The sequence below is a fragment of the Anomalospiza imberbis genome, chromosome 1 (assembly GCF_031753505.1).
Source record: "Anomalospiza imberbis isolate Cuckoo-Finch-1a 21T00152 chromosome 1, ASM3175350v1, whole genome shotgun sequence".
In the NCBI taxonomy this organism is placed as follows: Eukaryota; Metazoa; Chordata; class Aves; order Passeriformes; family Viduidae; genus Anomalospiza; species Anomalospiza imberbis.
The window spans coordinates 109853859-109976457 of NC_089681.1; the positions used below are offsets into that span (position 1 = coordinate 109853859).

Consider the following 122599-nt stretch of genomic DNA (forward strand, 5'->3'; position numbering starts at 1 on the left):
GATTCAATCCAAGAGTGCTGTGTGCAATACTCAGCTTGCCCGTATCTGCTTCTCAGTATTGGCCATCATTTAAGGTGTCTGTAGCTGTACTGTTGATATGTTAATATGTCCAGCCACTACAATGAAGATTTATGTGCCATGCATGGAATCAAGCACATCACTGTCCTAGGAGCCCTACTCCAAAAACACAGGTGAGGATACCTGATGCACACAGGAATATATATATGTCTGTGAAGAACAGACATATATATATATATATATATATATATATATATATATACACACATTATATATATATATAAATGTGTGTGTGTATGTGTGAATATATGTATGAGATATATATGAACTATTCTCTTGTATTTCCAAGAAGTACTGAGAGCTGCCATGTCTCAAGACCAAGTCAAACAGGCACAGCCACCCAGAACTAGTTAGTCTGTGTGAAGGAAGGAAGAACCAGCAATCTCCTTTTCCCAGGCTCTTCCCAGGAAGAGGTAATCTTGTTTTTTCTTATTGAATTGTTAGAAGCTCCTTTTACCATGCTGGATTATTAAAAACTTGCTCAATTTTGTAGTGGATTCCCTGGGATTGATATTTTAAGTGCTCCCGTAGTGAGCATTAACAAAATTTGGGAGAGGTCATTGCTGCCTTGTTGGATATTGGTTTCTGTCGATAAGGAAGCATTTTAACTGGGTTACAAAGTGTCCTTCTCTAAGATGCTTAAAATAGGACCGAGGAACCATTATGATATAAATTAATCTGCTGGACATCAAATTCAGAGATGATCCTGAAATTGTTTAGACATCGATTCTTTGTTATCTTTTCCTGTAGAGCATATTGCTCAATTCTGTTACCATTGAACTGCTGTCAGAAGGAAATTTCAGTGGGTAGCATCAATACAGAAAATTTAAAATTTGGCTGCTTTTTTTTTTTTTTTTTTTTTTTTTTTTTTCTCCTACAGAAGACTTTGGTCTTTTTTGGTATTTTCACAGTAGAGGTGTGTAATCAGAGAAATTGCAGCTTTTATATATTTTTACTGCACCTCAGTGGAACAAGGTTATTATGGTTACTAAGCCAGTTGGACATGAGAAGAATGGATGTTTCAAATGTGTCACAGTGCTACTCTCAAAACTGTAAAAAAGACCTCAAATTAAAGGATACCAGGAAGTTACCTAGTCCCATAGAATTGGTCCATACAAAAATAGGGAAAAAATGGGACCCTTCTTCCGTTTCTGAGTTCATTCCTACTTGTTTGCTACTCCTGAGAGCCTAGGATGTGAGGAACAATCCACAGCACGTGCAGTGTGGGCCTGAGCCAAAACCCATAGAAATCAATTGGAAAATATCTTTCTTGGGAGGTGGACTAGACTTGGTATTAATCACAAGTTGCCAAACTTTAAGTAGTTGTCTCTGTGCTCATGAAATGTTGTATTGCATAACAGGCCCTGTTCTGATTTGAGTCTTCTCTTTCTTCCTAGAAGGGGTAGGTTTTATATTTTCTTTCTTTCTTTCTTTCTTTCTTTCTTTCTTTCTTTCTTTCTTTCTTTCTTTCTTTCTTTCTTTTCTTTTCTTTTCTTTTCTTTTCTTTTCTTTTCTTTTCTTTTCTTTTCTTTTCTTTTCTTTTCTTTTCTTTTCTTTTCTTTTCTTTTCTTCCTACCTAGAAGGGGTAGGTTTTATATTTTAAAGTGCCACTGGCATGAAATGAACAGAAGCTTCCAAGAGCTGTGGGAAAATGTTCTGGGATCCTTTCTGTATCTGAATATGGTCTCATGAGTTTCTCAGCATTTGTGCATCTGAGAGCAGGTTTCACCAGATGAATTAGAGCCTGCCGGTGGTTCAATGCAAGAAACCGCAGATCTTTCACCTGTTGGGAATAAATAAAGAAATTTGTTTTTTTCAAACTGACCCAAACATCTCAGTCTAAATAACATTCTAAAAACAGCAAAGAAACTACCTGGAAAAAAGCAAAATCTTCATGTTTCTTAGCTTGGCTCACCATCCTACCTATGCTTGTTCTTCCCCCCTTGAATGCATTAACCTTTTTTCTCTCCCCATTTCTATCCCCAGCCTGGCAGGTCACCATGCAGGCAGTGTTGTGGATAGCTTGGCTGTATTCTAAGCAAGCTGGAGCTACCATTTAAAAACTCTTCTTCTGATTCATGAAGACTATGAAATAAGTGGTCCCCCAGGTGTCCACAGAGGCACAGCTCTGTCCTGGCTGCATGTAGTCTCATACTGAAGGTCTAGATATAAAGCTAATGCATTCATAAAGAGACCCTGGGAAGAAATGCTTGTATTTTTTAGGAGACAAAATCTTGTTCCCTTTTTTTTTAAATAGGTGTTTTTTCCTCTTTGTTCAAACCACATTATATTGCCCTTCAGGGTGGGATTAGCTGACAAAACCAGTCTAACCCAAGAGCCTTGACCACAAACCCTGGGAAGGAAATGAGGTTTTGCCATAGCTGTTTCCTTGCTACCTGTATCCAGAGACAAGATACTGTGGTGAAACCTTTACTGTCTTTACTCAGTTGGTGGTTAAGGGTAGAAGTCCAGACCTAGCAGAGAAAATAGATATCTCCCACACATTTATCTCCTGATGAAGAGCACAGCCATCAGCTAGTCCCTGTGGCTCTCTAGATTGTGCATGGAGACAGAGAAGTGCCTCCAAACAGGCAACTCCATGACATCCTCCTTAGAAATGACAGCCACAGAAAACAGAGAGGAAAATACAGAGGAGTAAGTCTTAGTTCCTGTTTGTCTCCAGGAGGGAAGAGACTATCTTTGTGTCACAGAGAGCCACCTTGTTCCATTCCGGATGGGCAGCTTGTCCTCCTTTCCCCTAAATGGATATCAAGGTATTTTTTGGGAACTGACAAAGCAAAATCACCCTTTGAAGCTAAGCAGCTGGCAGGTGTTTTATCCTTTTTGCCAAAAATAATGCCTGTTAAAAGCTCTCTTCCACGGCATGAGAGACCCAGATCCAATTATTGTCTCTTTCAGTGAGGATTGACATAGACACTTTCCATTTCCCACAACAATGTTGGGACCAACAGTCAATTCACTATTGTGAGGGGAGGCCTGGGGAAGCACTTTCAGTCTTTCCTGTTGAACTCAGCCCATTCTTGCATTTTCACCATTGTGTCTGTGGGCTGATTTAATGTCATTTTTGCTGTAAAGGATATTTTTTATTTGGAATGAAAATTTTGATGAAAAATGCCAAACCAATTGACAAATTTTCATCTCCTAGCAGCAGATTGATTTTAAAAAATACTTTTAGGTGAAGAGAATTTTAAAAATCTCTGCAGAAAGCAGTAGTCAGTAATGAAATTTTCATTTTATGAAGAGACCTCAATGTCATTTTTATTATGAGTGAAAAGAAAAATACATGAGACTCTTTTGTGTCTCATTTCCAGCCTTAGGGAGAGAATGTATGCAGAAGCAACTTTAAGTAACTATCAGTAAAGAAAAAGAGTTATATGAATTTGTTGCATAAGCTAATTAGTTCACACTGTTACCTTCTGTGTATGAAAAAAAAAATCTGCAAAGAATGGGAGAATTCTGTCTGTGAAGTTTAGCTTTGTAAAATTTATGACTACAGAATTCAATAAAATCAGTAGAGTTGAATCAATATAGAATTTGACTTCAGAAGAATGAATACCCCATGGTCTCAACAGACCAGTTTGTCAGTGGGCTGTCAGTTCCTAGAAATCAACTGCATTTGCTCTGGGAAACAGGGGTAACTGTAAACAACTCTAACAGAAGTTTTAGAAAATATTACATTCTTTCATGTCTGGGTTTTCTGTTTCATGTACCCATAGCTAAATGAGGCAAAATTGCTAGTGACTTGGAAAATGTATTGGGATGTCTCTAGTTAAAAGGGATGAGACAGGTATTGTTGGGAAGTGGAGTGAAAACAGATGAAAGAACTGAGAGCCACAAATTTGATGTGCATTTTCTGTCATTTTTGTCTTATAGAAATATGAGGTGCTTAGTGAGAGCTGCTTCTCATAATACTATATTTCCATGCCCTTGGCAGCAGTACAGAGGTCAGATCTTCACAGAACAATTATTTGGTGATCTGTCTGATGTGCTGAGCACAAACATGCTTTTCTTTGCCCTGGGCATGCTAAACTACTTCTATTCCCACTTGCTTCTTCAATAAACCTGCGTATTGTGTCAGCAATGGAGAGCTGCCACTGGCCTCATTTCTGCAAGCTGCCTCGGAGTCTGACTCAATGTATTTCACTGGGAGTCTGGCAATTCAGGAGAGCACTTTTCATTTGAGCAGTCCCTTAGTTTCCAGTCTGTCAGCTTTGGTGAATAGTGGCATAAATGTGGATGATCACTGCAGGCACACATGACAGCAGTAGGTGTCATGTTTCTTAATATTTCACCCTTCCCAGGTGACAGCAGCAAGCCTCTTTTCTGAAAGAGACCAGAATGGAAACATTGTGGGTTCACTTGAATGTTTGAACCTTCTTTCCCTATTTTTTTTGGCTTTGTTACTAGGATGAGGTGGCACTAACAGTCTAGTTCTCCTGCTAGATTTTTCTTATAACTATACTCAGGAACAAATGCAATTTCCTCATAAGATCAGATTGTTCTAAAAGTCTGTGCAGAGTCATACAAATGTATATAATTTAATGCAAAAGTGAATAATATGTTTCTCAGAGTGTATAGGCTGCGACTTTAACTCTTTTTGGTTGTTAAATTCTGACCCTGAGAGCCCCTAATTCACACAGGTTTCTCATGTGTTTTATTGTCCAAAAGTCTCGCAAAGTTATACCTCATGTGAATTAAAGTCTGCTAGAAACATGAAGGAGAGGTTAGAGGGACCTGCAGGAGGTGGCATGTGGGTCACAGATCAGGCCCAGGGCAAGTGCTGACAGTCAGACTCCTAAAAAGGTGTGAAGTTTGAAATTCACTTTTGGGTCAGAAAGCTGTGCCCAGGTATGGCTGTAAAAGTGATCCATATAATTAAGCTGATTATGAGACAATTTAGTACTGATAAAATCCAGCTTGCGCAGGGAGCCAGCAAAAATCCTCTGTAGCCCATCACACTCCAATAAAGCTCTTTTTGCTGCTGTATACACCCCATGAAAAGACATTTCACACACAGCAAAGGCCATATACACACTCTGAGATTTTCTGTGATGCTTTTGGAGTCTGGTGTTCTCTGACCAGCCTCCTTCAGATAATCCATGCGGTGGGGTTTAAAGTTCAATATCAAATTATTAGTGCACAACTTTTCTAGTCTTACTTGGGCTTTCACAAACAGACTTAAGAATTTCAAGCAATGACATTACAACAATTCATGTTTTCATTTTTCATCTCTACACTAAAACTAAAAACTCTATTATAAGCAGTAGGCAAACCTAAATAGACCCTAAAAAAGCCCCAACAATTATAAAACTGGATAAGCATCTACATTTATGAAAGAATTAAGCAAGTCTCAGATAATTTAAATAAAGAAAGTTTTGGACATGTTTCTCCATGCAAGTGTAGAGCTTGCTGTGAGAGCCAAGCTGTTTAAACCAGATCCTTTCTGGCATTCAAGATCCATTTAAACCTTTAAGAAACAGACAGGCACCTTGTGGATTTGCCTGCTGCACAAGCATTTGCCCCAAAAGCCATCGAATACATTCAGAGGCAGAGAGGTCCGTGTGGTGCTATTAGACCAGATATAACATCTGGCTCAAGGAGTCTCTTAAGGCCTGAAATGGCAGCAATTGAGAGGGTATTTCAGAGGAATTATCCACTTGTGGTAGCCCTGTCTCAACAGCCTTCTCATCAACATCTGCTCCTACTGATGCTTAAAAAGAAGGCACATCCACCTTCTGTCTGATCTCGAACATCTGTTGGTTAGTTTTGTATTAGTCTTGGAAAGTGGGGTTAAATTACTGTATGAAGAAAGAGAAGCAAACTGAAAAATACAGTATTAAAGTATGCAGAGGCAGACTCCCAAAATACAGCTAACCTTGCTGAGCAGATAGAAGTCAAAATGAAAATGCCTGTCCAGCAGCCTCTCACATGTAAAACCTTGCATATACAGGTTTATGTAAAAAACTGTATATAGAGAGTGCAAAATTAAGCTAATCTGTTCTTGGCAAATAAAATAGATTGGAAACTGTAGAGAAGTGATTTGTTTTTCTGTGGATGATAATAGTTTGCACTGATGTGAAACGACCCCAGGGAGGTCAGCTTTTGTGCTCGTGGATCTTAATCGAAGTCAGCTGGACTAAAAGCATGTGTGGTTTCATGGAGGCCTGTTTCAGGTTTAGGGTGATTAATGAATTCACAGTTCTATCCTGTACGCTGGCCAAATGAGGGCTCCACCATTCTTGGCACCATGCCTCTGCCACTTCAGAGATAATCCCTCCCTCAGAGACCCCTCTAGACAGACCATGACTGGGGAAGATCAGAGAAGAGCGCTCTGTCTGTTGGCACAGATTATTCAGTGTATGCATATGCTTTTTGTAAGGAGAGGATTTTTTTGATCCTGAATTTATTTAAAGGCATCTGCTACCACTGGTAGGTAGGAACACTTTGGAGAGGGGTCTTACATTTGCAAGTCATTCGAGGAGGAAAACCAGAACAGCAAAACCAGTGGGAAGAGCTGAAGAAGCCTGAGTGAGGAGCAAAGCAAGACAGGTGAGATGGTGCATGATGACTGCCATGCTGAGGGGCCAAACAGTGCATTTGGCTTTGCAGGAAGAATGGTGGGACAGGATACCATTAGGACACCTGACTGGGGGAGGCAAAGAAACAAACACCTGGGCAAACTGACACCAACTTTCAAAGCATCCATATGAAACTATCACCCTTCTTATTTTGTGCTTATAGGACTGATATGGCCAAGCAAGTAACTTCAATGTTTGACAGAGATAGGACTCTCATGAGGGGCTGGCCAAAGCAGCAGCTGCCTTTAACGTGTCTGGCTTTACTGTGCTTGCACAACAAATCCTGGCAGGCAGGGCTGACTGCTCAGGATCACCATAACAGACTGGAGTTGCAGGCAGGACCTCTGTCGTGTAGATGTTAGTTTGTTGCTGGCACTCACTTTCACCCAGGGCTGAGTCAAGGCACAAACCCGCCTGAGGCACTCCCTGGAAGGTTCACAAAGCCATCAGTCAATGCTAAAATGGTGTGTGTGATACGACCTTCTGCAGGTCATAAACACTCAGGGCACCAGAATGGAGAGAAAAGGAATGAAAAAAAAGGGAAATTCACAGATATACCAAAAACTAGATGCATTTTTCATGTCAGGTGCATTATTTACTATTACTACCATGAACTTGAGAGATGATATTTTACTTATGGCTGCGAAAGTGAATGAAGATAATGAAACACAGTCAAGGCTGTAGGAACATCCTAATCAATGTGCACTTCATGCTCTCCACCAAACCTGGCCTTGCACTCCATTTAGCAAGAAGTTCTCTTCCCCCATACTGGATAAGAAAAAGCTTTTCAATCTGTTGGAATCACATCAGGCATTTAATTAAGTGTCTCTGTATTTGTTCAGTTAGTGAGAAAACAAGCTGCTTAGTGCAGGCTATTTTTGAGCAGGAACTACACAAGGGTGAGTCTGCAAATTAGGAATGGTTGTTAGAATCACTATTATAGGGATCATTCTACTCTTCCATATGCTGCTTGTTTTCTCTCACAGGCTTCTTGTTCCATACAACTGACTTTAATGGCTACAGTTGCATTTCTGAGCCTGTGAAGGGTCCCAAACAACTGCAGTTTAATGTTAGTGAATGGAAAGCAAAAAAAGAGCTTATTATATTAGCTCAGAGTTAGGGAAACAAAGCAGCAAGTGAATAACAGTTCTGGCAGGTGAACTTGGAAAAAGCTGTAATAGAAATTTTTTCATCCACAGATCTACTCAAAGAGATAACCTGATCTGTATGGAATTGCAGTGGAAAGGATTTAATGTAGAAATTTTAGAATTATTCAGCTGATTTGATCCATTCCTTAAAGAGCACAAAAATGTGACAGAAATGTTGCTACAAGGACTACTTCATACTTTTTGAAAACATAGGGTGTGAATCTCTTCTCCTGAACCAGCAATTTGTCAGCAAGTACTTCTGAGCCGTGGAAAGTGAAATATGCATTTAGAGTTGTCAACTGCACAGAAATCTTCCATGTTGAGCAGTTTTTCACGCAGCAATTTTTAAAGGATTAAATCCTAAGGAGTAGTTTCTGTAAATTTATCCCCATTCACTGGAGGTGGTGCATGTTATCGAGTCCAATAGTGAATTTCTTGCAAGAGAATGGTGGTTCTTTGTCAGATTCCTGTGTCTGGTTTTATGACTGTGATATATAAGTCGGGGCATAGCATATAAATTTGCAGGCATGGCTAAAAAGACGTGGGACGAGTTTGCCGAAAAGCTCCATGAGCTTGGCTTGCATCTGAGGGGCAGGGAGGAAAGGAATGGGAGCTGCCACTGTTACTCCTGGAAAGCACCAATCCTTTCAGCAGCACAGTGTGTCTGGCACACACCCTCTCCTGCCAGGGCAGCTCGTTTGGCTTGCTAAAACTCAGGCATAGCAAAATAGACAAAGGGGCTGTCTTTTTCTGCTGCCCTAGCAATCTGCTGCCCTAATTACGTGCCTACAACTTATGCTGGCTCATAACCATGTGATGAAGGCTCTTCCTGAGGGCTTTTAATTGATTGAAGCAGCTCTTGATTCTTAGGACAAGAAAGGCAAAGGTATAAAGCTATAAGCCCTCAGGAAGGGAAATAAATAATTAGAAAATATTTTGCTTCAGCATCGGAATAAAATTTTTATTTGTTCCAAGGCCTCCCAAGAATATGTGGACCAGAAAAGTGTTACTACAGTACAGGGTCATATGTATGAGGCAGAAAATTCAGAAACTAAATCCAAGACACATCATTAGCTTCAGTGCCCCAGTAAAGGAATAAAAGCATAAACTAACAAATAGCTGTCTAAGGCATTTCACAGAAGCCATCAGTGAAACACTGAAAGAGACAAGGCAATATCTGTATCCAGACATTACTCAAAACAATGAGAATATCTCATGAGCAATGTATGAGAATGTATGAGCACTACACAAACTGAATTTCTCATGTCATAGCTATGAATTTACTTTATGGGGGTCTTTATGGGGGTGTGGTGGTGGTGTTTGTCAGTAATGATAGAAAACTATAGGGCAGCAGATTCTTTAAGACTTTTAAAAATCAGTTTTGCAATGGTGTAAAACAAAAAAAAAAAAAACCTGCATTCACAATCTCTGAAAATAATTGCATCTAACATTCTTCTAAATGTAGGGACCACATGTGGACTTCCTTGGTTGAAAGCCTGGAGAGCTATCTTCCTAAATTTGACAATTCGCATGGTATGCTGCTATAATCATAGAATCACTCAGCTTGGAAACATCTTTAATATCATTGAGTCCTACTGTTAACCCAGCACTGCCACATGCACCACTAAACCATGTCCCTAAGCACCACATCTACAGGTTTTTAAATAGCTCCAGGGATGGTGACTCAACCACTTCCCTGCACAGCCTGTTCCAGAGCTTGATAGCCCTTTCAATGAAGTAATTTTTCCTGTTATCCTATCTAAACCTGCCCTGGCACAACTTGACATCATTTCCTCTTGTCCTATCACTTGTTCCTTGTGAGAAGAGACCAACCCACCAACCCCCACCTGGCTACACCCTCCTTTCAGGTAGTTCTAGAGAACGATAAAGTCTCACTCTCTTTTTCTCCAGGTTAAACAACCCCAGCTCCCTCAGCTGCTTCTCACAGGACTTGTGCTCCAGACCCTTCACCAACTTTGTTGCAATGCTTTGGATGCATAATATGTAGAATGTTTGTCTGAACCAAGTAGAAGAAGTGCTTTTTGCCTTGGAATAACATGTTAGTCACAAAAATGGCTCATTTTAATGTCCTGACTCATGCTGGCCCAGAGGCCTCCAAATTCTTTAGACACCTCTGCCTGCATTGCCATTTGTCACAGTTGATCCTGAGATGAAGAGGTGAACATGAAGGTAGGAAGTCTTTGGGAATAGAAATTGTGAATGAAGTCTCTTTGTTAACACTGAGGAAAAGTCCCAGGAGGAAAGTATCCAGGAAGATGGATGGAAGTGATGAGCTGAGTGGAAGGGCGTCACACCAACCTGTCCGACAACACAAATAGTGGAAAAGGCTGTGCAAAAAGCAACGCAAATGGCACAAAAAGCAGAGGATGAAGAGGAGAAGCATTCCTTGTTTACTGGACCATGCAAAGAATGCACAGAAATGAGGGATGGGTCTTATTCCTATGAACTGGCAAAGTACCATGCAAGAAAGCAAGCTTCTCTTCTTGCAGCCACCAGTGTCTTCTTACCTCCATTTTTTACGTAAAGATTTCTCCCCATTTCACCCTTTGCTGTCTTGTCAGAGGATATTTTGAGGCCTCTTGATATTCCAGGATCCAATGCTGTATGAGCATTTCACAAGGAACAGATGCAGTTCCATGGTGTCTTGGGGTGTGTAATCATCCGTCCCCTCTCCTGATATTGTAGCTGTCACTCCATAGGGAAATGGGCCAGTATCTGCTGTGGGTCCTGTGTAAACATGATACCATAAATGCATTGCAGAAATGTGTCTGTAACAAATACTTTATTCATATCCATAATGCTTTAGTTTCTAGAGACTTGCTATTGATCATAGACACTGGTACTCATATAAGAATCTGCCAATATCAGTCATTGTATTTTTACTTCACATATTCATGCTCAGAGGCAGCAAAAGCAATAAATTTTTCTTTGACACTGTTGGCAATCCAGCTCATTTGTCATTTTTAAATGGACACCTGGGGTAGATTCTGTCCAAGCAAAACAAATCAATACAGTTAGTTACACTAAGTGCCTTTGAACAAGGAGATTTGAAGGGGGAGAAGGAAAAGGTGCTGCAGAAAAGAAAATTATGGAGAGGAGAGGTGTGTGTGCTGCAGGTTGGGAAAATTTCACCCAGCTTAATCTATGCCTTAGGAGTGAGGAAGGGATGGAGGATCAGGAGACGAGAACTATAAAAGGGTGGACCAGGCTGAGGAAGAAACTGAAGAAAAGCCAAAGAAGAAGGCTTAGGAAAACAAGAAGATAAAGTAGTGAACCTAAGGTGAGTCCCCTGGGTTGAAGCAGAAGAACCAATGAAACACAGCCACTGGGCATGCCTGGAGGGGAATCTTGTTTCTAGTCCCTCTGATTTTGGAGCAGTGTCCTGACTTCGAACCAGCTGGGGGATTTTTTAGCCCATATCACTTATGCTGCTATCATGAATTTAGCATGGCTATAATAATCACAAGAAGAGCAGCTTGTGCAACAGCTCAGCTCTTGGAAATGGTGCAGAAAGAAAACAATCCTGTATGTCTATTTTTATAGAAGTAGATGATACAGAAGGGAGGATTTGCTGTCTTTCCAAACTTTAAATTTTAGTCACTGGTGTAAGACTGGTTGACATTTTACTTTCTATTTCAAAATGTTCATGTTTGATTGTATAAAATAAGTTTTTCCGTGGGGTAAGCAATTCAGCTCACTTGTCATTTTAAATGGTCACCTGAGCAGATTCAGGTGACTTACCAATGCACCTGAGTGCAGTTGGACCAAGGGCCTTAAATACGTTTGCATGGGAGAAGAAAAATATGCCACATGAATGGAAATAATACAAAAGAAATAAATTACATGCAACAGTCAGGCAATCAGGAGGAATGAAAGGCTTTGTCTTCATGTGCTAGAAATAACTGAACTGATCTCCCAAGATCATCATTAAATCAGCTTTAATAATGTGTTGTCATCAAAAAGAGAAAATTGCCTTCACTCCCAAAATGAGTAGATTATGAAAAGATGCTTACAGATGGTTCACAAGGCTGCAGCTGGTTTCTTATTCTCCTTTATCCAAAAATCAAAGATGCTATAATTCTTCAAGATCTTTGTGAGAAAAAGAGTGAAAGAGGTGCATTTGGATTTTTACATCATGTGACTCTGAATCCTAGAACAATGAGCAAATGGTGGCAAAGCAAGGTGAAGTGTCTCACTGTGATTCCAGAGCTCATGTCCCTGGCAAACCCATCCTGCAGGCTGTAGGATGATCCTTGGCTGTATTGGTCACACAGGTTGGACAGGGCAGGATCTGTGATGCTGCTTCTGGGAATGTGCTAGGTCCACTGACCAGCCTAGGTTTGGCAAGCGCTCCAGTAAAACTACAAAATAAGTGGTGCCTGTGCGCTAAAACCTGGATGGAAAGGTAGCCCTAAAAGTGGAGAGACTGCTGATTTCTGGGGTCTGAGAAATGCCTTCCTGAGAAAGCATCTGTTCCTTTTAGAAAGAGCAGGGATTCTTTCACCCACTTCTAGACAAACCCCTTTCTGCCCTCGCTTTGGGAGGGAACTGAGGAATGTGATTTAGGGGCGGCCAGCAACACCCTGCCGCACCAGCTGCCGTCAAATCCCGAGCGGCGTTTCCGGGAAGCCGGAGGAGGGGAAGGGAGGGAGGCACGGCCGTGCCACGGGGGGTTCTGCGGCGGAATCTCGGTGCCCTCGCAGCCCCGCTGCCCGGTGCAGCCCCGCCGGGCACAGCCCCGCCGGGCACAGCCCCGCCGCATCTCCCGCTGCGGGGGCGCCCCGGCTGCGTCCACTCGCCGCAGAGCTCCTCCCTGCACTTCAGTCAGCCATCCGGATGGTTTTTTTAATTTATGTTTTACCTGTAAGTTGTTTTTTTTTCGTTTGTTTGTTTCCCATCTATTTGGAAATACAGGAGCACGGGGCGGGCACCAGCGCGGTGCCTCTCCACAAATCCCGCCGGGAGAGAGGCGCTCGCAGCCGCTCCGAGGGTGCAGGCGGCTCCCGGCACTCCGCGTCCCGGGAGCGGGCGGGCAAGGCCGGCTTGCGGAGGTACCTTGGGTGTGGTGGCGGCCGGGATCCCCGGACCGGGGCCGGGCTGAGGTGAGGGGAAGGGCGGCTGCCGCCCCGGCAACGCGGCGGGGATGTCCCTCTGTCTCTCCCACGGTATTTTGGAGGGGTAGTTTGGTGTTTTCTCGCAAATCGCACTCGCCGTGTGAAGCTTTCTCATCCGGGACGGCAGTGAGATGAGGGAAAGCTTCACCCGCAATTTTGTGTCCATGTGCTTGTTTTTACTTAATTTCTCCTCCGAAGGGAGGCGTGTGAAACCTCCTCGCAGGTTTTCATTCACCGTAGGGTTTAAAGTGCTGTGGTTGTTGGGGTTTTAGTGCTATGGGATCTGTTTTGTGGGGTTTTTTTGTTTGTTTGGGTTTTTTTTTAGGTTGTTTTTGTTGTTGTTTTTTTTTCCCTACAGCACTTAAAACATTCACCTGTCGACCTCGCTTGAAATAAATGGTAACGTGTTTGCATCTTTCAGGTTACAGCGTAAAGAAAGGTGCACGCTTACCCACCCTATGAACAAACAGGTCAGTACCTAAAAGAAGTGGGTTTGGTGTTTCACGTTACTTAGAAAACTGATGTGCATTTAATTCAGTTAAAATGTTGGCATAAAGGAGTAGAGTGTGTTTTACTTTGCAGGCAGGAATTCTTTTTGCTTGCAGGTAAGGTGAAGAAAGTGATCCTTCTGGTATGCTCACGTGTGGCCCAGCGTAATTAACTGGGTGTGGAAAATATGTAATTATGCTGTTTCTTGCTTCAGGTTGATGATGTTTTAATAATGGAAGGCAATGGGTTTTGATACTCAGTTAACACCTTTTATTTGTCTTTTTGCCAACAAGTGCACAATGATAGCAAGAGTTCCTTACCTTACAACTCTGTTTAAACTGTGGAGTGAGTGAACTGCTCTCTGGTATCTCTGCAGATTTCACTGAATGGGCAGGTGTGACTGTATTGCCTAATGTGTGACACTTCGATCTGAGTGTAGCCACAGGTAAACACAGCCCTGTGCTTCTGATCCAGTTATGTGGCAAGGCAGCAAAGGTTTCAGCTGTGTGATGACTTCAAGGGGTCACAGAGTGTAAGGTGCCCTTTTGATACAGAGGCTGTTGTGTAAATCAGGATTTGCGGATTATTTCTGATGAAATTGTCCTGATTGCCAATGGGACAACATTGTATGAGGAATGTCTCAAGTGATCTGCCCTTACCTTACATGCTCCCTCTCAAAAAATATTTTTGAAAAGAGAAAAATCACCTTTGATGAAGAGAAATCCCAGTACCAGGGAACCACATGGGAAATTCAACAAACCAAGATTTCCGTTTTCCAGAAATGGGAGCAGAAAATATTTAATCATTCAAAACTTAAGTGTTAAGAGTCTAACAGTCATTATTGCTTTGTTTTTTAGTAATGCTTTGGTTTTTCAAAGAGTCATTTGCCCTGCACATTTTTTCTTTGATGATGACTTGTTTTTTTCCAGCACTGAACCATCAGTGCTTTGAACCTGGAGTGACTGTTATATACTAAGTTGTGAGCAGATAGTTCTCTGTCAGTCACTTTATAATATTATATATATATATATATATATATATATATATATATATATCTCCATGTACAATTGAAAGCTAATGACTTTTTGTCCCCCTAAAGTATTTTATCCAGATGGTTATTGATAAATATGTAGTTAAGAATCCGCTCTCTCCTTTCAAAAAGGAATTGATCTATATAAATACTTCTAATTAGTACGTCCTGACATTAAAATACTTCTTATTAGTCTGTCCTGCAGGTTACAGTATAGGTGTTAACATATTTTGTAATAGTAAAATAAAGATTTCATTTTATCATTTGTGCACTGTGTACATGATGTTTCAATGCCTCAGGATAGTGAAGCATTGAAGAGAAGTAAATAGATCACCAATGTAGCTGGTAATTTTCTCTTTAAACTGACTGAAGATTAAGATGATAAAGCTATTACCAAGCTAAGAAAGAAAGTATCGGAAGAGTAGATAGGCAGTAAACAAGGAGCCCATATGGATTTAGAAAAGGGAGTTAATGAATGTAAAAAATAATGTTTTGGAAGCAAGATGTGTCAAAAGAGTTTCCAAAAGTCAATTTGAAATAGTTTTCACAACAGAAATAGCAAGACAAAGAAGGAAAGCAGTAGCCATAGGCAAAGCTCAGTGTGGAGCTAATCCCAGAACAAAACACATTTCTTTCTTCTCCTTTGAATGTGAACACAGATGTTGGACCATGGGTACCCAGGCTGCAGAGCCCATGGGGTTTAGAAAAGGGAAGATGTATGAGAAGCATTCATTCTGCTTTCTCCCTCAGCCCTTGGGCTCTGACTGGAGCTAAGGACAAGACCATGTGTTGCAGGTACAATGGGGCTGACCTAGAGTGCTCTGGCCATGGACTGGAGACCACCTTTAAGCTCCTGTCCTCAGCACAGGTTGGCACTGGTGATTGCTGAAATAGCAGGGCAGTCATGAGCAGCCACTGGTATGTTCAACAATCAGTGTGGAAGAATTAGGAGATGTGACGCAGGATAGATCATGCCAGGCTACATTGATTTTTCTGTGCCAAAACCAATGATTTCTGGAATAACAAAGGCAGGCAAGTTCTCCTTGTTGTGTTCCTCTGACACTTCTAAGCTTGCCATATCCCTAAAGTTGCCTCTTTCCTCCTCAACCCCTGGGGAGCATAAGGATTTTGATACGTGGATTGTCAGTGTTCTGAGGTACTGAACGATCTTCTGGAGTTCAGAGATGTCTGGTCAGGGAAATGGAAAAGGATGAGCTGAAGTTCCAGGAAACCTAAACCACACTTGAATTCTAGGAAACTTTTCTAGAGGATATGAACATATAAATAGCTTTATTGTTAGTATGCATGTTTCATGCCACCTTGGGGTTTGTCCAACACAACTGTGTTAGATTTACTTAGATTTAATAACTTTTCATTGCAAAATGTCTGAGTTAAAGTGTATCTTTTATGAGTAGTGCAGGGTGATAATAATAGGAATACGCACACACACGCACATTTCGTCAGCTGTTAGTAGAAAGACGCCTACGTTAATGTTCTTGAAACCTGCTTTTTTATGTGTTTTTAATTTTTTCTTGCTGAAGAAGCCTGCATCTCTTGTAGACACCGACCTTGCACCTCTGGCAGAAACATCCAGCTGCACTCAGTGGAGCAGCCCCGCTCAGGTGTGTGCCTGGCCGTGGTTGTGTCTGTGCTGCAGGAGCCCAGGGGAGCGCTGGGCGAGCACCAGCCCCGGCCTGCGTGCCCACAGCCCGCTTTTCCTCAGGCGTGCGAGGTGGGGAGCAGGCACCTACACGTAGGCACCACGTGGAAAACAGACAGGCTGAGGGTGAAATCGGGCATCGTTAGCATGGCAATGCAGACACAGCCCTTCCAGACAATAAAATGTTAGTGGTTGCAAAACACCAGGCAGTTCTTGAGGAGGAGATGGAATTTCCACTAGGTGATCCAGCTGATGAAATTAGATTTTATGAGTTTCAACTGATTCAGGGCTTCAGGCTTTAAGACAGAATTGCCAAATCCTTTCAAATCCCCTAAGTGTTTCCCACTTTGTCATTTCAGGATGCTCACCAGAACCCTGAGTGTTGTTGCCCAAGTGTTCCTTCTTCTAAGCATAGTCCTTGTTATTGCTATTGCAGTGATTCAGATAAATCAGCAACAGATCCTCTCCCCAGGGCTTAAGGTAAGTCTCAGGAAGGAGAACAATGTTTTCAACTGATATTTAATAATGTGCCTTTTAAAACTCATTTTTATGGAGCGATTCAAATGAGCTTACAGCCATAAATTAATGTTTAATCATACCATCATGGGAAAACTGAAGCTGAGAGAAAAAGAGAATTGGTCATGGGTCCAGCAAAGCAGGAAAAGTATTTATTTTTTGATTCCCTCTCTGTTGTGGCTATCACACAATGTCACTTTTTTTTTTTTTTTTTTTTTTTTTTTTTTGCCAGAGATTGGAAGTAATTTTAACATAATGTTGAAGTGGGAAATACCCAGAGTTGAAATTCTGCCCCCTAGCACAGCTGGGAAGTTTATGCTGATATCTTTGCAAATTGCTCCTGTGTCTCAAAAGCATTTGGGCTCTAAGTATGCACTTGATCCTTTACCACGTGTTGGGACTTGCTGGATATTAACGGAATCAAACTAACTTCTTTAAGGGGGGCAGACCAAACTGCAAAAGACAAACTGAAATACTCTGAAGATCAGGCTTTGCCTTCTGCTGTGGAACATGTGTGCAGGTTCTACAATGAGAGATGTACAAAACTGAGGAAAAGCTGTAGAAAATACCCTTCCAAGAAGCCTAGCATGTAGAGTTCTGTTTTTTTTTTCCCCACTATCCTCTTGTTAGGTTTTTCTTTGAAGTCCCTTCTACCTTTCCATCTGCAGGTGTATTTAACTGGATAGTTCACACACTGATAACGATAGGCTAATGCCTCGTTGCACTTCATGGGATTATAAACACCTTTGGCTTTGTCTGAATCATTTGGTGGTGCACAGAGTCAGACAATGGGATAAAACTGTAATTCTGATACCCGTTTTATGTGTTTGTGTGGTGTGGCAGGGGGTGTGTGCTGGGGCCACAGTGCCTCAAGTATGTACTCTGTTGAGCCCCAAATGGCTTGCAGCAGCCTCACATCCCACCAATTTTCATGCAAGGCAGGACTGGACTGACATGTGTCCCGGCTGAAGCCACTATCTAAAAGACAGCCTACACACCTTGAGTGTTTGTCATTAATTCAGTTTCACCTCCAGAATGATAAAACTGTGTACCTTACTCTTTGAGGAAGCATTGGAACCACCTGGACTATCTGGAGCTAGTTTAAGTGGGGAGGTTTGTTTACTGAATCACAGCGGCTTCACGGCAGCTTCTGTAGAAAGGCTGCTGTTTCCTCCACTGGGTGTGCCTTGGCTTTGGATTTGAGTTTAGGCTGTAAGCCTGCTAATGCAGGTGATATGGAGGACCCTGAGTTTGATTCCTGAGACACTGAGTTGTCCTCAGTGAATAATTTACATTTACAAGAAATTCACAGGTAGAAGGAGGACCTTGGTAAGCCAGAGAAGCCCTCCAGTACCTGGCTGATATGATGGAGCCTGAAAATGAGTGTCCTGAACTTAATGGTTGAGTAAAATTAATTACGGCAACAACATGATGAAAGCAGATTTTTTTTTTTTTTGTAAATGGCCTTGTTCTTCTGTTACTACTGTTTGTGTTACCTGTGGCATAAAAGCTCTTTCCCAAGATGTATGTTGAGAGCATCCATTGTGACACAAGAGATGAATTATATGCTATGCCACTGGTGTTTTAAACTGTTATTGCAAAATTGAATATTTTGGATTCTTGATGGCTGGATTATCTGAAGACTGAGTCAGTGATTAGTGAAAGAAGGGCCTGCCCATTGCATGAGACTGGGGCACTGAAAGAACTCATGACTCACTGATACACATCATGAAGTGAGAAGCGTGATGAAGACAACATAAACATCCTCAGCTGAGAAGTCTGCAATTGCAAACTATGATAGTGCTGAATGAAATAAGCCTTTATACCAGTCAAAAAAACCACTCAAACTGTCTGTCTATTGCTGTTTTGTGAGCCCTTGAGAAAAAAAACCCACTTCATTATTGAATTTCTTTAATTTGCCCCTTGAGGTGCTACAGTTTTCAATACCTAAATTTTTCATGTCTCTTTTGGCTCTTAAGAAGTGTTTTGCATTGTTTGTGGCTGTTGTACTTGATTAAAAATTGTTCAAACCTATGTAGCTGAATTGAAGCATGCATCTAGCATGATCCACTCTTGTGACCTCCATCTTCCCTGTAACAGGCTTAGCTTGTTAGCTTCTCTTGGCAGTTTCCAAGTGATTGGAAGGTAGGCGATCCATCATAACTGTGCCTGCTTTAAGGGTTTGTGCATCTCTACATCCTCCTATTGGAATGATACTCAGGCTGAAAAGGTGATTGATCCTGAGGCTTGTGCTTGCTTATCTGTTGGGATTACTTCTCCTCAGATGTACCTACAAAGCCATATTTCCATCATAAACATTTTCCTTCAAGTCACTTTGTTTCCCCCCTTTTTTCTTTCTTTTTTCTTCTGGACTAGAAAACAGAACTCTGAAGCTTTTCTGGGTCAATGCTGTCTCCCTAATTGTCTCCTTGTCTGACTAATCTAGTCCATTGACTTGATGGTGCAGTACTTGGATATTAGGGAATCACCAGACCTTTGAGATGATGGAAATACTCTGTGAGACAGTTGAGGGAGGAAGAAAGGGAAGGAGAAAAAGTAGCTCTGCTCTTTAATAGCTGCTAGCCTGGGATAAGGGTTTGCTCATGCTCTCAACAGTGCATTTCAAAGCAGGAAGGCATTGCTTGCCCTTAAAGAGCAGCCAAAGGTGATCTAATGTGCAACTTGGACAGAAATCTAACGTCCCTAGAAAATTTTAATCCAGCCAGTTTGTCTTTGACAGCCTGCTAAGACAAGGCCTGTAGAATTCTCTCACCTTCTTAAAATGTAGCATCCTGTGTAATTTCTGTTTTTTTAATTAAAGATTAATCTTGGTCCTAACATGTGGCACAGTTGTCACTGATCACCACTGTTTGAGGCTGCATGGGCCAGTTTGCACACAGTGAACTCATACAAGTTCTGAGGAACTTTACAAGTCACCTTGAAATGGGCCCAAGAGACCTTTTAAAAAATGAGCATCTCTTTTAAGGAAGGAAGAGGCTGTATAGGAAACACAGAAGAGGAGGAGGGGGAGAAAATCTTTTACATTTTCTTTCAGTCACACATTGATTCAGATAAGTGTACTCACTGTAAGTATCCACTACTCTTTGGGATGGAAATCTCTTGCTTCTAGAAGGAGGCTAGGAAATGCAGGGGAAAGAGGAAGTAGCTCATAAAGCCCACAGCTAACTGAGGTAAAAATGCTTCCATTATCTTCCAGCTCTCCTTGGGCATAGTTAGCTCTAAAAGTAGCCAAGTTAAAAGCTTATGTTTGGCACTTTAAGCTGACTGAGACTAGATTTAATTTGTAGTCCTTAAGCAGATTGACCTTATGTGTTATGTACCTCCAGGGTGCCCATCTTCTAAGGAGAGGAAATACACTCAAATTATCTTTGCTAAAGTAGTTACTGAAACAGAACCTGATGATGTAGTTTGATAGTATCTGTGTAGTTTGATAGCCTTTGTGGAGGCTTTAATATTTTAGTGTATCAGGGTAAATATTGTCTGCATAACTATAAATGAAATTTTCATTATCTAACAATCCTCTGTAAAACAGACTAGACTGGTATTGCTGGTGTTCTTTGGGGGCCAGGAGTTTTTAGGATTGCAGTAGAAGCTGGGAATAATCAGGTGTGGAAGCTGATTGGTTTGCCACCTGAAGCAGGGATCCTTCCCAGTTGGACTTTTTGGTCCCCCGGGGAGGCAGTGGGATGAAATTTATCAGCCTGCTACAGGGGCTCTTACTGCTTTGCAGACAGATGGAGGCTCTCATTTTTCAGTACTGTCAGGCTCCTGGGCATCTGTCTGTTTCAAAAGAAAAAAGCAGACAGAAAAATGAATCCTATACTGTGTGACTCCTACCAATTAGGTGACTTTGGAAGAGCTAAACATACTTGCAGGGATCATAAAGAGGATACCAAAATTGCATTTTGCTTCCCTTTATGAAATTGCCTTCCCAGTTACTACAGTTTTCTCCTGCCATAAAATATGGGAAAGGGGGAAAGACTGGTCTGGTGAGCAGTGGGGTGGGATGGAGAAACCTATGCTTTAATCCCAGAGTCCAAGGGACCTGAGGCAAGTAATTTAAATGTCTCTCATTTATTTTATAAATAATCATGGAGTAACATTGATTCTCTTTCCCTCTGTGTTGTCTCATACTCTGGCACAGCCTGTTCTCAGAGGCAAACACTCAGGTGGAGTAAACCACTCCAAGGGAGAAGTTTATGGGGCAATTAGGAAAGAACCAGACTTGTTACATCATTCATACTGTCGACTGTTCGGTACTTTACCTCTTTGCTCATAGCTGTGTGGATCCCTTGTGCATCCTTGAATCTAAAGCCTGTGCTTAGATATCAAACCCTTCTGTGTTCAGGGAATGGACTGGGATAAAGGTAAATGAACCTGCTCCAAAATCAGGCCTTAACACAGTGTTATCTATTTGTTAGTGTGGGTTTTGAACCTGATGCTGAAAGGAGATGAGCATTCTCCATCCCCACTGAATTAATTATTGAAGATATGTAGTATGTTCCTTGGTTTGCAGCCAGGTTCATTCTGTGCTTGGATTCATGCCTAAGCGCCTAACACTCAAATTAATCTCTCTTGTAAATAATACACTGTGCATGCATTTTCTAAATGTCTGGTGGTGCAGTGAAGTGCAGCTGCACATGGGCATTTAAGCTGTCATTGTTTGTTTCTTCATCTAATGTATTCTTTCTTAATCCCCAGTATGGAATAGTCGTTGATGCTGGATCCTCTCGGACTACAGTGTATGTCTATGAGTGGCCAGCGGAAAAAGAAAACAACACGGGAGTAGTGAGCCAAACCTTCAAGTGCAATGTGAAAGGTGAGCTCAAAGGAAAGTTCCTTAGTTGTTTTTAGCCTTGCTTGTACTGTTTATTTCCCTTTCCCTCTCCTCTCTGTTCCTTTTTTTTCACTGCTGCAGAGGGAAGACTGTCAAGACTATGTCTGTATCTGTTAGCATCAGTTCTTTTCCTACTGATACAGTAAGGTTCTCTAATCATTGCACCAGAGAAAGGAAATTGTAGCAAAATTTGATTTACTCCATAGCAGTGCATGATTGGTGCAGACAGAATTCAATCTAAAGACAGTCAGAACCTGTAAATGTTCAGTCCTTGTGTATCTTTCAGAATAAAAGTCTTATATATATTTTAACATAGCTTGGAATACAAAGAGTTTTAGAATAATGGGTATCTAGCTCTTGTTAGATGTTAGTTGTTAATTAAGCTTCTCCACGCTACAGAAATAGTAGGAAATTGAGTAATATTGAGTAAAATAGCTAAATTGGCAGAACTATTTCTGACGGGATGTCATTGTTTTATCCAATATGTAGGTGTGGCCTCTGTCTCAGGAAGACCTGTGTCTGTGCACAGCTAGATGATGTCCCACAGGTACCACTGCCTACCTGCCCTGTCTTTTGTCTGAGGTTTTGAATTGATTCCTCACAGACAGACAGGCAGACTAGGCTGACTTCTGATCACACTTCAGTATGGTTAAGTGTTTGACTCTTAGTCAAATTCAGTGACATCTAATTCAGCTTTCAAAGTTATGGAAATGCCACGCATTTTGTGAAGACAGACGGCCAGGTAGGGGAGGGAAATCAGGTTTTTTATTCACTGATAATAACTGTAGTGTTCAAAGAGAGTATTTTCCTTCTGTCTCAGTCATGATCTCACAAAGTCTTTCATCCTTCTTTGTGTCTGGAAATAGATGCTGGAGATGCCCATGAGTAGCAGGGAGTAGAAGGCAATGGTTTCTTAACAGCACCAGCATTTCTATCTTCAGTGTTAAACATTTGTGTGGAGATTCTCAGCAATTCTAGAACAAGGAAAGGAAAGCAAGTGTAACATGAACAGAAGTAATGCACTGTCATGTCTCTAATGATGAAATGTCCTTACAAACTGCTGGAATGGTGGCCAGCCTGCCGAGGGGAGGGGGTACACTCTGAGTCGTGTCTTGACTCATTATGCCTTTATGTCATGTTTGCCTTTAGGAATTCTGGTTTGGGAAAAATGCACAGAGAAACTGCATTATTCTTCTCAAAAAAAACCCCAAAACAAAACAGCAGTGCCTTTTGAATTTTCTTGAATTGGTTTAGATTTTGTTTTACCTCCAGGGAATACAAATAAATTACAAAACAGAGGAGTCCTAATTGCTGTGAACTCTCCAGGTTCATGGCCTTAGCCACGATCAGCCAAGTACTCCCACATCCCTGATCCCTGAGCGTACAAAATCACCAGGATTCAGTCTTCTAGTCTTGGATAACTCTGCACTGGAGGAGATAGTGGGCTGGTTCATGGGAGATGTCCCCAGCTAAGCTGTGGGTGATGGTGGTGAACACATCTGTCAGTGTTTCTTTAGTGACTCTAACCGTAGCCTTAAGCACTTGAACTGGGGGTAGCTCTGGGCATAATAAAAGACAGATTTTCACATACCTTCTGAACTAGAAGGTCAAGTGATCAACTACTCTGTGATTTTTGTGGTGGTTTTATAACTTCATTTCTGCCTTTATTAAGTACCTCTGCCCTTGTGTATAGGAACCAGCCCCAAATCAAAATCCTTACTTTATAGTGCAGTTAATCTGTCCTGGTAAGGCTCTAAGCACTGGCAAAGCAGACAGTTGTCCAGAAGAAAATGGTCATTGCCTTGTGACCTGCTCTGTCTGAACACTGGGAGATGGGAAGTTGCAGCCACCAAAGGAGCGTGAGGCAATGGCAGCTGCTGAGGATGTTGGTCCTCTGTTTTCCTCTTGTAGCAGCTTTCCTTCCAGTTTCGGGCCTGTTTGTGCTAGACTTAAGGCTTTCAGAAAGTCTTACCTCAAAACCAGGGCTGTGAACATCTAATGATGACATGGTAATGTTTATATTTAAATTCACACAGTCAAAAAAGGAGTTTAGGAGTGTGGAGTCTGTAAAGGCTTACATATTTTTTCTTCTGTTTCTATCGATGCAATGTGACTGAACATAAATGGTTTCTCATTTCAACCAAGAAATTAAATTAAGAATTAAGAAAGGTGTCTAAGAGCCACCTTTTGCTTAGCTTGGGACCAGGTTGTGCAAGACATGGCTGTTACAGAGGCAGATGGAGTTCATGCAGTTTTTCTCCATGCAACTTCCTCAGCTAGGGAATTTTAGTAAGGAATGTTTTATTTACACCCAAGTTGAGCCTGAACAAGTCAAGATCCTGATGGTCTTTGGAGTGTTAAGCAAGGCAGGACTTCTATGTTATTGTTCAAATAGCTATGTCTTATGCAGCATGGTGTAACTCTCATTCCTGCTCTTTGAAGGCTTTGGAAATTTGGAAAGCTGTTTACTAGTTCATGCACCAGAACAGACTTGTACCTTTATGAATTCAAGAGCCATTTCTGTGCATCTTGAAATACACAGGCACCACATTGTTTATTCCATAAGCACTCCTAGTTTTCAGCCATCCTACCCTTGTTTGCAGTTATGGTAGAGGAGCAAGGGGGAAATGTCTTTCTCTTAACACCTGTTTATTTATTGGGCTAATTTGTAGTTGGCAAAGCAGGATGAAATCTATCTCTCCTTGTTCTCTTTTAGGCCCTGGTATATCCAGCTATGAGAGTAACCCTGGAGCTCTTGCCAAGCCTCTTGATGACTGTCTGAATAAAGTGAAGGAGAGAATACCAGCTCATCTGCATAAAAACACTTCTGTTTATCTGGGGGCTACAGCTGGCATGAGACTGCTGAGGTATGGCAGAAACTTGAACTACTCTGTATGCATACTAGCAGAGCAGTCTGTGAAACAGAACCTGAAAAATGTACTGGATGCATTTTTACCCACTGGAAATTGGCCATCTCAAAAGGAAATGGAGCCCAGCCAATTTAATTTAATAAACCTTTTTGAGAGGGAAAGTGTGTCTGCATAAAACCCCTCTGTTATGCTGTATTGGAAAGAAACTTGCTTTATTTTGGAGTTTAATTTTCTCTTTCACATCTGTTATAAAATACAGTGTTACGTAAACAGATAATGTTTGTGCACATCCATGGGCAGCAAAGGCAGTTTGAAGCTAGACACTGCATTCTGAGTGTGGATGTGATCTGATGTGATGCAGCTTTTGGGGTCTGTCTGAGGTTCTAGCCCTGGCACAAACTGGCTTTATTATATTTGTTTTGTGGCTAAACAGAACTGGAAGAAAGATTCCAGGACTGTTTTAACCAGAAGCTGTCATATAAACACTCAGTTCACTAAGAATAAAGGTGTATATATATATAAGAAGAAAAAAAAAACCCCACTCATGAACTTGCATGATAAAGAGTGAAGTTAGTACACACTGAGGGAGTTGCTTGCAGAAAAAATGCTGGATACTGGTTCCCTCTCATAAGCTTCCCCTTTAGGGAAATAATCTTTATTTCATTTAGGTGATTGTAGGAGTTTTCTTGACTTGCTAGTCAGTGAACAATAAACATGAAATTGCCTTTCCAGTTGCTCAGTGTCTCATGTTTTGTGAATTACTTAGGTTGCAAAATGAATCGGCAGCCAATGAAGTCCTTGCAAGCATTCAAAGCTACTTCAGAGCACAACCTTTTGAATTTAGGGGTGCGCAGATCATAACTGGGCCAGAGGAAGGGGTGTATGGATGGATAACAGCCAACTATTTAATGGGCAATTTCTTAGAGGTGTGTGGAAAAAACTGCATGATTTTGTTTTCACTGTTGCTCTCTTATAAATGAGAAGTTTGAGAGGACATGCCTGTTAAAGTGTTATAGTTGCAACTTCTGTTTCCCCCTGAAGTCTCTAACAGGGTCTTTTTGTGGCAGTAATAGGGCAAACATAAATCAAAGAATATGTTGTTATGGGAATGGGATATGGCAAAGGTAAAACTGTTGATCCACAAAAAAGAGCTCTTCTCTAAATGACATTGGGTGTCTTACCTAAAACCAAAAGGTTAGATTGCTCTTAAATGCATTGGTATGTTTAGTGTGACAGGTGTTGATTGTCTTGACAGTGGTGCCAACTAAAGATCTTTTCTTCTGCTTATTTGCTGCGCCTGCTGCCCTGCTAGTGAAGGACCTGCCTGGCTTAGGAGTTTCCAAATTGTTTGGCAGTGTTAGCTCACTTGTCTTAAGCAGACAAGACTGTTTGAAGCACTAAAGGCGGTCAAATATGCCTCAGCTGAGCCAGAAATCATTCATACACAGCTCCTTTCAAGACTGCTGAAAAGCTGCAGGCTACGAGCAGTGGGCTGCGACACCAATTGTCCTGTGTCAAGTGATACCAATATAAACATCTACAACCATATAAACATACCAATACAATCATTCTGTTCTCAAACTTGGAATAGGGCCAGGCAGGAGCCTCAGAGCAGAGAGGGACTCAGATGTGTTGGAAGATCCCTTTTTAGGTACAGGAATTCAGTGTGATTTCATTCAAAGTAAAAGATGTACCAAGACGATCTGCAATGACTTATCTGCATTCATGGCAGGACTGTGCTGCCCTCAGCATCAACAGTACTTCTGCCAGATTGTCTTACCAGAAATGAAATTAATTTCAACCAGTACTGCTGAGTATTGGTAGCTGTCCTGACTGAATGGTTCCTATCAGATCATGGCCATTAAATAAGAAGGAATTACTTGTCGGCGCTGTGAGTGATTGCTCATGGTGAATGTGTTGGTGACTTGCAATGTTAAGAAAACAAGTATTGGAATCACCCATTCTGTAGGAGTTTTTCTCATTGTGTGCATTGCATGCAACAAAAATGGCATCATGGACTTCAAGGTGGTGTCAGTCTTCTACCACACAAATTTTAATAATCCAAATATCAAATTCCATATGGCAAATTCATTAAAATGGACTGCAAGACACTGTGAAACCAGCTTAGTCTAGAGAGTTCTGTGAAGGAATATGTGTGGAATATCACTAGTAGAAGAGAGAAATTCTGACCTTTCTTGTGACAACGGGCTCACAGTCAAATTCTGTGAGGGATTGTTTTGTGGGAGTTTTTCACTGTAGAATTTTGTTGTGAGTGTATTTGCTAGCTCATAAACCTCATTGTTTCCCTTCTTGTGTATACATTCATCTCATCATGCTCATTGGGTAAATATTGACACAGATAATCATGGGAAATCTATATTTGGCACTGTGACTATGTAGATCAAATGCAGAATTTGGGGAATATTTTGGGTAAAGGGAAAAATGCCATCTGAATGGATCAGACCGCATTTTCAGTGGAGGAAATGTGCAGATTAAGGGTCCTTGTTCTTTTGACTTTGATGGAGTCAAAGTCTGACTATTTTGCATTCTTCACACTATTTTCACTCTCTATCTCTGTGATCTCTTAGTATTCCTTTCAAATTTCTTCTTTCCTTGAAATAAGTAAATCTTGATACCATTTCCGTCCAGATTTGTTCAAGTTCTCCTGGGTATCTGAACTGCAATTCCCTGCATTCTAAGATAGACATTGCTCTGGCTAGCCGTATGCTTTGGTCATTGTGCTGTCCTATTGAGTGGAACACTATGCTTTCAAGATAATTTCACTCTTTGAAAGTACAGCCCTCTTACATAAAAACATCTGCACATTTTCCCCATGGTTACTTTTTTCTTTTTTTGAAAGAGTGGAGGACAAAGAAGAGGGGAAAAGTTTCAAGAAGTAAAGAGTAGAAAAGCTTGAGGGGAGAACAAACAGATGACATTTCTAATTTGCCTTGTTTTTAATTTTATATGTAGAGAAACCTTTGGAGGACATGGGTCCATCCTTACAGAAAAGAGACTGTGGGTGCACTGGATCTTGGAGGAGCTTCCACTCAAATTTCATTTATCCCCGAGGACCCTGAGGAGCACTTCAACAGCACCTTGCAAGTGAAGTTGTATGGTTACAACTACAATGTCTACACTCACAGCTACCAGTGCTATGGGAGAGATGAAGCTGAGAAAAGGCTTTTAGCATTGCTGCTCCAGGTCTGTTTAAGACCCTTTGCTACGTTGCTTTTGCAAGTGTTCAGTAATTGTCTGAGCAGGGTCTTAGGCTTGTGTTCTCTTCCCTTTACTGAGGTCTGGAGACCCCAGTAAAAGCTCAGTTGTGCTTTGTTGTGGCCAAACACTCTTAGGTTTCATACAAAGAACTTTGTATTTGTTAAAAATTAGTGTTAGTTCTGTGCCATTTGACAAAAAGGCCTTGTAAGTATTTTGCTGACCTTGCCAATGACTTCTGGAGAAAGGAGTTTCTATGAATTGTAGTGATCAGCAGTGTTGTGCTGACCAGTCATGTCAGTGAACAGAAAAATACATGTATCTGCAGTTTAAAAAGATTCCTGTAGTTCATGCCGAATTAGGTCTTTCTTGCTTTTGACTAGTATTTATTGTTTGGGTTTTCTTGTTTGTTTTTGTTTGATTCTTTTCCCCCCAGAAATCAAATGCCAGTGCCAATGTGGATAATCCCTGTTATCCTCAAAACTATAATACAGCATTAACGATGAAGGACTTCTTTGGCAGCCTTTGTACACAGTCTCTGAGACCAGCAAATTACTACCCAAACCAGCTTGTGAAATTCCATGGAACAGGAGACCCAGGTCTGTGCCAGGAGATGGTTTCTTTATTGTTTAACTTCACTGCTTGCAGAGACAGAGAGGACTGTCCATTTAATGGAATCCATCAGCCAAAAGCTAAAGGGAATTTTGTGGTAGGTTTGCAAACACAGTGTGCTTCTTTCTGAGCTTGCTTGCTCTTGATTTCTGTAGTTCTGAAAGTAAACTGTTATCCACTCCTTTTCTATAGGCTTTCTCTGGATTCTACTATACAACTAATGCTTTGAATTTATCTGGGCACTTTTCCCTAGATGACTTCAATTCAAGTATGTGGTTTTTCTGTTCACAGAGCTGGGCACAGGTAAGTGGGTTGGTTGGTTGGTTTTTGGTGTTGTTGGGATTTTCCATTTCCATTTTAAACCTCTAAAAGAGGGATATAAAAATAATATGGACCAGCTATGTGTTCAGAACCTTTCAGAAGGTCTGTATCAACCCAGCATTTGTTTTTCCACTGTGCTTCAAACCATGTAGTATTTCTGTCATTCTTAACACTTGGAATAGGTTTCAAAATTTCATTTCAAGTTCTAACCACACTGTAGAGATGACATGAAAATTGTAGAAATCATAACATCCTCAATCTTCAATGTGCAGTTTTATGTTTATTTTCATTGTTTACTACATAAGCTACGTCACTTTTAGAGTCTTTCTGAATCCCTGTATCTAGCTGTCTACACTTTTACTTGGTGTTTCTGAAAAATGTTACTAACTTCTAATTAGAACCCAAATATTCTTTAGTTACAAAACCCAAAGCATTTGCTTTTTCCGTAATTAACTTGTTTTTTTTTTTCAAAAACCCTTTTGCTTTCAGCTCCCGTTTATGTTGCCTAAATTTGAAGAAATATATGCTAGATCTTACTGTTTCTCAGCCAATTTCATTTATTACTTGCTTGTACATGGTTACAACTTCAATGCAGAAACTTGGCCACAGATACATTTTCAAAAGGAGGTGAGTAATAATTATTTTCTATTACTGTCATTTTAATACAATGAGCTTGAGGAGGAGACAGAAGATGCAGCAGCCTGCAAAAACAGAATGGTTGTAAATAGCCTTGGTAAATGACTGTCAAATGTTTGGCATAAGACAAAGCCACTTTTCAAACCTCAGGAGCAATCCCAGCCTATTTTTCAGGGGTCTCAGCATTACTTGGAGATGCTACATAGATTCTTTTAAAGAGCTTTAAGCAAGGACCAAACATTTAATTTTAAATGTTTTAAACATTTCCACAGTATTTTGCTCAAGGCAGTGATCTGCCTAAAACACCTCACCAGTCAAGGTCAATTTGAGCTAACCCTGCTGAGCTGGAGAGCAGAACTCTGCTTTGCTGTCTCCTGGCAGAGCCTTGGAGGAACTGGCAAAGTGGTTTGGAGTCAGTGAGTGGTGATGAAGCAACGAGGACAGTTTTCATCCTCACCCAGCTCATCCATCTGTGCCATAATCTGGCTCTCTGGAATAAGAATGTATTTTGATGGGTTATTGCCTTTCAGTTGAGAGAGAGAGAGAAGGCTTACAATATTTGTGTCATAGATGCATTTATTTTCCTCTTTGCTACTGCACAAAGCCTTACTCTAAAATCCTATCCCAGACTGTCTCCTAATGTCCATAAAGTTTGGAAATGCTTCAGCACTTGCATGCAAAGCCAACAAAATAATAGTTTGTAGATCTTCATGGTGTATTCTTAAATCCCCTTAGATGCAGGGGATGCTGGCAAGCTGTGAATGAGAAATCAAAAGCAATGTTTTCTGAACTGTCATATTTATTACTTGTGCACTAAGGAATCAAGTAGCATTTTCTTGCCTTATTTTGACCTCTGGTGGACAATCTTTAGTAGCTCTGGAGGAGTGTCCAAAGTTGAGCTGTTCCACCAGGAAAACAGCATAGAGTTTACTTTGAGATCTTAATCTCCACTGAGTAGGGGGGTGGGGTGTGGATTTGCCTTGATATTTAAATATAAATTGCATTGTCCCCAGCAGATAGGAGCAGCCAGAAACAGAAACGTTTTCTTGTATCTAGCCAAGTCTATAAAAATACTGAGGAAAAGAAAACCCCAAAAGGCTTATTTGAAATTAATACCTTTGCTGCCTAGATTTTACACTAGGGTAATCAGGAAACCCCAAAAGGCAAAACTACATCCTCTTTATTAAATCTGCCCCTACTAAAAGAGTAAGATCTAATGTTGGCTGATCAGCTAAGCTACCCTAGGGATAACAGCACAATCTTACTATGACTGGAGGGTGGTTTTTTTGTCTATGCTAGGAGTACATATTTCCCTTTAATTACTGAACACAACCAATGAAAAGAACCTTGGCCTAATGCTAAGATCTGGGTGAGATCCAGAGCTACATGATTTGCAAAAATTGTAAGTTTTAAACATCATGATGAGAGGAAGACAGAAGGCACTTTACCTTTTGATCCTTTGCTTATCAAGTGCCAGGACAATGACTTAATGAAAAGGACAGTGTAAAACTGGTAAACTCTGTTGCTCAAACTAGAAGTGGGGAAAGACAGCAAAGCAGGAGGACCATAGAGCAAATACAAACATACTCTCTTGGCTGTTGTTTCATCCAATTTGAAGTAGTTTTTAATTTACGTTTATTTTTTAAACGGAAGAGCCTAGTTTTGGCTCATTTGCAGGCACAAAAACAAACATGGAACAAAAGATGATAAATAGCTTTTCTGCTTTGGGGACTTTATCCTTGCTTCCTCTTAGTCCATGTTGGTGAGACTCCTTGTGGGTTGTTTTTGTTTGCTTGAACTCAAATGACGTCCTGGGATTTGGCTAAGGTGAGGGGCTAATTTTAGGAAGTGGCATAGTAGTCATGGGGTGTTTTTATTTCTTTGTTTAAAATGTGTTTCTTGCACAGAAAATTGCATAACTGTCTGTCTGCATATACACCACACATCTCTGTACCCCTCCAATACCTGTGTCTTGCTTCTTTAGCCCAGTGAACAATCCTATTACCATCCTCTAGAACTACAGAAAAAGGGTAATTTAAAATGGTTCTGCATCTTCTTTGTATATTCCACTAAAGGTTTCACCTTGCTAATTGAAAGGACAGTTGCCATTAACAGCAGTTGAGCTTTTGGAGTCTATTCTCTTTGATTGAAAATTCCATGGGAATAGGACTCCTCTGTCTTCATTTCAGGTTGGTAACAGCAGCATAGCGTGGTCACTTGGTTACATGTTAAGCCTCACAAACATGATTCCAGCAGAAGGCAAGCTGATCCAGCTACCTCTGAACCCTTCTCTGTTTGCTGGGCTCCTCGTCTTCCTCACAGCTACGGCACTGCTGTGTCTCCTCTTCCTCGTCTACTTGTGCATTGTGTCGCATCACCGGAAGAACATCCCTCGCGTTGAACACGTATTTATTCCAGAATGAATGAACTTGGCTGAAGACAAAACAAAAATTTTATAGTGCTACTAAGCAGGACTTTATTTTGCCCCCTGTTTTTAAAAAATAAAGACAGCAAAAATGACTTCTGAACCAGAGGCATAAATAGAGAAGAGGCACAAAGGAATCTGTGATATGGTGAATTGAAGTGCTTTTGAAATATTTTGGTAATTGTTTCTGTAAACCTAATTTGTCCAGTGTGCAGCAGAGAAAACATGGGCATATATGTCACTTTGCTTCACTTTGCTTTATAAGGGATTGCTTGCCTTTTCCTGCCAGGTATGTTTTTTTTTTGTTTGTTTGTTTTTTTTTTTTTTTTTTGTTCATTAACTCTGTGCTAACTAGTGAGCTCAAGTAGTGATGGATTTGATCACAGTGGCAGTTGTTTAAGATAAAATTAAACAAGCCAGTAGCAGCTGTGAGAGGTGGGAACATTGTAGCTGTCCTTGTGTGCAGTGCTGACACTAAAATCCCTGAAGTAATCTAATTTCTGAAACTGGAACAAGCACTGGATAATGACAAGAACTGAAAGGAAGAGCTGTGATAGAATTGTTTTTATTGCTGTTCCAAGTTGATTGATCCCCATCACAAGGAGGTATAATAAACTGTCACCACCTCTCCGGACTTTTGAGCCTGTCTTAAACAGACCTATATCTTTTGGTACCATGGAAACCCCAAAACAGCTCTGGTCTGGTAGATAAGATTTGCTTTGGAGGTGGAACAAAATGCTTTCACACTTTAGTAACTGATCCTAAATTTAAATATCTTATAGTTACCCCCAGAATACGCTGGAGTTTTCAATATTGTTTTCTAACTTTGACAGAAATGGTTTTTGTAGCTTCTCATACAGAAACCCTGACCTGTATACCCCACAAATTGTTGGTCTCAGAACGTGGCAGTCCGTAGTGATTTGACACGTATGTATTATTTCAGCTGTCTGGACGGAGTCTCAGATCTGAACATTCCATTAACATGTTAAGCCCTTCTTTCAAGGCCAAGAGGAACAGGAGGCAGTCTCCAGGCCAGCAAAACATCTTTTCCGTGTGGGTTCAGGAACGTATTGCTGGAGCTGCAGTCATGGCTCTAGTGCCTCGGTCAGCCTCTCCACTGTCCTTCAGCAGCACTGGGATCCACCTGGCAGATGCTTCTGCCAAACATTCTGACTCCAGAGCTTTCCTGCAAGTGCTGCTGCCTTCATGCAGCAAACAGCTGGCTGCCTTGAAAGCCCAGCCATTCTTCACCAAACCTCACACTCCCTTACATCATAGGATTCTCTCAGCTTCATCTATTCCTAGTATTGATTAGGGAATGGATAGGAACACAGTGGCCAGTATTTTTACCCATAAATAATGTTTTTCATTTCAGTCTTTTGTTTCTATGTCACCTTCCTACTTATGTTTGGTTGTGGGGTTGGAGTTTTGTTGTCTTTTGTGTTTTTTTTTTTTCATAGGCTGACAGATGATTTGAAGGGAGCGAAAAATCTTTTTAAATGAAAAAAAGAAAAAAGTGATTTTTCAAGCGGATCAATAGGGTTTGTCCCTTCTCTATTGATACGCTGCTAAGTCTTGACAGTCATACTGGAATAGCAATAAGGTAAAAGGTATTATAGGATGATGAAGAGCCCCGTGGCATCAAAATTTTATCTGATAAAGTGTAAAATTTACTTCAGAGTGTGTGGACATTAAAAAAGCTGGCATGAGATATTTTGTGTGATGGTTTTGTAACTGCAGTTATGGGTGAAAAAAAAAACCCCAGACAGTTGGATGAGAACATTAAAATGTTTTTTTTTAGTTGCCAAATTTCTGTGGAAAATTGCATTCTGGAATATTTTCTTGCCCAACAAAACATTTGCTTTGTGAGTGGCAGGGCCATTCAGATGTGGTTTTACACAAATGGAACACACTTGGAAGTTAGTCTCTGTAAAGCTGGCAGCTAAAGAAAAAGTAAATTTGTTCAAAAAACATTTGGACTTCTGGATGTACATGATAGGCCCAGTATCTGTTCAAATAATCAAATTCCCCCTGTGAATCACCTGTTCTGTTTTTTCAGTAGTTCCCTCTTGTCCTTATGTATACAGTCTCCCTCAGTGTCACCAGGATACCCACCTGCTCCATCATACCTCTCCTGGCAGTTTCAGATGGGAAAGCTGAGGGTGTTGAACTTCCAGCCGAGCAGCTTCAGTGACCACAGCCAACTCCTCCCCCAACTGTGAGTTGGAAGCAGATCAACGGGCCACATCCCTGTCCTGCTGTCTAGAACTGAAAGGATTGCTGGGAGAGACGGGGAAGTTGACAACACTTGGGAATGTGTACAAACCAGAGGTTATTTATCTTTCTACACTCTTCGGTGCCTGCTTACGAAGATTAATAAAATTGTGAAAAGTTAAGCCAAGTGTACTTTTCATTTTTAGCATGTCTTAGAGGGTAGCACCCCCTCTACCAGTATTTTCATACTGGTAGAACAACATTTGTTAATAGAGTGGGAAGAAATGCTGTTCTAGGGGGTGGAAATTTGCAAGATGCAAAACTGATTCAGGTTCTGAAGTGGACAGGACTTGCTGTCTCCTGAGTGCCATGTTCTCAGCAAGAAAATCCTGATAGTTAAAAGCAAGCCACTCTTCTTTTTTTTTTTTATATATTACATATATATATATATATATATAAATATAAGCTGCCTGTTTCACTGATAAGGTCTCCTTTCCTGCTGATTAGGCTTGAAAGCTGTGGTCGTTTCAACCCAGCCAACAACCAAGCCCTAGGCAGCTGCTTGCTCACTCCCCCACCAGCAGGATCAGGGTGGGAATGGAAGGGTAAGAGCTGGAAAACTAATGAGCTGAGATAAAGACAGTTTAATAGGGGAAGTAAAAACCACACACACAAATAAATAAAAACAAGTAATTAATTCATTGTTCCTCGTGGGCAGGCTGCTGTTCAGCCATCTCCAGGAGAGCAGGGCTCCATCATACATAGTGGTGACTTGGGGACACAAATGCCGTCACTCCAAATGCCCCCCGTTTCCTTTATAAACGGAGGTCTGGAACATCTCTTTGGTCAGTCTGGGTCACCTGGCTCAGCTGTGTCTCCTCCCAGCCTGCCATACATTCCCAAATTCCGTGCCAGTGTGGCTGTACAGAAAGCAGAAAAGGCCTTGACTCTGTGTAAGCCCTGCTCAGCAACATCAAACACATCTCCCTATTATAAACCCTGTGTTCAGCACAAATCCAAACACAGCTCCGTACAAGCCACTGCGAAGAAATGTAACTCTAGCAGCCGAAAGCGGCACGAAGTGTACAAGGCCTTACGCCAGCGAGCATTCTGACTGAAGACGGTCTCGCTGCATCCCACGCTGGGCGGCGGAGGACGCCAGAGAGCGACACTTTAACGCAGCGCCTATGGAGGAGGGCGGGGCCTGCAGGCGGCTAGAGAAGAACTGATTCTCCCGGAAAGGACCTCCGGCAGGGACGGGGCACAGGGACAGGGCACGGGGACAGGACCCGGGGACAGGACCCGGGGACAGGGCACGGGGACAGGACCCGGGGACTGGACACGGGGACAGGACCCGGGGACAGGACCCGGGGACAGGGCACGGGGACAGGACCCGGGGACTGGACACGGGGACAGGACCCGGGGACAGGGCACGGGGACAGGGCACGGGGACAGGACCCGGGGACAGGGCACGGGGACAGGGCACGGGGACAGGACCCGGGGACAGGGCACGGGGACAGGACCCGGGGACTGGACACGGGGACAGGGCACCATCCGCCGGAACGGGAACGGGCGGCCCCGGCGCGCCACAGCGCACGCGCGCGGCGGAGCCGCGGTCGCGGCGCGCGTCCCCGCGGCCGCCCCGCCCCGCGCACGCGCAGCGGCGGCGCCGAGGCGGCTTCCGGGCGCCGGCGGCGCCGCCCCGCCCTCTGTGCTGCCGCCGCCATCATGGTGCGTGCGGCCGTGCCCCGCTCCGCCGGCCCGCCGGCCCCGCCGCAGCCCGCCGCGCTCCCGCCGCGGCCCGCCTGCCGCCCCGGCGCTCCCGCCCGCGCCTCCCTGCGCCGGCAGCCGCCGCGGCGGCGGGGAGCCCGCGCCCGCCTCACCCGCGCTAGGCCCGGGCCGCGCTCCGCGTGTTGTGCGGGCTCGGGCAGGGCCGGGCTCGGAGCGCGGCGGGACCGTGGCCCCTTGGCTCAAGCGTTGGGGTTTCGGGCAGTTCGGGAGCTTTCGAGGAGCTGAAGGGAACTTAGAGGAAGGATGGGGTATAGGACTGTTTACAGGGGAATGAGGTGATGGGGCAGGGGGGAATGGCTTCGAACCGAAAGAGAGTAGGTTTAGATTAGACAGTAGGAAAAAATTATTTGCTGTGAGGGCGTTGAAGTACTGGAACAGGTTGTCCAGAGAAATTGTGGATGCCCCGTCCCTGGAAGTTTTAAATACCTGTTTGGATGGACTGAGCAGCTTGCTGAAGTGGAAGATGTCCCTGCCCATGGCAGGGACTAGGTTGGGACTAGGTGATCTTTAAGGTCTCTGTCCAACCCTAACCATTCTGTGATTTTTTAGGGGAGGTCTTTTAAAGGCTCTCAGAGCCTTGAATCTGAAGATGCCCGTGGGTGTGTTCTCGTCTAACTCTGTCCATTCCTACCCTCCCAGGTTTTCAAGCGCTTCGTGGAGATCGGCAGAGTTGCCTTCATCTCCTTCGGGCCACATGCTGGCAAACTCGTGGCCATCGTGGATGTTATTGACCAAAATAGGGTAAGTTGTGAGTGCTGCCCCTGTATTTCCTCCTTTCTGCTTTAACAGAAGCTTGTATGCTCAGGCTGTGTGTGTTGACTTCAGTAGAAATTCTGTTTTCAAATAAGCAATTCATAGAAGGATAGGATTTAACAGCTGTTGTGTTTGAAATCTTTAGGAGCACGCTTTTTCCCACCAGCAAGTGAGAAATCCTCCTCTCTGCTGTGTTTCCTTGGTGTAGAAGTGGACAAGGGATGTCAGTTGGAGTCTAAAACTTATTAATGAAATGGCATTAATGTATGTGTAAAGTGAATATTTGAGCTAGGGGACTCTTCCTGTGCACATCTTAGTTTTGTCTACCTTTTTTTTTTTGTATATAATTCAGATTGATTTTTTGTCAAAGGCAGGCCTTCAAAATTCTTTCTGTAAAGCTTGGGTTGTACAGGCAAGATTTAACAATCTCCACTTCTGTCTGCATAATATGTGTTTCAGTTTTGGATCAGTGTTGTCAAGATACTGTTCATACATTATTAGGAAGGAGTTGTCTAAATAGAATGCAGTGGAAAAACTGCTGCAAACCCTGCACATTTATTTCCCTTTTTCAGGCACTGGTGGATGGCCCCTGCAGTGGTGTCAGGAGGCAGGCCATGCCCTTCAAGTGCATGCAGCTGACTGACTTTGTCCTGAAGTTCCCACACAGGTGAGCTGGCATCTTTCTTGACCTGTGTAAAAAAAAATACCTATGCTGTCACTTGATGACCGATCATTGCCAAGTCTAGAAGGTTCAAACAGTAGTGGATTAACAGCAAAAATTTGGCACGCTGTGTTACTGTAGTTGAATATATTTAGGTTTTCATTGCCAGTGTTGGCTGATAGCTGCTGTTCAGGAGCAAAGGAAGTCTCACAGCAGTCGAGGCATCTCACAGGTAGTTCTGTAGTAGAAAGCAACGTAGATGCTGCTGCAGTTTTGCTTTTGCTACTGCTTAAGTCACCTTCAGGCATAAGCTCTCTGCCTGCAGAACTACACTGGAATTGCTGGGGGCTGAACTCATTCTGTTCTTTTAGCTCGGTTAATGTATGAATTTCTGTAATTTAGACTCAAAAAAGGGCAGTGCTTCTGATCCTGTAGCAGTGCTAGGAACAGCTGCTCATTTTAACAGTGAGGTGGATTGGGAGCAGATCCCAGAGGTCCATGATCGGTGGCACAGGGTCTGGTTGGTGGCCTGTCACCTGTGGTGTCCCCTAAGGTTCAATACTGGGCCCAGTATTGTTTAACTTACTCATCAGTGACTTGGATGAAGGGGCAGATGCCTCCTCAGCAAGTTCATTGATGACACGAAGCTGGGAGGAGTGGTTGATATCCCAGAATGCTGTGCTGCCATTCAGAAGGATCTCAACAGGTTGGAGAGATGAGCATTTGGAAGTTCAGCAAGGGCAGGTAGGTGCAGGGTCCTGCACCTGGGGAACAATAATCCTGAGCACCTGTACAGGCTTGAGGCCAACTTGCTGGAAAGCAGCTCTGCAGAGAAGGACCTGAGGGTCCTGGTGGACAACAAGCTGTCCCTGAGCCAGCAGTGTCCTTGTGACCAAGAGAGTCAAGGGTATCCTGGGGGCATTAGGAAGAGTGCAGCCAGCAGGGTGAGGGAGGTGATCCTGCTCTGGTGAGGCCACAGCTGGAATGCTGTGTCCAGTTCTGGGCTCCTCAGGACAAAGAGAGATGTGGATCTCCTGGAGCTCAGGTGACTGAGCACTGGAACAGGTTGCCCAGACATATGGTGGAGTCTCCCTCACTGGATCTACTCAAGAACCCCCTGGACACAATCCTGTGCCATGTGCTCTGGGATGGCCCTGCTTGAGCAGGGAAGTTGATGATGCCCCATGGTGGTTCCTTCCAACCTGACCCATTCTGTGATTCTGTCAGTTCTAGCACAGCACGTACAACAGAACATTAATTAGGCCAAAGAGATGCATGTGACATTGACTTGAAATGAGGTGTCTGCAGTAATGTAGTAGAGTCATCTTTCCTTGAATGAAATTTGGGAGGCCAGCATCAGGGAGAACCTTTTTTTAAAAGAGACTGAATATGATTTTGTGACTGTTCCAATGCAGCGCTCGTCAGAAGTGTGTGCGACTTGCCTGGGAGAAGGAAAATATAAATGAAAAATGGTCAGCGACAAGATGGGCAAAGAAGATTGAGGCTCGAGAAAAGGTAACTGTTTCACTGGATGAGGAGTACATGTGTTGCTTCTGCTTTGTAAAATTAGGTACAGTCTAAAGGCTGCACGTTTTCAATACTAAGTTAGGATTAAAGATAGACAAGGCAGAGGTTTTTAACTTACCAGCTTAAACTTCCTGTATTTTGACAGTGCATGTGGTTTTGTTCAGTTATTTCTGTAACAGCCTCTTTTTCCTGTATCCTGGGATGGTGCAAAGGCCTTAAATTGTGAGCTAGTTCCAGAAGTGCAGCTAAACCTCTTTTGGAGATGATCAATTACTTTAGGAATGCTTTGGAATGCTGATTTTTACTACTTTTATATATCCGAGTTTCATGACTGATTCTTTTCACACAGAAAGCCAAAATGACTGACTTCGATCGCTACAAGGTGATGAAAGCGAAGAAAATGGTGAGTGTTTGAGTGCTGCTTCTTCATGGGGTTAATGCTTGTAGCTTTCACTTCTGAGTCACATCCAGTGTTAGTAGCTTGCTTTCACAGCTGGCTTGGGTTATGGGTCTGAAATGCCTTGAATTTTCCGTGCTTTTTTGTATGTCACCACTTCCTCTTCTGTAGTTGGTCAGACTTGAACTTGTATAATCCATGTGTCAGTCCTCCCAAGTTACAGCTGGGGAAGGAATTGTCTGCTGATAAAATCAAATATTCTGGATGGATTGCTGTTAGTATTTCACCCTCTAATGAAAATCATTACATATGAAATATTGAGATGCCTGAGCTACCAGCCAGAATGATAATGTCCACTTGGTAGATTGGAACAGTTTTAGGTGGAATTTGACATTTCAATTATAATGCATGGTAGAGGGTGATAATTAAAAGAGGCAGAATCTGAAAGCTTAGAATTTGAATTAAGGCACAATATTTGAACTCTTGCTCTTTTCATTCTGATAAAGTGTAAACATTTTTTTTAAACAGAGAAACAGAATCATCAAGCATGAAATGAAGAAGCTCCAGAAGATGGCTTCTAAAAAAGGCAAGAAGCCAGGGAAGCCAGAGAAGGCACCAAAGGGCAAAAAGCCAGAGAAGGCACCCAAGGCTAAGAAGCCAGAGAAGGCACCAGCACCCAAGGCACAGAAGGCACAGAAATAAAATGAACTCCTCATTATGTATAACTCTGTGTCCTTGTTCTAATTTTAAAATTACAAACATTTGATTTAAATTTTAATCATACGTTTGTTTTTATTTCTGACCAAGAGTGGTTGTCTGTCTCATTTTTAATGTCCAAGTGTTGGATTCTAGTATTCCCCAGGAACATGCACAAATGCTTTTGCCATGTTGTGCCCAGTACGCTGTACCCAATGCCAGTTGAAATAATTGCATATCCAGTTATTTGAAGTAGGTCAGATCCTGACATTTAAAAGCAGTCTGCTGTTGGTATTGGTTGGGAATGTACAATATTACTTGAACAGTCTTGAGTGCAAAATACATGAAAATCATCACACTAACAGTTCTGTATAAATTCAGGCATATGCTAAAAGGATGTGTTCTTGTTACAATACAAGAATATCAGTGTTTGAAAGACTTGACAAATTTCTGTTCAAACACTAAATTATTGTCTAAAAAACTTCCCAGTTTTTTAAGTAGTGACCTGGAATACTTGAGTGCTTCAGATGTCAAACACCATAGTTGCCCTGTAAGCACAGTTACAGCAATTTGTGATGTACTAACAAGACAGAAATTGTCGGCATGTATTTCAATATGCTTGCTTTTTGAATGTTAAAGGGTAAGATTTTGTGTCAAGACCTGAGATTAACTCCACTTCCTTAAACTATGAAGCATATAATTTCCACTATTTAATCAAAACCATCAGGTAAAAGGGAGCATGACCTAAAAATTAGTACATCTGAAACACTAAAGTGCTTAATTTAGACTTTGCGTTATAAAATAATGTTTACAAATCTCAGTGTCAGCATCCATGTAATTTCCTTTGTTTCTTCCTGTAGTTTCTTGGCAGGAGATGTATTTTCTTCACATTGATTGGAGAAATCTTGTAAGTCTGAGGTATCTGGTAATTTAAAAGCAAATTACTTTTTCAGTCAAATATAAATTGGAGGAGATTGTATATACTTTAAAGAATGAAGGTTGTGAGACCTTTATATTGTCATATACATACTCAAATATATGTTGTCAAATACACTGATAGGCATATGTTGCTAAAAACGTGTGCTTTAACGATTTACATGGTTAGTGCTGCATTATTTCAACCAGCATTAGGCATACCCAAACACTTAAAAGTATACAGTGTTGTCTTGAGCTACTCATATACCCTTGGAAATACAGAGTTCAAGCACATGGTTGATAGGAAGGGTTATAACTGCTAAGGGAAAAAAATCAGAAATTATGCAGATTGGGACTAAAAGCCATGTTCAAGTATCTGGAGACATTGATTTTAAATTGGATTTTGAAGTTATTAAATCCACCTACTCTGAAACTCTTAACTTGAAAGTAACTTCAAAGTTCTGTTAACCTGGAGGTATTTTAAGGTGAAAGATTTGTCCCTTAGGGTTCTTGATTTTTTTCTGTACTACTGTTAAGCTTGGTTATGTAAGACTGAGGGAAAAAATGGTAAAAGTGCCTGTACAGAAAATAGATATGTCTTCAATCATAAGGAGCTCAGAAATGCTTTTTCTGCAGCATTTACTCATTTTTAAAGGTACTGTCTTCCCCAGAACATCTTTGCCTATGACTGCAGTTTATCCAGTGTTTTCATTCCTAGCACTTGGCAGCTGCTGAGGCAGTTGAAACTATGATATAAGGTGCACAGTAATCCTTGGGAGCAGGGATTGTCCTGGAGAGTGACCTGGTAGCAGTATAAAACACATGTAGAGAGTTGTGTCTGCCCTGGGACTGCTCCTTGAGAGTGGGGCATTAAAGATTTAGGCACTGCTGGGAGAGAGAGTGTTCTGTGCTTTAAAAGAAAGCTGGGCTCTGTAACACCACACCTAACAAGCACTATTTCTGTCAAACTACAGTTCTTTACAATTTGGCCCAAAGGGGGAAAGAGCAATAAAGGGATATATCAGGTTTTGGTACCTGCACTGTGCATTTCTGACTGGGTGTTCCATGTGAGCAGCATCTGATGCTCCTTTCAGCAACTCATGAAACCTCTCTGAAACCTGAATTGTGGGCAAGCCACCTTCCTTTCAGTCCACAGGCATTGTCCAGCCCTCAGGGCTGGTTCTTCCTTTTTGTAAAGTTACGAGGGAGACGAAGAACTACAGGAGTCCAGTTTATTTCTGAAGGTTACCACACGATGGCAACGTTAGCTTTTCATAAGGTTGTTCCTAAGGCCAAGCAATTGTGCCACCTTCTTGTGCAAGGAATGGTGCTAAACAAAAAAGATGGCACAAACACTTGAGAGCACTGGACATCCTTAGCCAATTCTTCACTTTGCCTTTATAGTTGACCAAGGTGTACTTTGCTGGACTATGGATATGCTTCTTATTTTACTTTGTGGAGCCGGGCATAAAGAAATGGGGTCTGCTGTTTAGTAAGAGCTTGAAGTGAAGTCCCTGTGTTTGTTTTCTCGTATCGCTTCACACAGAATGTGTAGTGGGATTCCTAGGGTCAGAGCAGGGCATCTACCTTATCCCTGGGCTCAGCAGATAATTGCTGTCTTTCCTAAACCAATACCAGTACTTGGCAAACCCAGTTCTAATCTCTGTGCTGAAAAGTCTGGGAGACATGAGCAATTCCTGGAGTAGGATTGGACCCCTTGGCATCATCTGTAGTTAAAAGATGTAAAATCTGTTATTACCATGAACGAGCCACAGTTCTGTGCCAACTGATTTGCTGGTGATGCATATTTATTCTTGAAAAATGCTGTATTTGCATGCTTTTGTTTCTTGACTAGCATGTCTGTTACTGTGTTTGGCTTCTGAATGTGTTTCAATTTTTTCATTGAGATGTAATAGACTTGAAAGAGAAATCTCTGCATTTACTGATTGACTTGTGACAAATCTGGTCTAATTTACAGCTCTATTTATTTTGTCTTGCTTCAATTATAGTGCCCCTTAAATGTTTCCAGCCCTGTAAGGTTTCTTTGCTTTTCTCCTGTGCACACTGATAAAGTGTCTCTGAAAGCTCCACGTGCCTGGCTTTCATCGACATGAAGGCATGCTAATTTCTATTCACAGCATTATTGGTATATGAGTAAATACAGCTTGCAAGGAAGTGGTAAGTGGAGCAAATTATAGGGATGACTGTGTGGTCTACTCATTTCAGGTCTTCAGCTTTTTGTTAATCCATTCTATAATTCTGGGGGGAAAGAGGGGGGCTGGGTTGGTTTGTTTGGGGGTTTAATTTGGGAATTTTTAATGTCGTTTTGAGTTTGAAGTTGCATGTATTATTGTCACACTCGGGTACTTTTGAGTTTGTACGGGGATTTCCTTCACTGAAGCAGAAAGATCAGCTTTTACCAGTTTAAACACAACACCCCTGGTTGTCCTGCAGTCCTTGTCCTTACCTTGACACAGGCCCTGTGGGGGTAGTGGTGGTGTGCCCACACCCTTTTCCCTGCACAAGCTTCATTCCTGGGGGCTGTGCAACTTTCAGTTCATGGTGTCCTTAAGTGGGAATGTGGCCCAACCTTCACTTTGTGCAGATCTCCCTGTATTACATTCTTGGTTTATATAAACAAAGAGTTAGTAATCTTTTCTTCACCTCCCTTTCAGAGATAATAAAACTGAGTGGGCTCCAGGCAAGTCTGTCTGGCAAACTCTCCACCTCTCCCATAAGCTTTCAGACCACTATATGCATCCAAATTAGAGAAGTCTTCCACCTGCAGTCAGCTATTTGTGCTGGACACCAACATAAAAATTATGTAATTGCCACCAGCACAGAGCCACTTCCTCCTATTAAAGTGCATTGACCCAGTTCTTGTTATAGGAGAAGTACTTTATAGCATTTCCCTGGTGATCCCTGATTGGAGGGTATTTTCAGGATTATTTAGTTCTGTAACTGCTCCTCAGAGAAGGGAGGAGGGGCCCTGACCTGCTCATCATGGCCCTCAGCAGAGCCGAGCTCTTCCTTCACATTCGCTTTGGGCTGCTGGTGGAGTGCGGGTGGTGTTTCAGAGCCCTGATAAAGTTTCATGTGGCAGGATCTTATCAGGAAGCTCTGCTCTGATGAAAATGAGAGATACTTAAAAAAAATAGTGGTGTGCATATTTAAATAGCATGAAAGAATATTATCTTTGAGATCTGCTGGAGCTTTACCTACAGACACACAGTGGGAGAGCACAACATCTGAATATTTTTCACAGTAACTCACCAGTCAAGACTTCTTATTGCCACTGTTTGAACCTTCTATTTACAAAAGAAGGGGCTATTGCTAGCTGTGTTATTGTCACAGGTGCTATGTAAAAATGTTCTAAAGAAGAGATGGAAAACAGGCTTGAGGGCTTTTTCTTTCTTCCTTCTCTTTCTCCCTGGAATCCCTGAATAACTTTACAGGGAGGTGTTTCTTCCTTGTTTATCTTTTATTTCTACTGCTTGTCTCATTCACATTGCACATGTGAGTGTTAGCTCATCCTAGAAGTCTCTGTGGATAATGCAAAAAAAAAAAAAAAAAATCAGAGTTAATGGCATAATGAAATAAATGAAGTCTGACTAGCTGAAAGTGGCATCATTTTTGCTCTGGTTGCTTGAAGCATTTTTCAAGGCCCTGGGAGAGGCTGACAAGCTGCTGCTGTTGGCAATGCATACAGATCCTCATCCCAGATGTGAGCAGGCTTCCCCAACTCCTAGACACCTGATTGTGACCTTGGAAGGAAGGATGTTCATACTGGATATGCCAGGTCTCTGCTGGCAGTACAGCAGGTCTAGAGTGGGAGGGAGAGATGCATTTAAATGTCAGTGCAGGCAATTGTGCTACAGGACAATTATTCCAACAGGAGACTTAGAAGCATCCACACAATCCATGGTACAAAATCATTTCCAGCATCCTACAGAAAATTTGGGATTGTGGACTGAAGGATGTCCCAGTGCCATGCCACAGGATGAGAGGGCTCAGGATAACAGGCACTGCCAACAACCCTGGGTGGTCACTGTTCAGACAGGAAATTCAGTGTCTTCATGGTCGTTGGAAGGAGAACATGCCTGACAAGCTAGACCCTGACAATCTGACCTTTCTTTCTGGCCACTCTACTCAAAACTTTTGAGAAATGGAGAAATTCCAGGGCTATTGCTTTGTACCTTAGCAGGTGATATGAAGCCTTTCCTGGGGGCATGGACAGGATGAATTCTCCATGCCATTCAGTTCTCTCCTCTCTTCTCCTATGCTGCTCTACTGGGAGTGACAAAGGTTCACAGCCCACTCCTGTCTGAAAGTTCCCAGAACCTAATTCTCTGATTATTAGAAACCTTCTAATTGTCAACCTAAATTTATTAATGATCAATTTATAACCAGGAGGCTCCACTTCTTGCTTCTGTAACCGCAGGGCTGTCAGGAAAGATTCATGAGCCCATATGTTGGTCAGACCCTCTTTTCAGCAGCCACAATTCAAAGCTCTCAGATTAAATACTGCCTGATTGCTCCATGTGTTAATGCATACACTTTCCCCCATCCTGGCATCACAGTGACAGAGGACTTTCCCTAGTGCAAAGGTATCTACAAAGCCAATAGAGTGTCTTTGTGGTCCCAACTCAAGCATATGCCAATAACTCCTTCCAGGAAAAGAAACAGATTGCTTCTGTCTTACTTTCTCTCTCTCTTTTTTTTTTTTTTTTTTTTGGGGGGGGGGTGGGGGGGTGGAAATGTTCCATGCATCAGTCTGTGGTCATTTTCCCCTTGTTTCTACGTGATCCTGCAGATTATAGCTGGAGGTTTGCTGAGGTGCTCTGAGGAAAATGAAATCAGATGCTAAGCTTTATGTCCCCTGGGCCCCTGACGCTGGCTCACAGCAAACCCAGGAGGGCAGGCTCTGCCCCCAGGATCTGGCCCGCATGCAGAGGTAGGAATGGACCTCTGGCAAGGTCTTGGAGAGCCACAGTCACACTCAGTGGGGAGGCAAGGCATGCAGCACCAGTAGCCACTAATGTGAATCTCAGGCAGCAATGCTCTGTGCTCCCACCTGGCATTGTCTGTGCTCCCTTTCAGGCTTCCTGGAAGCTGCCAACAGTTTTAAGCCATGCAGGGAGCTCTGGATAGTGCAGGAGAACTTGTGATCATCCTGGCCCTGTCTGTGAAGTGCCAGAGCAGGCAGGGATGAGCTAAGCTGCTCCCTGCAGAGCCCCACCACATCTTTATTTCTTTCCCCAAGCACTTCCACAGTAAGATGAGCTTGGACAACTCCTGCTCAGGAGGCCAAGGGAATCAGCCATGAAGCTCTCTGAACCCCCAGTACTAACTCAGCCCCTCTAAGCCCAAGTAATTTGTACACTAACTTTGCAACTCTTTTGCAACAGGAATTTTTTTCTGTAATGATACAGAGTTTCCAGTGACTTTTCCTGGCCACCTTCCACAAGGCCACTAATGCCTTAAGTTTTAGCTTTCATATTATCCAGATTCTGTACTGCATTAGTATATAACTCTGAACTTCATATAAAGTGTTAGCACGTTCTCTTCACAGTTTAGTTGGACAAAACAATACTTTTCCAGCCTGAGAACCAAGGACACCGTTGCAGCTTCTGACCCAAAAAGTATAAACAAGGGTGAATTGAGGAGAGCAAACTGGGAGGATGTGACTTCATAACCTGAAGCTGTAATTGGACAATTAAGCCCAATATGTAAATGGATGAAAGACTATAAAAGTGTGAAAACTCGTGACCGCTCATCCATCCTGGGTGTAGCCTCGGCCATGCTCTCGTACTGCCCAAGATGTATTCTCTGAAGGCCTTTTAATAAATATCTACTTTACTCCTTTAACACTGTCCAGCCTCTGTTCTAGGTAGCCTCTCAAGGCATCAGCACAAGTGGATGGCTAGGCAAGGCCTTTGTTAAGAAGTGAGGAGCTATGAGTGTAACAATTGCCAGCTAACATCAGTCAAACTCATCACCTTCCCAAGGAGAGCATGGCATCTGTGCTGGCAGGGCACATCTGGGCATCTCCAAAGCAATGGACACAGCACCGTATGTCCTTTTTATTTTGCAAGCAGTATAATTTACAGGGACTGCTTTACATATTCGATGAGAAACTGTCTCAACAACAGATCTCAAAATGAGACATCAGTGCTAGAGCTTTTATATGCGGTGGGATGGAATTGTTCTTCATCCAACATCCCGTATTTTCAAACAGTGATCAAACTAAGGATACACAGACACACACGCATTTATTTGCTAGTGAAGATTGCAGATGGTCCAGGATTAGTGGGATACAAAATAATAGAGATCTGAACCTCTTGATTTACATGGTGACAATCCAAAAAATAAAGTGTTTCAGATTCATTGAGTGCTGGGGTTTGTATCTAGAAAGGACAAAGAGAGAGGAAGAAAATATAAGGCTTAAAGAGGGAGGATCCCTGCCTTGGGAAGGACAATTGAAGAGGATAGAGGTGTCTGCGGTGAAGTACAGACAGCAAGTCAGTGTTGAAGTTCAAGCTGTTACAGCAGCTGCTGGGAGCAATGGAACCCAGTGGGGTGGAACCCTGTTGGGGTACCCATGTTGTGCCACCTGGAAGGTTCACCCTCTTCCTTGGGACCTGGGAGGCCATAACATGGCTGGACTGATTTACATGGGGCTGAAATTCAATTGTTTCCAAAAGCTGGTGGAGGATGGAGGCTGAGACCCTTGGTGATGTAGAGTGGTCAGCTTTTCTTGGAGGAGCAGGCTAGGAAACAGTTCCTTCTCTAATAACTCAGCAAATGTCTTGGACATGGAACATGGGCGGTAAGATTTTCCTTCTGGCTGAACTTGGGAGAGCTTTAAAAATAGCCCTTAGGAATTAAAAAATGAAAAGAGAACCCTAACTCATTTGACTCAGCTCATGTTCTGTAAAAACAATACTGACAAGCAATTTAGAGTTTGTAGTGTTTATCTAAAATGTTAAATTGGAGGAATGAGTAATCACCTCTGAAGCACTTAATAACTCCTTGTCCCTTCCTCCATATGCTTGTGTTTGAGTCATGACAACAAGAAGGATACAACAGGTATTTGTGGGAAGTATAAAGCCTGTGCACTCAGGGAACGTGTGGTTCCTCTGCAGATGTTATTGTTTTCTCTGGCATCTTAAACACTGCTTATAAAGGATTACTCTCCCTTCAGGATGTGACCTCTCTGCCTTTTGTCTTGAGTCAGACAAACGGTGACAAAGGCATCCCAGCAACATTAATTTACTCTAATTGCTGCATTGGGGTGTGCAGCTTCTTCAGCATATTTATGAAAATTCAATGCATTCCATAAATGGCTTGGGTGGGCTTATTTCCATGTGAACAATGAGGAAAACCTGAGACGCGTGAGTCGTTCCCACACACAGTGAACTGAAAGAAATCACCCACATCCAGACTTTTCTCTGAGTTAGGGACTCTTGCTTGTCTCCTGTAGCGATACTGATTTGGGAAGTGGGTCATGGGTGCATGTCATACTTTGAAACCAGATGCAAAACTCAGTTTTGCACCTTACCTGCTTCTCAGCATCTCCTGTGTCCCAGTGCCAGACCCAGTCTGAGACCAAATCTCTCTTCATTCTGCTTGATGCCTATTGCCTTAATTTCCTATCTCTTACACACCTCCTGCAAAGAAAGGGTTAAGTACCAGGGTTTCCTCTACAGTTCCTAAGTAAAGCATTGAGACCCATTACCAACAGATATAGGAGACAGTGGGGTGGGAAGGGAAGATGAATTTGAAGGCTTTCTGAATAGCTTGTTTTTAATCAGCGCTTGATAGGTATGATTTATCTGGGCAGGGTTTTGGTCTCAGAAATTCATTCAAGCTCATAATTATCTTGGCAGATGTGAAAAGTCATATTCATAGACCCTCAAACCCATTACAGCCTCATGCTTTTCTAAAAGGAAGAAAAAACCCTTCAGCTTTACTTTCTGAGAGGCAGGATAGTTTTCTGTTTCTTGACAGCTCTTGAAATCTCTCCCCTTTCCACTGCCTGTCTTTAGTTCCCAAGGGAGAAATGAATGCAGGTCCACTGGGACAGAAAGGGAAAGAAAAAAGTATTGCTGGGAAAGAATAAAAAAATCAGCCTATTTTCATCCTTCTGCAGGCATTTCTTTACGAGGACAAGCAAGTGGAAAGGCAAGTCAGGGTCTATGAAATGGAGTCAGGGTTATACCAGAAGATTTTCTAGTGCCTACACTGGAGTCATTTGGGGGACCTGCTGTGGGTGCAACAGCACCATGGGCCTTCTTTGCTCTCCACTGATTTCCTTGGATTTTGGCCTGCTCAGAGAACCCTAGGGAAAGGTCTCAGCTCTCCTGTTCCAAAGTACTTGCTCCTGGCTAAGCTGGATCTGCCAGGAGACACCAGCAAACGGAGCCCCCCACACTGCTGTCCTGTGCCTTGCAATGGGGACAGAACAGCTTTTCCTCCTGTCTAAGTACAAGGTGAGAGGGATCAGGCTTGGGAGATCTTTGGTACTGGAAATTGTAGGTCAGCTGGCCTGAGCACCTGGTGAGAGGTGTGGTTGTTTTGGAGCCTCACATTTTGTCTGCAAGCTGGGTGCAGTCCCACCTCCCTGCTCTTCTCTATCTCTCTTTGCTGCCTACATCTCTTGGGAGTTTCTTGGAAGGGGGATTGTCTCTCATCCTGCAGAGGTGATGTCTGTCTGATTGAAGGATTGTCCTCAGCTAAAGTTAGGGAAATGTCAGGGGAGGCTCTGTGTGGGTGAGTAGGAATGTCTGAGAATGTGAGGAGAGGTGGTCAGGGGATAGAAAAGAAAAAGAAGGGAAGAAAAGCAACTTCCATTGTTCATGTATTCACTAATTTTCCAGAATGCAGTAGCAGGGATGCTACTTATGGGATCTGGGGCTGTGCTGGTGGGCTTAGGACTACCCAGCTCAGGTACAATGTAGTCACAGTCCTATGGATTTGGGGAGTCCTCTTCAGAAAACTGGTTTACAATGCAGTTCCTTCTTTGGTCTGCTTTTTAAATCTGATTTTTGCATGGTGAATGTCATTAAAAAGCAGGGGAAGGAGGGGGGAAATATTTTTTTTGAAATATCATAATGTTTGTTTCAAGGCCCACTAGATTTACCTTACTGGTTTGGCCACCTAACACTTAAGTCTGCCTGCTACAGCAGCCATCCAAGCCTGTTTCTCATGTCAAATTCCTCAGCTGTCAGGCGTGCATTTAAAAGGGTTATTTGTAGGGAGAGGCAATCCAGAGAGACCAGCTGGAGCGCTCGGCCTGTCACTCAAGGTTTGCGGTGCCACCGCACTGACAGGAATCATTTTGACAGAAAATTGCATATAAATTGAATCATTTCAAAATTAAGAAAGGGAGATGAAGGCAAACGCTTCCAAAATGAGGTGCCACCGACAAGTTGTGATGCACAGGGTTCAGCCTCTGGAGCCCTGCAGATCCCTTCTCTGGCACTTGCTCTGTCTTTGGACAGGCCATCTTCATGCTAAGACCAATAGTAGGTTATTGCTAATTACTTCATATTGCTAATTGTATAAGAAGTATTAGGTTATTATCTGCCCCCAGGGAACCGGCCTCAAGGGAAGGGTTTCAGGATGTTCACTGCTGCAGTGTCCAGGACAGGCGGGGGTCAATGAGGTTGGTGGTGGCAGTAAGGAGGGGATGCAGGGCTTGGTTTCTGCACCACTTCCTCATGCCCGAGGATGGCATGGAGTGGGGTGTGCTGAAGCCAAAAGCAGGCACACTGCTTTGGTGTGTAACCTTCAAACCACTTCTTTTCTTAGCCATGGTTTTGAGTAGCAGTGGAAGGGGTAGGGAGATGTACCATATTAAAATAAGATGCACTCAGTGAACCAAGAGGGCATGAAGGCCCTGGGGCACTGGGACTGGCACAAGAGCACACTGGGCAAGAGCATTGAGTTGGCATAATTGTTTACACCCACCGAGTTGCACCACCTAGTGAAATGTCTCTGTGGACTGTGCACGGTCAGTGAGCTAGAATGGGGCTTGGGGACACAGGAGCCTCCTCTTGGGTCTACCAGTAACCTCCCGTGCTGCCTTGGTCAAGTGACTTGGCCCAGTTCCTCTCAGCATCATCCTCTTGTCTTTCTAGACCACCATATCTTCGTTATAGCTCACAACAACCTGTACTGTGGCTTTATCAGATTTTTTTAAAAACACAAATATCGGTAAAGAACAATGCTGACCAATCTGGTTTGTTTTATGGTTTCCTGGAGGAGGTAGTTGCACATGTCAGGGAGCTGGAAAGCCCCCACACCTGAGACAGAGGGTTTCCTCCTGTCCCCAGGCAGGGCTGGCTGGGGCTGAAGCTGGTGAGGGACTGGAGCAGTTGGCAGTGTCACCTGCCATGGTGAGGCACTGATGGGTTTTGCTTGGCCACAGCCCAGAGCTGGAAGGGGAAAGTTATGTAGCGAGCGCGGGTCTCCAGGACGGTTTGGATGGATGAGAGATCTCTGAAGTCAGGTCTTAGAAAATGTGGTTTATTAAAAGGGGGAAAGGCCCTGCTTGGAGTTGCCAGGCACAACTCGTGGCAGGCCCAGGGGGAGAGGGAGAGAGAGAGAGAGAGAGAGCGCGAGGGTTCCAGGTGAGGGTCCCAGGGGAAGGTCCAAGAGAGGGCATCCGGTCCCTCGGGCACACCTTATCAGGGGGCTTCAAGGTGGGCTGGAACAGGACTTGGGCCAATGGGGTCACAGATACCTGATACTTCAGGGGAGGGTCACAGGTGTGGGATGAACCATACATTGGGGTGAGACAGAGCATTCCATTTGACCCTTGGACCTATCTGCAGGTAAAGGGCATTGTTTAATCAGAAGGGGGATTGCTTTCAACCTGGCTATACTATTGTTTTCTAGTTATTCAGTAGTCAAGGTTTGTTATTTCAAATCTAGTTCTCATCTCAATGTCTGTATTTTCCAAATCTTTTGCCAGGCAATCATATTTATAAGGCTTTCCTATTTCATCTTCCCCAACAAGTTATAGGAAAAAGAAATGCTTTGCAGCCTGGCAGCTGCATCCTGCCTGGCCATGGAGGGCTCTTGAAACACTGCTTTCCAAAGCAATGCCTCCAGAGTCTCTTCTCCCAGACGCCTGAGGAAATGGCACCTAGGATTCACCCTACACCAGGTGCTGGGTGGGGGAGCTGCACTGGGCACAGCAGGGCTCCGCAAGCTGCAGTCTGCACTGCTGGGTGTGGTGAGGGTCCTCTTCCCCTGTGCCCCTCTCCTGGCTGCCTGCAGGCACCGTGTGCCCCAGAAGAACAAGCGCCTGAGAACGCTAAAAATGGGTTTATTGCATTAATGCCTTTTAGGCAGATAAGAAATTTTCTCCCAGGTCTGTGTCCACTCCGGGCATTGATGTGGCACAGCTTTTTGCTGGACCATCACTGAAAGGCAAAGAAATGCTAAAAAAGACCTGCAAAGAGCATTTTCTTGGGCACTCATGTGCAGACCTCTGGTTTGCTTTCCTGGCTCTGGGGCCTCTGTGGCCCCTGGGGCTCTAGTTGGCTGGCACTGGAGTCACTGAGAACAAACGGGCTTGGGAGGAGCACGTGTGTCTTCATCTCTTCCTGGCTCAAATTTGCCCTTGGTATTGAAAAAAAAAAAAAAAAAAAAAAAAAAAAAAAAGCCAGCAAAAAAAGCAGCAAGAAGGGCTTTTATTGTGAAAAAGAGACTTTTCAAATGCCTGTTCCCCCCTTCCCAGCCTCTCCACTCCCCTCCCCACAGGGAGGTGGGTCTGGGATGAGGCAGAGTTTGAAAACTCACAGCTGAAGTTTGAAGAGTGTCCTCCCGCCCAGGGGGAAGCGGAGGCGTGTGGTGACAGGAGCCCAGCAGCCCCTGCAGTGCGGGGCTGGGCAGCAGGGACTGTGGGCAGCCCGGAGGGGCACCGCTGGGTGACAGCCCCCGGCTGTGATTGATGGCCTGGGGAGAGGAAGCGGGCTGATTAGCTGCTGGATTTTTTTTTTTTAAACCTGCTATCTAAAAAAAAAAAAAAAAAATTTATATGTTCTGTGTGGGCTCCTGGTGTCGTATGGAAGTGCCACAGGCGGCCGGCACCCGACTCAGGAGGTGACCGTGTGCCGTGTCGCCCAGAGGCGGTGAAGCTCATGAGGAGGAGCGCGTCGGCTGCTGCTGCTGCGTGACATGGTAGGATTTAGGGTTTCCTTGCTGAGCTGATGGTGGGAAGCAACGCTGGGCTTGCCCCATGGGATGTGAGGTACAATGGCGTGTCCTGGATGTCTCTTGTGCCGGACCACTCGGAAGGTCAGAGGCGGGTGGGCCAAGCAAGGCAGGGAACTGCTACAGCACTTCTCTCTCCTTAAAACCATTAGGATGGACCGAGCAGATTGTAAGAATTCGCTAGGGATGCACAGAGCAGATTGTCAGGATGCCCCTGAGGGCAGTGCCTGGGGCTGCTGTGGTTAAAGCACTGCTGTCAGCCAGGGAGGCGATTACACTCCCTCGGCCAAAAGCCACCTCTTTTAAGTGGCCAGGTGGCAGTGCTTCAGGCAGGAGAACAGCGTGGCGTGCCGGCAGCCAAGTGCAGATAGAGATCGTGACTGAGCCGCTCTGTGCTTTCTGTTTGGTCCTGACAAAGCACAGCTCTTTCATAAAAAAGCCACAAAATCGGCCGATTTGGCAAGGAAGAACTTCACGTCCCTCCCAAGAAATGTTGTGCTTTCCCAGCATCAGCAGGTTTATCCACATGTATAGCGTGCTCCAGACCTTAAGGTGGTGTTTCATGTCATCTAGTTTTAGTGCTCCAGTTTGGAACATCCCTTGGCAAACCCATCTGAGCAAGCATGTGTCAGCTGAGCTGGGATGATCCCCCCATGGCCCATTGCCCCTGCCCCACCAGGGGACAGAGGGGTGTCATGCCAGGGAGTTTGCACTGAGGTGGGGGGCTCTGTCCCTGCTCCACCACCTCAGACCTTGCCAAGCTTGTGTTGGGCAGGGATTGCAAACCTATGATGGATGGGCTGAGGAGATGCTTGGTGCTGCTGCCAGAAAGTGGTCATTTGTGTCACTGAAGCATTTTTTTGTTTTCGAGAGTGTGCTGATGACTCCGAGCATCTCTGGGGACAATGCTGCTGTGCCAGCCTTCACTGGAGTGTATGTGTTTGTGTACAGGGAACACTAGTGTCATGCTTTAGGCTTTCCATCCTACAGTTTGCGTAGGCTGCTTTGGGTTTCTTAATGAACTTCAGCAGCAGGAAAAAATTACAAGACTGGGGCTCATGTCACCCATTTTGGGTTTGGAGATAACGCCTCCCTGTCAAAGGGAAAAGCAAGGCAACTCTCCCCATACCAGCCTTTTGTCTGCAGTAACATTTTTCTGTACAAGCTAAGTACACTATGAAGCCTTTCAAAGCCAGGTACCTGGTGTGGTCTCCCATGTGAGAGTGGGGTATTCACTTTTTGCCAGGGTTTCCATTTTGCCTTGGCAAAGGAAGGTCTGTTTCTGCAGTTCTTTCCCTTTTGTGAGCTCCTGCATTGACTGCTTTGATTTTGCCTATAATCTGGATTTGCTCTGGGCACCTGTAGGCAGGGCAGTGGTGGTCATGAGGAATAAATCCAGGCTATGCCCCCAGCTGATCATCTTGTTGCTTCATTTGCAGCAAAACCCCAAACAAAATGCTCAAGATGATTTTTGACTCCTTTCAAAATCACCAGGAGGGTGGCCCCTTGCAGAAAGGCAGAGGGATGCCAGCTGTGAGCTCCCGTGTTGGTATGGAGAGCACACTTGCAGCTGGCTTCTTGCTGGATCCGGCCACTGCTCATGCCCGACCTGCCTCAGCAGAGAGTGCTGGGGGACGACTGCACTACAGAAACATCTTCTTTCTTCTGGCTTCAAAATCTGCCAGAGAGTAGTGTCCAGTTGCTGTTATTTGCCTAGTATGATGCACTCTAAATATGAGGGGCTGATTACACTGTGTTAATCCTCTGGCATAGATTCCAAATGCCTCAATTACCCCTTCTTTTCCAGTGCTCGGTAACTCCAGTCCACCTGCAGCTACTTGCCTTGCCCTGAAGGAAAAGCCCCTTTTCTGTGAGCCTGGCTGCACAAATGCTCATACCACGTTTGCACTGCTTGCTCACCCCATGGATTTTGCTAGGTGAAGAAGCAGGCTAGGGGGTGGCTGCCAGCAGGCTTTGCCCAGGATGGGGTCTGTGGGACACAGGCAGCACTCAGAGCCAAGTGGTAAGCAGTTTTCTTCCCCTTTTTTTCTCTTTTAGATGTAATGACTTAACAGGAGGAAAATAGGGTTGCCTTTCTGCAGCTGAGGCTGGGGCTGGTATGAACAATTCTGTTTTGAAGAAAGCCCACAGGGCTGAAAGGCCCTGCTGTCCTCCTCCTTCTCCCTCCCCTTTGGAATCCCACGAATGCACTTTTCTGCTCTCCAGGAAGGGGAAAACCTGACAGTCAGCTCAGGGAAACCCAACCGTCTGACTTGGGCAACCTCCACTGAAACTCCAGCAAGGGAATCCAGTGCTACTCCTTGCCAACACCCCAAAGAGGCTTTTGTGAGCCCCCACTGGGCACCAAGCAAGCATTCCTGTTCCCTGGTGCTGGTCTACCAGTTAGAAAAAAAACTGAAAATAAGTGGATCAAAATCCCTTCTCCCCAAAATATAGAACAAAACATGACCCCTGATAAAATAAATAAAACCAAACGAAATGCCAAAATGTGTGAGAGTTTTAGCAGCATTCCAGGCATTCGCAAGCAGGATTGGCAAACTCATCATGAGCAGGAGGAAATAAAATGTGATTTTATTGTAATGTATTCCTCCCCATATTAAATACAGCCCAGAACACATTGCAAGAGGGACATGGCTTTCCAGCACCTCTGCTCTTTGCCTCTGCTGTGTGTGGAGGAGCTGTAGCAGCACAGCTCCTCCGGGGATGCCAAACCAGAGCTGGTGAGCAGCCCAGAGGTGCAGCAAGAGAAGCTACTGGGATGAGGGGAGTTGTAAGGAAGGGAGTCCATGGCTCCCAGATTCCAATTCTTGCATCCCTGGGCTTGGATATCCCAGAGGAGTCGGCTCCTAAGCTATGGTCTGTGGCTGGAACCTGCTGAGGAGCAGGACTCAGTTCCAGAGTGCCACAGGAACAAAGAGTATTCTTCTTGCCCAGAAGTAACTCAGGGTTGGAGGCAGTCTGTGTGTGGGACTTGAAGGGAAGGAGTCCAGCCCACGGGCCACAGGCTACTGCCCTCCTCCAAAGCATCCCCCGTACAACCCCTCAGAAACAAAGGCAAGACTGTTCAAAATGAGCGGGGCATGAGGCGCAGATGTTGCACAAAGGCAAGCCACATCTGTTTCACTGGGGAAGGGGCCCCCTACTTGCTGCTTGCTTCAGCAAGCAGATGGGAAAGCTGCTTTGAAAACTTATGGAGCTGAGTGCAACAGGCTGGCTGGGAAACTGGGACGAGGGGAGGGGAAAAAGGGAAACCTGGCAGGAGTCTGCACGGCAGTGGTGAAGTGAGGGAGCAACAGCCTCCCAAAACTGCTGCTTTCCCTCCTTGATGTCCCTGCCACGAATTTCTAGGTTGTGCTGCTCTCATGTAAGTGTGAGGGTTAGGGGAATGAGCAGAGGGAGAGGAGGGAAGATGAGGAGGACCTCCCTTGTTCCCTGAGGATAGTAGGACAGTCATGCATTCAGGGCTGCCCAGGTCCTCAATGTCCCCTGTGAACACGGGATGCTGTTTCAGGTCCTCAGTGATCTGGATGATTTGGGTGAAGGTTGACATCACCTTCAGTGGTGAAAAGTAAGGGAGATGTTTGCACATGCAAATGACAGCAGACCTGTGCATCCCAGTGATGTGCTCTGAAAGACTTCCATCAATCTCCTGGGAGATGTGTCTCCAAGAAGTAGAAGATCCAGCTAAGTGCAAGAGTCTGCAGTAAAAGCCCTGACTCTGAACTTAAATAGGAGAAAGATATGGCATCTGAAATCTTTTAGTTTGCTTACTTTAAGCAGAAGTGTCACATCCTGGAGACTGTTTATTTTTGTGGTGCTTTGTGTTGACTTCTGGGATTAAACCAGAGTGGTCCTGAGCTGCACGGTACGTAGCACCAGGATGAAAAACTCACTGTTCACCCCACACAAATCTTGAGTATTAACTGTCTGCAAGCTGAGATTTACACAGTGGGAGTGAGGAGAATTATGAATTTTTCCTTTTGCTCAGTGAAAATCACATGATTTTGGGGTAAGGACAATGTCATCACAGGACAGGCAAGTCCCTCCCGGTACCCTGCAGGGCTTTAGTCCGCACCAGGTGCAGGACAAGGTGTGTGTCCCCTCTGGGTCCCCCCAAGCAGGAGTCCTGACCTTGAGTGCATCAGCTGCTCCCCATGGTGTGGTGTCCTCCAGCCAGGTGCTGGCCATCTGTTTCCTTCAAGGTGTGTCCTCTGTCTTCTGCTCCAGGTCTTCCTTCTTCAGAGATCCTGAACAGAAAATTTGCGTTGCTGGGAGTCTTGCCACTCTTGTGAACGACTTGGAGAGGGCAAGGAGTTTACAAGCCTGTGTTTCTGCTGTACTTCTTTGGCACATAACTCAGCTGGGAGCAGACAGTGCAATGGGAATAACACTGTTAAACAGAGCAGTTTGCAGCTGTGGCTGAAGATTTTGTTCAAAATAGTCCTTTGGATGATGGATGTGCAAGAAAGAACTGTGCTTAGCCTATGGCTGTGCAGAGGAGAACCTCCAGGGCAAGGAGCCTCCCAAAAACTGGAAATAGTCACTTTGGGTGGGAGGTTTAGAGCAAGAAACAGGACATTTCATCCCCGGGAAGCAAAAAGCTCAAAGAGCTGATGAAGGGTCTGGAGCCAAGGATACACCAGGTTATTTATTACTAGAGAGAGGCTGTGGAGTTTGAAGGTTTCCAGGTTTTTGTAATTTGCTGCCCCAAGGCCGTAGTGATAACTGGGAAGAACTGTGAAGGCAACACTATTTGAGAAGTTAAAGGTGGTGTGTTGGCACCACCCCTTTGAAGTCAGTGCTCAGACTGAGCAGGGCCAACACTGTTTGATCCATTTATGCTGCTGCCAGAGTGCTGCCCTCTGCTAGTGCAAAGCATGATTGTCTTGCATTTAGGCTATAAATGATCCCAGAAACGTTGCAGACTATCCAAAATTTAGCAAAGTACAGCATGTTTTAAGGTTTCATCCCAGGCAATTTAACTCAGTCATTTTCTGGTTTGGTTTTGGACATGTTGGTTGGGAGGTTTGTGTGTCAGCTCTGAGGACTTTGCTGACTCTGCAGGGAAGGACCCAGAACCATGTGGTGATGTGTCACATTTCCATCTCCCCAGCTTCAGCTGACCCAATGTTTCCTGTGACTCTGTTTCATAGGCTTTATGGGAGCAGTCCCCTTTTCCACCTTCTCAGTGCCTGGCTTGAGCTTTCCAAGCCACTTGTTTGGAAGTGGGGCTGGAGGAGCACCTTGAACAGACGGGCATGGCCTACCTGCCACATCCCTGTCCTGGAGCCAAGCAGGACGGTCTTCAGGGTGTCTGCAGAGTGCCAAAATGTAGTGGGGTCATGGATCTTCCCTCTGGAAGGGCATTTTTGAGGAAGAAAACCTTCATCTCTGGAGGGAAAAAGCCCAGACACAAGGCTAGTGTGGGTCTGCTAGGAATTGTAGCCACTTTGATGGATCATGAGGCCGGATGAAAGTCTGTCTTATTCTTCATGCCCCATGGCTATGTGGGTGCAGGAGAGTGGTGGTGGAGCTGTCCCCGTGTGCTGGGGGAGCACAGCAGACCTGCCCTCCTGGGAGCCACTCTGAGCCAGAGCTACCTTTGGGACTGGCAATCATCATTTAATAGCTGTCTTTAAATTCCCACTCTGCCAGCCATCTATCTTCCCTGAGCAGGATAATATAAGGAGGCATTTATGCACTTGAATGATGGGTGACGGACGCTGCCAAGCATTTCCTTCTGCTCAGACTTGCCCAGAGTCACTCCGGGGATGAAGAGGTTTTGTCTCCTTCCATGTCCTCTGCATGGTTATAGTGGGTCTCAAGCCCACATGTCATGTCCTTAACAAGCCAAGAAAACCTCCTGCACAATATGAAAAGGAAGAGGCTGATCCAATCCCAGATCTGATTGACGTGCCCGCTCTCCCATTGCACTGGGAGCTGCTGTGAGCACCATGTGTGGTTGCAAGGCTCTGGAGACATTCCCAGAGGTGGGGGGCAGGCAGAGGAGGTTTCCCACTTGTTTTTCAAACAGTCTTTGTTAAAATTGGTCACGGCAGGCTGCACCTCCTGCTGCCCAGGCGGTTTTGCGGTTCATTGGGCGGGCAGTCAGCGTGGAGCTGAGAGGGTGTGCACAGCCCTGTGTGTTGCACCCCCTCAGTGTGCACCCCGATAAATGCACGGGCCTGCCTTTAATCTGCTCATCAGCTGGTTGCCTTTGGCAAAGTCCTCTGAGCTTGGGAATCTAAGGCAAGCAGGTGGCCAGGAGTGATGTGGCCGTGGCTGAGCCATCCTGGCTCCTTTGGGCACCTCTTTGGGACAGTGGGATTTACTGCTGAAGGTGTCTTGCAGTGCCAGTGCAGGGGCAGGAGGACTCTTTTGAGTGTCAGAGGAAAGCAGGAATCAATCCAGTTTTCAACAGCCACGTATTTCCATGGCATCTTTCTAGTCTCAGGGCTGTTTCTTACATTCTTGGATAATGAAGTTTGGGGTTTGTTTTTCTTTTCTTTCAAGCACGACAAAGCCAATTTGATGCACTTTGAAAAGAAATTGAAAACAGACTTCTCTGCTTCAAATTCTGCCAAGGTTCAAGCATCCTGGGAATACAATGTCAAGGATAACCCTCCCCCACCTCACCCCCAACTAGACTTAGAAAGTTTTATCTCCTAGCATTTAAAGCTACACAGCTCTCCACTGTGCCTTCAGAGCCTGGGCTGTGCTGTATGTCCCTCTGATGAGTGAGAATACATATTATTTACTTATTGGCATCCTGGAACAAGTAGTACCTCTCTAAGCCGTTTTATGGATTTTGCCTGCTGGGAAAAGGACCTAATTTCTGGCAAAGACATGCTGTACTGTCAGTATGTCAGCCTGGCAAAGCAGAGCTGAACGTATGGTTTGCATTTTGGGCTGAATCAAAGCCACAGCTTAAGCTGCAGCATTTTTTTACAGCATGGGCTCAGAGAAAGACTCTTTGGAAAAGTATTTACCCAGGGCTTGTAAATACAGTATTATTTCTGAAATGCTTTATCACCTAGGTTATTATTAAATTTGCAGTATCAACCACCAGAAATAACACAGAGACTGTACTTGCACCTTTTTTGTTTCTTTTTGTTGTTGATGTGGCAGGGAAACCCTGAACAGTGCTGGGGAAGGGAGCCTGCACTGTCCCTTGCCCAACTTCACAGCCCAGGGTTTCAAGTTTAGGGTGGGAAAGCAATGGGGCTTTAACTTGTGATGCCCAAACCCAAGCTCACTTACAAGGAAGACAAGGTGGGTTTGGACAATAATGATTCCTTAACCACTTGGACTGTAAACTGACTTGACATTAAAAACCCAGCAATCGTTGCCATCCATTTGGCATACTCTGTTCTCTGACTGTGGGTTAAAAAGGATTTTTCCTACAGTGCTTTGAAGGTTCTCCATGTGGCTCCCACATGCATTCTTCCTCCAAGATACTGGAAGCTTTGGCAGACAGGCTTTTTAAATACCCAGAGATGGTATAAGCAACCAGAGGGTTATTATCAGCTGGATAACAAAAACAATCACCCTGAAAATCCTCCGTCCTGAAGAAAAGGGTTACGGAGGTCTTTGGTGAGAGTGGGATGGGCTGTGTCTCTCCAGAAGGGTGGGGCAGGGGAGGTGCTGGGAAAACATGCCCAAGAAAGCACAGATTGGGAAGGGACTTGGCTCAATGCAGATTGGAATACTGAGGTTTACAGTTAGCCCTATCCTTTGGGATTGATTCCATAGATATCACTGCTGTTAATTCAGCATACTTTGAGGCCAGAGGAACAGATTGTGAGGCACTTACAGTGATGATTTGAAAGGAGTGTGGGTATCAGGATACCAGAATCAGCCCTTTATATGCCACAGAGTAATTTTACTGTGGTTAAACTTGGATTTAGACATTGCACCTCCCCTAAGTTCTTGCTCAGGAGGCCAGACATGGATTGCAGGTGTTTGGGAAAGAATGTGTGTATATGCTCTGCAGAATTTGCTTGAAATCTGGTACATAAAGGTTTTGAGTAGCTGAGCTTGGGTCTTGCCTGTGTCACTTGGCATTGGCTGTGGTTCCACAGCAAATCATTATCCCATCCAAGTAGGAGAGAGATGGGATCACAACCAGCTGCTTGACAGAAGTCCTGCTGCCCCTCAGGGTGCCTAGGAGTGCTCACGCTCATCCCCTCCCCAAGACAATGATTTAACCGATCATTTAACCATGTAGTTTGATGCCTGGGACAGTTAATGCCAAGCCTTGAATAACCTTGCTGGTGATCTAGGACAGGACATCCCTTTCTGGACAGTCTCACCCTGGACTAGGTCCTTTCCACTCTGGGAAGAGATAAAGCAGAGGTCCCCTGGCAGGTCCTAAAGACATGTACCAGGCAGCCCCTGGTTCCTGGCAGAGGCTGGTCTGAAAAAAAGCATTTGGCCCAGCAGATATATTTTCCTGCACTACATTGTGTTTCTGGGAGAGAAGCAATTAAGTGAGAGCTATAAAGCTGAATCACTCCAAGTGCACCATCAATAGCTCTTATAAACTGCATTAAATCTGCTCAGTCCTTGAAAGGGAGGCATGGAAGGAACACCCCTATGGCTGAGGCCAGTTAGTCGGTGGCTCCTCTTACCCACCTCAGCTGATGTAGTGTCTTTGCAAGGGATGTGGCTTCTCACCAGGGGGCTGTCTGAAGCAGTCTCCCCAAACTGAGGACATAAAACCTGATGGATTTTAGGATAGTGCCGTGTCAGCTCATAAGCTCATGCACTGGGGTTGCCTGGGGCAGCTGCTCATGGGGCAGGAGTTGTGCTGGTGACGGGTCCCTGTGGTCAGTGGGAGCCTGTGGTCCTAAAAGCCCCACAGCTGGAAATGCTTCTTCTTGTCCGTCCGCTTTCTGGAAGTAATTCTGTCTGCTGGATCTCACCTCCCCAGCCTTTTAGCTCTTTTTTTCAAGCTTTTCCTCTTATAAACAGTCTCTTATCCCTTCTTTGGCAATATATTGTCCTGCTGTGTCTGCCATGGATATGCTTGTGCTTCCAAAATAAATAATTGGAGAAAAATGTATCCACTTGACCATTGCCTTGACTTATAATGTGGGTTTGAGCTGCTTGGAAATGCCTGTTGAAAGCAGAGAAACAGTGCCAAGGTGCTTTTTGTGCCTCCAGCCTCCTGAGGTGTGTAAGGCTGCCCTCACAATTGTGTGAGGCTGCCCATTCCTGAATGAATGAGGCATGGGTGCAGCATGGTCCAGGGACTGGATTGGCTTGGAGAATGTCTGCCATCTGCCAGGGATGGGGTCACCACAATTTATCTGAGCAACCTGTTCCAATGCCTCAACACTCTCACAGTTAAGAATTTTTTCCTAATATCTAATCTGAACCTCTCTTTCAGTTTAAAGTCTTTTCCCTTGTCCTGTCACTCTACATCCTTGTAAAAAATTCCTCTCCAGCTCTCTTGTGGGTCCCTTTAGGCACAGGAAGGTGCTGTAAGTTCTCCCCAGAGCCTTCTCTTCTCCAGTCCAAATTCATTGCCCATAAGGTCATCCTGTACCTCAACGCTGCAGATATGGCAACCTCTGTGTGGGGAGTGAGCCCTTGCTCTGATTTGTTTCTGAAGGGACTGCAGCTAATTTCTGGCACAAATCATGTCACTAGCCATAACCCTCCTGCCACAGTGGAATACCTCTTGCAGGGAGCACACAAGCAGAGGGGCTGCTTCTCTAAAGCAAACCCTACCGAGGGCTCTGCCTGCAGTAACACTCCAGCATCATTTCCCTTTCTGTCCCCGCAGGCCCAGCGACCATGGCGAAGGACGGGGATGAAGCCCCCAGCCCCAGCAGCTGTCGGGGTTCTGCTGGCCCTGGCCCTGCTGGCTCTCATCCACCTGCCCCCACCACCGGACCACTCCCTGCTCCCGCTGCTGGCCTCGTCCCTCCCAGGGCCCCCGAGGGAGGTGGCTGCCCCCCTGTCTGGAGGACAAGCCTACAGAAGAAGGCTCCCCATGCCCCGCACTCACCTGCAGCAGGAGCAGGTCCCTGGCCGGAGCAGGAGGCGGAGGGGGCTGGAGAGGGACACTCCCCCTTGGCTCTCTGCTGACGACCTCCAAAAGATGTGGCTGCTGTCCAGTGGGCAGGTGGTCTCCAAAACCCGTGTCCCTGCCCACGGGCAGATCATGCGAGTGAGGCTGCGTGCTGTGGGAGATGCCAAGGGAGATGCCGAGGGGGACGTCTTGTCAGCCAGCCCAGAAGGAGACTGCCAGGATGGGCGCTGTGGGCTCATCAAGCGCCCTGGGGACCTGTATGAGGTGCTCGCCTTCCACCTGGACAGGGTGCTGGGGCTGAACCGCAGCCTGCCCGCCGTGGCCCGGCGCTTCACCAGCCGCCTCCTGCCCTACAGCTACACCGACGGCACCCTGCGCCCCATCATCTGGTGGGCTCCTGACCTCCAGCACCTGCAGGATGCCAACAATGACCAGAACTCCTGTGCCCTGGGATGGCTGCAGTACCAGGAGATGCTGCAGCCCCACAGACCAATGCTGGTGGCCAGGGACGCTCCCTGCTCCAGCATCCCACACAGCGAGTGGAGCCGCCTGGCCCTCTTTGACTTTCTTCTCCAGGTAGGGCTGTGGTGATTGAGGCCGCCTGTCCCATCAGCTGTGGCACCCGCGTTCCCCTGCACCTGCGCCTATATTGTCTGACTGTGGTCTCCTGCTGCTCTGTGGGGTCACATCAGCTGTGGATTCTTGGGATGTATTTTCACTCTTCAGCTGATGGGGAGCAGCAGAACTTTGTGCAGAAGCACTTTGGCCTGAGTATGGTCCATGTTTGGGACTTGCAGGGGAAACACAGGCAGGTTGTGATGAGTCTGTCCTCATGTGGGTGATCTTTCTGCTGTTCATTTTGTGCTGACAGAGGCTTGGGACATCCCTAAAAGAGACATCCCTAGGGTATCCCTAGGGATAAGCAGCATATCTTGCACCAGCCCCATCACATCAAACTCAGAGATGTGCTGCTGACATTGGAAATAAGGAGACGTGCCTTGGACAGCACTGCGTTCGTCCTCCTCGGCATTATTAGCACTTAATCTTCTGTCTGGAAAATCATACCCTGCTGCCATAAGGGATTACAACAGTATCCCAGAGAGTTATCAAGTCTTGGAGGGTAGCTGTGAGGAGGCAAAAGTAATTTCTGTGGAGAAAAAGAAATCCTGTTTAAGCACCTGGGGGCTGATTATCAGACAAGAGAAAACTGCCTGAAAGGACAAGTATTAATACAAATAAAAGAAAAAAGGGAAGAAACAAAAAAACCACCAAACTACTAAAATATGTTTTCCTTATTCTTTCTCCTTTTTTTACAACTATGGCTGGCAGAGGTTGAGCAGTTCTGTCTGGGCTTGAAAATATTTTAGCTGAAACAACCAGAGAAATGAGAAGATTAACCAATCCCCTTCCCTTCGCCCGGCCAAAATACTGCTGAGTGCAGTGGAAAGGCTGAGACTGCAGGGGAAAGTATCTAGCTGTAAGGAGAGTTCCTCCTCAAGGGCTGAAGCAGTGCAATGATAAATTCAAGGGCAATCCACAGGTTCTTCTCAATAATTCTAATGGAATCCTCCCATGCAGAACAAGTCACATAAAGGTAAAGAGGATATTATAGAAGTGGAGTAGCATCTTTCAGAAATGGCTTTAGCATCCCACACCCTTGCTGGGGAAGGAGAAGTTGGTGATATTTGAGCCCTGTTGTACATTGGCATTGAGATCTTGGTAGTTTTCTTCAATTTCTCTTAAAATGTGTCTTCTTCTATGTTAATTTCTATTGGTATTTGCCATAAGGGAACCCCCCCCCCCCACTATGTGCAAAGTTTTAGTGGGGGCAAAATGCCAAGCCTGGTAGAAAAGGGGCAGCTGCTGATGGCTTTGTCCTGCACTTAAAGATGCCCAAAATCAAATCAACTCTGCAGCCACATCCCTGCCCTGGGACACCTTCTTCCCAGCCAGGGGGAGAGCAAGGAAAATTTCCCTAGGGGAAGCCATCCCAGGCTGAATCATAACTGAAAAACCTATCAGACGCAAGGGGATGCCCCAAGATGGGCATCAGAGGGGCTGAAGGTGAGCTTCTGGTAATATTTGAGCTTGGATGGGAGCAAGTGTGGCTCATGTATTTGTGTTCTAGCAATAATACCAAAATTCCCATGAATTAGAGCTGTTTGGGCTCTGGAAAGAAGAAATTAATACCAAAAAAATCAGGGGAGGTCCAGGGGAGGGAGGGCTTGTCAACATGTCAGGGCATTCTCAGCATCTCCACAGCCATCTGGTCCCTCTCCTGGGGCTCCACTTGGACACCAGATCTGCCTCCACCTCACATCTCTGCAGGTTCAGCACCAATCCACCTTGGTTTCACAGGTGCTTGTGGGCGGATGAGTGGAGCGCTGAGCCTATTTAATGTCTCTGTAAGTTCTCTCAGGTTGTCTTCACCTTCTGTGCAGCCTGCAAAACAACATAGCAGGTGAGAGAAACTGGCGTGCTGAGCTCTCCAGTAGGCAGACCGAGGAGATGCGTGGAGGAAATGTGATATTTTCTTCTGTTTCCATGTGTTTTGTGACAAGATGCTCGAGAACTTTTTAACCGGAGTATCTTCCAATGGAGGCATACTGACCTGAGTTCTTCATTAAACCTCAGAAAACAGAGAGGTTTGAGAGGCTCCAGTGTGGGACTAATCCTTCTTCTCAAAGGGTTATGAATGGAATGGCCGTGGAGATCACAATTCGTGTTTCCCTGCAGCATCTTCTCCAGTGCTTGGTCAGCGTTTGGGTTCAGACTGAACTCTGTGGCAAAGCACAGCCTGCAGCTGACAGCTTGTGATAATTACCACGGTGAAGGGAATAGGCAGCCTCAGTGGGTCACTTGGCTTCTGTCTCATTGTCACCTGTAGACCCCTTCTGGATCACCTGAGACCTGCTCCAGCCCTCCCAGTGGCTCCAGGAGCCTCTCTGCACCCCGAGCCCTGCCTCCTGGGCTGGCACCAGCAATGCTGAGCAAATCAGCAAGTCAGACATTTTCATGCCGCAACCAGAAAATATATTTATTTTGTACTTTATATATATTTTTATATATTTCATATATATTTAAAGGAGCATATATATACATGGGTTTTTTTTGTAAACAGGCCTTGAGATTGGGAGGAGGTGAGGCAGCTCCCCTACAGGGTCATGTCAACACACAGCCATGGGGAGGTCTGTTGACAGCCAAGGTCCTGTCTGCCCCACAAATCACCCCAGAGGATGTACCAGCTGCTTCTGACAAAGCTGAGGAAGCTCCATAAATGCTGAGTCCAGGTCTGGCAGAGATTTATGTCTTTTAAAAGCCCTTCATCCCTCCAAGGGTGTGGTTGAAGCACTGGAAGTTGTCAAGCAGCTCCAGGGTTTCTGCAGGGAACTGGGATGGGAAGCAGGAGGTTTGACAGCCTGGACAACATGGAGCCTTAGCAGCACCTGCAAATGATTAAACACAGATGTAGCTGAAACAAGTCACTGTGGCCCAACTTAAATGTCAGGCATGCTCTGTGTATTCAAGGACTGCTTTTTCCCTTGCTGATACTTTTCCATTCATCTTTCCATTGAGAGTTGCTCAGGTTACCATAGGCATGGATGAAAGGTTGCACATGTGACAGGAACCTGATGAAAACGTCATACAGAGCACCAGGACTTGGAAAAATAAATTATTTTTGAGGTTTCAGACTCTAGGTTTCCTTGGGTGCTTTGTTGGTTTTTTTATTCATTCATCATTGTATACGTTTTCCCTTCATTTCAGCTGGAAGCACAACCCCTTCAGTCTCTGCAGATACAGAATGTGGAGGTATCAGGTGTCTGAACTCCATCAGAAAAGCCTGTCACCATCACGTTTGTCATCACCTTCTTCATGCCAAAGAGGTTTTGCATGTGTGCTTCCATTCCTCTCACTCATCAGTGTATGCAGCTTTTCCATCGTGCATCTCCTGAGGATGCCTAGAAATGTTTCATTTTCCTCTGTACAAGATCAACTCACAACAGGACCTCCCTGTCCCAGGCACATGTCCCTGTTAAGGTCCTCAAATATCTCCTGCAGGTTCATGACCGCCTGGACCGCTACTGCTGTGGGTTTCAGCCTGATCCCTCTGAGCCCTGCGTGGAGGAGATGCTCCATGAGAAGTGCCGGAATCCAGCAGAGCTGGTCCTGGTCCACATCCTGGTATGTCTCCCTGCTGTCCAAGGGCTGCTCTGGGGCTAACATGGAGGTGCCTGGGAGGCACTTGCAGGACTGAGGTGGTAGCAGAGGGAATGTAGGTCCCATGGTGATGCTGGGTCCCTGGTGAGAGGTATGCCCAGGCATGGAGGGACATAGACATTGGCATCTGCATTCCCCCACATACTCTCAGGCTTTCTTACTGCATTAAAAAGCAGCCCAAACCCCCACACTGGTGACTCTGCACTCAGTGAACTTTTCCTTGCCATCCTGCTGGCAGGTCCGGAGGAGCGCGCCGTCCCGCCTGGTGTTCATCGACAACGCGGGCAGGCCACAGCACCCTGAGGAGAAGCTCAACTTCAGGCTCCTGCAAGGCATAGACAGGTAGGAATGTGCGCGTGATGAGCAAGGGCTGAGCTGGCACACAGGGGATGTCCAGCAGCCATGTGTGTGCTCACCTTCTTGCTGGTTCTGGTCTCACTGATGGGGCATCCCTCTGAAGGGGGATGGATGTTCTGGATGTCCCCAGAATAGTGTGGCTGGCTAGGCTCTCAAAAACATCCCACGTGCTCCTGTGCTGAAACTAACTCTTTATTCTGCTCTGGGTGGGTGATGGCAGGCTCCAAAGCCTATTTCCCCTCTTTAACTGGCAGCTGAACAAAAATAATGAATAATCAGGTATTTCAGCATTTCTTGCGCCGTTGCCCATGAGGCATTTTGGCATGCAAGAGGCATGATTTGGAATTTGTTTGGGTCTATCCTGCATGCTCACCATGGGTAGAGTTTTAAGCAGAAGGCCCCTTGCTGCGTTCCTCTGGGTAGACGTGCATTTCCTCTTGAAGCATCTTTGCTCCAGTGCCTGGCTGCTCCCTCCCTCTCTGCTCAGCTTTCCCTGGATAACCCCTTCTCTCCCTGTCTCTTCTGCTCCTCCACTGCAGCTTCCCAGCAGCGGCAGTTGCCACACTGCGGTCGGGCAGATTGCAGAGCCTGCTGCTGCAGTCCCTGCGCCTGGACCGGGAGCTCTGGGAGAGCCAGGGGGGCGCCGAGGGGCTGAGACCCCTGCTCCAGACCATTGACAGGCGGGCACAAATCCTGCTCCGTCACATCCAAGAGCACAACCTGACGGTGTTTGAGGACTCGCCGCGCTGAACCGACCTCTGGCTGGCTCATGGTGCCTGCCTTGCTCATCCCAGGAGCCATGGATGTACCTCATGCCCTCGGCATGGACGTTATGAGGCTCCGTGCTGGTGCTTGGCTCTCCACAAGGTGTTTCCCCTCACCTTGTAGGATGACCTGGAGAAGCAGATGGAACCACAGGGAGTAGGACAGATGGGGAGGAGATGTCTCCTAAGACAACCCACACTGCTTGAGAAAGGCAAAGGCCATCAAGTTATGGTCTCAGCACGGATTTTCAAAGGAAGGGCACATCCATGAGGTTTTTTGGATGCCTTTACACACACGCACGCAAACACACACACAGCAACTATGAAAACTGGAATCTTGGACAGTTGAATGGCTGACAGGGACCCTGGAAAGAGTTAAAGAAGCAGTGGAAGAAGTCACTGGCAGCCATTCCATGGCTTGTACTGGGCTTTTTGATGATGCCTTCACTATTTCCAAAACATCCCTGACAGAGAGGCAGGGGGAAAGCAGAGGTGAGCTTTCTAAGTGGGTTAAACAAAGACAAGACACTAGAGCTGAGCTCTGCCTTTCCCTCTGCAGAAGAGGTGACGTGTGCCTGGGAGACTGTGAGCCACTGCCTGGAGCTGAGACTAGGCAGGACCTTGAAGCTCAGCAGCACTGGGCAGCAGCTGCCCCCACATAGCCCATGGTACCATCCCCAGTGAGAGCCATGTGCTGTGTGCCATGTGCCATGATCCATGCATGTGCCTTGGTAGGCCTGGGCTGCTGCCAATGCTCTCAATGCCGGATTTGAAGATTTAAATCTCTCGTTCACTCTTTGCCTTCACTGTCAGGGGATTAAAGGATTAAAGGCAAAACTACCCCATTTCTGAAAAGCACTCCTGGCTGCTCTCCTGGGCATGACTGCATGTAACTCTTCCCCAGGCTTGCAGAAATATGTTTTAACAAAAATGCCAAGCTATTTTAGCAGAAGGCAGTCGAGTGCAAAATGCTTTCTGAGCATGTTGGCACCTCTGGCAGAGCCCATCCTGTCCCTGTCACCCCTCAGGCTCTTTCCCAGCAGCCCATTCTGATGAAGCAGAGCAGCATCCCAGCTAGGCAGGTCCTCAAGTGTCAGGGCTGAGAGATAATTCAAAATCAAAATGAACAGGAGGAAAAGAGATGCAGGGATGGGCTCCATAATTCCCTGCAGTGTGTTTCCCAGCTGAGGCATGCAAGTCAGTGTTTGCCTGGAGCAGTCAGTTCCTGGCCTGTGGGTTTATGGTTTGCCACCAGAAGGCTTTTTAAAGGCCTCCATTTCTCCAGTGTTACAGGCAGAGCATCCATTGCTTCAGGCACTCCAATTCACTTGTGCCTTTGAAAAGTCTCAGTGAGACTGGCATGGGTACCCAGCTGCACCATGGTGCAGCTGTCCCATTGGAATAGCTTTGGAGAATATGGCCACCCATGCAGTGGGAGAGGAAAAGCTGGGTATGAATACCTTCCCTGCTCCATCCTTCTCAGCACTATGTCAGTTTGAGAATCTGCTTTAACACCCATGCTGATAAGCACAGACAATTACCTTTTTTCCCCTTTTCCCTCTTGCTGAAGAGAGGGTGAAGTGAGACGTGGGTGACATGAATCAACAAGCAAGCACGAGTGCTCTCAGGAATCATCAGCACTCAGCATCACAGGCACAGCAGCATCCAAAGTGCCATCAGCTTGTTCCTGGAGTCCTGCCCTCCAATTAACCAGGGAGGGCCTTTCCCCCAGCGCTCTCTCTCCACCATGAATTATCACCCTATTTTCTGTGTCATGAGATGGATCACGGTCATGGAAACCCTACTAAAGCCTGAATCATGAAGATTTATTACTGGGAGGTGAGCTTAGCTTGTGAGCTTGAAAGAGAACAAAATAGCTCATTCTGCGTCCTATGAAAAGCCATACCCATGCATGGCTGTGTAGGAGTAAAGGATAATAAATGTAACAAAATTAAATCCAAAAAATATGCTGGGAAAAACGGTGGGGTAACAAGAGCATTAGTTACAATGTACAGCATCAGTCAGAGTCTTGCTTTATCTCATTGAAGTGAGAAATTTCATTAAAGGAGAAGTTTTCATCCCATGTAAGCCAAATTCTCAGTGAGAATCAAGAGACAGGTGGGGATCTGTGCAGTGGCCAAAGCTGTGGACATTGCTGAGCTGGACCAGCAGCTTTTGCCTTGCTTCTGGTTGTATCTGTTCTACCTTAACATTACACAAGGTAGTGGGTTTTTTTTTTTTTTTGCATTTCTTTAGTTGTAATGTGAGTTTGCTGGCTAAACACATGTGGGAACATCTGTAAGTAGTTATACATGTGAATAAAAATCCCTCATGATTTAACAAAGAACCGTGTATGGATAAATGAGAGAAGCAAAAGCCAAGATCTTGCTGAGACTGATCATTAATCTTCTTTAATTAGTCCATTTTTCCATGGGCTTGCCTATGTAACCAGCACAGGCTCTGAACTGTGGTCATGGCTGTTCAGAGGGATCCTGTGGCCTGCTTGCGTCAGCCTTTACCATGTCGTGTTGGGTTCGGTTTGCTCCAGCTATCAGCGTGTCGTATTTCCTATGACAAACTTACTGTTATAGTTGTAACTACTTTATAGTTGGAAATACTCCTGTGGGGCTATGCTTGGCTTGACAAACTAGATTTCATCTGAGCAGGGATGCTGTTTTGCCAAATTTTACTGTACATCATCACAGATCGTGTTGGGGTGTGGTTGCAAAAAAAGATGGTCCAAGCTGGCTGCAGGATGGCTTTGTCATTAAGAAGGCAGCAGCAGCAGCAGCCAAACAAGGGAAAAACCAGTGGAGAGACCAGAGCTCCTTGACGGGGGGAATCTCTGCAGCACCCTCCTGCTCACCCTTGGCACCTTGGAATGTGCTCCGAGAACAGCATTTGAGAGCACAGGCACGCACCTCCACTGAGCTCCACGGGAGGGAACTGCTTCATTCCGTAGTGATCCGAGCAACACAATCCGTGTTTCACAGCTCTCTGGCTGTGCACAGCCTTTCAGCTGGCAGAAAATAGGGCTGGGGGTTGGAAGGCGGGGGCCAGATTGGCTCCAACCTGCCAAGCACACGCACTCACACGCACCGTGTCACTGCTCCTGTTCAGCCTGATCTTCACCCCCACAAAGCCGGTGATCCCTGACACCCCCAGCAGCCTGCTCCAGTGCTTTGCTGGCCTCACTCTCTGAAAACTAAATGCCCATTTGCTGAACTTAAGGGCCACTTCTTGAGTTGTACAGAGGACACTAAGTAGCCTTTTCTGCAGCACCGCGTGGACCTCGCAGAGCAGCCCCAGCACTTACTGAACCCACCCAGTGGCCAGGAGTGACACCAGTGGGGTGGCACTTGGGGGTGAAATGATGAGCCACCCTTGTGCTTCCTCCCCCTAAGGGTGGGTTGTCATAGGTGACACTCAGAGACCCCACAGGGCGCTCTGCAAAACCCACCCAAACATCCCTGTGCTGCACAGGGGAAGCATGGGCTGACTGCTGCCTGAAAGGCACAAGCTAGCAAGTAAATCCAAATTCATTGTTAAATCTCTGTATATAAAAATAATCTGGCTTTTAGAAAGCAATTTATTTATTCTTTCAGTACTTACTTAAATATTTATGAGAAAAAGGGCAAAAAAGTCTGCTCTGACATAGGATTATTGTTGTAGCAATGGTCTTTGAGATTAATGGAAGTAAATTAGCCTGATGTTTTATTTACATCCAGAAAAGCAATAGATAAACTCTCCTTGTGATGGATTTTCTTCATTAGCTGGGCGAACGCCTAAGGTACAGCTCTTGACATTGTTTCTTCCATGCGGTTAGACAAACAGTTTATCAAAAGAGTATAAAATTGTCAGGAAAAGAAGCAGATTAATGGCCAGTAAAGTGAAGATCATTGAATTTATGATATAAGTAGCAGTATCACTGGAGCTCAAGAAATGGCTTATTAGATAAGCACCATGTACACACACAGGGAAGTGCTGAGCCCGCCCTGGATCTGCCGCATTGTCGGCGGCTGCTTCCCAATTCCCGGTGTGGTGGTCTCCACACTGAAGCTTCACCTCTCTCTTCCTTCCCCCCCTTTAGTTTGGGTTTATTCTTTAACTCTCTCATTTGAGCTTGCAAACATACTATTTCCTCTCAATTAAAAATTCTTAAGATTTCAGAGAGAACTTTTCTTTGTGCTGTGCTGATGTAACCATTTCTGCAACTTATTTTGGCAATTTTGGCTGCTTTTACACCAGGGATAATCATGCCAATATCAACAACAATAATGTACGGGCCCTATGATTCTATGTAAAAAATCCCCCAGCATTAGCAACTTATGGATCCCATATGGCTCCTGCAGCAATAACCACTGCAAGGATGATTACCTGCCAGATAAGGCAAATGGAAGGACACAGGGAACCTGGGAGAAACAAAACATTCCTGGGGATGGCAGAGGGGCTGCCCTGCCAGACATGGGCTCAGGTTTTCAAGCTTCAGAAGAGGGATTTTGGGTACATTGATGACTAAAAACCATGAATTTAACTGGTGCCATGAATCTTGGTGCCCGAGTGCTGCCTCCAGCAGGTGGCATTGGCTTGACAGGCTGTCTTTTCCCAAGGCTTGCCAAGACCGTCTTAAAAGTTTAATTTCTGGACTGGCAGATTTCAGGCTGCTAAAGCATCATTAAGTCCCTAATGCCTTTTCAGCCTAATCTGCCCAGCTGTACTTTATATCTCTTCCAGCACCACCTTTTCTCCCCCCATAACTCTTTTTCCTACAAAAATCTAGATTTATGGAAGCAGAGCGCTGCTCCATGTGGCAAGCAAGACAGAGCAAGTGGCTGCTTGAAGGATGAAATGCCACAGCACCCAGGGCTCTTCCCACCCTAGTGTGGACCCAATTGTGGACCCAGGTGCACAGCACCCACAGGAGTTTTGGATAGCTGCTGCTTTGGTAGGATTGTCTCTGTTCCAAAGAACTCGTGAAGTTCAGGACATTTTGAATGGGCCCTGCATCTGTCCCTGGGATGGATTTTAAAAGGATACATCTCCTAGAGCTGTGTGCTGGCAGATAACACAAATCCAACCATGCTCTGAGGCTTTGAAATCCACTGGTTTGTAAGCAAGGCAAGCCAAAGATAGGAACAGCCTCTCCCAAACAGGAGTAGTTTTCTAGCCCCACACTATCACCATGGCGTCCTTGGGAATTTCCCTGGGATTTTGCTTCGTTCCTGACTGAAGGACCAGCCTCACTGCTCTCTGTGAGCTGAGCCAGTTTTTATTCCCCTGGGCCACACCCTGCATCACTAATCCAAGAGGTGATGTGGGTGCAAAGGGGCTTCTTGCATTTGGCACCCTGGGGCCCTCCTGGGACCCCCTGCTGCCAGCCACAGGCAGGGTGCTGCTTGTGCCTCCATGCAATGCTGTCCCTCCAACTTCTGACCCTGGCTTGGGTTTGGATACCACATGAGCTTTTTCTTCCCTCCTCAGCCCCTGCCCAAGTTCCAGGTTAGGCAGTTGGACTCACCATTTTACTTCCTTTTGGGATGGGAGGCTGTTGTTGGTGATATCTCTGCATAACCAGGCAGAAGGGAGGCTCATGTGGCAGGAGAGGCAAGGACTGAGACATCAGCTCTTTTGTTTCAATATGTGAGTTCTCTTGCAAGTACCAGGAACTAATATGTCAGTCTGCAGAGGCATTAACACAGCAAATGGGCTGCCTGGCCTTTCCACAGCTGTCTGGAGGAGGCAGCGTGTGGTGATACCTTCAGGAAGCACCCGAAAGGGGTGGGTGAAGATTTTTTTCCTACTAGGTGCTCAGCCCTGGGAAAGAAAAGAGAAATTCTCTGTAGATAATGGTTCAATCCTGTCCCCAGTCAAAGCAGATTAATATGGTGGGGCTTCAAACCAGGTACAGGGAGAAGCCCAAGGAAAACCTGAGTCCTGACCCTGCATAGAAATGGAACAGGATGTGCCATGTAGGGGTATTTCCTTGGCAAGAGGTGAGCATAACTCCATGGTGCTTCTGGCCAGGCTCCCTGCATGAGCAGGTGTGGTACCACCTCTTCCAGTCCTGCTTTTTAGTGAATTTTGCTCCCTTGGATTTAATGTTTGGCCGTATCTAAGCAGGGATGTAGTTTTTATTGTGGACAAGGTGAGTGGATAGAGTGGTGCAGGCTATACTGTAAATGTTGCTGTATTTTTCCATGTATTTGGTTTTAATTTCCCATTCTGGGCATCTGGGAAAGCTTGGAGTAAGCAAAGCGTGTTACATCCCAGGGCCCTTTATGTACATAAACAATTGGAGGTTTATTGCCTTGACCTTCCCTGAAACAAGTTCTTGGCTCCTCTGAGTTAAATCTTGGGGAAAAAAGGGATCTAATAAACTGAGCTGCAGATTTGGGCTTCTAGGAAGCACATCTAGGTGCCAACAAGATACCAGGAGGATGAGATTTGCCACAATTGGGACAAATCTTTTTAAATGGCTTTTGTTCAGTTCACCGGGGTCTGCCAGCTCTGCTCCTTGCCAACAGTAAATAGTCTGGGAGCAGGGAATTGGTGATTATTTTAAATTTAAGGCAATTCAGCATGGTTTTACTTGATTTGGAGTGGGGGGGAGAGGTGGCACAACATCTATGCACGGAATGAACAGGTTAGGTTTATTGTCTGAGCACGAAAGATGGCATCACATGGAAAGAGCCATAATTAGGTGTTCAGGAAGAGATCATCCTGCCCATTTGAGTCAAAGTTGTAAACTAAGAGGGCAGAGATCAAAGGCTTCCACCGAAGGCCAGAGCAATTGGAGCTTAACTGAAGGTTAAGTGCCCGTGCGGGGGCATCAAATCATCTGCAGCCTCTTCCTTGCCTTTATTTTTACTCTTCTTCCAGAAACAGGAAACAACCAATGTGTGGGAGATATCTCTACTTCAGCTGAGCATGACCTTTTCAAGCCCGATCACAGTTCAAGAGGTGGGGAAAAAAGCTCCAAAAAGGCACAGCCATGCTTCTGTGGTGACAGCCCCTGGGTGGGCAATGTCGCTTCACCACCTGGAGCTCCACTCCAGCCTGGCCCCAGGCTGTGCAGAGGGAAAATCTGCTCAGTCCTTCCTTGCCTCTCCCTCCTGGTGATGCTTTTGCACTTGCCCTTCTAAAAGATCTCATCTTCCTGAGGCATTTTGATTGCTCTAGGTAGACACTGCCATTTTTTGCCTGCAGCATTATCCCTTCCCTGCCCCTGCCTGCTGGAGCTGCCTCTTGCACGCTCCACAAAGCAGCCAGGCACTGTCCTCTGTTTTAACTGCTTTTGCCCACCTCCTGGCTTGCCCTCACATTAGCTTTAGGGGATGTGGGGCAAGGGAAAGGCTTGGAAAAAAGGAACATTTGAGTGCTGAGAGGCAGGGGAAGGAGGGTAAGCAGGTACCTGCTGGCTTGGTGGGAGCAGATGTGTCAGTGCAGGCACCTGCATGGATATGGACAATAATTTCTCTGTCTTTGCAGAGCTATGGCCTTGAAGTTTGCCTCTTTTATTCTGTAGAGACCACTGACTGCAGAAAACAGATGCCATCTGTCCACCGTGCCTTGTAAATCAGTTTTTAATCATCTCAGGGAGAGGTCTGTCTCCAGCTGAGTGCTGCAAACCAGGTCTGCAGGAGTTACTCTGCAAAATTTACATTTCTGAGATAGGTTAGTGATTAGGGCTCCAGCTTCATACCAGGGAGGCTGAAATCCAATTTCTTCCCCTCTCACAGATTTCCTGGCTGTGGGGTGAAAATAGCTTAGGCCATGCCTGAATTGATCAGGTAAGTGCAGATCTGTTTCTCACCTCCCAGCTGACCTCCCTCCCCAGCACGATGACTCTGCAGCATATCTGCATCCAGCGTGGGCAGAGAAGCTCCCATAATGAAGGACACCACTGAGTCAGGACCAAGAGAGACACCTCTTGTGGGAATCCAGAGTATCTCTCTGGCTGCCCTGGAAGGTCTGGGACCCTGGCAGGGGGTCAGGAACCCCCTGTACAGAGCCCCGAGAGACACTGTCTCTGATCTCTGTCCATGGAAAAGAGTTTTCAATCTTACAGGATGAATCACAAGCTCTGAGTGTTTGATATAATTAGTAATTAGTGTGGCACGGGTGCAAAAGTAGAATTTTAGGATTCTAGATAAGGGGTTCAAAGGGGACAAGATGGAGGAAACTGGGCATGCCTTGTCCTTTTTCTTCTTCTTCATGCCCTCCGTGTTTCACTGTAGTGTTGGCATTTTTCTAGTGGTTTAGGCTGGGGACACATTGTTCAACACGGGTGATAGATATTGGCACGTCATTGTAAATATACCACACGTAGTTTCTAGTATGTAATGTTTGTAACATCCCACTGAGGGGTAGAGCTCCCCACACTGTCCTGCAAGACAGACCTGCTGCAGGTCAGAGAAAAAATATTTTAGATAAGAAGAAATAAACAACCTTGAAAACCAGCACAGATGAATTACAATTCCTTCTTTGGCAGCGGGCTGAAAGACAGAGACTGTCTACGTTCTCGGGAGCATCTAGATATCACAGATCCCAAAAACCTCCAAGATCCAGTTTTGCTCCATGAAAACTGAAGCCACAGATTGCAGAGATGCTGGTGTTAGAGTTGCTGTCTCCTCCACCAGTGCCTGGTTCCCAGCAGCTACAGGCTTGCCTGGTGGATAACACATTTGTTCCAAGGGCTGCTGCAGTAGGTTGCAGTGGGCAGTGGGGGAGAGAGCTAGGGAGGGAAATGGCACAAGATCTGATTCTGTCTGGTCTTGTACAGCCCTTAAACAGGTCTGTAAGGCAAACTGTGTGTTCCTACAACAATGAAAGTGCGCTGCTGAGGATGGTCGCAAGCACAGGTGAACTGTCCTTGTCCCTTTTTTCAAATCATTATATATTGCAAAATCATTGCAGGTATTACAGGGAGGCTGCAAAGCAACCTCTTTGTGAGTAAAGAATCAATAATTTGTTTTCTTCTTCCTTATATGAAAACAATACCATAAAATCATGTTGGTTTATTAAAAAGGCAATACTCTCCAAGCACAAATAGCAAGGCTGATCACAGCCTGTCCATGGGGAGATACAGCTCTTCTGTGCACAGCCTCTGTGGACTTATTTTACAAAAAAGAGATTAGCAAAGCCTCTAAAACCATGGTTATTTATTAGTTGGCATTGCCAAGTTTTGACCCTGAGGAACTCGCAGGGGCAGAGCAGATGGAGCCCAGCGTTACCTGCTGGAAGCTTTGAAACAAATCTCTGTCCTTTCTCCTCCATCCTCAAAAAGGAGATTTGCCAGGCAGGATGGCTCCTCACAGCTGTCCCAGGTCGCTAATTTCCACCATTTTACACAAAAGAAGTGCATCCTCCCAGACTGTGTATCATCACATCACAAGAGGGTGGTTACAGCAGTCATATCCTGGGATGAGTCAAGTCCTGTCAGCTCAGCAAAACCCAAATCTATTTATAATGATGATACCATTAATTTTTTGAATGTGATGCCATTAGTTTAAGCTCTTGCAAGGGTGCAGGGGAAGAAAGGTGCCTCCTGTCAGCATCTTCTCACACGCTGCAGAAGCAATCCTGCATCCTTGGTTCACACGAGCTGGGGCAGCCATCATTCATTTTGCACTAAATCTTTTTTCCCCCACCTCTGCAGTGCAATGGAGATTGCAGCTAGACCACACATAGATGAACTGGATGGGGTGAGGGCACAAAGGCAGCAAAGGCTTGTGTGGAAACCATTTAATGGGGAATCAGTAAAGAAAGTGCCCCCTTGTCCCTCATCTTCCTGCCCCTCACATACTCTCAGGGAGTTGTTCTGTATGATATCTCCATGTATGATAAAAAGGAGGTCCTTTGGCTGGAGCTCTCTAAAGGTTTGGGCTGGGCTCATGAGGCTGGTATGAGATGTCTGATGAGCAAGTTCTGGAACTAAGTGCATCAAAGCTTATTTGTAAGAATGGGATAATAAGAGGTAGTGTGCTACCCAGCTAATGGGGAGAGCCCAGGCTCCACTGCATAAGCCCCCCCACAGTGCTGGGATTCATTTTAATCAGCACTTAGATAGAAAGAGAAAATATTCCACATCTTTTTTCCTTAAAGATTAAATAATTCATTCAGCCAACACCCTAATGAGGCACCAACAGACATGTAAGGAATAAATATTTTAAAAATAGTTAACTTAAACATTAACCCCCCCCATCTCTGTTCTGTACATAGTGTTTGGGGAACTAGGCTGGAGTGGGGAGAAGGTGGAACAGCCCCTTTCCAGAAGAGCAAAGGAGACTGCAGATTAAACCAAATCTTGAGCTGGTTTCTAATGAGCCTGCTGCAGCTTTTCCAGGTGAATCAAATAAATGAAAATCCTTGGGCAAAACAAACATTTCCATTCAAGTCCTGTTGTCTTCCTATTCCCTAATCTTCCCCCCAGATCCTTATTCCTGATCCAGATGCTCAGCCCAGTCTCAGTTATGAGGACACTGGGACTGAGGGGTCACACCTATTTCCAGGTAAGGCTGTGTTGTCCGGAAGATGTTGGAACCATCACCTTACTGGAGCCCAGGGAGCCCTCACCAAGGCTGGCTTTGTCCTTTATCCCTCCAAGAGATCCTTCACTTGTGGTCCTACTCACAAGCACCATGATTTCTCCTTTCTTTCTTCGTCTGCAAAGGAAGAGAATTTAAAGATTAAATTCCATTGAGAAATTAAAAAAACATGGGTCCCTTGAGACACAAAGTACAGCTAAAACCAACTCCATGAGCAGGGAAACAGATTTTCTACGTGTTGGGGGAAGTTTGGCAGGTAGGAAAATATTTCTCAGCTGAACTCTCCCTCTGGTTTGGATTAATAGCTTGGGTCCAACTTCACTATTCCCACAACAAATAAATCTTAAACCATAACTAGCCCAAGAGAAGAAATAACTGCTGGATGTCTTTTCAATGCTGTATTTTTTTCCTCTGTAAAGCATTCCTCTTAAAAGCTCTCTGGCTCTTCACAGTTTATTTTCCTTGGATTTTATAGAGATGTCGGTACCAAATACATGCAGACAACTAAGCTTCCAGGTGGCAACATACACAAGATACATGTGGCAAAAAGTACAAGGCAGGATGTTCCCAGCCAGACACATTTAATTTACTGCTTGTGATTATCCATGAGGAGACCCAGACTTTTTTTTTTTAACATATTCAGCTATTAGTCAAAATTAGTTGACACTCTGCAAGACCCCACCACCAGTGTCCACATCCCCTCTGTCACAGGATTCCCCTGCACAAGGAGATGGAGGTTTGCGTGCTTCTTTTCCCATGATTTTGGAATCTTCTTCAGCTCCAGAGAGCACCCTACATTGAGATTAAGTTGCCATTGTGTTGGAGCACTGGGGGAGGTTATTAAACAAGAACTCAATGTATAATTTGTACTTCTCTTAAACTAATAAACAATAGATGTTCCCTTCAAAGGTAAAGGAACAGCTTATAAAACACTCACAAGCTCTGTCTTTCAACCCCAATAAAATCCCAGCCAGATGCCAAAGAAATCCTTAAACCCAAGCATTGAACTCGATGTTGAAATGTCAGCCCCCAAACTTGAGAGAAATATGTCCATTTCCTCAATGTGCCTGGGAAGAGCTAGAGTTTGAAGGGCTTAATTTTTCACTTTTGCTATCTAGTAGAAAAAAACGTTTCACCTAAAACCTGGTTGTCATAAATCAGGTCTTTGAATGCCTGCAGAGAAGTCCTTGAGCAGTTCTCAGCTCCAGGTGTGGAATGAGTTTGGACAGATTTTTATCTCCATTTTAGCAAAACAGAGTAAAACATGTTCTAATCCACAATCTTTTTGGCAGTCCCCTCAAATTAAACCCTTAATCAGGTGTCTTTTAAAAATCATTGCACTGTCTCTGAAGATGGGAGGGAAGAAAGTAAATGTGGAGAACAAAGGGGAACATAAGTGGCTGCACTGAGATAACCCTCTTGCATGGCAGAGGTCCTCTCTCTGGGTTTCAATTTTCAAGAGAGCTTGAAACACCTCAAGGAGGAAACAACTCTGATAAATGATGGGGAGCAAGTCCAGCACACCCACAGGTTCTTCACGGTTCTTTGACTTGGCCAGGAAACAGTGGAAGAGGACAGGGAAGCTGCCACCAAATGCAGAGAGGCTTTAATCCCACTTTTGCAGAGTCCAAGAGCAAACTTCTGAGGTGGGAGGTGACATACCAGTTCTATCCAGACCTGGCAAAGCCTGGCCTTGCACCATTGGTGCAAGCCCACTGGGTCCTTTCTCTGGCTTGCTGCTACTCTGCTGGCACCAGGGGAGTGGCTGATGAGAGCTGGCAGGAGCCTGGGCACATGTTTGAAAGTCGGAGAGAAATGGGAAAGATGTGGCATTAATTATGATGGCTTGGAACCAGCTGGAACTGTCAAACTGAGTTAACTGAGGAGAAAATGGCTCACAGATCAGGGACAGGGTGACCTGGTGGGCTTGGCAGGGGACACCAGATGAAAACCACCACCATGTGCCAACCTCGTGCTCTTTCCCAGCCTCTGCCCTGGAGCATCACCCTCATGTCACCACGGATGCAGCTTGGATAATGGGAAAACAGAGTGAGCGCACTGTCAGCAGCATTTTCTTTTGAAGCCCTGCCATCACATATGGGATCCCACTCTGGCAGAGTTTGAGCTGCCTTCTTAGCTAAACTGGGAAATTATTTACCCCGAGCTACACCTCCAAGTGAACAATGGCAGCTTGGTCTTGGTGATGCCTGGTCTCAAGCAAATAAATCAAGCTCAGTGAAGCAGTCCAGAGCCTCATGGCTTGGTGTGCTGTAGGACCGTGGCTTCCAGTAGGCAGGATGTTGAAAGAAACACTGTACATCAAGGTCTGAAATATTTGGAGCTCTTGGCAGCTGGAGAGATGGGCTGGGGTAGCAGCAGGTGCACAGCAGGTGAGCGTAGAGGTACCAGTGTATTTAGAGGTACCAGGTTATTTAAATGCTTTAAATGGAAACAGAAAAAACATTTTAAAATAAATTGCGCTGGGGTTATGCTTCTTGTTGCCTCTGCTTCAAGCTGCAGATTTGCAATCAGTTTGCATTTATGGATAGTTTACATTTTTAAAGCATTTCAAAACACTTCAGCCTAAAAACATGCGTTTCCAGTCTGTTTAGATTTCGTGGAGAGGAAGACGTTCCCCTGTGAGTCAGGCAGCTTCAGAGTTAAACAATAAACAGATCCCTTTTACAGTGACTGCCAGACTTCTCCTGCCGCTGTATATCCATTCAAAGGTAGGTAGGCTCCCAAGGCAGTGCAGGTGGCTGCAGCCCCCACTAGGGCAGAGCCCCAGCAAAGGTGGCTGTGCCTGCAGCACTGCACACAGGCTTCATGGAGCTCCACGTTGGTCTCTTTCCTGGTAAGCAATGACATTCAAGAGCTTGATTTTTGTTTATTCCGCTGCAACCCGTGTGGTTGTTTACATGAAGGCAAAGGGTATGAAAAGAGCTATCAGACCAGAACAGGGATAAAAAGGGAAAAGCTCCATGCAGCTACAGCTGGACACACTGACGGCACCTGTCTGTGTTCAGGCATGTTTGCTTGCTCCTGAAGCTGTTGATCACCTAATGGTGATCTTATTTTCCTACAGATCATGTGGGGTTGGCTGTAAGATACTCTTTAATTCCATCAAGCAGAGAGGGTTTCCAGGTAAATGGCTTATCTGGCCTGGAGCAGCACAAACCAAGGTGCACTACTGCTCCACATGGGTAATTTTGTGGGTCTTGGTTTCCCCTGAAATTTCAGGGGAATTTTCAGCTCAGATTTTTCATATTCTAATGGCAAAACAGAACCGAGAAAGCAGAGCCAAAATCCTTACTTAGAACTGTGCAGCTTATTTATGTGTGGTGCTTATCCAGGTGGCCCTCACCTGAGCTACTGGTGAGGATGCATCAAACTGGCCACCAATATGCTCTTGCTTTTCATAGGATAAGGATTAACTCAGCAGGAGCAGGATAAGAGCAGTGGTGCTCACCTTGGGAAAAGCCACATCGGCAGCTGTGTCCATCACAGCCTGGCGTTACACACCTGCCACCCTTCCCTACACCACTGCTATAGGAAGTGGACTCTGCTGGTCAGAGTTTTCCCAAACCTGGGCTGTAAGAAATAAGTTTTTTTGTTTGTTTGTTTGTTTTTTTTTTTTTTTTCCTGAGGAGGACACTCAAATTAGGTCCTTGCTCAGAAAGGTGATGATACCTAAAAGGGAAATGTGCAATGTAGGGAATGCAGCTAATTGCTCTTTGGTAGTTTTCCTTCTGCCTACCAGCTTTGCAGAAGAGTTTTGGGAGGAAAAGGCTGCCCTGAGACTTCCACTGAAAATTTGGCACTGCAGACAGGCACTATCAGGTCAGCCCTTCCAATTTCTCAGCCTTTCCTCTAGCCTGGGAAAAGGAAAATGGCATAAATAAACCACTGTCTAATCAGAACCCCCCCCCAGACCCTAATCAATTGTTGAAAATTGTGTCAAAAACAGTTTTGAGTGGAAAGATAGCTCTGGAATTTACATATTTCATCAGAAGTTCTCCCTAATAGAGTTTGTTTCTTTTGTTTTGCTTGGTTTGGTTTTGTTTGTTTGGGTTTTTTTGTGAAGGAAGGAAAAGTTGTCAGAGAAATGAAATGTTTTTCACAAAACCAGTTGGGACATGCGCCTGTGGTGTTTGGCCCTTTGGAGCTGCATAGCAAAGTCTCTTTGTCCACTTTCTCCAAGGACAAGCATCTTCCAGACATCAGCAATAACCAGAGGATGTCCTACAGAGTCACCTCCTGCCCAAAATTTAGCAAGTGAGAGGTGGGAAAAAAACAAGAATGCAAAGCATCTGAAACCCTCACTCGCAGACAACCGAATCCTATTCTTCCCCCTAAGCAAACAGCATTTCAAATTGCTCATATGAAGCACCATCACCATCCTGAGGAAGGAATTTGGAGAAAGAAAGGAAAGAGATTTTTCACAGCTGTCTGGCTCTGAAACTGACAAGTATTCATGTGTGGAGGAAAGCACCTTTCTTTATCAGAAGGAAAGAGATGAAAAAGAATGCTTATGAAATATGGAAGGCAGCACTCATCTTCCATTGTTGCGCAGAAGCACTGCTGTCAGGGGCTTCCTGGCCACAGCTGGAGACACTCTGGTGTTTTCTCATGGAGCTCTCCCCCTGCTTCCCTCTGCCTAAAGTCTAGCTCAGATTTTTCATCTTCTAATGGCAAAACAGAAGATGGAATCTAAAAAAGAGCAAATAAAAAGGACAAAGTAATGGAGAATGATAGAAATCCTTGAAACAGAGTATCAGGATTGGGATGAGGACTTGTACAAACAGCAGATCTTGGACTCCTGTGCCAAAACAAAAGGCTTTGATCTACAGTCCTCCTCTGGTGTCTCACCTAAAAACTAGAGATCTTCCAGTAATTCACTCCAGATTACTCCCCCACATGCCACCTCCTTCTCCTCCATGTTTCTTGGAGTGAGAATCCCACAAAAAAACAGACACATTTCATTAAAACCTCAGCCAGATGGCCACTAGTGCCTCTACCCCGCTAGGCAGCTTGAGCAGCAGCCTGAGCTTGTGTCTGTCACACCTTGCCACCCACACAAGCAGACCTGGCCCCTGGGGCTGGCAGGTGGGGAAAGGACAGCATCCAGCTCTGGTTTTCAGCACGGGTGAAATCACCCCAAAGCAGGACATCCACCGGAGCCCACGGAGCAGCTGCTGCCCCAGTACCTATTTGTGGACAGCCACAGGGACCTGGCAGGTTTTTGCCAGGCAGACTGAAGAAGCAGGAGAAATTGACTCATCACAGAAACATCACACCACTAGGAAAATCCACAGGGTAACCCTGCTGGAAACTCGCAGCGGGAGAACAACAGTGCTGCTGGGGATGGAATGCCTGCAGACCGTCCCACCTCCAGCCACCCTACCCACACGCTGGCTGGCTATTGCTAGAGGCCAGGATAACATTAAAGCAAGGAGAGACAAAGGAGCAGGGAGTCTCTAGGGCAAGGAACAGAGATGTTACCCTGAGTGGATCTGTCGGTGGATGCTACATTATGCATACAGGCACACAGCTAACCCAGAAGGTAAATCAGGCAATTGGAGCGAGCTGTTTGAATGCACACCCAACAAAGGAAAATTCAATTAAATTTTAAAGGCAGCACACTTGAAAATGGCAGGACTAAGTGGCATTTAAAGGTGGCGACTGTTGCCAAGTTATTTCGAGCAAACAGGAGGCTATTCCATGCATCCGTCTGAACGTGCTAACAGTTAATTTAGTAATCAGCATGTTCTGAAGGGCTGACTTGAGAGGGTGACAAGCAGGGCTAGGCCCTCAATCACTGTAAATTCACCATGGCTCTCTGTGTTGCAGTCGGCCCCACGCTAGCAGAGGGTTTGGCTGAAAGCCCCTCAGGAGGGACACGCCGGGGGAGGTGACTTCTCTTACATAAGGACGGTGATGTGCCTCACACACGTGCAGATGGTAATGCTTCTCATACCACCCACAGCACAGATGGACTGTCAGTCATCACATTGAAAGCCATTCCAAGAGTGTGCCTCTCCCAGGTCCAGCAAGGGAAAATTAAGTGCTCTTTTATCCACTAAACCACCAGCATAGACACCAGAAGCAAAAATATTATAGAAATAAGTCTGCTATTAATACAGCTCAGCAGAAGAGATACAGCAATAAAGATGCTGACATCACTGTTTTGTTCAATGCAAATTAAGTGATGGAGTCCTTATAGAGTTCCTTTCACCCAGGGATCCCAGAGAGCAACAATCTCCTTGCTGTGGACTTGGACCAACTCCTGCCCTAAGGAGGCTAAAGGCTTGTGTCAGGGCCCTTGCCAGTCCACCTGCAGCAAATGTGCCTCTGCCTCGGAGCCATCTACACCAACAGCCTACACGGTGTTGAAATGAATAATATCCTAAGTGTCTTCACTTAATTTGGGTCCTGTGAGGTGTCGGTGTCTTGGCACAAGAGACATCCACAGATTCCAGAGCGCTGGCCATGCAAAGCCTTAAGAGATGGAGGCAAAAAAGTGGCTTGAAATGGAAGCAAGCATAAAAATTTTAAAAATCAACAGATTTTTAACTAATAGTCCTGTTGTACATTTACTTTGAGTAATGTACTTAGCTCTTAGAGATTGAGTTGGTAAAGCCAAAAAAGGCACTTTGCAAAGTCCCAAGTTACTGCTCTTAAGAGTTATAATTTCCTTAAGAAAAGGATCTGTCAAAAATGAACCAGGAGAGGGGAGAGGAAGGAGACAGAAACATCTCAATTTGAACTCTGCAGACCCAAGTATTTCGATTATCTATCTCCAGTCACCTTCTGGAACTGTAAAACCCACCCTGGGTGACCAAGGTCACTCGGTCTATTTAGAAGGAGATATGAAACTGCAGCCAGAGGAAATCCTCCTGGATGATCCATCTCTGCAATAATGGACAAGGCTAGCAGCAGTGAGTTCAAGACCAGCATCCTGCACTGCCCCCAAAGGGTTCTGGATTTAATCCCAGCTACTCTCTTCTTCTAGGACAGCATGGTCAGACAGCACCGGAGAGCATAATGTATTCCCTTTGGGAGCAGAACCAAATGATGCAGTGGTAGAAATTCCAGGTCTTTTGCACAAAGCAACTTGTCAAAAGGAGCCCCACAAGCTCACCCAATGAAAAAAATAGACTAATCCAGCTCCAGTCCTAACTTCCTGCACCTGAGAGATGCAGCCTCAGCCCTGTGCACAGAGAGTCTGCGTTCACTATAGGACAGAACTTTAAATGATGCCAGGCAAACATTCCTTCTGATCCATCAAGAAGTGGCATTGACAAAGAGGAGGAAGGGAAACAAAGAGCCCATGGGACATGGGAGGTCTGGGCCTCAGAAATGGAATGGGCCTGCAAAGCACTGATGGCAAAGTTTTTAAAAGAAAGAAAATTTACTATGGAAAGATGCCAGCACTCCAGAGCAGTTCTTGAGGTAGTATAAATCACCATAACATTACTGTGCCCAATTTACGACAGCTACACGTGGCACCAGGGGCTCTCACTGCTGTGTGCTCTGGCAGAGGAGAAATTCAGGTATAGCAGTGAGGTGCCAGCACAGACACTTTTACACTGGGCAGGTGTTGGAGGCAAATGGCAACATCACCAGCACAACTTCAGTGTTCAGCTGTCTGAGAATTTGAAAAGGAAAAAGCCCTTCTTTTAATTTTTTTTTCCCACCTCATAAAGTACTCATAGCACTGATGAGGAAGACAGAACCTGAATGCACATTTTTGGAAAGCACATTTGATTATCTTCTGGAAAAAATGAGTCTCTCTCTGAACATGAGACTGTTTCATGCCAGAGTAAAGAGCACAGAAACCAACATATATGATACTTCATTGCTCTGTAGCCAATTTTGTTGATTAGTCATTAGGATATGAGAAGAAAACAGTTAATGTGCTGTAACCAATCTGCAAATGTTATAAAATCTGCAATCATATGGAACTAATTTTAAGTGAAATGGGATGATCTACAAATTACAGGCATAGGATTACTACAAAAGGCATGGAGAAAAGCAGGCAGGAAGGCAACAAGCAGGTCAATATCCTGCATATCAATATGAACAATGGTTAGGAGAACACAGGCAGGTCACACACCCAAAGAAAATTATTTTTAGAACTGATACAAAATGAATGCTGACTAAATTTCAGATGTCCAAAGACTTATTCACTACCGAATAGGGTACCAACAATACTACCTTTGCAAGAGCCAGCAGGATGGCTCGGCCTTCAGTTTGAATAGATGTGGAGATGCAGGACTGCTGCTAAACCCTTTTGTGAGTGGGAGCTCATCGGCCAGCAAGTTCCTGGGGAGCCACAGGTCCTGGAGGCTTCCCTGAACAGCTTGCTTTCACGGCCATCTTCTAGGAAATTCTTCTCACCTCAGCTCTGACATATATGGTGTGGAATGTGCAGCCACATGGAGACTTTGGGATACAGCTCAAATACTTGCTTCAGCAAGAAGCCCATTTTGTCCTAAGAAAACAACAATGGGAATATTCCCATGCCCCTTTAAAATAGCAAGGCAAAAATCATTAGTTGGCAAGGTTAAAATTGCAAAGCAAATGCAGACTTTGGGACTCGTGTTCTGTTTCTTCCCTTCCTTTAAATCATAAACATGTTTGAAAACAAAGCAAGATATAATGAATATGAATTTACAGAAGTAGCACTTGCCCAAAGGTCCAATGTTGTGCTGTGTTTTGCTCATTTTTCAATCCTTCTGTTTCTTGTCCAAATTTATACAGTCGTTTGTACTCCCCCTCTCCTTAGAAGCCATATTAATAATCCTGCCTTGAGATGCTCATCAGCCCAGAAAGCAAGACATTTATCCTATTCTTCAAATGTCCATCCAGACCTTGGGAGAAAGGTGTGGACTTGGAGGGAAAGAAGAAAGCCCTTTCCCATTTGCTTCCACACTGGTTATAAACTATAGAGGATACTAATATCTATCGGGGAAACATCTCACACTCCCGCCCCTTTCCTTTTCCCCTCCTCAAGAACTTCACTTGTGACTCAGAGCCATTTTTCAAAGACAGTGCCATTTAGGGTCTCCAGCTAAAGCAGATCTGAGAATCAGGTCCAAAGTAGTCAGTGTGTTAGCCTGGCAATGAAGCCAGATTCTGATCTCAGGGAAAATGAATTTGAATCTAGACTAAACTACTCCCCCCACTGGAGTAACAGAGGTGTGAGTGTCATCAGCCTGATCCCTGCCACATTCTCTGGCCAGCCCAATTCCCTGGCATACCTACCTGTTTCCTGCCTGACTCTGCTTCCTTCCACCAACATCCAGGAACACCTATGCACAGAAAGCTTCCCTTGCCTATTCCCCAGCAAAGCATGTACCTATTAGTAGGTATTATCAACAGATTATTCTGATGAAATACCAAAAAAAAAAAAAAAAAAAAAGGATTTTCTTGAGCAGATTGCTGTAAATGCAATCTCTTCCCCATCAGCTCTTCAGCTCTCCCAAATCACTCCACTCCTTTCTCACACACCTGTACATAACTCACAAAATGAAAACTCCTAAAGCACAGTAAATTATTTCACCTACTCCATCCCTTCTACTTATCTGTTACTTCAACTTTTTGCAATAGGGGTGCATTAAAATCTGATTTTAAACATGAAGCTGTAGTCTGTAGTCATTCTCTTCAGCCAAAATATAAACACAGGAAGCTACAGATACACATTTTATCACAGCAATGGATAAATAATAAAATGCAGAAAAGTATTGAGGAGGTTTACAGCAGTTTAATGAAGGCTCTCGTACAAAAACTTGAACTCAAAGTTACAGACAAGAGTTACAAAAAAATATAACTCACAGTGAAAAAGCTGATGAGAATTGCCCACTTAGCCATGGAATTAACTGCGCTTTAACGCTGTGCTTAAATAGTCACCACACAATAGGAGCAAATTTAAATCACGACCAAGGTACACACAATTCACTTCCATTCTGTTTTCAATTACATGTATTCAGCATGTAATTTAACCTCTGGAAGTTTCTCTCTTTTTTTTTTTTTTTTTTTTTTTTCCCAAACACTCACTGGAAATAAATGCCATTGAAAGAATACATGTGGAGTGCAATAAAATGGACACTTAGGCACTGGTACAGTCTAGTCCTCTTCAGCCCTCTACAAACTACAAGATGACAAGTTTTAAACCACAGATGGAGTGGAGAGCAGGTTAGAGCTGTACAGGTAGTGCAGCGGGTTATGTACTACACAAGAGCACATCTGCAAAAGGTCCCAGAAGATTTTTGTTGAAGATGCAGCGTATCCACACCAGGTATATTGTGAAGGGCTTAATGTTTTCTGAGAAGGTGTGATTCTGATGGGACAATATATAAGGCATGTAAGTGTTTTCCCCTTGCTCTTGTATCCACACTTCGTATTTTACTTCTCTGACCTTGAGATACCTCAGATTCCAGGGGATCTGCCAGGACACAGCAAGTTTAGCTTCACTCGTGCCCTGGACAGAGGCCTGGCACTTGGCATCTCTCACTTTGCCAGGGTAGAGGCTACCAGACCACTTCTGCTTCTTGGGTCCGGGCTTAGACTTCACAGTCTGCCTAATCACGTGTATGAGAGACGGGATGTTCACCTTTGTGTCCTGGTAGGCACGGAACAGCCACTCAGGGTTGCGGCAGCAGAGGTGCCGCGGCACCTCCGTGCTCTTAATGATGCGCTCCTGCTCAGCTTTGTCCAGATGAGCAATCCCACCCTGATCCCAAGGTCTGTCCGGGTAGGCTACGGTGTCTTCCCTGTCCGTGTTCTGCCAGGCAATGTACTGCAGGTCCATGCCAGGAAGGGTTGCCAGGGTTTTGTAAGGGGTGTAGTGTTCGGGGTTGATAGCATATGGGAAGAGCTCCACCACGGTGGCCCCTCTTGGCAGGAAGAGCGACATGACTAATTGGGCCCCGTGCATGCTGACCAGCATGGACGCATTGCTGATCAACCGGACGATGTCAGAAAATGAATGCTCCTCCAGAGAGACGGAAATGGTTTTCATCTGAAACTCCTGAGCAAGAGCCAGGATTAGTTCTGCCTCATTTAGGATAAGTCTGTTGATTGTCCGACTGAAGACTACAATGTACTCCTCACTGGAGCTTTCCTCCAAGCTGATGTTCAGTTTCTGCATCATGAATTTGGTGAACTGCCTGATCTCATTACCAGAAACCAAGATGTTAGCCTTTGGCCCTTGTGGCTGGACAAATCCATACTGGTACCAGGTGGTGATTTTGGATAGTCCCACATAGGATTTGGTAAAGCAGAGGAGCCTGCCCAGGGTTTTAAGCTCCTCCCGGAGGAGTGGCTGCTTGTTACTCAGTAACTTGTAGAGGTCAAAGTGAATACCTTCACTCCACCCTTCCATGAAGAAGAGTCGTGCCTCCAGATCTAAGTCAGAGAACTGCTGCATGGTGTAATAGATGGGGAGGAGGTCGTCATGAAAGACGTGCATCAGGTTGTCTGGGTTGAACCTGTTGGCAATCAACGCCACATCAGGCACGAAGACCGGCTTTGGCATAAACTTCAGCGCAGCAGCTGGCAGCTCCACAAAGTTGAAGTACTGGGTGTTGTGATCTTCCACAGAGGAGAGGTCGAGCAGAGCCGGCTGGAACCTCCGGGAGCCCAGGTTGGGCAGCATGACGGAGGAGTTGCTGTGAAAGTAGACAAACTCCTCAGCCTCGGTAGAGTAGCAGAGGGACTCAAAGCGGCAGATGCGGTCGGTGTGCATCCTGCCAGTGCACACCATCCTGGTACCGTTCTCCACCAGGGCCTGCAGAGCTGCATGGTAGTCAATCTGAGCCTCAGACAGTTCCTGAGACTGGCGCATGAGGACCAACTCCTCCTCCACCATGGCAGCATGATCGCACAGTCTGATGTACTTCCACAGCACGGCAGCGAGGATGGACACGAGCAGGGCATTGAACACAGCTGCAATGTTCATTCTGTAGCTAGATCCTAGCAGGATGACAGGTGGGGAATGCAATGGAAAGGGAACGCATCATTAACATTCTTTGACATGGTGAGGGCAAAGACCTGTGGAAAATAAAAGAAGAGAGGATCCTTTAAACATCAGGTTTACAGCTCCAACATAAATCATATTTTACGGACTATTCAAGAGAGTTTAGGCTTCTTTCAGTAATTTTTTCCCCTTCCAGGGAATGAGAGGAAAGAACAAAAAAAGTGACAAAGCTCTCCCTAAAACTGTAAAAAAATATAAAGCAAACAGAACTGGGAGCTGCTCTACAGGAAGGCTCCTCTCTCATTTTCATTTCTATGCTTTTGAAGAAGAAAATGTAAAAGACTTTAAGGATGAGCTATATGAAGATCCGTTAGAAAGAAAAGTATTTTTTCTGGGACTCTGGATCACTCTGCTTTTTGCAGACCACTCCCTCAGTGAGAGGAAACAGAGCACTGCAATCACTGGGCCACCTGCAGAGGACTGGGAGCCCCAGCTCCTCCTCCTGCATTGTATGGCTGAGAGCACTGAGCGGTGCCCTCACCTTCAGTGTGCAGGTAGCAATAGCTCGGGAAGTATTGCCAGGACAGATTTTGCTACACTCCAGTGTGCAATGTGAACTAGTGAACATTACATTCAATTTCATTTTATCCAGGGGTGGGGGAAGGACTTGCAGGTCTACAGATTGCCCTGAGGGAGAATCCCCAGTCACCAGGGTGTTGCTCTGGCTGCAATCCAGGATCAAAGGCTAGGAACTGCCTAGCCTTTCAAAATAAATATTGGCATGGAAGAGAGGAGAGCTGTGCTCTTTATGAGAGGAACTGATGTGTCATTAAAGCAATCAGACCTTCATTTAGTGAGAGCCTGGCTTGCACAGCACAGCCAGCCCTTATACAAATGATAAGCTAATGCATTTAAGGGTTTCACTGTTGGCATTTTCCCATTCCAACTTGAGAACCTTTTCTGTGCTGCTCCAAAGCCTCCCTGAATCTTCTTCTGTTAGAGCCTGATGCTGTTTTCCTTCTATGCAGAAACACTACTGGCTTATAATCAGAGTATTGATTATAACTTCAGCTGTGAACTTCAATTGAGATATTGATTCACCTACAGAATTTATGGGCTTCAATTTTCTTTATGCATCAAGATTCACTGCTAGTCAGGCTGTAAATAATTGCTCCTGTGACTCATGGAGAACTTCAGGAAGGGAAATTTCTGATTCGTATTTACCTCACTAGATTGTTTCTAGCTGCCATTTTTAAAGGCAGCAATTTTAAATTTCTTTTGGTGCAAGTTTGCCATGGGGGAAAAAAAGCAATGTCTCAAGCACATGTTCTGACATCCCAAGCATCCTTTAGCATTTCAACCAAGAGGAACTTCTTACATTGCAATGTGGAGGAAGTTAGACAGGCATACTTGGGACCAAAGCAAACACCTCCTCTACTGCCAAAAGGGCTCCTTTGAAAAGAGCTACTGCAACTTAAAAGCTTGATCCTGCAATTTGGGATTGAATGGAGAATCATGGAACTCAATGAAGTCAAAAGGGATTCCTACACTTGGGGGGTCTATTTTAGCAAGAATTGAAGGTATGTGGGAGTCTGAATAATGCCAAAGGAACAAGTGTTAGATGTAAGCCACACAAACTCAAGAGGTGATCTCTGGGGGCCTGAGCAACAAATTAATTTCAATTTCTCGAATGAAAGAGAAATTATGTCCATCTCCTTTGGCAAAAGATCTGAAAAACTGCTTCATTTACAAACTCCCTAAAAGCAAGCAGCAAATTAAAAATGTGTTGTTTTGATTTCAACCATGGAAAAAAAGAAAAGGGACCTAGAGTGATCATCTGATTATCAGGGCAGGATCAACTCTCCATAAACCATGCCCCAAAGATGCTTCTCTATCTCATTCTTAGTGCTCATTCATCTCTTCAGCCAGTCTCTATCAAGAGAGGCATAAAGGACTGTGATAAACTCTTTTCTAACACTTAGCGTTTGTTTCCACCACAGCAATTTTAACCGGGTCTTGTCCCAGGTACCACAGATATCCTGCACAGAAAAATGATGGCTATCACATCACATCTCAATCTGTCCTCCTCTGTCAGCGGGGGTGACTGCTGCTCCTCATGGCTGTGCAACTCTCGACCATGGCTATTCCATGGACAGCCTGGAAGAGAAACCCACTGGGGACAGCAATACATCACTCAGGTTCTGCTAATGCAGTCAAATCAGTTTTCAGGAAGAGAAAATTTTGATGGGGACAGATCCTGAATTATTTTATTGATACCAACTTTCAAAGCTTTATTTTACTTCTTCAGTGCCTTTGAAAAATGTATAATGATATCATCTAATTCTGTACATAACCTCTCCACTACAAACCTCTCATCTTGTGAGCACAGCTTTAAGTGACTTCAACAGCATCAGCAAGGAAAGGATCGAGCCCCAGCAGCCACGTGCAAAGCCTGCCTATCAGTTCATGGAGGAGACCTTTAACAAGTACTCTCCTGCAAGCACACCCTTAAAGGAAGGCCAGCCCACAGGCATTATGAAATTTAACTTCTGTCAGAAGAACAAAGCACATACAAGTTCAACAGAGTCAATGCAAGTTGCAACAACTTAGCAGAGGAGGGAAAACCACATGACTTCTCTATTACTCCATTATGGCGAGGTGAGTGTGTATGTGTGGGTGTTTCAAAGGCACAAGAATCCCACAGTCCATAAAAACACCACTGATGCCACCAGCATTTGACAGGCATTTAGGTGGTGGGGAGCTCTGCTGACCATTACAAACCCCTTGAGCCAAACAGGTCTCCTTGAAAACAGCCTGTTCAGATGTTTCACCCCTGACTGATTTGTTCTCTCCCTTCCAGCCCCAAGGGAAAGGCATAAGAGGCACTTCAGAGATGCAGCCAATGTTCAGATGTTAGCAATTCTCATTTCAGACTCTGCCACAGCCATACCTGCTAAATGGCTAGGAATGAACAACTCAGATTTTTACTAAAAATCACCGGCAAGGCCCTCTTCTACCTCTTCCCTCACTGCAGCTCTTTCACTTCCCTGCACTTAGCTGAAGTGAGTGTATGTGCTTTAGCTAACCAGGTGTCAGGAATATATGTTAAATGCTAGCAATGCTAAAGTAATCCATCTTCATTTCTGTTCCTCATTGCCAGTTCCTAAATCCTGGTTCATGCTGCTTGGGAGAAAGCTGCTTTTGATGGAAGTGAACAACAGGATGTGGACAGGAAGGGGTGTTGCAGGCAGAAATGAAAGGAGAATTTCACAGGTACTCAGAGAACTGTCTTAATTCTTTGCCTGTTTTCCCACATTTTATCATCCACTTTTTTTCAATCTGACACTTTCAGTGAAAACAGACCTTCAGGAACTATAATTTTTGGCCCCTTAGGGAATGATAGAGCATAAATACTAACAAACAATCCCACTGTTTGCTTTTACATACCCAAGAGAGGCTGCACTGAGGGAGTAAAGCCAAGCAATCACTCTCCACATCCCCTGGTTCCTCAGTCCCCCAAGCTGAGATCAGTCATAAAGTGCTGTCAGCAGCAGTAGACCTGGGATAAGAAACTTTCCCAGGAGGCAGAGGGTAACACTGAAACAGGTGAAAGCATTTAGTTTTCCACCTGAAGAGAGCTGCTTCACAATAAAAGAAACTTTCATTACTAAATCTCCCTCATGAAATGGGTCTAGAGCTGCAACTCCCACGGTGTCATCAGAGAACATCCTAAGAACTGAAAGGCACTTGCAGAAGTGGCAGGCCAGACACACTGCTACTTTTCTTAAGAGCAGCTCTGTGCTGTTTCTTTCTATATGGAGGGCAGTCCCTAGGCCAGTCACCCCCCAGGCTGCCCACATACCGCCTCCTCCCCATCCCTACCATGTTCATCCACCCTCTTGCTTCCCAGTGACACTGGGATACCCAGGGCTCTGCTCCACGTGAGTAATATGCCCCAGTTACCAAAGGAATCGATTGGACTGACATTTTTCCACTCTCTGCTTTGAAATGCTAAAGCACCATCCTTCAGCACCAGGAGACACGGCAACTGATAGACCAGAGCCAAGCCAGAGAGACGTGCATGTAAAAGCTGCACAGAGCTTCTGGCTGCCAAGCTGGCAGAGGGCAATGATGTCCCACGGGAGCGGATGGAATGTGCCCTTGAGGACTCCCGAGAGGACTGGGCTGCAAGGGAGCAGAAGGAGTGAGAGAGGGAGGTAGAAGAGGCAGATTTCCCTGGCAGTGATGCTGACAGGGCAGGAGGCAGCAGTCTTAGAGCCAGACAAGGAGAGTTCAATAAAAACACCAGTGTGGGGGCAGCTCAAGACTGTGCAGCGGAATTAAGAGCATATCCTGAGGCTTGCAGTTCAGCCACAATGGATGCTGCTCCAGCATCTAAGAGCCTGTGGGAGGCACTCTATTTTTGGTCAGCTCATCTTTACTCTTTTTCCAAGAGTTCACAGGCATGAAAAGCTTACCCCATTTTCTTCCTCCACCCCCATTCACTTAGCAAAAGCATCACCGTTTCATTCTCACAGCCCAACTACTTCTCCTCTAACTAGCACTGGCTGCTGGTGAGCAGGTGAAGTCTTCAGGAATATTCATCTGGTTTCTTCAGCAGGCACTTCTGGCAGAGCCCTCCAGTGTCTTGCAGATCCAGAACACTCTCATGCAAGTTTGGACACAACAGTACCTTCTGCCTGTTAGCTACAGGTTATCTGATGTATTAAACATCCTCAGGAAGTGGTAAGGACATAGGAAGCATAGATGGAGACACTGTTCTCCATCTCCTGTTAACATGCCTAGGAGATTAGAGTGGGTGGGATGAGAGAGGAATTTCTACTAATAGGCAGTTGGCACAAAGATCTGTTTGGATTCATTTAGGAGATGAGTTCTGTTGTTCTTTTTTTAATTGTGAAGCTACAGTAGGATGAATCACTAAAGCTATTAATATGATGGACAGTGTTCCAAATCTCCTCTCCATTTTAAAAATTGCAATTTAGGTAAGAAATAGGGAGAAAAGCTACAAAATCCACATAAAAAATCCCAACTACAAAAAAGACAAACATACACTACTAAGACCCCCAAAGGGGAAAAAACCAAGAGCTTGATTAGGGAGAACAAGGGTGAACAGGGTGACCAACATGCCTAAAAAGAGGTCACCTATTCCCGCAGGTATTAACAAAATGAGAAGTGCTGGTTTTGTCTGTTTAGGCTTTGATGAACTTTTGTTACCAACTGCCCAAACATTTTCCAGGCCAATGTTCAGCTTCCCATAGCTATAGCAGGCTAAAAAGCCTCATAAAATGGAAAACCAAAAGGCATGAAGGAGACACATTTCCAGAGAGCATCACCACTCTGTGCACAGAGGGAAATGCCTCCACATGAAGGCCAACTTGGCTTTGGCCCAGCTGGTCAGCTCCTGTGCACGGCCTGCCAGTGGTGGCAGGGTGTCCAAACAGAACCATCTCCACAGTAGCCAGAAACGCAACACAACTGGAAGCGGACTGGGGCTGCCCTTGCCACAGGACAGCGAAGGAATTAGGGCAGAGTTGCATGGGCAAGAAATGGACTTGTTACGGTAACAGTGGGAGGGGTAGGAGCAGATATTCCCTCCTCAAGGACATTTTCCCCATCAGCACTCCCTAACCCTGGACCTATCTCTTGCTAGACTGGCTTTCCAGGACCAGTACAGGAAAAGAAAAGCATGCAAACATGGCATACTGCACTTCCCCTGCAAAATGTCTTCTGTTCTTTCTGCCATCCCTGATGCAAGAAGCTTAGCTAAGGATTCAGTGTATGCAACACATGCAGTTTTAAATACCTACTTCATTCATCCTCAAAGCAGAAGTTGCTAGAAGGCAACTTTCCCAATTGGAATGAGGGGGAGTTGGGATTCGGCAGCCAAGAATTTGCTTTTATTCTCATCTCTGTCACAGATTCCCACAGAACTACAAGCAAGTCAATCCCCATAGCCCAAAAAGCTGTTATCATCTTATTCACTCTATTTATTTAATGAGATACATATATCTTTCACAGTACACAGCACATTAAAGAAAGGATGGTACACTGAATGATTGATATACTGGAACATTTTCTTTGTAAAAATCAGCCAACTGTAGAAGTGCTGACTTTTTAAACAGGAAAAGAGCAGATTCTTGTAGAGGGAGTAAGCCCAGCAGTTAAAGATAAAAATATCATTACTGAAGCCTGATACAAAGAGGGGACATGAAAAATAAGAATATCTTGACTATGTAGTCTCAAGAAGAATTTTTAAAATAGAGCTTTATTCAGAAAAAAAAATTCAAAATATAACAATATATTTTAAAAGCCCCTGTTTTATAAAAACCTTATCTATAGATAGTCGTGATCAAAATTAGGTCCATCTTCAGTTTTTATGGTTCAGCATAAGTGAGGAATAGAAAGCAAAACTGTAAATCTTTCTATACAAGACTGCAACCAAGGAGACTGAGGCTCTGTGCAATGTTCCCTACTGCAAAAGTACCTACATGAACAGGAGAAGACTGGTGGCTACAGGACACCTCCCAGCTGCACTTATGGATAGAAAACCCAAGTTTTCTGCAATTAAATTCCCGAGTCTGTGAGAGCTGGGACAGGAAGAGATCCAACCTTTCACAATGACTAGCAGCCATTGATTTAATATTTGTTGATACTCCTGTCTTGATCTACAAAATAACAGGTCAAAAAAAATTCCATCACTAAGCAGTCAATGCATAGAAGCAAGCCACAAAGCTGAGCTAAAAGTATAAATCTAAAAAGAATACTTCTTGGGCTTTTAAGATCTGCATTTCCGAGCTCTACATCCATAATGGAGTATGAAATTCTTTCCCCATACAAAATCCCAGATCTCAAGAAAATTCCCTTAAAAAAGATGCATTTTTGATAAACAAGCTTGAGGTGAGAGATGTAAGGAAAATGAGCTAAAAAGGTGACGAAAAAGAGGAAAAAAATGTATTTCTCTCAGCCCTCAAGTCTTGTTCACCTTCTGAGAGTCCCAAGCCTAAAGATGAAAACCCAAGTAACTCAAAATAACCGTGGCTAGACAGAGGGGAAAGCTTAACAGGCAGAGTTCATTCCAGCTGATCTTTGTTCAGGCGAGTATCCCATTGAAACCTATCTGGTTACATTGTCATTAACAGCCCTGTCATACGAGGAAAAAACCTCTCGTTTGGTCTGGTCTCTTGTTTTTAGCCTGTAAACAAAGATACCTTTGTCAGAAAAAAAAGTGTCAAGAGAGCAGAAGTTTTATCTTACTTTAGTGGTCTGCCTAAAGCAAAGACAGAGCAAGGGTGGCTGAAGGCAAAATTGACTAATGCTGCAAAACTGAATTAAAAAGAGTATGATGTGAAATCCCAAAGTACTGAACAAGAGGATCTTCAGCCACTCCAACTGTGCCTCTGGGCTTTAGCTGCCATTTGTTATTCTCTGTATTTTATCTATCCTTTCTTTCTGTGTTCTCCAGCAGGCAGAGTACCTGTGTTATTCAGGTACTGGGACTGGTGCTTCGCAGCACTGGCAGCCTGAGCTCTCCCTTCTTTCCATCAGCATGGTGCCCAGGACCGCTCCTGTGTGCTGCAGATCCTAAGCAGGAGCCAAAATTGTTCAGAGCACAGTGCAACCAATAAGAAAAGCGACAATCCCTCCTTGGTTACCACAAGCTCCACATTAGCATGTTTTTAGGGGAAGGTAAAAAAAAAAAAAAAAAAAAAAGTAATCCCATAGCAGCACGTGTCGGGCAAGAAATACATTTCTGCAAACCTACAGAATTTAGTCCATACCAGAGATGTTTTCCCTATGACACTTTTGTTTAAAAATGATAAAGCAAACCACTAGTCAAACAAAGAGAGACTACAAAGACGTGGGATTACAAATGAACTACTGACTCCCTCCCCACATGAACACACGCACAGAGGAGGGATTCAGTGTGAACTAAGGGGGGAGCGAGGAGATATCATCGAAAACATGCCAACCTCCCCCCTCTCCTCGGTACCCTGCAACCAGGACTGCCAACAAAACTGAATTCAGAGCCGTATGTGATCAGCACAGCAAACACAGCACAGTTACAATGACACCAGCAAAGAAATACAGTAATTCAGAGCATCTGCAACCTTTTCAGTCTTGGAAGTACTATCACTGGTAGATCAGTGTTTCAGCACATGCACGCATACCTGGTGTTGCTAAATAACAGGAAATGCTATCCGGTGCCTCTTTCACAGGAGAAAGAAAAAAGAAGACACCTTAAAGCTATGCTTTGCAGGGGAACGAGCACTCTCCAGTCCTCTTCTTTCCTCACCACAAAGAAAAAGCAAAAATCCCTTCTAAGAGCTCTCGGCACCGTAACCCGTGCACCACCGGCAGCCTGAGCTACCTTTCTCCCCCAGGTCTGAGCATGCTCTGTCTGCCGGCAGTGTCCTATCGCTCCAGCTGGCTCACCTCAATTTGTTAGCCTCCCAGAGGTCAGCCTTGCATGCAGGATGATTTGCTGCAGTATTCCTGCAAATCCCCGACGGGCGGCCACACTGAAACAAACACCACCGTGCTGTTTCACGGAGCTGAGCATGTCTTGGGAGACGAGCAGGGAACTGCTTTGGGGAGGGGGGACACACGCATCTTAGAAATCCTGCTTTTGAGGATCATTAACGCCACTGCTACTCCGAACACTTCACACAAAAGAAGAAAACAATAGGAGAGAAGGGAAAAAATGGCCCTTGCTTGAAGGCGTGAAAGCCTTTCGTTGTGCTTTCTAGTAATTCCCTTGGCACCCGGAAAGCAATTTCCCAGCTGTGACGGTCAGCAAATGGTTTAGAATTGAACAGGGCTGTGACTGCCCCCCTTCAGAGATCCAGGGAACGGTATTTTCATATGAAAGTTATGTTTTATGGTGGAAACAATTCCTAAACACAAAGGCACAGAAATTATCCAGGAGCTTGTAAGAGAATCTCCTACTGCACACAAGCTCACGGAGGTGAGTGCCTTACACAAACCTTCACAGCAGAGCTTGAACCTGTGGGGGCTGAGCAGCTTCACGAAGATGGCAAACCAGATAGAACTGAGTTCCATTATCCCACAATGGAATCTACATGCAGATCATAGCCCTCCAAAAGGCTCATGGCATGAAGTCACACCATTAAACACAGGAGTGAGACCCCAGCCCTGCAGGGACACTCCTGCAGGCAGATCACAAGCAAACATAAAAAGAGGCTTTGCAAACGTGTTGATAGTATACTTGCAGGACACATCTTGTTCAGTATCTGTCTGTGAGGATTTTCCCTTTGAGAACCTACAGGTAAAATAAGAAGGATGAAAAAGAAAAAAAGTTCTCTAATACCTCCTCCCACATGTTCAAGGTGGACTTCAAACTACAGCATGACCCTCTGCCTGTCCTGAGAGGATCTCAGAGAGACACTGGTCAGTCACATCTGCCTGGGGGAAATAAATAATAGAAAAGAAAAAAGAGAAGCAAGCCCATCCAGTGTCCTCAGCCTGTCCTATTGGGACTAAGGAAATCCAAAGTCACCCTTCTCTTTTTAAAAACATCTCATTGTCCCGTTGTGTCTCTGAATACAAAGATGTTGCCTTGTGTGGAACAAGTCTGACATTTTTCCTGTGAATTTTGTAACTCTAGGAGTGGAGTTAAGATTTGGAGCTGACTTCACTTGAGAAAACACATGTTGACTTTGTGTTTTCTGCACATCAGAAAGCTCCACAGCATGACCTACCTCCCACTGATGCTAACGGGAGCCTTTCCACTGACCCCACAGATCTTGGTTAGTGACTTTATCAGTGGGACCCCTGATAACCTACACACACCATGTTGGTCTCTTTGTCTTAGACAAGCTTTTATTTTACTGGAGAAGAAAGGACAACATATACAGATTGGTCTTCTATTTATGAATAAGCTTCTTCTCTACCCCTGGAATGAGTTATATTAATGGATTTCTTAGGTACAATTTATCACAATGCATAGAGAGTTTAACCCCAGTCCTGAAGAGGGTCCTGTTTGTTAATTAGCCACACCACAAAGTACAAAACTACATCATTAAGGGGTGGGGGAGGAACCATAATCTAATAATTCCAGCAACTGTGAAATAATAACTGTCCATTACTATTGCACTATAAGGCATTAAGGGTGGCAGTCCCATGCTCTTCACAGTCAGCACCTACTACAAGCTGGTAAAGTTTGAATAGGAGATCTTGGCTCAGAACTAAGAATCTGATGAATATTTAATACCCCTCATGAAGTTGCAGCCTTCAAAAACAGCACCACATTTTAGAATTCCTAAAAAGCAGTACAGCACAAACAAAACTCATCAAGCTAGTAAGAAAGTCTGAATAGATCCCTCTTGGTTTAGGGCTGACAAAGAGCAGGTAAATAATTATTTACTGAATCTTTGCAGTGCACATATATGTTGCAGGGGTGCCTGCATCACTCTGAGTCACAGCATTTATTATTTATAGTCCCAGAAGGACTCTCTATAAGAAATTATTCCTCTTGCAGTGCTTTTGAACCAAAAGTGCATTTCAGTTTGAGAGCACAAAAAAAATTATGCCTGAACTAACAAAAAAAGTCTTTGTACTGATAAATACAAAAAGCACACAAAGGAAGCATTTGGTTCTGGACACCAAGACTGGGACTTCACACAGAGAGGATGACATTTTGATTCTGTAGAAGCTAAAATTAGAACTCATGCCAAAAGAACCAGGACTTCAGCCAAATATTGAAAATTCCTAAGCAAGAATATACTTTGACTGGGTAAAAGGTATTTTTCTGAAGAATATCTCAGAGGCCAAACCCTACTTTGCTCAAGTGCTTCAAGAATGAGAAGCTCCCAGGCTTAAGAGATGTAGGATGCAAGTTTTAAATAAATATTAGGTTTAAAAAGGTTTAAGTATGATCAAACATATTTTACACGCACACACACACACTTAGGTTACATGTCTTGACATCAACCAGACAAATTCTTAGATATTTATTCTCCTCTCAGATATGAGCATGTTTTATACATATAAAACATATACTTGCCTGCTATCTGAACTTGCCATATACTAAACTACTCACTCTAATAAACCCCTCCATCCCTATTAGGAACCACCCTAGCAGCACTGCAGGGACACACTGGCCTGCTCCTGCATGTATGCAGTGTGTGTGGGGAAGAAAGGTGTGGGAGAGCCACCTGCCAGTTCCCAAGGCAGGAGATGGCTTTGGTAGCTGTTCTGATTCAAGTTAGGTGTCACTTGTGCTCTTTCAAGTTCCCATTTGGCCATCAGTAATGACAGGTCAGCAGGGTGACAGAGATAAATCAATTCTCTCTCCTACAGCTTTGCCAACTGCGCACCTGCAAATGTAATTAGTGCCAATGTGTCTGCAAGAGAATCTGAGATAATTCATGCTCATAAGAGCAGTTTGGTAAGTCAATGATGTTCAGCAAGACTGACATGAGAAACCGAGGGTAAAACATCGCCTATGAGATCCCTGGGTACGGCCTCACCCTGGCTGCTCTGCACCCTTCCCACAGTTGCTATTTGTTAACTGCTTTTGCCCAGGCAGCAGGAAGATCATCTGCCCTCTCTCAGATGACACTTCAATACTAAGCCACAACCTTACCTGAAGAAACACATCTCTCATTTTACAGACAAATGACTGATCTGGTGGGATACACCACACCAGCATTCATTAATATGGGAGCATCTTCCTGTCAAAAATCTACCAACCATCAAAACCTCTTGTGCATTCCAAGGTTGTATTCATGGCCTTCAGGCTCAAGACAGAAGCTGGGGCCTCCAAGACCACAGGTGACAGAGTAAACATGGTAAAGGACAGAGAAGAATAAGTCATCAGCTCCGTCACTGTTGCTCTCAAAGAGCTGCTGGAGGAGTAGCCACAAGCCTGACATGCTCTGCTCCCCACACACTTTCCTCCCATCTTCTATTCCCACTGCACTTGCTGTGCAGAAGGTTCAGGGGCCTCCCGCATGCCTGGGAAACCCCTCCTGGACCCACAACTTAGCCTCAAGTTGGAGGCCATGTCAGAATTACTTGTCCTGGCAATTTTGGAGGAAAAGGAAGAGAGCCTCTTTTCCTGTCTGTTGAGACACACAGGGTAGTCATAACCAGCAAGTCTCAACAGATGTCTTAGGAAATTAGGATGTTAATATCACCTGAAGGTGAACATCTTAGGGGTGCCAAGGTATGGAAGAGACATAACAGAAATACAAAACACCGAAAGGAACTTCGACAGATCTATAGGGGCGAACAGATAACAATTGTGTAGAAGTATCCAAAGGACAGGGCTTAAGATGTCCAAGAATTTAACTGCCTTCACTGGATTATGCACCTGGTTTGCAAGTGGACTGCAGCTGTTCCAGAACCGCTCAGTTTACAAGTAGGATTAAGGAGGGCTTCAAGGATCGAGGTCCAGGACTTGGATGGTCTTTATGGGTGCCTTCCAACTCAGAATATTCTATGATAGGACTGTTGTCTGAAGCTGCTTTTGTTCTAAACTTCCACTTTTTCTATGTTCAGAGATTTTATGCTTTCTTAAAACCTTGCAAATCTAAACCTACAAACCAAAGTCCTAGTACTTCATGGAAAGAACTCCACAAGGAAGCAGTAACAGCATCTACAGTCTTGATCAAAACAGCACTTTTGGTCCAAGCTGGAGCATGTGCTTCAATTAGCCAGTCTCTGACAAATGCCTGGAAGTAGCTAGAACAGCAGCATGACAGGAAAATAGTTCAGAGCCAAGCTAAAGGAGAATCTAAATCAAATCAGGGGAAATAAAAAGGTTTACTGCCATTTTGAGTCCCATAATTGCAAACAGTTTTGCCTCCAACGCCCCCTTCAGCCACACCTGTACAACATATCCTCACATTTTAAAGGATGCAGCCAGCTTACAACCCAACCCCATTCCTAGGACAGCAGTGTAATATTAACAACAGATAGAAGCACAGTTATCACAGGATACCCTCCCTGTAGTGTAACCTGTTTGACCGATGCTAAGGGAGCACAAAACATCCATGTTCTGCGTGGGGAGCATATCCCAGGGGTGTTGAGAGTCACATGAAATTTCAGAGCAAAGCATTAGGTCTCACAAATCTTAAAATAACTTATACAGGAGGTAAAAAAAAGACAGTGTTTCCTGACAGTATAAGCCATAAGACTGAAAAATATCTGCTGGCCAATTAACAAATAACCTAACAACTGGGTTTTGGTTAGTACTTAAAAATCCCAGTCTGATTTTCCCCATGGAAAAGAAGAATTCTTACCTCGTCCCTCATCTGATTACAGTATGATCAGAAGGCCCAGAAGAGAAGTAGTAATACATGGCTGCAGGCCAGGCATTTACTGTTGCTCTGAGGGCTACTGCTGCTACTGACAGGAGAAAGAAGCAAGCAAATGAATCATCTTTCTCGGCTTCAACATGAACCACTACACACAACAGGGAAAGTGTGATGAATGCACTGAATTAATTGTAAAAGCCCATTTCAACTCCTCCAGGTGTCATATGCTACCACTTACAGTTCAATACCTAAGAAGAGCTTCTTCATGCCCTCAGCAGCTTGAAAATTCATGGAAAGACTATTGAATTTAGGCATATTTATCAAGGGCACAGCAGCAAGAGGAAGAAGTCCAAGCCTGACCTGATGGGAAATTTTTGTATTAGACTTGCTGTTGTATTTATCTGAATAGTAATAAAAAAACAAGGTGGTTAATTTTTGCCCCATTTTTTCCCACCAACAAATCAATGTATCATTTCTTTACAAGCCCTTCTTGTGACCCACTTGTGTGGATAAATAAGTGATATGACATTCAATATACACAAGAAGGTGAAAGTTTCAGAGACAAAGCAGGAAGTACCTGTTCAAAGAGGAACACCTGCAAAACTACTGACACAGTTGCAATTCACCTGTAAAGAAGACATTTAACTATTAGAGAGTGTCCAGGGGAGAGCAATAAGGATGGTGAAGGGTCTGGAGTGGAAGCCTGGCCCTTCGATGATGGGAGATTCCTTACCCAACCCTGCCACAGCAGCTCATTTCTGTTCCCTTCCTTCCTACCAGCAATATCTGCTGCCTCTGTTGCATCAAATGCTGACTCAAGTCTTTGGCAATGAGAATCTCTTCAAGTAACTGAAGTGTAACCTGACTGTCACTGAGAGAAGAGCAACATCAGCCCGATAAACCAACTGCTGTACAAGACAACTCCAGTTAAAAACATCTGCCCTTATTCATCTTGCACAGCTCTGGATCCACGTGCTGATATTTGAAAAGCCAAGAATAGACTGGTCTTTCAGCTACTTTACAGAATATTTCAAGACATCAAGGGCTCTCCAGACAGCTTCCTACATCAGGATGTGCTTTTCCATCTGTAGGCTTCTGCTGGCATTGATGCAGCCATCCCCAGAGAAGCCACCTAGCACAGGGAGGGTTGGAGCAGGGCTGAACCCTCGCAGTAGTGAAGCACTCCCAAAATGAGCCTTTGTAAGGACATAAGTGCTGTCACACCCAGCAGCCTCAAAGAGGAAGGTCTTGTGACCTTGAAGACAAGACTAAAATATACATATGTATTGGCCTTAGGCAGTGAATCCTATCCAAGTCTGGAGAGGTCAGAGACAGAGGACATTTACAACCTTCCTGCCTTGGCTCATTCTGCTTCATCCCTTCTGGAGGAGAATGATGTGCTTATAATCTAACCTGGAAGCTGACAGGAACAATCTGCTGAGGTAGCCAACCTTTCCTTCCAGGCAAAGGGATTAAAGCTACAGCACAAAAAAGCTTCTCTTGCAACTATGAAGACCCAAACCTGCACCTGTGTTACTGCAGCAAGTATGTAAAATGAGAAAGCACAGAAGTCAGGGACTGAGGACTGACAAAGAAACAACCATCTTGCTGAGTGACTTACAGTTACACAAAATAACCACTATTTCTTTACCATTGAGGTGATGAAACCAAACTAAACACCAAAATAAAAACCCTCGTCTCATTTAATATACTTAAGGCTTAAAAATAAGCATGCAACACAAGAGTCCTGTGTTCCAGTGGGACAATACATGCACATAAATTAAGCAAGGACTAGAGAACTTTGTGTATAATAGCTTGCCTTGTGACCTCTGTGCTAAGTATATATATATTTGTATATAATACATATGTATGACTATTGCAAAATTCATATAAAATATTACAATTAAGACAGAGACTACATATTTCTTCTATCTTTATACCCACATTAAAAGATGATTAGTCAGTGATTTTATAAATCCAAAGATGGTAATTTCAATGAGCTGCTAGCTTCCCAGCTTTAGCTTTATACTTTGACACAAGCATAAGAGAGTCAGAAGCCGAGATGCTGCAAAGCCTTATATAAATGTGTGTGGAACTGTCCCAGGCAACCTTACAGGAGAAGGGAAGGTGAGAGCAACTCCAATCTTCATTTTCTATTAACTCTCAGCTCTCTACATGAACATGAGTAACAACCTAAGTAGTAAAGAACAAACAGCCAGAAGCAAGGAGCAGAGGTAAGAACAAATCATTAAAAAGTGATAAGCACCAAGGGCCTAACTTAGCTAAAGGCAGTAAAAATGCAGACACACAGAGAAAACCACATCATGCCTCCTCAAAATGAATCTGGTCGTATAGTTTTAGTGCTGAGTAAGTGAACTGCCTCAGTGCAACACCACAGTGTCAGCTAGAAAGGACAGTATTTCATCTGTGTGCTTAGAGGTCTGATAACCTATTTTCCCAGGTGTGTCTCTCCCTCCTTCTAAAAGAGAAAATTACACAGTGAATTAATCTTTGTAAACCTTTTTATTTTTCACTGCTCCTCCTCTTCCCTCCTGCCACTCCTCCTATCGGTTGTGAAAGGTAAGCAGGAATATATTAAAAATAAAATTGAAATAAATGACAACAGCAGAAACAGCCTGAGTCTGGTTTGGCTCACAAAAGTGAATTTATGATATGGTTGAGTCAGTACAAAAAAAGAGGTCATGAAAGTGCTGTCACACACCTTTCTGGAGAGAGCTTTTAGTCCACATAGCTACAGATGAAAGCCTCATCTGCTCAGGGAAACTAATTTTCCAGTGCAAAGGGATTTCAATTCACAGTCCACCACCATCCCACTCAATTTACATCACATGTGGCCAGCTGAGAGAGGGAAAAACAACAGCAGAGTAAGATATGAAACAAATCACAACTCATTCATTTCCAATGCATCAAAGGCATACCAGTGAGTGTTCTATGTGATGGACTGGGGTCACTCCGTAACTACATCTGACTGCTTGCCAGAAGCACATGCAAAACCCCATCACATCCAAGGAATAATTGACAATACACAGTGCATTCCTCTTCTGTAGGGGGAGTGCAGTCCCTACACACAAAATCAGAAGGGTTTTTTTTCCCTGGGACAGAAGAAGGGACAGAGACAGTTGATTTCAAATTCTTTCAAGATGTTTCCAAGGTATGTTACATAGACTGTGCTTAAGTATTTTGTTGGTCACCTATGATTCAAAAGTCACATAAAGCTTAAAACTGCACATGAGTCTCTGAGCTTAAAGAAACCAAGGTCTAAACTCTCAGCTGAGTACCACTCTTAGAACAAAACATTCACATTAGTACACCAGTGAAGAGAACTGAACCGCCAAGAGCGTTATTCAGCAAAGAGTATGCAAAACTGATCCCTAAAACATAATGGGTGAATTTTTAGTAGCAAAAGATATTAAAAACTCACAGCATAGCTTTGAGAAGAATGTAGCAGAAACATCCCAGTCTGTTTTAGAAGCTCTGAGAAGGGAGAGCAAAGATTACTTTTCAGCATTAGCTATAAGACTTCACAAGAGGAATCTTTAAAAACTATGGTTTACAATCAAGGAACACAACTAGATGAGTAAGAAAGATCTGTGTGCAAGCCCACTTCATACAGGGGGTTCATGGAGCATAACCAGGAAACCCATCATAATTTCTTGATGTCATTAAAGCATGGTCCTAATACACAACTCCAAGCTGAAGAAAGAACCGATTCTCTGAAACAGAAGTAGCCTACGCCAAATTTACACAACAAGGACTTCCAGTCAAGGACTCAAATCCTGCAAATCAGCTGCTCTTTGCTTCTTGAGCAGTAAAGAAGCCAGCAGATCAGACATCTTTTCCTGCTAATTACATGGTAACAGTTTTAAACAGAGATTGTATCACACCCACAGTCTCCTGAGATCAAAAATACATGTATAATCAAATTGTTAAGGTAAAACAGTAAAAATATGGAAAGGCAATTAACACCATATACAAAGAAATCTTTGCAATTGAAAACACATGATCTGTTTTCACTGAGAACAACATTTTCTCAGCTGAACTTAGGCAAGTAAGCTGCGTGGTACAAAAGCCATTTTTCAGAAATACGAGAAACCCCTTCTGTTATCAAATAAACTCTTATTCTTCTCATCTTTAATCCCAAGCTCCATATATGCCACCTCCACACAAGAACCAAGAAATCCTTATTTAATATCAAAATGAGCCCTTATCCCCTTTTTATGCACATGGGGCCTTCAGAACATTCAGCAGCTGAAGAAGGGGCTCCTGGATGCAACTGAGCAGAGAAGTCCAGCTGCCAGTGAGTACCTAGATCTCGGCTGCAGTTTTATAAGGCAGAGTCAAAGGCCAGAGGAGAGGAGAACACTCGCATGTGTGTTTTGAAAGGAAAAGGTGAAACATTTTACAGTGGAAAAGGGAAACATCAGTTGGTTTGGATGTGAGAATTGTGCAGCATAGCCTCTCACAGGTATGACAAAGCAAGCTTTGGAACATAAGATGGTCAAAAGGCAATGAAAGCTGGAGGCAGGATGGCAAAAGTTTGTGAAACTTTTCAGCTGACACTGGAAAATCTTGAAGAGATGAAGGGGCAAATTACTGAGCTCTTTGCTTACATGGCAGTTTTAAGGAAAACTTCCAAGTTAACTCCAAATAGCCAACTATACTTAAACTTAGGTGTGTTACTTCTCAAATTTAAACAAAACAACCCAAAAGAATAAAGAAGACCTAGGACTAAAATAAAGGGAAGGAAGAGAAGAAACAAATAGGAGGGGAATAGACAACAAAAAAAAGACACACTTGGACAAAGGATGCACAACAGAAGAAGGTGCAACCTTCAAAGACTGCTCTAGGGGGAAAAAAAATTAAAAAAAAGAACAGACAGGAAGATTATCTTTTCTATCTGTATTTATCAATAAAACACCAAGAAATTTCCAGTCATGAGCTCAAGACCTCATTGTACTGTATGAAGTAAACAAAATCACTTAAAACGCAGGAGAAGAATGTGAGAATGTCAGTGCCAGCCGCAATGCTGTTGGATCAGCTGGTGGTAATTCAGTGAAACCAATGCTGTAAATCAGTGCATCAGGAAAACTCAGCCTCCATCTCTTTTTTAGAGTCTCAAGGATGCAAGTGGGATGACATCTAATTCAGTACGAAAAAAAACAAATAAAAACATTTCCATCTGTACACAAAACCGATATATCACCTCCCATTTAGAAAACTAGCTCAAATCCATGAGGAAAGACAGATGATTTCACACTACAAGGAATATGTGGACAGCAACCAGAGCAGAGAATACACTGCATCCTCAGAAAGCACACATGACATCAAATACCAAGAAGCAAGAAACATGGCAGGAAAACGAACTACAGGGGAGGAAAGAAAACAGAGCCAAAGAGAGCACTTCCAATAAAGGACAACCAGAAAAAGAACCAGACAGAGAAAAGATCACAGAATATGCTAAGTTGGAAGGGACCCATTAGGATCGAGTCCAACTCCTGGTCCCATGTAGAACATCTCAAGAATCACCATATGTCCCAGAGCATTGTTCAAATGGTTCTTGAACTCTGTCAGGCTTGGTGCTGTGACCACTTCCCTGGGGAGCCTCTTCCAGTGAGCTCAGCCACTATTTGGGTGAAAAATCTTTTTCCTGATATCCAAAGTAAACGTTCTCTGACTCAGTTTCATGCCATTTCCTCGGGTCCTGTCACTGGTCCTGACAGTTAAGAGATCTGTACCTGCCCATCCTTTTGCTCTCATGAGGATATTGAAGACCACAATGAGGTCTCCCCTCATTCTCCTCTTCTTCAGGCTCCAGTGACCTCAGCCACTCCTCACCAGGTTTCCCTTCCAGACCCTTCACCATCCTTGTTGCCCTCCTCTGGACACTCTCTAATAGTTAAATATCTTCTTTACATTGTGGCTTCCAAAAATGCCCTCAGCACTCAAGGTGAAGCTGCTCCAGTGCAGAGCAGAGCAGGACAATCCTCTCCCTTGCCCGGCTGGTGATGCTGTCTCTGATGCACCCCCAGGACATGCTTGGCCCTTCTGGCTGAGTTATGAATTATTGAAAATTTAAACATATTTCCCTGTTTGCTAGGGAGGAAAAGTCATGCACTCCCATGTAACATCCTCAGTCTCTTCTAGTGCTTCCACCTTCTAAGCTGAGGTGCTGCGGCGCTGTATCACCTGCTACAAACAAGGCTCTCTGCTCATGGTTAGCAGACATGGGCAGAGTGCAAAACATGAGGAGAAGTGGAGGGATGCCCTGTAAGGTACCAAACAATCAGCATTTCCATCGACATCAGTTGACACTGTTGTGTGACAGTAACACAGAACAGCTAAACCTGCACTGCCTTCAGACTGCTCTTCAAGGGGACAGGAAAAGGCTCATTTTCTTATCCCACCTCAAGCCACTAAAACAAGTCAAATCTCCTTTCACAGAATGAGCTTTGCTTACCCCACACAGCGTGATGCCAGGTATATGCACCTAATGGAAGCAATGCTTCTGCTTAGATTTAAGGATGTGTTTAACTCCTGGCTGGATCTGCACTTTTGAACACATCCCCTTGTGGGCCAAGGATTTGCATTCTTACACATCTTTAAACTTTCCAGGACATGGCATTCATCATTATGACTGTGATAAAGGATGGCAACACCCTGCTTGTTTATCTTGCTCTCAATACACTGCAGAAAACAAAAATATAGATTTTTTTACTACAAGGTGGAGGACACTGATATCACTCTCCCTCTCTGATAATTTAACTATAGCATAACATCATCAAGTTTAAATCAGAAGAAGGAAGAAAAGGCTTGAAGAAGCAAAAAAAAAAAAAAAAAGTGGGGGAAGCAAGATTTACTGCAAAAGAAACAAACAAATTTGTTTACAGATCACATCTGAAAAGAACATCTCTATTAAACGTGATTTCAGAAGAACTGACAAGGATAAATCCACGTGCAGCTCCAGGTATTTCAGCATAAATATGGAAAATACACATTATTCTGAATTTATGAAGGGTTTAGTTTTATTGGTACTTTTTATACACACTTTCTTGGTTCATTTTAGACATATTCCAAGATTTTAAACCAACAGACTTGGGTGCTCACTGATTTTTAAAGACAACAGCTCTCTATTTTTTAACATGTTTTTGAATTATATATGGGCTGTGTACTCCTTCAGACGAAGGAACTCTGAAAAATTATGTTCTGCCTCTATCCAGGTGCTTCAAGTAATCTCCACCCTCCCACCTCTTCATCATATGAAGTAAAGATGAAGACTGCACATCAGTCATGCTGCAGACCTGTTCAGATGCTGCCTCTGCCTGAAACCACACAATCCGTGTGTTGAGATCCTCATCTCAATTATCAGAAGCAGAATTTTTCCCTACAGTGGGCTAGGCAGGTCCTGAGAGGGTGCTGACAGGAACATATCCTCCACAGCCAACATTACGCCAGACTGCATCCACCTCCTCTCACAAGTTTCTCCTGATGGGATTGCTCTCCCTCCTGACTTTCTCTTTGATGCCTGGCTAAGTGATTTCGGCTGCACCTGTGGTCTGCAATACATTTAACAAACAGCACAGTGTGCTCCATGACCTGGCTGCTCCAGAGCCACGTGCCTGTGGGAATGCTGCCTAGAGCATTAAGCCCACTGCATGTGCTTGAGCGCACACAGCCCATTTAGGACCCGCTTCATTACCCTTTTCTCAGCAAGCTTGCCTAGAGTTAATTTAATGCATTTAAGGACTGAAGACCAGCTTTGCCACCCTGCAGTGCTATCAAACATGTTACAGGCAGAGGATTTGGCCATATTCCATCTATGGGGTTTCTTTCAAAGTTCACTTCTTCTGAAAATAGCTGAGCTGATGCTTGAGCAGTATGAGAACAGTGCTCCATCCAACACAGATCACCACCATGGAGAGCTGCTGCATCTTTACACTGACTTTTGCATACCCAGTCCCTCCCCTGTCAGAGGAGTGGGATCATTTCCAAGTCTTTTTATCTGATACTTTAAAAGTATGGTACAAGACTGGTGTACACTACAGTGGTCCCTACATTCAGGTTCTACTGGCCTGGTCAGCTTAATAGGATGTCCCTCTTGGACTGCCACAGAGGGCACTCGCAGTCCCCAGTCCAGAAAGCAGCATCAAGGACTCACAGGAGTAACCAGAGGCAAGTAAATGCTTTCCAGCTTCTTCCTCAGCAAGAGTCCCCTGAGCTTGGGGACTGTCATCTTAAGATCCAAATTCTCATGGAAGAAAGCTTTTTCCTTTTCAAGGGTGACTTCCAACTTAATCAACACTTAGGCAGGATGTAATGAGCAGGAGGCCTGGTATAACCAGGACAGCTTTGAGAGAGAAGGGGCGAGACTGTGTTCAGAGCCACACCTGGATGTGCCTTTGTAGTGCAATCCCACCTCTTTCTACAAACAGGCTTCCTCCCAACCCATTCAGAAATACCTGTAATATGCTTTCTACCAGAAGTATATAAACTAAACATCTTTGAAGTTCAAACACAAATCACTTATTTTCTGATCTAGCCAATTGAAAAATGATGAATGACAACAGGTTGTGAAATTTATCTTGTCACCAGCCTATAATTGCTACTTGGAGCTTCAAATTATGGCAGAAAAAAAATGAAGAACAAAACTGAAGTGCTTATGGCTTATTTGGATTCTGGTTTACAAAGCAGAGCATTATCTTTGTCAGTGTGTGAGGAAATGCAATTGCATTGTGGATCTCTACATCAAAAACCATCTATCTTAATTAATTATTTGAGTATTATATCATCAAGAAAAGAATTACTGTAGTTATTTCAGAGCTGCTTATTGCTTTTATAGATGTGATCTGTCTCCAAAGGTTAATATGAATTTGCCAAAAATCTAAGTTCATTTCACTACAGAATTATTATGGTATTAGGATTTAGGATTAACATAGTGAGATACTATGATTATTAGGATACCTAATGGTATCCTAACAAATACAAAAATATTTTGAGGTCTTTCTAAAGAGGGACTGGATAAGAACTGTGGAGTAAAAGATGAAGAAAAGGCTGCAATTTAAGTAGGTGTGAGATTGTCTACAGATGGAGAGTTAAGGATTGAGAAAGACTAAGGAGCCCAATGTCAAAGAAAAATAAAATCAACAACAAAACTATAGGCAGACTTCCAACACCTTCCAAGTAAAATCACAGTAGTTTAGGTACACTTGGTTTAAAGTTCACTCATTCACCTTTCTTCACTAAAAAAGTCACCCATAAAGACCAGAAATAAAAGCCCACCAATCAAAAGCAATCAAAGCTACATTTTTAAAGCTAGCTCTGCCCCTCTGTTCTTCCCTTCAGGCTTCCAACTTCCCATCTCAGGACTGTCAGTAGCTGTCAGCAGATCATATGAGAAATTCATCTGAACATACAACATAACTTGACAGGCAATACATCAGAAAACCTAGATGTGACAACAGCAAATTCCACCAGATGGTCCTGGATCATATCTATCTATTAAAAAAATTCTGACAGAAAAGAAAAATCTAACCACACATAAGCAGAGCTTCTGAGGAATGGAAAAAAATTTCTGGTATATGCACTGTTTCACCTTTTTTCCTAACCATGCCAGAAAAGAAGATACACAACAGCTCCAGTTTGTCCTCAACAGTTTGTTCTGTCATTAATATCTATATGTATATTTCACCCTCCTCTCCAAAGAAAAGAATTCTAAATAAAGATGACTCTCCATTAAAGACAGTATGTACTACTAACAATGCTGCTTTTCAATTGAGAAAATTCTGTCAATGACTCTGGAGCCTGGTCTTGCTCTAGCACTAACCTGGTCTCCAGGAACACCAAAACCATGTGGTTAGTTCTGGGAGTAGCTACAAACTTGAAACACATTCAAGACTCCCTGTTTGTCACCTTCTCCATCTCCCTGTTGCTCCAGCAGGCAGCAGATGCTGTTTGGGTTCAGGCTGCCTAAAAACCTCATCAGTCTCTGCAGCAACTCTTTTAGGAGAGACCTTGGATTGCCTTGTCCACTGTCAGTCACATGGGTTAAACACTGACTGTCCAAACCTACCCTCAATCCAGGTAAAACTGCTTTTGATGCATGTGAAGTACAAATCACATTCCAGCAGGCACAACCTGCTCCAGCCTCAGGCCCACATGAAACAGTGCTGTGGCAGGCACAGGGTCGGGGTCAGGACACTGCACCACCCTCTGAGAGATGAACACAGTCCCATGGCAGAAAACTCCAGGTTCAGAAGCAGCTCTATGGCTATTTCACTGATGCTCTCACTGTTCTTCAGGTGAGCACCACCAGCCTGGCCACAGCGGCAGCTCAGCTGTGACAAAAGTGACAGGCCTATGAAATGTAAATCAAACTGGAGCAGGCTGTCACTGCTCAAGTGAGAGCCTCAGGGCCACCATTCCTCGCTCCTGTTCTGTCCCTGCCTTCTTCTGTGTGCAGATATGTTTTGCTCTGTGAGAAGTAGTTGTGAGTAACTGCAAAAAACTACCACGTGTCCTTGTCCTCCCAACGACCCATGCTTGGAAGTAAAAGGTATTTAGTCAAATACATTTTTAATTGGTAAAGCAGACACAAATCTGAATGCACAGAGGGAAGGAAGACAGTGAAGGATGTGGCATTATTTTATCATTGTTTAATAGGACAGGATAGTGCTCCAAGTCCTTTGGAAATCTGACAGTTGCTTTGAATACAAAGCTGTGACTGTAGTAGAAAACAGATCTACTCCCTGTCAGTGCACAAGCTGCACTCCACAGCTGAGGGCTGAGGTAATCTCTCTTCAGGCCAGTGTGGCAAAATCAGTTTCCACCAAGAAACCAGATTGATCCTTTAACCAAGGAGTAGTTCTGTATATCACACAAACCTTTTTTCCTTCCCCTAAGGACAGCTCCTTCCATTATAGACTCTCCTTTGCTGTTAATCGAAGTGCACCCGTTTCCTGAGTGAGAAACACCTGTGTGTGGGATTACTCCAGTGCTGTTTATTGTCTCTATCCAATCCATTTCATAATTATAATTATCACCTTTAGCACAGAGAGAAAGCTACTTTTACATCATAGACCTGAGAACAAAAAGCTTATGAAAAAGCCAATTCTCCCCTCCTCCTCGAACTTCAACAAGGAATATGTGATTTTTCACTGTGTCTTTGTCATTTTGACATAAAAGAAAAATTCAGTGACATTTTCAAGTTTTGTTGTGGTGCACTAGTGGGGTTTCAAATACTGCAGAAGAACATAATTATATTTACAGACACTTTTGTCTGGAACTTAAATGTTGCAACAGCTATAACAGTCTCTTAGAGATAAGAAAAATAAACATTTAGCTCAAAATGTATGTTCTGATTAAACTGAAAATGGACACTATCTTTTTACTGGACTGCCTTTTGGTATCTGAAAGTTTTTTCTATAAATACTAGACTATGATTTCTCAAACCAACAACTTCCTACAGAAAGAAAAATATACATCTTACTATTTAACTGTTCTTAGCCAAAATACTGTAAAAGAGAAGACATAACATGTATTTAATAAAATTAATAGAAAGTCACTTCCTCCCATTCAGGTATTTAATTATATCTCATTAGAAAAGCAAAAAATAGTGCAAATCAAAGTCCATGAATCAGCTGTTTACTTTATTTATTTATAGGCATTTATATAGTGCTCATCACCATAGCAACCAGGAACCTTTTCTTCTTCTTGTTCAAAGGAAAAGTTGTAATTTCAAAATGTGATCCTTCGATGTCACAGTGCAAAAAGGTACTTAGGTCCTTTGCTGCAAACACTTTAGGCAGGTGCCTGAAGTACACAAACCAAGTCAAAGGTGTGATGAAAGAGGCAGAAACAGAAAAAGTTAAAATAAAAGAAAAGGAACCATGAAACAAGTGAGAAAGAGGGAAAGAGTAAAGTGTCCCACAATAAGCCGTAATCACCCCAGTACTTTTTACCTGTAATAACAAGTATCTGGTTCATGGAGAACAGTCCAATTAATGAAGACCAATCAGCAGTTCCAAATTTATGCAGAGGGCACTGGTGAATATTCTTAAGCAAGGATTTCTAAAAGGATAATAGCTTAAAAATGAGGCTGCAGAGGGCTGTCTCCCTTTTGAGAGCAGAGAAGCCAGGAGCCTCACTTTGACTACTACTCTTTTCTGATCCCCCAGCAATTAGGCATTATCAAATTCCCACAGAATTAATAGACCTTTTTAAAAATGCCATCTGCTCACAAAACATCAAAGAAATGTGTAAATTAGAACACTGCTCCTGCATACACCATTATAGAATGAATTACTAGGTATGTCCTGCAATTGCAATTTCCTCATGATACTGCCGGGAACTTCTTTTCAGACCCCCAAAAGAGACTGAAATTGTTTCTACGCTATTTCATCTGGCTCCTTTCCACCATTGTATAGATGATATACATACATGAACAACTTAGCATTTCAGATTCTTTTTAAAGCTAATGAATTTCTAACTGGGACAGAAAGGAAAAAAAAAAAAAAGATATCTAGATATCTTTGGCCTGTTGTCATTTTGTTATATAAGAGACATTATCATGAAGATTTCCTCAAGACACTGATATTATTATTGAGTTGTTATCTTCAACTCTGCATTTAGCTTGATCCTAACTTCCTCATAAGCCAATACTGTCCAAAGCAATTAAATAAGGAGTGTTCAGTTGTTACTAAACTAAACATATAAATCTTTACTCAAGACTGGTGGTTATTTTCTAGTCTTTTTTTATACTGTATTCTAAATAGGGCAGAAGCTGCATGCATGACAGCAGGAAAAGTGACAAGTTCCTTATCTGGAAAAGCAGCAGCAGGCACTGTTATCAGAGCAGACCAGCTCTTTTAAAGTGGATTGATGAAGCTATTTTTAAAAACACCTAATAACATCACAGAGGAGACTCTGATCTCTGCAAAGGTGAGCCGCACAGCTCGATACTCCTGGGAGGCAGCTAATGAAACTGAAGCTTGTCATACATAGACTGCGTCCAGTAATTGGCTTTGAACACCCACAGCTGAGCCTCCCCCGTGCTGAGCTCAATGCCCCGCTCACAGCTTGTGCCAAACGCAGGCGGAGCCGGGCGCTGTCTGGCATGACCAGGTGTGAGTGGCCCTCTCTCCCCTGCCCGTGCCACCAGGCAGAATCTGCATACTTGGATGGCAAGGAAAGAAACCTGCTTTCTTCCAGCCCCTCACACCTACCACTTGGCTTCCAGGACAGGGAGAGGCAGCTGTGTAGGAAAGGTGGCAAAGTGGTGTCAGAGCAGGCGGTGTGCTGATGGAGAAGAAGGGAACACGTTCTACCACAGAGGTGAAGGGAAGTGGGGAAGACCTAAAAGGAGAAGGAAGAGGGTCCCATGTCATGTCTTCATCCAGCACAGCAGAATCACCAACAAATGCTAACCCTCAGTCAGTGCTCTGTGCCAATGGTGCAAAGTCCCTCAGGGACAGCCGCTGGCTTCCCCAGGAAGGCAGCCAGCAAAACAGGGAAGCATCACTCATCTTCCCTAAAACTCCACTGATCCTTCCTAGCTCACTCTTCCTGACCTTTGTGGACCCACAGACCTACTCTACCTCTCAATGCAAATTTCAACACTGAATTCTGTAACCACACTGGAACACAACCTGAGAAAATACTGTCCCACAGTGTGAGAAGACTCTTTGTCCTTTTGAAGAAATTTTATCTGCATAGCTAAGGATCTCTGATCTGGTTCTGGCTCTGTAATTCAATGCTCTCCTTTGCGCCACCTTCTTTTTCATGACTCTTCCTGCCTCCCACTACTTCCTAGAAAAATCCACTCCTTCATAGCCTAGATACACCCTGACGGGAAAAGCCATTTTAAATAGAAAGCAGTTTCTTCTGCTGAGAAGTCATTTATGGCCTCTGATAATTTGATAGTTTTAGTCATGGAAGATCTCTAAGTCTCTGTTTTAAAACACGTCCTAAAGACCTTGCTATGTTAGACCACAGACCAGATACATTAAAAACTCTGAGGAGCAGCAACTGAATGTGGCTTAACGTCATAGGGAACCATTTAAACCCACAGCACTTATGGAACACTTTAAAGCAACAATTTTTAAGAGAAAAGGGGTGAGAGAATGGGGAATGAGAATATTCAATTTCCAGATGATTGAAGCAAGCCTCAGTAAGTTCACAATGAGATGCAACTCAGGAGATGGGAAATTTAGCTGGAAAGAGATTTCCATATAGTCAGTCCATTTTGCACATTGCTTAATAGAGAGTGGGCTCTAAGTAACTAGTTCCAAAACATTACCCAGGCATCCAGAGTGCATGTTCATGGCACACTTCACAAGTGTTTGAAACTGAACTCCAGCTTTGATGACAGCTAATTAAAACACAAAAGTGAGACTCCAAGTAAAACTGCCACCTTGCAATCATAAACCGTTCAAAATGCACTCTGGCAGAAAAGCAGACTGCAAGGCAGCTTTCCTGTATCTAGTTCACACATTTGGTATCTACCACGGTTTTGAAAATGACATTGCAAAATAAACACCCTGTCTTACAGCTGATGTGTTTAGCATAAGTCAGATTTGTTTCAGGGAGAACGTCCTTGCAGAGAATAAGAGCTCTTTTGGTTTCCATCTAAGTCAAGGCTTGAGCTAACAAGCCAATCAATCAGTTGAAGCGTTTTGAGGTAGCTCTTAAAAGGAGCTGTTTCTGTTTTATTACCACAGTCAGCAGTCACCGTTTAAAAGTCAGCATTTGTCTACAGTTACCCAACTACGGCACTGGGGTGAAAACACTGATACATACCCTTGGCTTGAGCAGTTGTTCAGATACAGTCCTTATTCTCATCACCTGAGGACAGTGTGCCTCTCCAAATTATTTATTTTTCTAAACACGAAGCCTTTATCTTCATAGCCCATTTGAACACTGGGTTAATTGAGGGGGGCTGGAAGGAAGCAAGGGAACCCAGCAGACACCAGTGAGCCCACCCTCGGAACATGCGTGTGCAATGCCTCCAGAGCTGACACAGGCAAAAGAAACTTTTACACCATGCTTAGTCAGCACGCAATAATTAAAAAGGTGCAGGGTGTGATAAACCCGGCATCCGTATCCACCGGGGCCAAACTCGCAAATTCATTGCTAAGCTTTCAAAGCCGAAGACAGGTGTCGGGGGGCTAGGGGGGTGGTATCCCAAGGCACTCAGCCATCAAGGAAAACTGTCAGGAGAACATAATTACATCTTTACCCGCCCCAGTAGGCTTCAAACCTGCAGCGCCTTTGACCTCTGGGGAGGTTATCAGAGTTGGAACTGAGCAGCTGCCTGCACCGCTCAGCCTCACCGCGGGCTGTCGGGCCGGAGCGCTCTCGCTACCCGGCTGTGCAGAGGTGTCCACGGCCGCGGCGCCAGTCCCGCTCCGGGAGGGTTCCCTGGCTCGTCCGCCTCCCCGCCGTGGGGTCGCCGCCGACCACGAGGGACGTGGCCCCGCTCCCCCCGCTTCCTCATCACCCGCTCTCCCTTCGGGAAAAAAGCGACAGCCACCGCCACCCCCCACGAACCGCCCCCTCCGGGGGCCCGGGCCGGCCCCTGCCCCGCGCCGCCTCACCTGCCGCCCGCGGCAGCGACCGCCCCTCGGCCCGGCCCGGCCCCGCCGCCCCCGCCACCTCCTCGCTCACGGTGTCCCCGCCCGGCGGCGGGCGGGAACGGGGCGGGAACGGGGCGGGTGGGCCTGGCAGGCGGCGGCCGCGCATGCCCGCTGTGGGCCAAGGGCATTGTGGAGGCTGCAGTTGGCGGGGCCCTGAGCGCGGCCGTCCTGCTTGGGCGCTCAGCGCACAGCCTGGCCCCGCTCCTGGCCTCGCGTTCAGCGCACAGCCTGCCCCCGGCCCTGCTCGGGGCTGTTCCGCGCACACCATGCACCCGGTGCCAGCTCCCACCCCTGCTCCCACCGCAGCCCGGCGGGTTCCCCTCCCGGCTCTCTTCCCGGCCCGCCTAGCCCTTGCCTCCTCGGCCGATGAGTTTTCTAGAGCCCTCTGCTTTTCCCAGCCGTCTGCATTGCCCACCTTCAGCTCCTCGTCTTTCTCCCAAATCTCCCTCAGCCTCCACAGAATCATCGAATCATCAAGGCTGGGAGAGACCTTTCATATCATCCAGTTCAAGTGTCCACCCAGCACTACCGCTGTAACCCCTAAACCACTTCACCCAGCACCAGGTCCAAGTGTCTCTTGAACTCCTCCAGAGATGGTGACTTCAACACACCCCTGGGCAACCTCTTCCAATGCCTGACCACCCTAACAGTGAAACATTTGTTTCTAATAGCTTGTATGACTCTCCCCGGTCTCAGCTTAAAGCCATTTCCTTTAGTCCTCTCATGCTAGGCATGGCAGAAGAGACCTGCCTCCGCCTCACTGCAACCTCCCTTCAGGTGGTTGTAAAGAGCAATGAAGTCTCCCCTGAGCCTTTTCTTATGCTGTACCTCCCATCACCTCCCCACACCGTCCTACCCCTGTCGCTCTGGGTCCCTTTCTCATCCTCTGCTCCCCCTGCCCGCCAGGCTTCTTACTGCCCACACTCCTTGCCCTCTTCCACTCAGAAAGAGGTACTAAAGCAGAGGGCAGCCATCCTTACGATGAGTACACAGCTCCAAATCCACCAGGAAAACCTGACAGATCACAGGCACCTGCATCCTTAGTGGAGGAAGGTTCCTTCCCACCAGGGAAATTGTGACAGTGGTGGGAGGTCACACGCACATGGTGGTGTTTTCTCTGGTCAGGCTTCACCAGAGCAACCCAGAGACCATTACAGCTTGAGAAAACCACTGAGAACATGCTAAGCCTGCAACAAGAGCTTGGCTCACCTGAGCAGGTGGAGCGTGCAATAGCCCCTCTGCTCCCAGCCTCTCCCAAAGCCAATGGGGCTTTTGTCATTCACTTCACTGAGGCTTTTGTTTCCCATTGAAGCTTCCAATTTCCAAACCCATACAGAGCTCTCACTCAATGGGAAGGACAGATAGAGGTTTGGTAGCATCTTTCCCATTAGCTGGTGTTTGTATGCATAGCTAAATGCTCCCAGAGTGACAGGACTGCTAAACATGCATGCAGGAATTTAATATAAAAGTCTAACCATTGAAAAGTTTGCTTCTGAAAAGCTGATAAACATTAGGGGGAAATCAAACCTAAATGCTTAGTGCTCCTTCCTCCAGCCTCCTTTTTCTACCTTACAGATTTTGTAGCTAATAATCTGAAGAATTAATTTGTGTTACAAGAGATACACACAAGAATTGAGGGTTTTCAGGAATGCTTGTTGCTACTTAAAATTTAATTTCGTTACAGTCTCTGTGAATTCTACTGTTGAGCTCCCATGGACTGACAAGGCAAATGTCAGGCTTCTGAGATTTGTTTTTCAGTTTGCTCAAGAACTATTACACTAATGAACTCCATTGCAAGAGATACCATCTACTCTGCATCTCATTAAGTTTCTGAGTTATAGTCCAGTCTTGGACAGACTTCAGAATGCTGGACCCACATCCCTTTAACTAGAGCAACAGTACCAAATAATCATTATCGTCATAATTTTCATTATTTCATTGGAATTTTCACTGGAATTAAAAGTCATTATTTCAACAATGTTTAGAGATACCTATTAATCTTCCCAAAGTGTTTGTGAGTAGAAATCCTGACTAAGATTTCACAAATACCTGTTTGCATATTCACGTAAATGTCATCTGCAGTGCTACTTTTCCTCCTTGTAATGAAATATTTAATGAACCAGTCAAAAGCCAGACACTACAGTAATTTGAATCCAGTGGCCAGTCACGTATCACAGACGATGAATGGCTGAAGACACAGACATAATCGTTCAAGAAAAAAAAAACCACCCATAAGCTGAAATGTGTTTCTATGAAATATTCATAGGGTTGTGGTAATTTACTGTCATGTCTGCTTCAGAATAACCTGCAATGGAAAAAGAGCATAATCGGATAAACTTTTCATGCAAACCAGTTCATTTGTTATTCCTAGAGTAAGAACTTTGTAGTTCTTACACACACATCTGTTTAAGCACATTGTCTGTATGGGGCAGGGATGCGTTTTCCTTAATGCAAGGTTTTCCAGGGGACACCTACTGGAAGCAGTGTGAACATGCTAATGGCAGAGACAGCCCCTTCAGGTGGCCAGGCACAGGTGCCTAGTGCAATTTTGGACAGTTCAGGTTGCTCAAGACATCTGCACAAGGCTGGTGGATACAATATAGGATCTATAAGAAGACCCTGCCTGGCCTGAACTTGAGCTTCAATGTAGTGTCACACAGTTACATTGCCCAAATCACTTCATTCAGGGAATAAATCAGCTTTTACAGACACAGGCAGAGGACAGGCTCACACTGGGAGCTAGAACAGCTAAGTCACCCTTTACAGTTCAATAGACAGAGCTGTATCTCCAACCTGAAGCAAACATTGGGATGTTTCTATACATCCTCTCCACACACCACCTTCTATACCTGTACTATAGCTCCCTCTGTATGTACAGCCTCTTTGAATGAGAAAATGCCAGAGGGTTGGGTCCTGGAAGCTGACTCCACCCAGCAAGAGTCACTGATGTGCC

At 44.6% G+C, this 122599-nt stretch overlaps 4 protein-coding genes across 11 annotated transcripts; 3 read left to right on the forward strand and 1 right to left on the reverse strand.

The window, feature by feature from the left end:
* The first annotated feature begins 9810 nt into the window (after positions 1–9810).
* ENTPD3 (ectonucleoside triphosphate diphosphohydrolase 3) lies at positions 9811–33264 on the forward strand. Of its 3 annotated transcripts, none has more exons than XM_068205765.1 (11): positions 9811–9829; positions 13319–13430; positions 16499–16619; positions 21378–21495; positions 24230–24380; positions 25150–25309; positions 27357–27587; positions 28036–28308; positions 28404–28514; positions 29022–29159; positions 31358–33264. In XM_068205765.1, the coding sequence occupies exons 3-11, from the start codon at positions 16500–16502 to the stop codon at positions 31589–31591; spliced, it is 1536 nt and encodes a 511-aa protein (XP_068061866.1). In that variant the 5' UTR covers positions 9811–9829; positions 13319–13430; position 16499; the 3' UTR covers positions 31592–33264. The 3 variants fall into 3 exon arrangements, with proteins under 3 accessions (XP_068061866.1, XP_068061857.1, XP_068061873.1); XM_068205756.1 differs by lacking the exon at positions 9811–9829 and adding an exon at positions 12879–12897; XM_068205772.1 differs by lacking the exon at positions 9811–9829 and adding an exon at positions 16021–16101 and having other exon boundaries at positions 13279–13430.
* A 2220-nt stretch (positions 33265–35484) lies between these two features.
* On the forward strand, positions 35485–39714 carry RPL14 (ribosomal protein L14). The gene is made up of 6 exons (XM_068205592.1): positions 35485–35538; positions 36238–36339; positions 36924–37018; positions 38428–38527; positions 38889–38942; positions 39465–39714. Exons 1-6 carry the CDS (start codon positions 35536–35538, stop codon positions 39636–39638), a joined length of 528 nt encoding a protein of 175 aa, XP_068061693.1. The 5' UTR covers positions 35485–35535; the 3' UTR covers positions 39639–39714.
* A 22627-nt stretch (positions 39715–62341) lies between these two features.
* GASK1A (golgi associated kinase 1A) lies at positions 62342–68177 on the forward strand. The gene is made up of 4 exons (XM_068205603.1): positions 62342–63408; positions 66892–67014; positions 67289–67392; positions 67947–68177. Exons 1-4 carry the CDS (start codon positions 62359–62361, stop codon positions 68155–68157), a joined length of 1488 nt encoding a protein of 495 aa, XP_068061704.1. The 5' UTR covers positions 62342–62358; the 3' UTR covers positions 68158–68177.
* A 20287-nt stretch (positions 68178–88464) lies between these two features.
* Positions 88465–119777, reverse strand: POMGNT2 (protein O-linked mannose N-acetylglucosaminyltransferase 2 (beta 1,4-)). Of its 6 annotated transcripts, none has more exons than XM_068205649.1 (3): positions 119608–119625; positions 94146–94295; positions 88465–90772 (listed from the first exon to the last, which is right to left on the reverse strand). In XM_068205649.1, the coding sequence occupies exon 3, from the start codon at positions 90678–90680 to the stop codon at positions 88944–88946; it is 1737 nt and encodes a 578-aa protein (XP_068061750.1). In that variant the 5' UTR covers positions 90681–90772; positions 94146–94295; positions 119608–119625; the 3' UTR covers positions 88465–88943. The 6 variants fall into 6 exon arrangements, with proteins under 6 accessions (XP_068061750.1, XP_068061744.1, XP_068061724.1 ...); XM_068205643.1 differs by lacking the exon at positions 119608–119625 and adding an exon at positions 99153–99379; XM_068205623.1 differs by lacking the exon at positions 119608–119625 and adding an exon at positions 98888–99099.
* Positions 119778–122599: the final 2822 nt, after the last annotated feature.

Coding starts and splice junctions, on each gene's coding strand:
- GASK1A (XM_068205603.1), top strand. CDS start 62,359: ATGGCAACCTCTGTGTGGGGAGTGAGCCCTTGCTCTGATTTGTTTCTG. Junction 63,409..66,891: donor TCTTTGACTTTCTTCTCCAG/GTAGGGCTGTGG, acceptor TATCTCCTGCAG/GTTCATGACCGCCTGGACCG. Junction 67,015..67,288: donor TGGTCCTGGTCCACATCCTG/GTATGTCTCCCT, acceptor TCCTGCTGGCAG/GTCCGGAGGAGCGCGCCGTC.
- POMGNT2 (XM_068205614.1), bottom strand. CDS start 90,680: ATGAACATTGCAGCTGTGTTCAATGCCCTGCTCGTGTCCATCCTCGCT.
- ENTPD3 (XM_068205765.1), top strand. CDS start 16,500: ATGCTCACCAGAACCCTGAGTGTTGTTGCCCAAGTGTTCCTTCTTCTA. Junction 21,496..24,229: donor CTTCAAGTGCAATGTGAAAG/GTGAGCTCAAAG, acceptor GTTCTCTTTTAG/GCCCTGGTATATCCAGCTAT. Junction 28,309..28,403: donor AAGCTAAAGGGAATTTTGTG/GTAGGTTTGCAA, acceptor CCTTTTCTATAG/GCTTTCTCTGGATTCTACTA.
- RPL14 (XM_068205592.1), top strand. Junction 37,019..38,427: donor GTCCTGAAGTTCCCACACAG/GTGAGCTGGCAT, acceptor GTTCCAATGCAG/CGCTCGTCAGAAGTGTGTGC. Junction 38,528..38,888: donor AGATTGAGGCTCGAGAAAAG/GTAACTGTTTCA, acceptor CTTTTCACACAG/AAAGCCAAAATGACTGACTT.